We start from the raw sequence: 130,672 nt of genomic DNA on the forward strand, positions 1-130,672 counted from the left end.
AAAACAAAAATACAAACTGAAGGTGTGGGCGGTGAATGCCACATAACAATAACCATGTGCTTTTACTTACTAAACTCAAATCATATTTCAGATTATTCAATACGTTTCTTTACATATCTGCAAATTCGTTAAACAACCGATTGATTAAGTCTTGGAATATTTCTTTTGAAATTCTTATTACACCCTTACAGCAAATGCTCCGATTAAAAAAAGAGAAAACAATCTGGTATCTACGGCTGTCCCAGGACTGTAGTAAGCCCATGCAATCATTTAATTCAACCACAATTTAATGATTGGACGAGCTACCTGCCTGCCTGACTGTGGGTAAAAGCCTGCCACTATCTCCGCTATGTATTTTGCAAGGACACCATCACTTCACCCTGTGCTTAGGACTGCCAAAGACGATTATGACTGATTTCAAGATTTACAAACAAGCCAGAGTGCTTGTTCCCCTTAACTAGAATAGTAATGGGTATGGCCAGATTTTTCTGTAGTGCTGACACAGCGCTGTTGAGTGACTCACGCGCTTACCAACACTAACGACTCACTTTAAGTTTCGCCTGGGACACCAACACCAGACTCCTGGACAAGACTGCTGTTTGTTTGACCCATCCATCACCGCTTCCACCTGCCTTGAGCAGACCCCACACACTGTATACTGCGCCTCTTGCTCTTACCGTCCACTAATGGCACGGGAGAGTTTGTGTTGGAGTTAGTTGAAAGCTTAGTGCCTGACATACAGTTGCTAAAGGGGGCGTCCATGTGTCAATATCAAATGCCGAAGGGGCACTGACCAAGTGGCGGTATTTGATGAGTTGGGATCGAGAATGGGTTGCTACGGTGCACTGACACATCCTGGAGTAAGAGCAAACAAACAATAACAAATGTTACAATCATGTGCAGGAATAGTAAAATACGTCATAAAAACTATGACAAAAAAAAAAATCATAGTATAGTAGACCATACAAAATGTATTCGAAAAAAATATAGTATACCAAAAAAAGTCAAAAGAATGTCTGGTATAGTAAATACCAAAAATATTCTCTCATTTCAAGTAAAATAAGGACTGGATTAAAAAATAAAAAAACTGAACTGAATTGACCTGCAGCTTTAAATTTAGTTCATTCAGGTGTAAAGTGATGGCAACCAACGCATGTAATTGGTCGGTGTGTTTCCTGGACCGCTGAACGAGTACCGTAAAGGCTAGAAAAGCTGGGCGGGTTAATACTGAAGCGCTCCGTTAAGATAAAATATTTATCTATCAGTTTTAGGTCCAGGGTCTGGCTACAACGTCATCTGGGTCTGGATCCGGACCGCGTTCCGCCTACTAGTGACCACCGGTGTATTATGTCGACAAAAGTCATAGTATAGTATGTCCAAAAAAGTAATAAAAAAGTCACGGTCTAGTATGTCGAAAAAGTAATAAAAAGTCACAGTGTAGTATGCCAATTATCCTAAAGACCTTTTAGAGATTTACGTACATTAAGTTAACTGACATACAGCTGTATAAATTAGTACAAAGCAAACCCCAAAAACACATCCATGCCATAAAACACACAGCTTACCTGATTTCCCACGATTATATGGTTTCTACTCTTCCCAGGTTCTTGGTTTTATGAATGCATTTTTTAAAGATTACATGATATAAAAATAAAAATGACATGCACATAAACCTTTAATACCACAATTTCAGTAAGAATAATGTGACGCACAAAATTTCATGAAAATCTCATAAAATACTTTTTCAAACCCAAGCTGTACTTACATTAGATATTGTTGTGTTGCATCAATAATGTACAGTGAGAGCTCTCTTGTATTGATGAGGATCTGTGTGTGTGACAGGTGACGGTTACAGCGTGCTTGGTTGACCTCCAATGTCAAGGCCGCTGCAGCTTGGCTGATCCAGAGGCCAGCCTATTTAGCTTCTGAGTTGTCAACGCCGATGCAACAGTCAATGCTGGCAGCAAAGCCTCGTTCCTCCTTGCATCTTCAAACTTTGTGAAAATCTGTGAATGATGTTTTAAAACAAGTGAATTGTCGCAACTGTTTCATGGGACATAACACTATTGCATGTCTGTGAAAGTTAGTAACTCACACAAAACATTTCATTGGTGCTTCAAATCCTAGTTAGTGTGTCAGTAAATGTGTCAGTGCCACCAAAATGAAAAGTTATTTTGTCTCGTAGTTAGCCTTACTGGTCAAAATGTTTAGATGTTTTTCCATCATGGCAATCAATGTTTGTGTTGCTTAGAATGAAGGATGTTTAGAAGTTGTAAAGAACATGATAATTTAACTGAGAATTAAGTATCAATAACTTCTAACTATATGTTAAACTAACCACGCTGAACTCTACAGAAGCTGGACTATTTACAAATCTACAGATATAAAAATATATGCAACAAGTATGTTGTGCATCTTTGAGAATTTAAAGATTGCAGATTGTTGCAGAATATTGGCAGGACTAATAATCATTTGCATCATGCAATGTTTGAGAATTAGGGCAAAAAGAAATGATAGAAATCATCTTAGCCTATGTGGTATTACATAAATATTAATATGTCCAATAAATTGTGCAATACAATAGAATCACTTAGCCCCAGTAGCGTATTTGTCTTATTAAAGTCTTAACTGGTGTAATAAATTGTAACATCCAGGTGGTCATTAAATACAATCTCTTATCAGGTGTTCACTTGTGGAGAAATTAAGCAGTAGTTTGGTAAAGAACATTTTCACCTCAGAGTTTAATTAATATTAAAGAAGTGGCAAAACAATAGCCCCACTGCATTTGAAATCTTAACCCCAGGTGCCCTCATTTGGAGTGCCTGGCATATCTCCATGCTGCACCAGTCTAATCTATGGCATATCAACGTGACCAGGTGAAAAGTGGCGTTAATTCTATATTGGAGCTGGGCATGTGTTGAGAGCAGCAGAGACAGGTAGAGCATGTCATGGGAGTAAGCGTGTGACCTGACAGGGATTGGCAGGCAGGGTGTTAATTGGAAAGGTGCGCCAGCCCATTTGTGTTGGCCATCCCATCACAGAAGACATTGTACCGAGTTCTTGACTCCCAAGACAAGCTGCTGTGCTCTTCATAGACATGCTCTGAATATAGCCAGTGAAATTATTTGTTTCTCAACAGCCACGTGACTTTCCCCAGACACAAAGACTGGGGGATGGGAAAGACAATGCGTCACAAGGTAGAGCCTGTCCAGGCTAAAATGGAGGTTATTTGGACTGGTAAGAATTCAGTGTGTTTATAATACTGTGTCAACGAGAAAACATTATATATGAAGTGAGTTGTAGCAGCTGGACCCAAGTAGAATTAAAAGTTAGGACACAAAGTCAAAGATGTTCTGAAGGTACCGATTTGTGATTAGTTGGATCTGAAGTTTATCAGCTAGAATAGGACGAGACACATTTCCATAGCTGTCATGCCCTTTAGTTGTCTTGGTGGCGTGATTGACCCAAGGTATTTTTTCTTAATTTGCATTTGTTTGGTGTTTTAACCTAAATATTACACTGTGCTGAATATGACCTGCATATCAGAATCACAATCAGCTTTATTGGCCATGTACGCATACAAGGGATTTGACTCTGGTTTTCACGTTGCTCTCAACGTACATACACAGTAATTACAAATAAACAAAAAAAAAAAATGAAAATAAAAACAAGGACAACAAAGTAGAACAGATATAAGCATAAACATTTCACGTGACATTTCTGTAGCCTCAGCAGCACGCTGAGCTTCTTGGCAGAAGCTTTAAAAGGCTATGGTTGTAATACATTTACTTTGTATCACTATCTTGAGTCAAATGTGTCATGTATCGTGTCAGTAAACTGGTTTAAGCCAATCAAGATACTTTCCCTTTGTGATAGATCAGTCTATAGGTGAGTGAGACTATAAGCCTTTAGAAATGAGGATCTCTGTAACTATTCATGGCATCATATAGCTGAACAGAGTGAAGAAGAAGCTAAGCTCCTAAAATGTCTTAAGGTTACAAGTGATGGGCTGAAGCTTGACTCTGAATATTGACACTGGCACTTTTCACAGCCATTTCTGTCTGAAGTTGAAGTTCCGTTGCTGGTTATTTGAGTAACTAGCTCTGTGATCCTGTTGGCTTCGCTACTACAACGGGAGAACAAATTATGTCAAAAGGAGTCCCAGAGAAACCTGGTCTGACGATATCATTTTAATTGGCATTTGCACATGTTGCTTGAGACAACCAGATGTCAAAACTATCTTTGTGCAATCTTTGCACTCTTCTAAACCATCATGCCGGTACTTTTCTTTACTCTGAAGTCATTCTTTCTATGTAACTGAGAAAACTGATGGAAAATGTTTGATCCTCAATTGTGCTTTGCACACTGGCTACAAACACTTTCCATTCTGCTGTTTGATGGGCAAACATGTTTGAAATTATAAATGCGAGTTATCACTGTCAGTATCCACAGATTGCATTTGTTAACCATGATTCATATTGATTGATAATGTGTTGAAATTGATAAAAAAAAAAGTAAAAAGAGCTATAAGTACGCTGTACATATAATAAAGTTACACTTTAAAGACCAACAAGTCTTATCCAAAAATGATGATGTCAATGTTAAAGATATTCTTGGTCCTAAAATTAGTACTTTTGCAGACGTTTCTGTCATTTTGTCATGAATTGGTATGTTGATGATGAAGTAGCAGTTCAAATAGAGGTTCTGCTTCCTCATAACTATCTTACCTTCTTAAATATCTGGGAACTCATCTGACAAAAACCAGGCTCTAATTCTACTGGACGGTGTTAAGATTCTTTGGATGAACACGGTTGATCTTGTTTTCAACATGACCCCCTTAACAAAATGTACATTGTGGGAAGAGAGTGACTTTAAGACTGTACTAGTGGTGTGGATATGTTCTCAGTTAGAGAGAAAATGTGTGAAGAATTGTGGCTCTTTTCCCATCCCCCTCTCAAACTACAAAACAAAAGGTTATATGGCGTCTTTCCTGTTTTAGTCCCAACCCTCTAGAATCGTCTTCCCCATTCTATCAGATTTGCTGAATCTTTGGACTATTTCAAGCAGCTTCGGAAAACCCACATTTATAGATAGCTGCAGGAATGAGTTAGCTGTATTCAACTTTTATTTCCAGACACGAGTCCATATAGCTATCCTTATATTAACGCTTTATTTACTTAATAAATGACTAACACAATATTTTCCGCAGTTAAGTTTTCTCTCTGTTAGTATAGTCGTAGATATTAAAGTACGGACTTATGAAGGCATTAAGTACTTGGATAGGAGTAAATGATTGCTCCCTCAATGTTTAAGCAAATGCAAAATGAAAACACGGGTAGAGAGTGTTGTTCATTTTGAATATAAAAAAAACTAACTGCATTGCAGCTGTGCTTTGTGCGTAGAAATGCACAATTGCACATTGCTATGCAATATGAACTAGGGTTTTCAGCTGTTATTTGAATATGAATGTTTTTCTAACACAGCAAAGGGTATGGACAACCTTCAATTTAACCTTAGCCATTGTGTTCGACGCAGACTAGCCTTTCTATTGTTAAAGATGCTGCATCTTATTTTTAATAAGCAAAAGGATTAAATTAAACCCCATGCAATCCAAATGAAATGGGGATTTTTGGATGCATTCAAACAAAATGTGTCTGGAAAAGATAATTTCACTTAATGGAGGCATTTAAAGAAGTTGGCTGATGCTTCTACAACTTGGATTATATCATGTGTTTTCTTTCCTTTTCTGCCGTTAAGGGGGAAACTCAACATTAACATGAATGTTACCACAGCTTCTACATTAATGATTTCATTTTTTGGTGTGGGGGGCAGGAATAGAGAGAAAGGGTAGGACATGCAGCAAACGGGGTCCGGGAATCGAACCGTGGACTCGATGCTCAGGGCCTTTTGAGCGCATGTGGTATGGGCCACTCGGCTATCAGGTCGTCCCACAATTTCATAACTTCGATAGACACACAAATAGTCAGGTTTTTATTAAATCTGAGAGGTATATGATGAGGCATATTAGCAGCAAATGTAATTGTTATTGTTATAATTACTTTCATAATGATACTGCATAATAATATTAGAATTGTTGTCATTTAATCTTATTTGGCTCTATTTCCATTCCTCTTCCTGTCACTATATAGAGTTCCTTCAGTCTGAGGTTGGGGCTGGTGTGAGCTGTCAGATTTGCGGGTGATATCTCAATTAAGCAAAATAGGAAAATCTATTGTTTATGGGGGTGTGAAAGGGTATTTCCAAGCCGCAGGCTTTAAAATGGGAACAAGAATGTGTTCGGTCAGCCTGAACAGCGCAGGAGGATTTTGGGGAGGACTCCTCCTTTGTGACACATGCAGCATAGACATAATGAATTATATTATAATTACAAAGCACAGTCTGTAGAAGTGGACAATATAGATATTTGGCCAGGGGGTGGAGTGTGCTGCTCCATAGAGACTGGGCCACTCCAGACTGCATTTCTATTCAGATCACTCTAACTTAGACAAATCTCAATATGAATGAATGGGGCTTTGTTTGGAAAATAAAAACGTTTGAACAAGGACGCATCATCGTCTCATATGCTAAGGGTACATAAGCAATTTTACACATCTGAAAGAGACATTTAGCTGTCAATGTTTTACTTTTTTGACAAAAAATACAAGCATGTACAATACTCATTCAATCACTAGATGTTTGTAGGCAGGAGTATGTTACACCAGATAACAGTGGTTTATCTGGAAGAGGGTGCTATGTGTGTGGTGATGGAGGAGGCAGTGTATATTGTGGAGAGATTGGGCAAAGCAGAGAAGCAGAGCGGAGTGAAGCTGGCAGTGACTGAGAAGATGAGGATTTGACGGCAAGGTGACAAAGAGTTCAAACAAAATGAGGCTTGTAGATTAGCAGCACTCCCCTCTGTGACAGGTGTCATCTCTTGGGGCAGTCTGTCACTCTGCCTGCTGCCACTCTTTATATAATATGAGGAGAGACACACAGAGAGATAGGAGGAGAGGCAGCACACACTTGCACGTCACAAGGCACGGCCTAGCCTTCTCTACCTGCCAGTAACCAAGATTAAAGCCTAAGTGGCAGAGGGAGAGCGGGGGATCAGAAGTCGAGCAAACATTTATTTACCTCGCTGGTCATTTTGTTTTAACGATTTCATCACAACCAGAAACTTCACAATAAAAGTCAATGTAAAATCACTTAGCAAGGGGCACTACATTACAATAGAGAAACATTAAAGTCCATGATCACTCTTTGACGTTGCAGTTTGAGGGTATGTCATTCAGTCAATTCTAATTGCTTTACATGTTTATGCCCTTATGTCTGTGTCACATTAATCAATCACTGTCCTATCCCTGGCCATTGTTGGAAATCAGTGAGTAGGAATGTTTCGTGGTAGTATTCGATTTTTATATCATTTTTGTATTAATGCAATGAAATGCCTTCCTGACAAGGTATGTATTGAATTAGCTGAATTTACCAAAACCGGATTTGACCATCTGATTTATTTTATCCATATAGGTATATATACGTATCTATTATACATATTATATACATACATATAATATTATATATGTATATAATATACATATTATATATATTATACATACATATAATATTATATATGTATATAATATACATATTATATATATTATACATACTATATACATATATTTATATATATTATACATATTATATACATATATATATTATACATATATTATACATATATTATATATATAACATTATATATATATTATAGGGTTACTTACTAGTAAACATTTACTGCCACGCAGGAGAGATAACCCGGAGAGAGAGAGCGAGAGAGAGAGACACTCTTTTGTAAAGAGTCGGTGAGTTTTGCCCACACCCTTAACAAGTCTGTGATACAGGAAGGTATTAACTAAAGCTCGGAGGGAGCTAGCTCACATCATCTTGCTGACATGCAGGCTGAGACCTGCTGCTCTCTGCCCAGGACTCCAGCCATCTGCTCCACAGATTGCACTGAAACACACACAGCAAGTGCTGCTGCAACCCCTCTGGGTGAGAGAGTCACCAGAGGGTCAGCTTCAGGACTTTCTCCCTTATATGTTTTGACTGCTCTTACTTGCTTATGCTGATTAGGGTCACCAAGCAACCCGACTAATAATCTTATAATCTGCACTGAACTGAGGATCTACAGTATTTCTAACAGGCAGCGTGAGAGACTGCACAAAAAGAGGGAACGAGAAAAGAAGAAAATAGCAGGAGAAGTATTCTGATGTTTGCCTTTGACAGATGAGGGATGCCCCCTGTTGACTTTGTCAGGGAAGCTAGAACCAGGGGTAGAGAGAGTAAAACCAGAGAGCAGCGGTGATTGCAAATTGTGAAGAAAAATAACCAGAGTGACAGCATTCTTACAACCACAATGGTAGGAAAGGGGTCCCTGAGATTATATGGACAAAGAAAAGACTCGGACTAAAAATTCAGATGGCCAATACACATTAAGGTTTTAAAATATTCATTGCACAGGTTGGAAGGGATAGAAGGTTATGTGAGTATTTGGCGTCCTCCCGAATGAAAAACTCTCTCTGAATAACAATCAGGTTGCATAGCATCAGACGTATAATGAAAACGAAGATGAGTGGTAGCTGGTTATAGCTACATAGGGCAATTTTCTGAAGCCCGTAAAAGAATAAAATATAAATTTATTGACCCAACAATTCTAAGTTAGAAACAAAATAAGGCATACAATTGAACTATTATTTTGGATTCTCTTTAATTCAGAAATGTTTTTTGCTTAAATTAAGTTCCTGATAAAACAATTTCACACACTTGCAGCATGACGGCATCTGTGCCCTGCGCATTGAAAAACAAGTCACATGCCTCGCAGTGCCTCTCTGGTCTGTGAACCAGTGTCCGTTGGGGAAATCAACCACCCTGGGCACAGTTGTGCTGGAGTGAGTAATGAGGCAGGCTTTCCACGATGGCTGATAGAAGCTCCCATTAACAGCCATGCTTCAGGGTATTCTCTGTCTCTGTGTTGTGGAATGGAAATGAGATCTGATAGAACCATGTATAATTTGTTGTCATATCAAAGTGACACTTATTAGCTTTATTTCCTTATCATTGTTACATCTACAGTACCTCTGGGTAAATATTTCAGTAGATCAGACTGCTGCTAGCATGCTTTTGTTATGTGCCTTCAAGTATAGAAGTAGTCAGTATAAGTTTAATTTATTGCAATTCTGTAACAACTGGTTAAAGAGATGTGTGTCTTCTGTTGATGTGCTTTCAAACTGAATACAATGAAGTACTGTACCCCATAAATAGATTTTCTGAAAGCTCATATCCAACGTCTCTGTTGGCTCTAAAGGAATAGTTTGGGCATTTTCATCCTTCTGAGAGCAAACATCGCTGTCATTTTTCTCATACGTGTGTCATTTCTTTTCATGGCTGAGGTTGATAATCTTATTAGGAATATCATCCTGCAGTATGTAAAAGTTGTGTTGATGTATTGTATTCATCAGTCTGCATTCTCACACATATACCTTTGCTCGTGCAGAAAGACACACCAGCAAACGCACACATTTTCCCATTAATCTCACAGCTATCCTGAAGTGGATTATTTTGAATTTATCCAACAGCCCTCTTCATATCTGTGTGAATTTGAATTGGGATATTGGGAGATGGACCGCTATCAGAGCAGAATTATTTTCCCAACTCCAACAGAGGACTGAGCATTGGAGGGCTATATTTTGCCATTGCATCTATAGATGTGCAGCATTATAACTCATGAGTGGCACCTCATTTCACACAGCCTAATGGCTTGACACTGAGATCACACTGGGGATCCAGGCAGGGGAGCTTCCCTTCATTTTTTTTGGTCTAAGTTTTATGAGACACAGGGATTAGGGTTGATTGAAAGTCACAGTGAGCTGCTGCACACCACTGCAGTACGTATACGATTTTTAACTTTCCTCATTGACAACTTAATTTTATCTGCCAACGTTATATCACTTTGATTTATGTTTTTTTTTTTTACAAATTCAGCAGGCTCAATTTGCTGTGCTGAGTAAAAAGTCAAAGATAAGTTCAGATTTGGGTCTTTATGCTTCCCCCCAAAAAAATAGAATCACCGCAGACTGCAGCAGCTGTGTGATATTTAACTGATTTAGATAGAGCAAAGCAGTCTCTGAGGCACAGTGAACTTATCTTACCCGCCTGGATGTGACAGACAGCGTGGCCCTCCAGCTTAGTTGTCATACAACGGCGACCAGTCAGAGCTCGTCAGGTTGCATGATTGTATAATTGTGTTGTGACACCTTGAACCTGCCGGTGGTATATAACCATGCTCATTTTCTGATAGCACACCGTGGGTCGTTGGAATCCGAGGTATGATGGGTGTAATTTGTGCCTCCAACGGCAGAGTGAAAGGAGCGGGTCATCAGCAGGATAAATACAAATTAAAATTGATGCAGGTCTCATTTCTGCTTGACCAGTTTGTGTTGGGAAGCTGCAGAGAGCTGGGAATGGTGCACTTGCTATTTGGTCTTCCATTTCAATTCAGGGCCTGAAGGCAAAAACTCCAAATAAAATGTACCTGCCCAAAGATGTGCTGCAGTATCACAGGCTTGATAATATAGCTCGGCTACGGCTGCTTTTATAACTCACAAACTCAAAGTTATGCCTCCATGATCATATTAAGTTTGTAACCTCTAAGTTCATGTCAAAGCGGTTCCCAAAAGTAAATATTATTGAGGAAAACAGAAAATAAAAGAACAGAGGCGCAGAGATAGATTTTTGATATTTTTCCAATATCAGTATAAAGATTGGACATTGGACACTATAAATGAAAAGCTAGTGATTTGTGAAACAACGTGTGAGTGACAGCTTCATTTTGATTTCTGTATTAGCTGTTTGTTGCTGTCTCTTGCTGTCTCTGGGTGTATGTGCGCCTGAGTGTGTTCTGGTGTGTGTCGTACGTCCAGCTGAGCCAAAGAGGCATCCTTCTGAACTCCTGTCACAGCTTCTCTGACTGCGAGTTCAAGAGCTCTTCATTACAGCCTCTGCGCATCTGAGGGAAAGAGAAACAATGCTTAGAGCTCAATGCACATAACCTTTCCATTCAATCAGCAGTTCAAACTGTCTCCCACTACTGCAAATCATTCTGTTTCTAGCTAGTCAAGTGCACCACTGAGTCAAAAAAGCCTCCCATCAAAAATGGATGAAAATATCTTTTACTGTATTGACCAACAGACAGGAACCTAAATGATCATCTCTGGAATAAAGCTGCCATTTTTGTGTGATCATAAGGAGATATTAAAATTCTGATTGAAAATGGTAATCACAACATTTTAACCAGCATGCCTATGCGTTATCGATCACGGTCTGTGAAATATGTATATTTATGAAAATAAGTGGTAAATCCAGCCAGTGCAATGCCGACGTCAAACAAAGGCTCTTCAGTGATATTTTATACAAATCCACTGATATAATAATTATACTATTCCCAGTCTTTAGTGGAGGTTGATTGTTCTTGCTGTGAGCTAACACACTTAATTGTAGTATGCAAATGAGAGCAATTACAAAGCTTTTAGGTGAAGAGATGACAGCTGAGGTTGGTTTTATTGGAGGCCTCACCCAAACAGTTGCCATGGAAACCACATAGAATAACACAACTGTCAAGCGGATATAATCTCACGATATGTCCAGACATTGCCTCTGCTCTACTTTTTTGTGTCACGAACTGATCCATATGAAAAAAAAAGGAGATTCTTTGATTACTTAACAAATTGTCAATTCGTGGTGTGCAAAAGGAAAAGAGGGTTCGTTTGACACGAGGAAATGTTGGAATGGATTCAAATCTCCAAACCAAAGTCTTCATAACAATGTAAAATATGCTCGCACACATGGCCAAAATTCTTTGAGGTTTTTACAGTGTCAAAATGTAGTTGTTTATTTGAGGGAAGATATTTTCTATTGTGCTCATTCAGCACACAGATCTGTTTGTATTGTGAAGTCTATGGCTTAAACAAAGAGGTATCCTTTTTACATTTGATTTATTAACACACGATAGGTTATAGGGAACTATGGAGCAAAGGGACTTTTACACAAAAACGGAACATTATTATTTAGGTGAGTGGTTATTGTCAGTGGCATTGCCAACTAACCTTTTCAGACGGCTGATCACATGACAGTTCTAATGATGCCGTTGATGATCGTCACTACCTTTCAAATTAAAATCATCATGGTCCTTTTCTTTAATGTATTATTTGTTGAAAAAAAAATATCTACATCTTCCTTTTCATGGAGTTGCACAGTTTTTAAATGATATACTTTTTTAGTACATTTTTTATACTATTTGGACTTTATCAGACCAACACTGGAAACTCACTGTTCCATCTTTGTTTATCCCAAATTACAGCAAATGACACAATCACTGACATTGACATGCAAAACTAAAAGTTGCGGTCTAAATTTGGTCAAATTTTCTACAACAATCTATATTACAATTACTCATGTGCAGGCTTTCATGAATTAAATATGAGTTGTGTCTGAGAGTGAGATGTTATAGAGGTAAATGACAAGAGGCAGCATGTAATTGAGCTGGTGGCAACATGGGCCTACTGAACTAATCCCTGACTCGGTCATGTGACGGGCTGTGCACCAATGGCGGGAGCTCTTTTCACCACAAAGCCAGGGCAGCTGGGAAAATTGATTTCTCATCTGAGCTGTATTTGATAGCTTTTGAAATCAAAAATTGAAATTAACTAACCTACGCCCCATCATTACAAAAGAGCAAATTAAACCGTGCAGCAGCAGCTCCTCCGAGCTCTGGAAGCCTGTGAAGGAGAGAACGATGCGAGCTCTCCCCAGCCCGTGACTCTCACGCTTTCAGCCCAGTATAATATTCAAAGCAATAAATAAAATGTGGTCTGTTGTCTAATAATAATGTGTACTGTAAACTGTTTAACTATTTTAATATCTAATTTACAGCATATTTAACAGCACAACTTTTTTATGAAAATCATTTTGTTATGTAGTTTGTGCATGCCATCCTCTTTAAATGGTTTCTGCTAATTTAATAATTTGCAATTATTTTGATTTATAATGCAAAACAATAACAATTTATATTCAATACAAATATAATATAAACAATCAGCAGAAAGAGTAAATATTTTAAGTGCACTAACTAAACTTTATAGCTTCAGTAGATTAGTTCTCCAAATGTACAGACTGAGTCTTGGTAAATAAAATAAACCGTTATTGAGATTTTTGTTGAATAAAATAAAAAGCTGTATTTACTTGTACTGGGAAGTTAATATTTTTCTTTAAATTCAAATATTTTTAAATTATTTAATATTAAAATATTTTCCCAGTACAAGTACTACTCCCACTATTTGCCAAGATATAATAACTATGAGTGACTAATTTAAAATTCATTATTAGAACAATGCAAACGACAATTTAACAAGCATTTAGGAGGACATTTTCTTTGTGGGAGTGAGTGAAAGTGGACAAGACGTGAAGTGAAACAAGGTAGCTGGTTGCGTTGACAAACGACATGCTGAAACAGATGTTCCTGCAGGTGGACATGAAGATCAATAGGCAGTGGAGAGCAGCTAGATAGTTACCTGAGCTGCTAGAACTTGTAGCAGATGTTAAACAGACTGATGCCCCGGAAGGCTGATCAATGGACAGGAGGCAGATGGAGGAGAACATGGAGGAGTGCCGGGAGGCGCCGTTAGCAGAGAGAAACTAAAATAATAAAATAATGGGAGTCACATTTGATATGTAGATGGGCGCCTGTCCACAGCGTTAACCCATCAACACAAAAATAATAGGCTTCAACTTTGGGGAAACTTCCACTTCAGCCAAAACTCAGCTCCCTTCATAGACTTCTATGTCGTCCTAATTACTGGTGAATATACCCCATCAAAGTCAGGATCCTGTAAAGCTGATTATTTGTGCCGTATCATAATTCCAAACAGGTAGGTTAGGGCACCGTGACGACCATTATCAGGCATGAGAAACGACAGATTCAGCAGTTTCTTCTGGGCAAAAAACTTGCCTAATTAGCAGTGGTAAGAGGCAGTGTCAGGCTGCGATCTAACAGACTATCACCTTTACCTCCCATTAGTGAATTAAATACACATTGAAAATCCCAAAGCATCTCTTGGCCCTCGCTACCAGGTATAACTAGTGCATTATCAATCTTACTTCACCAGCACATATGACAAAAATGGCCGATTTGCAATGTTTGTCGTGGAACATATGTTTGAGGTATTTTGCAAATACAAATACCAAGAAATATAATTCTAAATATTCATTTGACAGCTTGAGCACATAAATTACATTTAGTGAACGACACAATGCTCATCATGCAGTGAAAAATGAAATGGCAGTGCACTAGATTTATAGTTAGAAGCAACGTCTCTCTCTCTGTTCTTTCCCCCTATTACCATACACCTGCACAAGCACACACACAGACCCACAGAAGCACACACATAAGCTTGCACACGCACGCACAGATCTTCTGACATCCAGTGTCCCAGTGGCCTTGCTGTCCGAGAAGCAACTTGAACTAGGCGATAACCTGATAGACTTTATCTTGTCTTCCCTGGGTCTCAGTGAAGCCTGAAGAAGACACTTCAACTGCACAGCATCCCCCCAGAGTCCTAACCTTCCCCTCATCTCTCCTCGCCACCATCGGTGCCTGAAAGCTGTCAGCGGCCTGTTGCTTATTGATGTTTCTGCATGTTTTATGTCTCCCTGAGATATGATGGCCCTGACACAGTGCTGATTTCAATCAGCTTGCCACATACCGCAGAGAATGACAGCTGGGTAAAGTAAGAAGGACAAAAAAAAAAAAAAGGAAAGAATTGGTGGGGATGTCATTGGCTCAGATCAGCTCCGGCCTTGTCTCTGACCGGGGATTCTCCTCCCTTCTAATGAAAATGTTTCATTCACATCTCACATCTCATGCCTCCCTCGCTGATGAATTCAATAGAAGAAAAAAGAGAAACGAATAGTGAGGGAAAGAAATTCAGCTTTTGTCGAGATTGGAGAGGCAAGAAGAGAGGATGACCCCTGAGCCAAAGGTTTTGACACTGCATCAATCCCTTTAGGGGTGAGGCCTGCTGGACCAGCTCTGGCTGAAGATTACTTCAGCACATCTGAGGGATGGCTGCTCTATCTATTTCACACATTCTATGCAGAGGAGAGCCTTGTATGCTTTGGATCCTGAGCTGCCCAGTAAATTAGGTCTGAGATCATTCCATGGAATGAGGGGAGCTATCCGGGGCAATTCAACTCCAAACCATTGACAGAGAGCTTACCGAATCCCTGAAAAAAAAGGGAGACACATCTAGTCCCTTATTCTCTTTATGATACCAACTAGAATGTACCGTGGGTAATCCCAATAAGGCTCTTTACTTGCAAATTCAAGTATATGCACACATGTACCGATAAGACGCTCCCACGCAGCTTTCTCACATACGTGTTATTGACAAGCATATCACATCTATTCAGCTAGCTGCGCTTTTGTCCCTATCTGAAGTAATATTTACTTATTACGGGGTGAGGAGCTAAATATGATGTGGAGATAATTGTAAATTCTCATCAGCATTTCAGACTGTTGGGCGGGTTCGAAACCGTCTCGGCATCAGACAAACTGTACTGTTGTATTTTATGTTAGCCAGAACGTTTATGTATATTTTTTAAAGATAACAAAATATTCCTTCAACATTTTTTGTTGATTCCTAAATGATTCCATATGTTCACTAACAGCACTGCTTTGTATAACTGTTTAATATTGAGGCTTTGTTGTGGTTTTCTTGCCTGTTTTCCGCAGCGTTATCTCAGACTTTAGCTTAATCTAAACTGGGCATTAAAGTAGAAAAAAAATCTCCAAGATCTCATCGTCTTTTCAAACTTGTGTTTGTCTGAATCTGATAAAGCAAAAAAGTATTCATTATTTATCTTCTGTTTTCATTGAGAGATATCAAATTAATAGCTCTAGTCTGGGGACTTTACTTTGAGTGTGCAGTCATACACTTTCGGTTTTTTTATAGAACACAATTACTGCGGCCATAATGAGATTCAAAACAAAGACTAAATTAGCTGTCATTAAATTATTTCAATTTCCGTACCCTAATAGAAGATTGTGACAGGTGTCATAGTTGCCGTTATGTTTGGCTTCGCAACATGTTATAATGGATAATTGATCCATCAAAAAACATCAAGCTAAGGCAATAACTGGCTTGAGACTAGCGTACTGAACATGCAGAAAATCGAATTTAACCCCGTGTTGACTAAGACACTCCCTTGCTCTGTCGATCAAGCATGTCTCTCCTTGACAGCTCTGTTCGCATGTTGTTAAATAATCTAAAGGGAAAAAAGAAACATGAAAGAAAAAGCAGTCTCAGAGGAACTGTCACAGAGAAAGGAGAATGCCATGGGGGGCGAGGAATGCCTTCAGTCGCACCGCTTTTCACATTTTAATTTCAGTCTGCGGGACTGACTCATGGTAGCGCCTGAGTGAGTGGGTCCTGGGAGTCAGGGCTCGGGCTGACCCCTGAGCATAGACAAGCCCAGAGAGATGTCAGCTGAGAGCTCCTGAGGATCACCAGGCTGCCAAGCGCTTTGAAAGCTGCTGCCAATTCAGCCTAAGTTTCAGCTGAATGGTCGCCACAGAGAAGGGGAGCGACAGCAATAAAAACAGGTTGCAAAAGGAAGAGAATTTGCTTTCAAAATGTATTTGGCCTTTGACCTTGCATCCAACCCTGTGGCCTCTGTCTTTGAAGCTGAGCATATTTTTTGAGAGACATTGAAAGAGGGGAGGGTTTTAGGGGTGGACTTGGGGCCTGTCAGTATAAATATATTAATAATCTGACAGCTTCATCTGCTTTTGAGGGCTAGACTTGACAGCTTCACAATGGCCTGCGCTGTAGTCCTTCTCGTACATGTCTAGCTTTCCTGTCTGAACAACACAGAGAGTTTATTAAGACATCACACTCCTGTGAAGTATTGATTTTACACCAGTCTCTGTCACTTACTGTATCAGCCCAAGCAGGAGCTCCAAAATAAACTATGACAGCTGCATGTAACCTGCTGAATATGTTTGAGCGAACTGCTCAGTTCAGGTAAATGTGTTTTTTATTTTGTTGTACATCTTTAATCAAATATCGCCTGACCAAGTTCCGTGATCAAACATGAATACATAACAGAAAAATGTTTTGATTTTTTTTTTTCTTTTAAAGTGAAAATTCACATTTTTTGACAGTGACAAATAAAGGAGAAACGCATTAGAGGGGAGGTTGTTGCAATTAAGTTTCTGCAGTTCAGGAAAAAGAAGCGAATGCTATCTTGAACAAAGGAGGGGGATGTGCATCTGCCTGTGGAAACGCGCCCCGCCTCTCAGACAGTGTGTCTGTCCATGGAGAGACAGAGGGAGAGAGGGGTCAGAGGGAGCACAGGTAATTGAGGTGTCCCCTCCCCTCCCTTTTTTTCCAGGGCTTCTCACCCCATCCTTTCACCCCCCACCCTATCCACACAGCGGGCACAATTACGCTCCCCATCACCCCACCAGCTGGCCCCCGTGATCCCACACTTCTTACTAAACGCGACTCCATCGGCCCTTTTCCTCTTAACCTCTCAGCACCCGCTCCCGGGGAATGGTAAGGCTGCACACAAAACTGGGGGGAAAAGAACTCAGACAGTTCTACTTCTTTTAATACTTTGCAAAAACAGAAAAAAATTGAGAAGTTGAGTTAAATGCAGGTTGCGTATTGAGAATTAAACTGGCTTTGTGGCAGTTGTACTGAGGCATCTCTGAGCAGGAACCTAAAGACATATAGCAGCTCTGAAAAATGATTGAACTGTACAACTCTATCGAAGTAAAATGCAAATAGGAGGCTGTGGAGTAAAATAATGTCATAGACTGCTAAATGTTGTGATAATTAAATTTACACTTTAAATGTAGGTATAAATTTGAAGAATAAATTCTACTTTCAATGAGGAATAGCTTATCCAACATCCATTACACCAATGATTTAAATCAAAATGTAATAGCTATCAACATGTATGTTAATTGGGTGGCTTGAAATAGATTTCAACACCCGAGTGTCAGTCTGATCATATCTCTCGAAACACGCTCAGAGTGTCTCTTGATAGACGGTGTTTTCACTCCATCCCTTCACATTAATGAGTGGGAAGGCTCTCCTGTGCTTTAATACCTGAAATAATACCATATGGTAAAATGTAAACAACATCTGCATATTCATGTCATAACTTCATCTGTTTAATTAGTTCCAGCAAAGCAGTTTACCCTCTGAGGCCCTCCCTGTCAGAGCAGTGATGGCAGAGCCGTGCCCTGCTGTCGGTCCTGACAGTCCTCCATTGTTCAGTTGATGCTCCTGCCCTGTCTGTTTAATGCCAGGTGCATCTTTACAGGCCACGGATCAGGTGAAGCGAGTTAGGGAGCTTCTTTCACAATAATACCGAACCTGACACATCCCTCTTTAGCAAGGAGACCTACCAATTATTTCAGGATATTCTATTATATGTAAACACAGCTTGGTTGAAAGCCAAACTTTCACTGAATGACACCATCTCTGACGTGCATCAGCCACCGTAAACATCAATATGTGTGCTTTTTACTCTAGACAACCATATTGTCAGATAGAATGTGATACGTACAGTTCGGGTCAATCACGTGTGTAAAATAATAGCCAGATAGTGTTTAATTTTTCTATTTAAATGCTGGCCAAGTTTACACCAATCCGACAGACTCTTGCCATGAAATATAATTCACGCAGGAATATGTGGTCTTTGATATACAACACTGCTTCACATTATTTGTATGAGTGTTTCATTTGGCAATCACTATTCCTGTATGTTATGAAAACAATACTAGCAGTGCCAGAAAATTCACAATGTTTCAAATATATATATATTTCTGGACACTGTCGTACAAAGAAAGACAAAATAAAGAAAAAACAGGGCAACGTGGTATGAGAAGCCTGAGTGGGCATTCTCTAATTAAATTCTCCTTCATCAGAGGCTCGTTTGTGCACGAGCATTAATACTTTTGACCCCATGTAGCCTGAACACTAACATGCCTGAGGAAGGAAAAAGAGGAGTGAAATGAAAGAGAAAAACATGAAGGAATATCTTATTAGGGGAGTCAGGCATGTTTTGGCCCTCGTTTCTTGATGGCTGCTCTCGGTGTCGCGACCTACTGGCGTCTAGCTAATACGACAGTGTACGCCATGCCATTGTTCTCAATCAATAACTAATTATCAAAGTACTGGCTCCGACTTGTATTGTCCTCTTTGCTTGGAGGCCCTTGTTGTGGACTGAAAGACAGAAAGGGGGAAGAAAGGGGAAAGGAGGGTGGCTTTTGGCTGCACAGGGATGCTGCCGCCACAACATCCTCGCAAGCCTTTCAAGATGCACTGTGCCGTCAGTTTGAATTACCATCCCCTACTAATTGATATGAATTAGAACAGAAGAATTATTGTTGCTGCTGAATGTCATAACGATATCCTCAAAGTAATCATGGGAGACAAAAAGAGAACAGCACGAAACACACAAGCAGACCAAATAAGAAAAGACAAATTAAGCCGACTCCTGCGAGGGACTTTGCAAACGAGGCTCTAAACAATAGGGAAGGAAAATTAGACTGCTAACAATCTGTATGTTTCATTATTTCAATCTCGTTTGCAAGTATGTACCACAAATTTAACTAAACAAAAAGGATTCCTTCTCAAAAAAAACAGCATAAAGTTGTTATATTTGTGAGCCAAATCTTAATCATCAACAGGTTCAAACGCAGCACTCTAATCACTGATACAATGTCCTTTTATCACCTAGTCATTGTTCGTTGTTTTTTTACAAATGAGCTGACTGAAGTAGAGGAACCCAGTAATTTGTAGTTGTCAACACAGGGTGGATTGTGTGCTGGTGCCTGTCTGTCTCTGTGCTTTCTAATGGAGTGGCGAGTCCTGTCATCCCACGTGGCAGCACAGTTCACTTCTCCGCAGTCCTGTTGGTGCCACAGGCACCAGGACTGGGGTCCAAAGCCCCCCAGGAGCCCAGGGGGTGGCTGGTGCCCCAGTGGCAGGCAGGGGTCAGCCTAGTAAAAGTGCAGCACTCAGGACAGTTGAGTCTAATCCCACAGCAAGACCATGGCAGCTGGAGCGGCCCGGCCCGTTCCGTTCAGCCTGCGTAATGATATCACTTGCACTGGATCTGATGTCTGACCTCATTACCAGAGTTTAATTGCGTTGCTAACAGACTTTCAGTTCTTCTTTTCTCTGGCCTCTTTCTGTTTTTGATAGCACTCCAAAAGAATGTCTCTGTTGCTCACAAAACTAAATTCATTTTCTACAAGTTTTTTCCTGTTTATTATGTGGTCATTAAAATTAAAATGAATAATATTGAGTCTTGGCCAAACAGGTCAAATATGATTTTTCTTTCAATTTTAAATCAGTTAAATACTGTAAAAAGAAATCTACTCATGTGATTTATTTATTTATACATGGTGTGAGAGCACATCCGCCACTTAGTGTCGGAAACCATTTTTTTTCTCCAAAATTCGAGAAAGAAATGTAAACTAAACAAAAACTTAAACATGCATGCTTTTTCTAAAAATGACATGTGGTTATTGATAGCGAAATAATTTGAAATATAAAAGAGTATTAAACCAGCAGCTCATTAACACCTTTTAAATATACCTGGACCATATCACATTGTATTTACTACAGATGAGTGTGAAAAAGCTTCATTACATATGTAAATGATGATGGTGTTGTTCACACTTTTAATTGGGTAATAATTTGAATTCATTGTTTTACTTCAATCCACAGTTATAAGCAAGGATTTGGAAGACAATTTTACCTTCAGATTTTTAGACTGATTTATGTAAAGCCACATGTTCTGGATAACTAAAGAGGATTGGGCATTCCGTCTCAGGGGAAATGTTTCTTTTCTATTTCTGCAGGCTGTTTTGATGCTTTGAACCCAGAAAAGCCACCCTCTTGTTCTGAGCCGTTCTGAGCCGTGCGGCCTGAGAGCTAGCTGTAACCTGCCCTCTGCCATCAAGGAAATAACTCTTTCATGCCATGATACCACATGAAATATGAATAATGAAAACAGACAGAGTTGTGGTGTAAATAAGAAGCATGACTGGGGCTTGGTGCTGCAGATAGCGGTTCTGTTGCCTCGCTATTACCAGCTCTCTCCCTCCCACACAGCTCAAGAGGTAGTGTCATCTTAGTTTCCTACTCAGAGCCCAAGCTACGGCCCTCCGTAACCCGCACGCCCTTAGGTAGCTACCACTGGGTCATGGGGAATGGGCCACCACTGTTAATGGGGTTGCTCTTTGAAAACATCACAACACAAGTAAACAGGGGCACTCCATTGTGTATTAAGCGCAGTGAAACTTGGGAGTAAAAGTATCATGACGGGTAAAGGTTACAGTCAGAAGATATTCAAGTGTGTGTGTGTGTGTGTGTGTGTGTGTGTGTGTGTGTGTGTGCAAACAGCAGCCTGTGTACAGGTACTGTGAAAAAGATGCTGTGCTGTATTGAGAATGCCTCATTACCACCCTGCCCGTTTTCTTGGGCTCATATAGTGTAACAATGTGCCCTTGAAAACAGACCCCAATTAATTCTTTGCATTGTGGATGTGGATAGATTTTCCAATATTCTCATCATGAAAGAGCAATTATAATTCCATGATTCATATGCACACTCCATTTGAAGCAGCTATCCTCGCCCATTGTCAGTTGTCAGAGTCGAGGATAAACCATGAAAAGTCCTAATCCTGCTATGGGCAGCGGGCTTTAATGAGCAGCCTGTCTCAGGCAGAGCCATGTGATTCCATGGCTAGGGCCAGACCACAGCAACGTGGAGGTCAGCTCCTAATGGAGGGCTCCATGGCTCCCCCTCTGGAGAAGGGCGGAGCCCACTTACTTTGACCTGTTAAGTCAAGTTGCTCTCCTCTGACCCTCCCAAAGATGCCTGGATGTGGGAGATTGTCAGGAAAGCTACGGCACAAACAGCCGAGCTGCCTGCAGGCAATGAGGCTCACTAGAAATGAAAGAAGGCAAAAAAAAAGAAAACGCCAGCTTAGAACAAGAGACTGGAGCCTGTGAAAGATGTAAATTCAAAGCAAAAGCAGCAGAACTTTAACCTATGGGCTATTATGCAGCAAGTGAAACAGAGCTGCCGCTTGGAATTAGGGGACAATAGGGAGTTCAGGCCAGGGGCATTTAACCAATGGACATCTAGTGTATCAGATCCCAATCTTAACGACATCAGTGACCGAAGCTTTGCAGAAACTCTGATCTCTGGTGGCATAAAGAAAGGGTCACAGCCAGAGGGGATTAGTAAAATATATGGAGAAAAAAAGAAAAATATGAAAAAAGAAAGGATAATGAAAAGAGGTTATGAGAAACCAGGGGGAATATTATTGCTGGACTTCACCGAGATGCAGAGAGGAGGAAAAAGCTGTGCAAATAGTCATGGGATTGCAAAGTCAATAATACGTGCAATCTTCACAGACAGAAAGCTATAATCAACAAAGATCCATATTGAGGGTGAATGCCAGAGTTTTTCAAAATGTCAGTGGAGTGTGTTTGCAGAAGGGCAGGAATGACAGATGAAGAGCAGGGAGGTGAGTGGCAGGGACACGAGGACAGGCGGACTCTGTGCTGATGAGGTCCTGGACACAGAAACCAGGCAAAGTGCAGCGCCGGGCCAGGAGAGTACTCTGCCTCAGCCTGCTCCCTACAGAAAAGCCAAGAGGAGTCAGCAGTACTACTGCTATCTAATGGGAACAGTCCACTTAAAATTCATAGGTTAACAAGACAGTAGGCAGCCTGGATTGCAAAATGGCAGCAAGAGTGATTTTTTTGAAGACACTTTAAATCAACAATTTTAGCAATGATAAAATTACTATTTCCTTCCTGGTACAGTCCTATAAAATACAATGCTTTGTACTGACAGACAAAACAGAGCAACTGGGTGATTGTGAAGGAAGTGCAGTTTCTGTGAATATAAGCACTTAAGTTGAGTAATTTTAGGGATAAAGATATTTTCCATTTTCAACTCTGACAAAAATGCAATGAAATGGAGGGAGCATTTTTTTCTTTTCGATTTCTGTCTGGTAAATCCTTTTCAAATGAAATTCCTATTCTTCTTTTGAGGTCTTTTAAGTCATTATAAATGTTTTCTCTCTCTGTCTGTCTCTCTCTCCCTCTCCCTAGCTTTGGTCTTCTTGAATAAAATAAGTGCAGATTTGCTGGAAATCAGTGGCTTTTGTGTGTGGCTGCAGGAGCATGGTGAAATGTTTGGACACTAATACCCATTCATTTCGGTAGCACCACAAATAAAAGCTGCCAGCTACGCGGCTGCCGTGAAGTGGTATTCTTTGGTGCCCAGCAGGATGTCCTGTTCACATTAGCGCAGCAGGGAAAACTGGCCGGAACAGCCAGACAACTAAATCAAGACATTGTCAACTTCTGACAAAATTGCTATTGGGATGAGAACCGGTTTTAAGAGGAGTGGTCTGGTTGTATGCATGTTGCTGTGTGTGTGTTTGTAAGACAGAGAGAAACAGAGAGGGAGAGCAAGATAATGAAAGAACAAGAGAGGCATGGGGGAGATGAATCTTTTCAAAATGCAGTACATTCTGAAAAATAAGTCCTAACAGAGTAACACCATGGGGCTGACATGAATGAGGAAGTGTTGCTAGAATGGCTACGGCAGTGCTTAGATCAGGAAATAAAACCCAAGCCTCCTCAAACACTCATCTCCTGTTGTGTTCTTCCCTCAATCCATGCCAAAATGCTTCTATAGATCAATTCCACAATATGTATGTTGAGCAAGCTTTAAAATGTTGATTCGATAGAAGAAAAAACGAAAGACAATACACCTGCAATGTATTCTGAGTTTGTCATGGAGGTTCAATCCAGGCACTAGATTTTGATTCGTTTTTGGATGGCAGGGCTGTGCCCTGCAGTCATTTTGGGCCACCTAATTAACGACTGAACATAAGTCTCCTGTCTGTACATATAAACTTTACTAATCCCCCGCAAAAAAAAAAAGATCAGAGGTAAATCTTGGAGCATCTGTGCTAAACTTACACCAGGTCAGGGCAAACAGCACACATGTGACAGGATGTCATAAAGCATACTCATTTAAACACAGTCCAAGCCCTGGGCTAGATTTGCAGGTGGTCGATTGCCTGGTCTTCACAGAGGTTAGCTCTTAGGAGTGCTAAAAGCTGAAGGTCTGAAAGGAGTCCCATCATCAGAGGAGGCCTTAGTGCCAACAAGACCCAGATAATGACAACTCTGACCTCAGTTAAGTACATAACACAGCAAGAGCTCTTGGATGTGCTGCCCAGAACAATGTACGGGGAGAAGGGAAATGCTGCGCCAGGACCACAGCTGGGACATACCATGCCAGTGGGCTTGCCATTTTGATTAGGGGTAAGTAAGCCTTTTAACTTAGTTAGATTGAAAAGAAAAAAGACAGGGTGGAGTTTCTATTCATATCTTTTTGCCTTATAAAGCCTACTTGACAACACAGTGGTTCAACACTTCCCTACAATGGGGAAATGAACCATTACGGTGCATGTCAGAGGCCTAATGTGTACTGCAGATTATACATGGAGGAAAAGATTGAAATGAGGTTTGGCAGTGCCACCGTGAGGTTGCGGCTGGATTTCGTGTATCTCGAGGCATCCTGGAGTCCGTCCAGACGGCCCCTCTTTTGGAGTTCTGTGAACTGGAGATGAGAGGAGTGCTCCCTCTTTCTGCAGGCTCTAAGTTGGAGTCTTTGCTGTAGGGTTCAGTGGACCTTGAGAAAACACCAGTGAATCCGTCACCATCATCCCTCCTGGGACAAAGCTGGCTGGCCACTTCTGAAGCTCCAGTGACCCAAGGCTTGAACCCTGCTGCTCTCCATTCCCTGCCCTACGCAGCCACTGGGAATCTATGACCTCAAGTTCATCGGGAATCACACACTTGCATGGCAGCTTCAAAAGCAATGACTTGCTCTGTCATGTTTTTAAACTGCGTTGTGCCCTCCACTGGCTCTGTGCAAATTGACGAAATATTAACAATAATTTATTTTCCAGAAAGCAAAGACGTATCATGGAAACAAAGCTTTGTTGTTTATTTTTTTACACTTGAGTCTCCACATTGAAAACTTATCGTGAAAATATGAAAACAGTTGTGATTTTGTAGGAGCTTTCTTACTGCATCCAAGCCCAGATGGCTCTTAATTGGTTGGCAAAGGGAGCAAGAGGTCTTTTTTTGAGGCGTGAGTGTGTGATTGTTGCTGCTGAATTGCTGCTGTGAAAGGCTGGCTGCGTGATGTGGAGATGGAACAGTGTGAGAACAGGTCACACAATGGAGCCACCAGCCTTGCACGCGGGGGGATGTTGGGGGTGAGTGGTGTTTGTCTGTTGGGGGGGGGGGGGGGGGGGGAGAAAGGTAGCTTAAGAAGGAAAAGTGGAGGCATGTAAGGGAAGGTGGACATACAGAAAATCTACTGAGAGTGAGAAAGTCATCTTTTTTATCCAGTGACAATTCTCTGATGTACTGTAATGCTGCTCATGCACGCACAGTATTCATATCCAACACTTCATCTAATCAAGAAAACATGAACTACTGTCAAGGAACAACTTCTGATAACCTGAAATTCAGTTGAACTGACACCCTGTCATGGGGAACACTAATTTATTTACAATAATATTGGTAGTCTTCTGTTACCTCCAAAAATAAATTTGTCTAATAACATCTAAAATCATTGTCCCCTTAATACCACTACTACCACTTCCTGACAATTATTTATATTATTGCCAACAAATAAATAATCTGTACTCATACATAAAATGTTCCACAACAAATAATGACTCATATTCGTCCTAAACAGTTTAGTATGGGAAGTTCTTTCAGTAAACAACTTTTTTTCCATTTAATACAGGCTATAAACCAAATCATTCAAAGCACTATTAGTGTAAAAGAGTTCAATTGCAGTCTTCATCTTGTAACATGCAGATCATCATTATACAAACGTTCCACATTCCAAGTTCCAAAGGTTGTTGCATCTCACAGTAACTACACCAACGCTAGTCAGAATAGCTGACAGGATAAACCAGCTAGCATCATGTGTGAAGGCAAGTGAGAAGCCAGAGTTTGAAAAGTCTCCCATATCGTAGAAATACGCTGTTTAAAAGCATTTAAACAACAGTTCTGAACAAGAAGCTGTGGTTTGGAGGAAAACTGTGAGAATGTAAAATGTACAAAAAAACACACCAAATGTTGACCACAAAACTGTACACAGTGAATCACTTTGCGTACTGTTAAACTTGTATTCGCAGGAGTGGGAGTAACAAAGTAAATGTATTCTTGTTACTGTAAAAAAAAGTTGTTTTTTGTACGAGTGTGCGTCTACTTTTTAAAAAAAATCTGTAATTTTGCTTTTACTCAAGTATTTTTTTGAAAGACATGATAAACCGTGTAAGACAGAAACAAAATGTTGCCAAATCAGCAGCAGAAAAGAAGCTGCTGGTGTATCTGCAGCTGCAGGAGGACAGCGCTCCATGTCCGGAGAGGTGACGCTTCTTTAAAAGATACATGTTGAATGTGTATGCGCACTAACAGAGTGGGGTGGGTGCAAAGGGTGCATTTGGGCCAGGCCTAGCAGTTTGTGAACAGTACAAAAGATGCACCAACAATGCAATAAAAATAAGGACATTATTGTAGGTCATGTTTAAAGTAAACTATCTCGGCAAAGGAATTACCGTCAACAAGGTGAAAATCTCTGTCACAGTTGTAACTGAAGAGCAGCCAATCAGCTCAAAATGTTGAAAACATGAAAACATTTGAGAAGCACAGTGGGACAGAGAAGTGGACTGGTCATATTATGCATTGAGAATGAATGAGAGATTGAACCTAAGAGCAGTTTGTGGAGGACTTTGTAGTGCACGAGGCTCAGATCCCGGGTTCAGACAGAAAATAATGTATTGTTGGTTTGGACGTCAGGCCCTTGTGGTGTGATGTACTACCACCAGCCGCCATATGTTGAATGTTAATGCAATATATTTTGTAGCCTAAAGAAGTTTTTTTTGTAAATGTAATTGTTCTTTCATATATCGTATACAATTCTGTCTTAATAACCACCTTTTAAAATCTGATAATGTAACGCAGTAACATTTACTCAGTGAACATTTTAACTGACCTACTTTTTTTTATCCAAGTACATTTTTACACAAACAGTACTTTTACTTTAGTGAAATATTCAAGGAAGCTTTCCATCCCTGTATATTCTACATAGTAAACTCAAATAACTTCACCTTACTTTAACACACTGCTGCCCCCCCACACCTGCATTATTACCATGTGCCTTGTGGGTAATATATATTTAACAAAGCGATCTTTGCATAATAAAACACTGCAGGTCTTCAGGCTCTGAGAGAAGAGATACAACCAGGAAGGATGGAGACCTAACACTTGTGCAACACCATCTAACAGGATGTCTTCATGAGCAAGGAGCAAAATTAAGCTGTGTCAAAATGGCAGGCCATGGGAGAGGTTGTGGTAGACATCAAATCAACAGCAGTCCAATACAGGATCCCATTATCAATGACACTATATGGGTGCCCCCCGGCCAAAAGTCCCCTGTACTGCAGAACTTAAGGTGTTGCTTGATTCATTAGTGCCTGTGTCTGAGCCGAGGTGATGGCTCCCTCATTGTCCTGAGAGGGGTGAAAACTGGAATGTCTTTTCTTCCTGTCAACACTATGTCACTTTAATTTCTTTTACTGACGCCCAGTCTTGACACCTGGAAAGGTTTGACCGAGCATGGTAGCAAGGGATCATAGGAGAGTCCTATTTAAAGCGAGTGGTTGACACTGTTGACATTTCATTCTCCTTCTTCCTTGCAGCCTCACCTTTTCTTGTAAGAATAGAAAAATGCATCGCATTAAAAAGGTAGATAAGTTGCTCATTGTTTGAAAGAGCAGATAATGATCAGTCATAACTGAGATGTTCTCTAAAAATTTGGCAAGACACGGACACTATCATCTGCACGTTTGAAACTGATCACAGATGGCCAGGGGAGGGTCTCTAGATATTAAAATAACTTGCAGTAATTTAAATTAAAGATGCAATCTCACTCGCGCTATTAATAACATGACTCAGGGCAGACTTATTCAGGCAATTTCATTGATTAAAATACACTGAACTCACAGCTAAACAAAAATGTTAAAAGAATGATTGTATTGCGCATTATTGTCTCGTATTTGTGTTGAAGCATTTACAGTATGAAGTCACCCATAATACACTGTTAGAATATAATAGCTGTCAATGGATGAATGCACAGTGCTAATAATGTAATGTGCCCCTCCCTAAGGGAGCTGATCTCCTCATCTGGGTCATGGCGAGTATTAAAAGGGTTAAGGGTGCACAGTAAATTTATTGTGGGTCTTCCCGCACCAATGGGACAGAGCACTAATGGATGACCTTGGGGTTTGGCTGTTCCAGACTTGAGGAGATCATGTCTCACCACCTCCCTACCCACCAGGATGACCCCGGCCCTCTCTGCCCCTGGCCTCAACCTTTAACTCACTGATCTTTGACCAAATTATTAAGCAGACACCTGCTTTCCGGTGTATGGTCAGAGTGGGGGGAGGACTCGCTGTGGGTACTCTAATTTGATGTAGATGTGTGGTGCGACAGTATCCATCTCACTGAGGATAAACCCATCTGTTAGACTTCCCAGCAGTGTGACTTTCACTGATGCCTGCATGCAGTGTAATCATTTTACTGTTTACACTGGTGTAATATAACTTTAGAATTGCATTAGCCTTGATAATCTAATCTAAATCTAACATTGTCGTTTGAAATCAAACAAATACCATTGATTTATGGCCACATTATCCCCACACTTCTGCATATTACTTATAAGGACAGGTCCCTGAGTGAGGAGGCATGTATTTGCAGGAGGTGAACTTGGGCCCTACGGCAGTTGGCTCTGGTGAACATAATAGTTTAATTTGACATTTGTACAATGTCCTATAACTTTCAGGTACAGTTCTCCAGAGCAGTAACCTACAGCAATTACCAGTTTTTGATAACAAATGAGAAGCTCAATCCAACTTATTTGTTCATTTATGCAACTCATATATTCGTTTGTGCATTCAAAAAAGAAAAAGAAAAAAAAGGATCTTTCTTTAATTCAAATTATAACCATGTCATTTTTCTAATACTCCTTTTCCTCTCTCACATCTTCATGCCACACACATGCACTCACTAACCCTGAAAGTGGAGGCGGGACAGAGAATGTTGCCATTATATCAACTGTAAAATATAGTCCACCGTCAAGGGCACTAAGGTACAGGGACCAGCCCCAAAGACTGCTATGGACCTCGGGGACTAGTATGTGTCAAACTTGAGGAAAAAAAGGAGCGAGAGAAAAAAAATTGCTGCCATTAAGGTATAGCTTGAAAATGACACTGACCTAGGTTTGCCATCTTGCATTGTCCCGCCATCTGCACAAATGTGAACTTTGCCTTTAAATCGTAGCTTCTCAATTAACATGTCCAGCTGGGTGGAGAATTTCGTCAGCTCCCTAATATCATTACTGCCACACCAGGCTGTGATATAAATATTAAAAAAGTGCCCAGAGCTCTTTGGTGGCTATATGTGAGAGCTTCTGCTTATTGGGTTATAATGAAGTGCACCTACATAACAGGGTAAACGTAGAAAAACGTGTTCTTATTAGGGCTCCGGCAGACTGCAAGAGCGAAAGGATAAATGTCTTGGACCACTTTTCTTTGTAAGTTCTTATTGTCTTCTACTCATGGGGGATCTTAGACACGAGGTAGCACCTACATGGCAAAACAACACATTCTCCAATGCTCCACAACAGCTCAAGCCTCTTCGAGATATTCTAGTGGTCGCAGACAAAGAGGGTTTAGAAAGCATCAAGTCTTCTTCCAAAATGCAAGCTGTGTGGTCTTTGTGATAGCCCCATTACAGCATGAAGGACTCTTACTTTAGGCTGTATGTCTGTGTGTGTCTGTCTGTGTTTGCTTGTATGGATAACTGTACTTTCCAGAAAAAGAGATCTTAAGAGGAAGTCTTTGAATGTAGGACATTGGCGCTGTAGCGGTTAATCTCCCCCTACGGCTTTACAGACGGCTGTGGATTTAGGAGTTGGCATCATAACTGACCAGTGCTGTTTGATTAGATAACAGGGGATCTACTGCAGGCATCAATGGTCCACCGTGCTGAAATGAAACAGTTTGCTCTCCGCCCATTCTGCTTAGAACACGATGGGGGTGATTCTTCAACAGTCTGATGCCACAAGCTGCCAAGCAGCGTCCGCCGCAGCGATATCACGATCAGGGCGATACTACGGACAGCACCAGCTTGTACCAGATGTTGGGAATTAGCTGTCCCTCTGGCTATCATGGGTTGCGCCCTGCAGCTCTCCTTGAGACTCACTATGCAGGTGTTGAGATGCCAAAAAGGCCATGGAAACTACTTAGGTTTAAAAGAAATGGTAACTATAACACAACTAACAGTGTAGCCAAAGAAGCAGACTGGCTCCTTATGCTTGGTTTACAGGCTGACCAGATAAATACCCTTTTGTCTACACTTGATCCTTAGAGAAGTCAAACTCCACATGGCGGAAGACTCTGAGGGGACAGACTGAAGCTCCACATTTGCTGCAAATCCAGAAATCTAGTGTATAAACTCGGCAACAGACCCATTTCTTTCCATTTCTGTTTCTATCCCACAGCAATTATGTTGCAAATAAACCCCAAAGACCTAATGTTTCCGTTGTGTACTATATGTTCGTTGGTCTACTCTGATTGCAATTGAAGATAAATTTGTTGTTGTAGATTACGACAAAGCCTCTTTCTTTGGCATACGATTTCTCTTCAATTTCAGTTGCTAAACAAAATTGCATCCTGTTATTCTGACATGGACTATAATTTAAAAAAGGAATTTGAAAAGGAGTTCAAAAACTTTGGTCAGATGGCTTATATTTTATTTAGAAACAAGATCTCTCTCTCTCTCCTTTTCTCTATTTTATGCATCATATGATTGTGTGATAATGTTCACATTATAGAAATAACATGTAATGCAAACATTCACCTCTTAACATACTGTAAATGACAGATACTACATGTTTTCAATATGTGAACCAATGTTTTGTACAAGTTCTCTGAGGGCTTGCATGGCAGCAGCAGGACTGACTGGTTATGCTCGGCCCTCGCTGTACTGTGGTGGAGGGCCTTTGTCCCCTAAAACGAAAAATATACTCTGAGTGCATGGGGGTGGATGTCACTTCAGATACTGATGCATTTGGGGTCTGCATGGGGGGAAATAATGTGCAACAATGATATCTTTGATCATTGCTAGAACTCCCCAACACAGGAACTGTGTCGAGTGTGGTTATCATCAACCCATTTCTATTCCCCCAGCACAAATCATTTCATGGCTCCTTCATCCCATGTGCCAGGACTGGGTTTCAAAAGCAATTTCAGCTGAAAAATAAGGTGCTTTTCTTCAATTTTCAAGCCATTTGTATCAGGGTTAGTGTTGTTTACCTAGCTAGTACACTGGTATTTACATACCTCTTTAAAGAAAAAAAATGGCCTGGTATGATTTATGGACTGCAGCAAGAACGCAATTTTCTATGTCGTACACCTAATCTGAGAGGGTATGGAGAAAGGTCACATTGACCATACAAATACCATGGCCCTTCCACAGAGAGTGGGTGGATATTCATTTTCTTTAAAAAAACGTCAGTTAGGTCTGATTTATGACATGCAGAGCACACCAGGCTCGACAACACCTTTGGTTTCAGCAGTCTCGGCCGATATAATAGAGAGAATAAGATAAAAGAGTAATTTCTCCTAAACTACTGTCTTTGATAACACCACAGAGATACATTAAATCTAGGGAACAATCATGTTATTATTTTTTCTTGGTTTGTTTTATTTAACAATGAAAAGAAGAGTAACAAAAGGGGAAAATGCCGTGTGTTATAATTACAAAGAACAGAATGAGACGGTGAGAAACAAAGAGAGGGATGCTGTCAGGTGTTAGGATCAATGCCATGTTTCAGAGTTGTAACCTTTAGCCTCCCCCTTGACTCCAGTGTGATATGATACCATGAGACTGATAGAGAAGGAAAATACATTTTCACGTACTTAGCGAACGCGATATGATACGTTATGTGGCCTTCTTTCTTCCCCTTAATTTCCCAAATGCATCTTTCCTTTACGGGTTGTGTGGCATGAATTTGATCTCCACGACAGGAAAGAATAAACCATTTTATCTCCCTCTTATGATTTATTAAAATATCTTTGCTAACAAAGACGGCATCCTGCCTTGGTTGTTTATTGCCCACACACAGTTAATTATCAATAAGAATCCTTTAATTTATTATCCATTAAAACCTGACATTGTCAGTGCATGTTCATTAATATTAATACCAACTCCATCTTCCATGGCATAGCCGCACGGCAATGATGCTTTTTTCTGCAGGAGAGAATAAAGGTAATACTCTGGAAAAGGTCAGCCAATTCACAGAACTGCGAAACACTAATCAAAATAATGAAGGGCATCACAATCAAGATAGCACCCTGGGACAAACCAATGAGTTGAAATGACAACACCCAACACAATTGTGAGGCTGACGCAATGTATGCTTCATTTTAGGTGAGGTTACATTTTAAGTGGCTACAATTACTTAATGAGAAAAGTGACAACTGTGTGGGTTTTTTTTTTTTGTTAGGCTTAACTATTCATATAAAAGAAAAGTTTCAAATGCAGGCTTCTTTTGTTTCACAAACAATTGTTACACCAAGAAACACTGTTTGCCTCAGATATGTTTGTGGATTGTAGTTTTGCTCTGGCATCATGAACACATTTGACTAGAAGCAAATGCATCTATGTAATGTAAAAAGGGAAAGTATAGAGTGTCAGTTTTGAGATAGTGTTTCATGTTCAGCATTACACGCTCATTATTTACAGTGTGCTCACTCCTTGCACGGACGGACCAATTTATGGGGAAGCAGGGGATCAAGTTCAGTCCTAATGACAACCCCTCACTGACCTCTCCAGAGAAAACAAATGGAGCCCCAAGGTGATGTTTCAATATCACTAACTACTTGGGTGTCCTAGGGAAAGGAACAGATGTAGCCCTGAGGATGAGGAAGGGGTGAGGTGCAGGTCAAGGTCACCATACGCCAAGGTTAGGGTCAGATAAGCACGGCTGGCTCGGGGTCTTCACATGCCCACAGGCCATAAAAGGGAGGCGTGGACAGAGACTCAAGAGCCGTGGATCAAGTGTTATTCCACTGAGGGCCTGAGGGGCGGGTGAGGGCAGGGGCACTGAGGTTCAGCACTGTCGTATGCCTGCTACACACTCGCTCTAGGTCTCGTCGTCTGCTTTGGGCTGTTACTGGTGGAACACTTGCTAAATTACTAATGTGTTTATCAGTGAAGAAAGTGACAAATCCTCTCGGAGTAAACGTGTGGTATATGGAACAATATAATAACTATTCAGCTCATGATACAAATTAGCTGTTACTGCTGCCCGATACTTTGATGCAGTTATAGCTAGAGTTAAAAATTCTATATGGGAGATAACATTTCTTTAAAAAGCCCCGGTTCATAATTAAGACCGCTAGTAGGATTTCAAAAGAAAACACAACAATAGTCTGACACCATCTGCTCAACTTACAATGCAAATTCATGTGTGTGTACTATGCTACAGCCACAAGAAATGATCTCTAATTGGAACATTCTAAATGAATTACTTTAGGTTATTTGTTAAGACTATGAAATGTCAGACTATGCCATTAGTTGCAGTGAGGGATCCCATGGTATTTGGAGAGAATAAATTGGCTCTAGCAAATTTATTTTGACTTAATTAATAAGATAACCTAAGTGATTTATTTGATTCCCCAGACTGTATGGCACAATAATAACCTACAGTACGAGGTAAATTTGCTAAATGTGTTAGCGAAGGACAACAGCAACAGAGTGAGACTGCAATTACTGTCATATTCATGGGGAGGAGGGTTCTAATGGGGACATTTTCTGCTTCAAATCAAATCAAATGTAAATGTGTCCTGGTGGGTTGTGCTTCCTTTAATTAGAAGGTGCAAGTAGTTTGATAAACTCCTAAAGATTGTGGTTCCTCCGGTTGTCATCTCATTACATGCTCATTCTGCTGCAGCACTATGCAACTTTGCCATACATTATACTGAACCGTATTCACTGTGCAGTGTGTAGTTATTATAAGTGGAATATCCTCCAATGTCTCTATTCATCAATTATGACTCAAATACAGGATTCATAAGTAATGAAGAGTTTTGAGTCTCTATTCATTTATTATTCATTTTCAGGTGAAAAACAAAGGCTGGCCTTTCATATAATGAGGAGATTAAAGAGAAGGACACACAACAAAATCAATTACAATCTTCAAAAGCTTTTGAAAAAAATATATTTAGGACATCTTAGCTTGAACTGAAGTTTGGAAAACTATTTTTCATATCATTATGTATGCAAGGAAAACAACATCTTTTAAAACAAATAAATATTGTATTATTCATTAGTATACGAAACCTGTCTCTTCCTTGATGCCATATCTGCACTAGAAGTACATCAATAACACTAAACTGTATTGTATACAGTATCTGAGAAACACTTTCACATTATGAGGAAAAGTTCTCTCCTTAAAGTATATAAAGTATAAAGTTGTCAAAGCAGGAAGGGCTGCTGACTTTAACAAGTACGTTTCCTAAATATAATAAGATGCAATTTTGTGAGAATGTATCCATTGTTAAACAGGATTTCAGAAATTACAATGATGGCTGGAGGTTAGGCAGATTGTCCATTGAGTAATAATGCAACATCCTGAATATCACAACCAAAAGGGCTCTAATGGAGAAGGAATTCTTTCTCAAAAGAGCAGCAGATTAGATATCGTGCACATTAGCAATTGTAGAAAAACACCACTCTGTTCTGTTACTTAATGGGACGTTTTTAAGTCCTAAAAGGAATTTATTTACACATTATCAGTTCTTTCTAATGTTCACACCCATCGATTTCTTTCGTGCTGTGGTGTAAGGCAACACGGCTTGTACATTCTTTTGCTACATCAATAAAACTATTACTATTACAAGATAGTTTTCTGACTATAAATATATTTGAGAATTCTTTTTATGTTTTAAAAAGTTTTTATAATAATGGTTGTTCTGTGTATAGCACGATATAATGTGCAGTTTGATATTCTAATATGATTTATAGAAAATGCATATGAATTTCTAATAGCAAATATGATGTCAAATTATTGCCATATAGCTAAATATTGTAAATATTCATTACTAAACACTGGTGCTCAAAGTTAGGCGTATTAATCCATCACTTTGTTGATTCACTTATCAATGACTGGATGACAGCAATGCCATGGTGCATGGATCCAACATATATAACATATCCCCATATACATTTAATACAAGTAAAGCTTGTACCGAGTTCATTACTTATCACTGATGATGTGGTGCATTGTGTCATTGTTTGAGACACTTTCTTAATTATAGCTGTTGTTTTAATGAGATCTTAAGAAAAGCTGTTGACAGTGAGTATATTAACAATATTAACAGCATGCATGTCAACTGACAGTTGTCATCAAATGTGATAAGCCAAGTTCTTCAACATATAGCTAGCATGACAGTGAGAGAACCCAAATAAGACATAAGGAATGAACAAGACCATGGACAGACAGACAGAGAGACAGACAGACAGAGAAAGAGAGAGAGAGAATGAGGGGGGGGGAGATAAACAGGGGATGGAGGAGTGGAGTGAGATAGAGGGAGAGAGATGACTCCAAGAAGGTCACTCCTTTTTTGTAGTCAATAATTGACATTTAAACACACGTTTCAAACGTCACTGATAAAATTACGCGAGATAATGGAGAGCGAGCTGCTTAAACTGGCATGCAATTATAACCATAATGAGATGCAAAAATGCAAATGTCTTTGTGCATGCTCCAGCCTCCTTTTGTGGGGTGCCGCGGCGTCTGTGGTGGATGATAGATGCCACGCTGGTGGTGGTGGACAGAATGGTGACATGTGGGAGTGGGAGCAAGCAGAGAACAGAACTGGGGCAAATATGCCATACACCCTCACAAGTAAATCCCATAACTGCCTGAGCTAATGCTTCCCTGAATGCTCTCCAAATATATATAGTTCATTAATTACTAGAGATGTTTTCTTGTAAATTAATGGGTAAATACATGATTTACAGGCTGTTTTGCTATACAAGGATATTCAGATATATACCTTTTTTTTTAAAACATATATACTTAATTTCTGTAATGATTCTTGGACATTTAACCTTTAAACAAAGTTCTTGTCCTGATGCAGTGCATAAACTGAAATGGATATAATATCCTGTTTCTCCTAGAAGACAACTTGTAGCCATGCAAAGACACGTTTTTCTATTTCAGGCACACTATATGGACATTTAAATATACAGTATATTTAGCAACATGTCTCCAGTGTTTGTTCTGATCACCTGTATTGCTTTCCTGATGTCAAATGTAATGCTTCATTCAGATGCAACAACTGGGGAGATCACATGCTCCGCGTGACACATGCCTATACAAATACCCTGCATTAAGCCTTTGCTGCCATCCATCCTTGAATAACATTCAAATAATGTAAACACAAATTCCTGTAACCCACTTCCCCCGTTTGTAGGTTCACCCTTTCCAGACCGGTCGCCCGCCCCTCTACCTCTGGAGGCTGATAAGAATGGGACACAAAACATGCTAGCAGTCATGCTGTTTGTTAGAAGCAATTAATTTCTCCGAGGCCTTCATTCCATTCAGGATAAGCTTTTGTGCTCTAAATCCCACTATTCTGAGCTTCTCTTGTGCCACGTAGGAGGGTATGAGAGAGTGGAGGATTGGAAAAGAGAGGGAGAGCCCGAGACAGAAGCTTTGGATGACAGATTATCTTGGGCCAGTTAAGCATGTAATTGCTCAAATGAGTTAAAATCCCTTCAAATATCTGTCTCTGCACCTCATCACACCACTTCATACACTCAAATATTTGACAATTGACAAAGATAAATCTAAAAGGGGTCTTGAATAGCCAGCTGCCAAGACAATTTTTTCAGCAAAAGGAATATTATTCACTAGATTTCTATACGCGTTTATAACGGGGTTTTTTTAACCAACTTTTTCTAAAACTTTAATTGCCAGAGCTTCTATTCTTACTCTTGCTTACCAAACTTAGCAAACTAGTGAAAGCACCTTTGAAGAGCTTCCATCATCTAAAGATCAACATGGAGTTTTACCATCAATGATACTACAACATATCTGAACAATAACGCTAAAGTTCAAGTAGCAGAATGGATGTGTCTTACAAGGCTAGACAGAGAAATTGTTTTACAGAGTAACAAACACAGCAGTCCACAGATTCAGATCTGGAGAATGCCCGCCTTCCTCCTCCTGCCAAGCCTTTTTTAGATAGCCACTGTTGCTCCAGACTAAGGCTGATGGATCCATGCCTTAGAGGGAGAAGCTGCTGCATGCCAGACTTCTGAGGGTCACTGAATGGACTGTTCTCTTGTGCTTTCATTCTTTTAAATTAATCAGTAGTCTAATTGCAGCTTTACACAGATTTTCCCAAATGCATCACATCAAAGACTTTGATATGAATTCTATTGTCTACGGCATTTATATGCAATTTGACAGTATAAAGAAGCAATCGTAGCTTACTATAGCGTGATATAAATGGATGTGTTTCCTCTATTGTCAAGTAATCCGCTTTAAACAAAGATGTTCTGGACTGTTTTTGAGTGCATGATGGAAAACTCAATGTGATGAACATGATGGGACGGAGTAAGATAGAGGTTTTTTGCCAGGTGTATTTGGCCCTTGCCAAATGCCACCCTCAGAGCAGAGAGGGTGTCCTGCATTACTTCCCTGAATGAATGCTAATGAGGGCGTGTGTGTATGTCTGAATGTTATTCACACCACATCAAACTGGGCCTGCAAAGAGGTGCAAAACTGGGGCTGGCAGCCTCCCAAACCAAAACAACCTGGAAGAATGTCAGACATTACATGTGCCTAGGACACAGTGTACGCATGGACTATTGTAGAGAAAACATTATTATAGAGCCTATATTAACAATAGTTCAGCTGCCGCAAAAAGGTGGAGCGGAGTCCTAGAAAACTGTTAATGTTTGTGTTAGGAAATGCTTAACTCTTTACATTTTTAAAGCCAAATATAAAAAAAATATCCAGTCAACACATGACTAAACGCATTGATATTTTTTGGATTCCTGTCAAAGAAAAATAGGGCTTATGTTTTTTTAGTTGAAAGTAACTACATTCTTATTAACATAATTTGACATGGATTTAGAGAAATTACACAATAAGATGACGTCTTGCTGTGATGGGTTTCCAGGATTAAAAGCACATCTTTGAATTCTGTTAACTTGAATGGCAGTCTTGGTTTGCTCAAGCACATGAAAACACAACCTGGTGTGATAGAAATGAGATTAAAAGGGACAAGGATAACTGGGATTGTAATGACAAATGCATGCTTTAGATAACACATTCACTTTAAACTAAACCAAACTTTAACCAGATTTTACCATGCACAACACAGTACAACTCAAGATAGATCCACAAACCAATTACAATCATTTAGGACGGTCTACTTTGCTAAGGTGAGACATTCCCTGGATTGGCTTCACATTCACTGACAGTTGATGGGCAGACAAGGTCACTGGATGTACAAGCTCTCATTTAAAACATGGACATGAGAGCAGAACTGGGGTTAGTTGGGTCTATCAGAGCTGTCAATCAATTAATGACAATTATTGAGCAAGGACGCCCGTGGGTGGTAATAGAGGGAATGAGAATGACCATGGGGGAACAACATGGGGAACGGGACGAATTATGGAGATTGGAAAATAATAACCAAAACTGAATGATATTACCAGCCCACACATACAGATCACTTACTTCCCAGCATGTGTAAAGTGTGTCAATTGAGCACCATGACAGGGAATTGGGCCTTGTTTAACTAATCAAACCACAGAAGAAGAAGACATTCAATGACTTATTAGGATTCCCATAAAATATCAATGAGTTTTATGAGCTTAACTACATTATGGGAGGTGTCAAATGAGCCATAAATGATTTAATTAGGAAAGATATGGTTGAACATGGGAATTTTCACCACACATATAGAAACTTATCAAACACTACTCTAAAGAAAGAATGATTCAGAAGATACACCACCCTGTCCCACACCGAGGAGGTCCTACTGCTGTTCTCATACAAATAAAGGACAGAGTCATGCTAAGTTTAAACTAGGAGAGAGGAGGGAGAGACAAAAAAGGAGGGAGGGAAAGCGTTTTGAAATTCTCCAGCTGGCAGGCTTTAATTTTCCACCATTCTAATTAAAATGCAAATTAAATTTATAATTAGCAACCACAGTATCCGAGAAACCACCTTGTGTGCAGCCCAAACATATGGGGCAACCAGCGGTGGGTAGCACTGTCTCTAGGAGACAACAGAGGTGGGTGGCAGGACTGGGGAGTGTTTGCTGAAGACGGAGCTACTGATCACGGGCTGGTCTGGTGACACGGGAGCAGCGCTGCGCTTTAACCTGCTCCGCTCAGCTGGGAGCCCTCTAAGCTCTCCAGGCACAGTGAGGCAGGGGAGCATGGCCCAGTTTACTCTGCTGTCACTGCCCATGTCACAGGTCACTGCATGTGTCACCTCAGCTATGCACAAGTGCGTCGACCAGCACTGCCGGGGTCAGCTCCTCCGGATCGAAAGGTTTCTGACCAGAATTAACCTTTGCTGACTCACAGATAATTAATTTTTCATTGATGGCGATTCTTTGTAAACACAGCACTCCAACGTGTCTTTACCCAGTAGCTATCAGTCACTGCAACTTCACATGGTGCAGGGTTTTTTTGAGCATTACAAGTGTAAAATGTATCCGAGTCTTACTATAATAGTTAGTGACTTGCAACAAGCAGGACAACAACAAAACTGAAAGCCATACAAGCCTGCAAAGAGTAAAGTTAATCTGGAAATATAAAACAGCCACTATTGCAGTTTGCACTGCTTTTGCTATTTGAAAAAAAACCAAAGACTTTCTTGGAAAACAATCAGGCAAGGGAAAGAAGACAGGCACTAACTGTAGGTGACCATCTTTTGTTGTCCAACACAAGTTAGAGCCAGGTCACTGTGGGTCAGAGAAATGTTCTCCGAGGAGCCTGGCTTTTCCACTGACACTGCTGAAACAGCACCATCAATCACCCATCAGTTGTCACCGCCTGAAGCCGAGGTCAAAACAAATCCATGTCAAAGGAAAAGGCCACATCTTACCATGCGCTTTTGCTCAGTTGGACAGTCTGCTGATGACACTGTGTCAAGAGACTGCTATCCCACTCTATAGTCCTTCTCTGTGACTGACTTAGTCGATGAGAAGGTCTCATGTGACCTCTTCAACACTCCCATCCCCTTGTCACCTGAGTTAGACCACCAACTTCCATTACGCAGTTAAGTGTCTCAACTACAAGACAGACTTATCGAGGGAGCTGTCAGGTGAGTTAACTCGCAGAGCTTTGGGTAGACAATTGGATGTGGCCCTGTGTCACGACTGACACCGTTTCCTCTTACATGCTGCTCTCCAAATGACACTCATCGCTGTGCAGACTCAAGCATTAACACAGAGTCAGCAGTAATCACATGCAGAGAGAGCCATGCAGATACAGTATAGACGTCAACTTGAAAATGATTTCTTTGTGTTAAACATTATACAACCTACTTTCTTTTGCTGGATTTTTAGACTTCCCTTCTTCATATGCAACTGCAAACTTTGCACTGAATACATGGTGAGTTGATAATCGGAACACTGGATGAGCTTTATGCTTAACCACATTGTTGTGATGTGACATCTTCCTGCAAGTCTGACTGGGCTGACAAGTTGGACACAAAAGAAACCTCTATGTGAAGATATCCTAACTGCAGTGGTAGACAAAAAAGTCAAAATGATATATGGCTTAACCAAATTGACGGTCACTGTTGGACAAAACATGGTTTCTAAATATAATCCTCCATTGTTTTCTCCCCTCTAAGTAATGTTCTTGCTAGCTGTTTGGTTGTGCCACCTGTTGCCTTGTTAATCATGCTGAGAAGATACTCATAAATCATAACATTCTTCAATTAATCAAGCTGTCAGCTTCTAGGTGAGAGGTCATGCATGGAAGAGACAGAGGTCATCGGTCTGGTGTGAAAGGGCCATGGTTGCGTGGCATCTCTTATTCTTGGGAAGTGTCAGTAGAGGAGCCAATGGAACAAAGGAGAAATCAAAGTCCAAGGGACACGAGAGAGGGGGGTGGGGGAGGCGGCTGGGGCAGCCACACCAGAGCAGACCAGAAAGGAACCAGGGTGCAGAGCATAAAGCCAGTCAAATTGACCTGTCATTACATCAAGTGAGCTGTGCCAAGCCGCTACACTATCACACTCACCATACCCTTTTAGATGACAGAGTTCCCGCAACTTACCAGGTTCCTGCGGCACCCCATTTGCATAATTAACAAGTCATTCATGTGTCATTAATTTGACTCCTATTCATTTGAAAGAGACTTCAGATTAAATAGCACATACTGTATCTAGTTATTTCAACGTAGTGTCAAATGATTATTACTCTAAAAACACAAAAGACTGTTACTAATGGATCTTCCCAAGGCAAAGGATAAAGAAACGCATGCAATCATTTGCACAAAACATTGCATTGTGGGCGCTTGCATGTCTGGTGTTTGCCTTTATAGCTTCAGGTTGACACAGATATGAGAACGCAGGTTTAACAACGTTGGCTTTACTGTAGCAGTCAGTAGACTTCCAAAATGCCCACTGGAAGAACTGGCCCTGTCCTTGCTTTAGTGAAGTTGTTGGCTCAACATAGTACAGTACAGACAAAGACAATTTGATATACTGGTACTCAGTGTTGGAAGAGGTATTCAGATCCTTCATTCTGTAGAAATATCACACTGTAAAAGTCCTACATTCAAAAAAGTTACTTAAACGAAAGTCAGCAAAACATACTTGAGCTATCAAAAACAACATTATGAACACAGAATGAACCCTGCATTGTTTTATTTATAAATATTAAACAATGTGATTGTTGTTGCTCATGCAATAACACATAACTATTTTAATGCTTTTTTAGCTGGATGAAGTACAACGATTAAAAAAAATAACTTAGATTGTTGGGTAGTTTCATGTAAAGTAATACATCATAAGTACAATATTTCCCTCTGAAATGTAGTGGAGTAGATGTATACACTAGCATAGAATGGAAATACTATTATGGAAGTAAACTACAAGTACCTCAAAATGTAGTTACAAATCAGAAAAAATGTACTTATTACTTTCTACTACTGCTGGTACTTTTACAGTGACATGATAAAGAGTCAATGACTGTTGTGAGCTGGATTCAAACCTCTGAAATTGTGTGTGCATTACTTCCACCAGCGATTTAGCCTCTAGACTTTCCCCTGCAACAAACTCTTGCCATAGACTCCTGTAGCCAACTCTGGTATTTTACCTCTTTCACACTGGCTGTTATACTTGTAGGTTATTATTGGAAAAGCTCAGGCATGCCTCAAAGATGGGGCATAGTGCATTTATGTATCTGTGTTTTATATATCGACATATGGTGAAACAATGCTCCCATGTGAATTCATGTGGTAAATGTAAACTGATCATTTTCAACTATGAAAATAACAAGCAGAACTAAATGCACCCTCTCTCCAACTCTGCAGCTCATTATACCTTTCTTCTGAATGTGAAAATGATTCTGAACATTGCTTTCTCCCCATTTGCCCCATGAATTTCAATAAAAGCCTGCCATTTACAGATACTCGCCAATCTTTTCTTGTGCTACACATTTTAAAAGCAAAGTACAAGTACTTTAACCTCGCACTCTTTTGCACAAGGTCAGTCATTTCTGATAATTACAACATCTGTAATTTCCTATCTTAATGCGCTATACATCAAGGTTGAACTTTACCAAGCTCGACGTGTCAATCTGCTCTATGTATTTCCCTTTGCATTAGCGAATTTGAATGACATTTCAGTCTCACAAACATTACCAGCCTGTCACTGCCCACTCACCCACTGCCTTGGAATTGCAAGTGATTTTAGTCATTGATTACTCACTGTTTGGAGGTCTAATGCAAGCGTATCTAGCCCTTTTTAAAACATCTTTAATGAGTACATGTTAAGTCAATCACTGCTCTTTTGTTTAAATTTGAAAAAAAATGGGCTAAGATTTGCGAGAAACACAATGTTCTACATATGAGTGCACACTTATCATTAATTGTGTAAAAAAAGAGAAGCGAGTACTTTTCTGAACCATATAAAACATGGTTTCGTATGCCTCAGACAAACACAGGTTTGTAATATTTTTGAAAGAAAAAACAATGGTTATGTAGCGTTTTATACATTTAAACCGTGCAGGGCATTTATGCACCATTGCCAATAGGGCTTTTTAACAGTTTGATTAAATGCTTTAATCAATCACAATCCCAGCCTGTTTATTAATCACTTTATCAAGCAGTTGATGCATTGCTGCTTGTAATGGACTCCATTTATTTTGATTCCTCCTCTCTTCATCTTATCGAAAGGGCTCTCCCAATCTGGACAGATAAAAAGAGGGAAGCGAGAATAGCTGGCTGTAGTGGCGAGAGCTCGGACAAGCCAGTCCCTTAACTTCATTACAATCACTCTGCTCAGACTTAACCAATTTATTAGTGGCAATATGTGCCCTGAGTGATGGTTAGGTAAACCACATAGCTTAGCTCAGATAAACAGGCGCCTATTCATTTGTCTCCTCACCAAACACCACAGTGATGTATGATCCTAATAAGATTAATATCCCCTGGATTTATTCCCTCTTAGTCCCGCACAGGCATCTTTTAATGGTACTCCTCAATGATCTAAGACTGTTTCTCAACTTCTATGTTGTAAGAATTGAGAGTAGAAATATAGCGGTTTAAATAAATACTTCAATCCAGACTGGATTTAACACTTCAGACATAGATGTTTTATTGCACAAAGACAAGGCAGCCTGTTCTTACACTTGAACTATTAACATTCTTGCTTTTCTCACAATTGCGTTTCAAGGTTCTGTTGTATTCAATAACGTATTAAAAGTAGTCATTGAACCTGTCATGTTCTGGTCAGCAATGACCACAATTAGCAAACAATCCATCTCCTTTTAAGCCTCCTCCCAGCAAACCACGGCCATCACCCAATCACCACAGCCTCCGGTTTGGATTCACGCACAGACTTTCTGTCTCATCCACATATCCCCCTGTCTGCCCTTCAGCTTCTCCTCTTCTCTCTATTGTACGCTAAAAAGCTATTGTCTGCATCATCTGAAACTCTGTTCGCCGTTACGAGGCAGCGGTGAAAAACACGAGAGTGCACAGGTTTGGAACACTGAATAGAAAATTGTACTTAAGTGGTCTTCTCTTGCCCATCACCTCTACCCTCTACCCTCCTCCACATGAGAAGGGCTGCTGGGGTGGGCTGGAAGGGGAAGCCAGCAGGGCAATAGCAAACTTGAAAGCAGCCAACATTTGCAGCACTCTTGAAAAACAAGCATTTCACACCTGAAGCCTTTCATGCAGGGCCTCGAGGCATCCCCTTCAAGGCATTTAATTGGCTATTGCTTCAGAGCTCGTTCAACGTGCCCATTATGGTGAGGCGACAAGCAGCCAAGTATGTCGAATGAAAAGGGTCCTTCTCCCAGATGGGCCTAGTGGTATTAAAAACTGCCCGATCACTTCTTGCTGTTGACTGGCAAGAGGTAATTCAGATGTGTACAAATACTTAAAATGAAAAGAGTGAACTGGATAAGATTGAGAAAAAAATAAATACTGTCCTTCACCATTTCTTTCAAACACAGCACTCGGTCACAACGAATATAAGATGTAGAGATCTAGTGTGATACTGATACACGTATGATATAAAGCAAAGCACATGCACCGTAGCACTACCTTATTCTACAACAGATAGCAGCTGTAATAAATTAAACTCAACTTCAGCTGTCCTCTTTATCAATGATGACATTTGAACAAGCTGTGAAACATTTCCTCAGCTACTGTCAACTGGTGAATACATACAAAAATACCCTGCAGCATGCCTCCACACATCAGACACTTTGATCACTTACAGTTTTTGATATGAAGACATTTGTGGCTCATCTAAACATATATTTCATGCTTTAATCTCAGCCCTGGGACGTAAGGCTCTAGGATATGATGTTCCACTTTTGTTTGGCAGTTCTACCTCAAAGATATGGTCCTTTTCCTTCCTTCTGCCATCTGCCATCTGAAGTTTCACCCATATCAGCCTGAGGCATTGGAGCCCTCATTGGCAATGTTTTTGAGGGCACCCTGACTCCCCATGGATGGACAGCCTTGGGGGAACCAGATAAAGTAGGTGTTTAGTCTCTGGGCTGCTGATGAGGAAGGGATTGGCTTTGAGCTAGGTTGGGACTCATGGGAAATCTGGCGTGCAAACTAATTACGTTGTGCTGCCAAACTGCCTGTGATTACAAAATGGAGAGGCGGCGAAGGTGGAGCTTAGACTTTATCAATTGCCCGACTATTTATTTTTTTTAAAAGAAAGCAGCTAAAGCTAATGAGATTATTTAACGAGATGTTCTTTTTGTAGAGTGAGTTGTTTTAATTTTATAGCAATTGTAAGACACAAATGGATGGCTGGATAGATGAACCAACATCAGAATCTTCAGATTTTAAAAGTTGCGTCACCTGAAAAATCTGAATTCTCAGGATGGTTCAATAACAGCAAATATCTAATTACTTCTGCCATGTTTCCCCACCTGCCTGTCACACTTTTGGAGAAAGCCACTTAAAAACAGGTTAGTTCACAAATGATCTGCTATATTTGTATTAACGCCTCAGCTGGTGGCACAGAAAGCCCCTGAAGATACACACCGTGCAAATCATTAAAGGAACAATCTTCTACTAGTTCACTCCCCTCATCATAGAGACCAGATCATATTTCAGGCTCAATATCTGAATATTTTTACACTAGACTACTTGATACATACCTTTTGATGTTTTGATTGATTCTAAAAATATTTGTCTATTTCTGACAGCATTAATCATGTCATTTAAAAATAATAACTTGCCCAGTTACCCATTTAATCCTACATTTAAAAGCAGAAAATTCACAAGTCTTATTTAACTTACTTATAGTTGGTCTATAGATGTGGAGAAACCATATTTTAATGTTTTGTTTTGCAAACACTAGTCATAAAAGCCATCATAAAGAAAAAAATATTTAAAATGCTTTTAAGGGTAACAAGTGTGCAGACCCTTCATGGTGTGAATAAGTTGAGTTTGATAATTTCGCAGCCAAGGAGAGCTCTCTATTTCAAAACCTGTTTCAGGGTGCAGGTGGAAGGTTGCAATAAAGCAGAGCATGGCTGCTTTATAATGGGAGATAAATCTTCTATGTTTCCTCCATTATTTTTATTACATTATGTGCCATTACATATGAATGTGCTTAGCAGATGTCTCAAAGCATTGCAACTTACATAACTTATATTCAAGCTCATAACCCATTTATACAGTGGAGCATGACACCAACTCAGATGAGGAACATTTGTCAAGGATGGAATGACAGCACACAATGAAGCAATATCAGCCTTTAAAATAACTTTACCTTTTCTTTCCCCCTCACTCATTCACCCGCTCGCTCTTTTCTCTCCGATAGGGGACTCAGCGTCTTGTGGGTTAAAAGAAAGGAACTGATTTTATAAGGGAACTGTAGGCGCAGTCATGGATCTAATCATCACGGGGGGATGCAGGTAACATCAGTCAGTGACATGGAGCAACATGATATCAGACACGGAATAGATCACTGTCTGTGTGGTATACATAGCACCACTCTTGCCGAGACCTCATCCTTCAAAGGGGCAAACTGGTTGTGGTTAGGGAACTGAACTTGGTACAAGAGGACTGCAGGTTCAATATCTCCAGTCAGACACTGAGCAAGATACTTAACCTGAGCTGCCTCAATGAACATCCCAACTAATAAATAGATGGCATATAAAATGTCAGCACAGCGCCGGCAGATAGCAGCACAACAATAATAACACACCGCGTATGCTAGGACTCTGCATATATCACAACATTCGCAATCTGGATGTACATACAGCTGCATATGTTTCCTTATATATGTGCATTAAATACATTACTGGTACAGAATCAACACTGATTTTGAGGGGTTATTTATTCTCATCTTACTTTGTTATTTACGTTGATTAGTTTTATGTGTCATCATTAATCTTAATAGGTTTTATTCCTCCTTTGTTACTGAGACTGTTTAGTTATTATAAATTGGTTTAGCTTTTTCATTTCATTTTTTTGTCAGATTTTGGGATATCTTTCTTGTTTTACTCTGTGAAGCACTTTGAGTTCTATAATTAAATGGCATTATCATTTGTTATTACCTTGTGAATACCTTTCTGATCATGGTTAAACCCTTGAGTAAGGAATAGTTTTTTTTCTGTACCTTGGTTCTCAAGTTTCTGTCCAATGTTTACCGAGCAAGGGAAAAAAAAAAATCAATAAACCAACAGGACAACGAGTCTCAGAGGATTTCACTTTGGATTAAGAATAGAGAAAAAAAGGACAGAATGCAATACAGAGATTGCATTATGACATTATTATCAAAATCCTCATTGATTACTGATGTGTAAAAATAAAAAGGTAATCCTACAAGTAGTAATTGAAACGAAATACAGCAGCTCAGTGTTCGACTGGGAATGATAGCCAATGACATGACATTAAGCAACGTGAGACAAGGGGCAGTGGTTTAAGTGATCTGGCAGGCGGTACGATGCCCTCCTGTCAGGATCGATCAGTCCTGCTGAAATTTAGAGCAACACTCTAAATTGGTCTTAATGGTGTGTTTCATCCTCCAGTCTCCTCCACACATTGACAGGGAGCCAGTGTCCTTCATCACGCCGGGTTCCTGCCCTCCCTTTCAATCTGGGCATACCACTGATCCCTGCTCTCTGAGGAGAGGGAGCAAATCGGGCCGGGGGCACCCACGGCATGGAGTGACTTACACCCCCACCTCAGATAGTCGGGGAGGTTCCCCTTTTATAGCTGCTAAAATAGCGTGCAAAATAAGCAGCGATTTTCTGATCTGATCAGAAATCCACTTCTTGAGCATGTGAATTATCAAAAGGCACTGGAAAGCACACAAAGAGTCACCAATATGAACTAATGGTGTATATGGCGGTGGCTTCTGTCTCACTCTTTAACAGGGCAGACCCATAAGGGGAAAAAAAAACAACCTCTATGCCCCTTTCCCACTCTGTTGGAAAGTAATCTGCTTACATCATTAGGCTAAGCTTGCTGAAACAAATTACCAGATGTTGTGTTCTTTTTTCTCTCATCTTTTTGTCAGCGTTTTAAAATACCCTCTGCCATTTTTCCTCACTAGCGCCCCCTCCTCTCCAACACCTCTACACAATAAGACCATTTGCAAATAACAACAATTGGAAAAAGAAAAGTCCCTCCCGCTATTCACAGCCCCTATCTGGTTCTGTTCGGTTCATTTTCGGCCAATCCAGTAATGTAGCGGCTAATAACCTGAACAGAGAAGAAGAAAATACCAGGGAAAAGGGAGAATGAACTGAAGCAATTGAGGTCCCCCACCCGCGGTTGCACTTGGTAGGGATTTTTGAGGGTCTAGTTTAGCTTATCACATTATAACCCATTTAGAGATAAAGACATGTCCCAGTGCTTATTATAACTCTGTAGCATGCTGAGCATGCAAACACATATTTCAACCCGCCTCCCTTTTAGATATTTTTAAGAGCTGATATAACGTTAACTCCAAAGTCAATACAGAAGTATTAAGACCATGTGTGCTATGTCCTTGAAACACATTTAAATGATAATATTGATATATTTGCAATTCTGTATTATTTCTAAAATTATCAATAAATAAATAATATTGCTTCAGTAAATTACTAATACAATTTGGATTGAATATTCAGAGTACAAAAAAAAAAAGATTAAAAGATTGTAAAGATTAAACTAAAATAATCATACTGTATATACTGTCATGATTGTTCACTAAATATGGAAGTTATCATTATTATTATTATTATTATTATTATTATATTTCTACAATAACAACAATATTAATAATGTCTAATGTATGGACATTATTATTAGCGATGATCTTCTGTGTAGATTTAAATGTTGTATTGCTTTGTATTGTTTCAAGTCGTTCTTGTGGGTATAAAATAATCATTCTACTTTAACACACTGTGTACATTTACCATTTTTAAAGTAAATGCAAGCTCGTCATTTAGTCTAAACCGCTTCCTTTTCAGTGGCATTGGTGGCAAAAATGGAGAATTCACTCTTCACAATACAACCTGGCCTTACACTGTATGGGATTTAAAGAAAACGGTGTGCGACAAAGCCAAAATACTGTGCGCCTGGCGCTGACCTTATTTCTTGACACATAAAAGAATACATAAACAGATATATACTTTCAAATCAAAATGCTTGTGTATTTACCTCTTATCAACCGCCTGGCAGCAATTGTGATTCATAGCAGTCATTTAAGTGATAATGCACTCATTCACTACACTAACAAACACATTCCTCCCGGTTATCAGTGTGCCGGCGTCGTTGCAATGCTAGTCGCCAAACAGGAGGCAGAAAACTCAAGATGGTGTTGATTGATAAATTGACAGGTTAATTTTCGGATGGATAATGAGAGTAAGACCCTGAAAGATGGTAGAGAGAAGTCTCTGGCCCTTTGCTCTACCTTGGATACAGTGCCATCTATCTATTACAGGCAGAACCGCAACTCAGAGCAGGTACACTCAGGCCCTGCCAAATGTTTGTACCATCTAGGTTAAATGAGGTCTCAAGCTTCATATGTGTAAAGCCTTGTTATATTCCTTCAGACGCAATAACCACAGCGCCACAAAAATTAAGACTTTATTCAATTTGCACCATGGCTTGTAGATTTGTTAAAAAATAACCATGGTGGATAAGATTTCAGGAGACATTTTAAAATCTGATTCTGAATTGAAATATCATCTTCAACTAATTTAATTCTAGAAATAATAAACACTTCTAATTGAAACGTTTAAAAAGACTAAATGTATTGTGAGTTTGACGTGTTCCTAACCGGCATTCACAAAAAGTGCAACTTTTCCACATATTTATAGTTTATCATTTCTGAGGCTTCTTTTTGACATATTATGTTCAGACGATACCACAGATCATGATTTTGGACAATACTGTCATTTTCCATGGTTGCAATTAGCAAAATTGCATGTGAACAGTTAAAACAAAGAAAATCATCTTCTGGAGCTTAATTAGAGGGCAAACTGTTAGAATGGAAGAGAGGGTTTAACGAGAGGTTAGAAGGGTTTCTATATCTTACACACATTTCTACTGCTTGTCACTGCAATGTGCCACATCTGCAAGCACTCTAATTAAGCCTCCACCACCGTTACTCTACAGCCATTCTCCATGAATCAGCATACAATGTAATGCTAATCAAATGCCACTATTTTACTTTCAGACCTAATGCCCATTATTTCTATCTTCCGTCTACTGTACCTACTAGTGAATTTGTGTGCATCTGTATTTAATAAGGCAGAGATGTGTGGAAGTGATTTGAAATTGTAAGTTCAGGAAAAATCCTTCACCAACATATCAGGATGATAAGTACAAGAGAACCAGAATTTCATTTTCTGAGTTCAACCATGTCCCTCGTTGAATTTAAATAACAGTGTATGAACACTGCAAATCCTTGATACAATTATAAAACCAGATAAATTGCTACTGCTGTGACTGAATGCAACTATTTATCTATATTGAAGTACAACAGGTCAGAAAATTGACCAAATTCTTTTTTCCCCATTCGCTCTTGTTTGTACTGAGGCTTCAAGAGACTCGGTCTCTTTTGGATATGCCTCGATTGAATTTCCTGGCAACCTCTTTGCTGTCTCCTAATAGTGAAGCAGGAGAAAGAAAAACATTTTATTTTTATTTTTTTAAATGCATCATTTATCTAATTTATCTAAAAACAACGTTTTATACTGAATTTGATAAATGGCAAAATGTCATGAATTTATTATCCAGTTTTAGGGCAGAGTATGTTATATTACACAATTCTGATTTTTAAAATGTGATGTTTCTCTTCTTTTTTTTTTTTTTTTAACCCAAATAAGTTTTATATTATCACCGGCCATGAAGCGTACACACGAGGAACAATTTACATGCAGCACAATACACAAAGTCTCGCTCTGTGTGTATGTGCTTCAGCGAGGCGGCAGCGGCTCCGTTTAGTACAATGTTTGATGACACGACCACGACCATGAAACAGGACATGGATGCAGAGTGGGGGAAAAAAAGCTTTGGGTTGTTTTGTGTAAGCTAGGTAGATAACAGTATACAAATATATTTTCCTCTTGATGTTAATAACATGAAGGAAAATAATGAGCAATTCTAAAATACAGGGTCCAAACTCAATTACACTGCAGACTAAAAACACTCTTGTCCATGATTTTAAAAAGTTGACAGCGTTAAAGCACCTGTACTCTGAATTAATCCAATTTATAATGCGAAGGCTGAATGCAAATCAAACCAAAGCTAATTAAACACCAACAAAAGTATGAAAAGACCCAAACAAACTGCAGAACAATCTAAAATTCTGGTACGCACATCTACAATACTGTTCCACAAGCATTTTCTCAAAGCACATTTTGTCCCGTATTGTTGAGATCGCACGCAATTGTGATGAGAAGAATTATGGCTTACGGTGTCATTGTATTGCTGCTGATTACCAATAACCACATGGTCACAACTAGGGGTGCCCCACTCCTCCCATTCATTTGAACAGTGTTCTGAGCTCTGACAGACACAGGAACGAAAGGAAGGGTGCAGAGGACACATCTTGGGGGATTCACCCCATCTGAGACTCCAAAGCACCCAGCAGCTTGATCCTGTGTCACTCTGAGGGCATGGCTTGGCTCTCCCTTGATTTGCCTTTGAAATCTAAACGTTTAATTGTGGTCAATGAAAAGGGTTCAAGCAAATGAATGGTTGAAGAATATGAGTGGAGGGAGGGGCTGTAAAATGAGTATACATAAAAAGCAGGAGGGAGAAAAAAAAAAAAATCAAGAGGGAATAATGAAATTAGGGATGGGGCGAGAGAGAAAGAGAAACCAAGGGCTGGAGAACTTGAAGCACTGACCCCTATCGTCCATGGTGAAAAGCAAGAGATTAGAAAGTGTTTCATGCTAATTTCCATGGAGATTTCTGTAATTTCTCAAAAATTGCTTCTTCCCGCTTTGATTTGTCCATACTGCCTGGCCCCCCGCTAGTGTTGCGGGGTGGTCTGCTCTATCATGCTTCTGCTCTCGTGGGCCCCCCAATGGCCCCTCGCTGCGGCCAGCCGTCGTGAGATTACTGAAGCGGCGCTGACGTCTCTATCAGCTCGCGCCACTGTCATGCCCTCTCCCAACCCCCCACCATCACTCGATCCCTTTCCCTCGGCCTAGCTTCCTTTCTGCCCACCCACCACCAACCCGCCCTCAGTGCAAACCCTCACAGATCTGTCAGATGATGGCTTCATTGGTTCGCGCTTCTCCCTGCAAACTCTCTTTTCACTCCCTCATCCCCATCCTCTCATCCCTCCTAGAAAGCTGCACCACAAGAAAAATCTCTATCCCCCTCCCATTGTAGACTGTTTCACCTTTTGCTATCCCTCAGCCTTGTCTCTTTCTGCCTCATCCTAGTTTGTGCTTCTGCCTGCCACATCAAAGGAGAACCAGGGGTCACAGAGCCACAGGCATGGAATATAAATGCAGCCAACTGCGTGGCAGTATGGGAAATCAATCCTCTAAAGATAGCTCCATACACTTCATGAACCCATCATCAGTCTCTGATACATATAGTAACATATAGGAATTTTTGAAGCCTTTTGTGCATTGTAATGTATGCTACACAGTAGTCTCATAACTTTTTTTCCGTTCTATATTTTCAACTTGTGTTTTCTTCACATGTTCATTTTGAAAATAATTTACAATATATAGTACTGTTAGATAATATGTATGTACCTGATGTTTATGAAATAATTCTAAAATATATATTCATTAAAGATGCCTCAAGTGTTAAAAAGTGTTGGGAAGGTGTTAAAAAACTGACGCTGAAACACAAACTTGAATCTTCCTTCAAGTCTGAGAATAACACTGAGCCAGAAATATGTAAACAACTTTTGTTGGAGGTCCTGAGCTGAAAGATCCATGCCAGCATACACAGGTGATGCTTCCTGCAATTTGTCATAATTTTATCCACCTTTGTCTTAAGCACCTGTGAAGCAGTCGGGCTGTTTAGTGGATGGTGGAAAGAAGTATGTGGCCGAATGATAAAAAAAAAAAAAGAGACATCACACGGAGCAGCAGCAAAGCCATTGTTATGAATTCTATAAGTCTTGAGGGATGAATGGGAAAACTAGTGCGATTGCCAGACACCGAGGTCTGTGGCGGGGTTCGATGGCTCCGTGTGGGGGCGACTGGCTCTGGTTGCTTAGCATTAGTATTAGATAAACACTCTGTTGGAAGATGTCAACGTCTCCATTAATGCCGGAGCTGCCACACAGGCTGTGCTTGAGTGACACGGTGTTTTGTGGAGTGTGACAGGGGTTGTAAATGCTAACACTCTCTGGCTGCATCTCCCGAGCCTGGTGGAGCCAAACCCTGGCAACACCTGGGAGTGCAGAGGCACTAAACTCTGACACTCTGCGGAGAGGATACATGTTGTCCTCTCGTCCTCATCTCGGGGACGGCCCAGCATTTACTGTACCAAACCAACTTAATTCAGACTCATTAAAATCAATCAATTAAATTTCAGTGTATAATTGCTGCTATTTTCTTACAATTTAAGAGCCTCATGAGTATTGGATTTATTTGAATTCAATAAGCACAGAGTTTGAGACATATTATAAGGCATAAGTAGGGGACAAAAGGCCTAAACGTCTTTGCTCACTTATCACTCTGTACCAACCACGAGCAGATTAGCCTCATCTTGCTAGCCCCAAAAGGCTTTTCCGTAGTCTTTATAAACCACAATATAGAAACTGTGTGTTGTCTAATGCACTTAAAGCCTGCCGCAAGTACACATATCCAGCCACACAATAAGCAGGATATGGGTTTTTCCATGCTTTCACTAGCGGACAGAAGGGTTTTCCAGTCAGTAATTATGCAGACAGAGGTATTCCAGTCAAAAATATTTTATTATTACTTTACATTATTTTTTTTAACTTGAAAATGTACATGTAGCAAGTAGATTATCTTCAGAAACAAACTAAATTGTTGAGGGAGATTTGTATGCTTCTCAATATATAAACAAAGTATTGTCCAAAACTACATATATAAACAGAAACCACATGACTTCAGCAAGGGAGCATTTCAAAAAGTATTTATTGTCTAAACCTGGAGAAAATGTCAAAAAGATCATGACTACAACAGAAGTCGAGGCGTGTTAAGAAAAGTGGTAGGAGAGCAATATATACCAAACTCCAGTTGTACATAAAGTTCACAGTATATTTCATCTTTTTCTCCACTACATTTTACAGCCGGAAAGGTTGAAATTTTTATCAGTCTGTGAAACCAGCATGGAGAATTAAACTGCCTTGAGCTCAATAATACTGGCCATGTAGGAGCTGCTGAGTTGTTCTGCTGGCTGGAGGGCTGGACAGTGTAGTGTACTCTTCCCCCTAATGCCCTGTCCATTGATCTTTCCCGTAACTACAGCTCCCCACAGAAACCCACACAATCTGTGCAGAGGAGTGCTCCTAGGCACCCCCCACTTCAAAGGTGCATATTTACTCTTAGAAATTTAGAGAAAGTGCAGCTGTGGATGCATCCTCCAACCTCAATCAATGATAGGGCTGGTCCTCCTGACCCACCCCCCTGCTGGCTAATAAAGTGCTTCTTAGGCTTGGTGGTTTCCCTGGAAGCCTTGTGGGGTTGGTTCAAACTAGCACTTAGGTTTGTTTCCATTGTCTCTCCTCGAAAATTGATTTTTAGAAAAATACTTATCTTGTTGCTCAATAAAGTTCCACAATGAATTACTGTAGACAGTTTTATTTTGTCCGAGATTTATTTATTTTTTAATTTGTGCTGAACCATGTGATGCACTGGAAGGAATTACCTTTTTTTTGTATTAGCATAAAACTTAGCTATAACCTCAAGCCATGTAAATCAATACATGATTGAGTATTTTTAACCAACTTTCTGGCAGGGCGATTATGAAATGAAATTGAACAATGATTGATTTAGATTTTTTTTTTTTTTTTTTAATCCTCAATAAGTATCCTGTCACACTGCTCTCCAATAAAGCTGCAGTGCCCTCAAAATAATTTTAGAATGAAATAGCTTCATTTTCAAATTACAAAAAAATACAAAATAGACAGTAACAACATCTTTAATTAGCATTTTTCAAAGAATCTGCATTACGTCTACTTAACATGTCCTGTTTTCTTGTCTTTGACAAAACATATTTCATGCTGGGACGTACATTATCATAATTGTCATTTCCAATCTTCAAAAACAAATGTGTATTAAGACAGTAGCTAAAATAGTCCTTCTGCTGAAAATCAGACAATCAAAATCATTTGTAATTAAGCACAGCGATATTCTAATTACAGATGATTCAAGCTACTCCATGCTGCTTACTGTCCCCCCTCTGCAACAATTAGAAAAGTATATGTCAGCTGTGATTTTTTCCTTTATTTCACTTTAAAGTGGCGCTGTGGGGGATTTATTCAAAAATAATGACATTTATTACTCTTCTCCGGAAGGACATTCATTCTCTCCTCAGCAGGAAAAATCTAAGTTTTAAGTGGCTGGTGTAAAGGTCTGAAGCAATTTGCATATCTGCACAACACCATAAAAAGTTTCCCTTGACAATGTAGCATTCACTGTGCACAAATTATAATTGTTACAGCATAAAAACAAAAATTGCTACTCAAGAAATCCTTTCTCTTACAGCCACATTGATGACTGCACATGGATACACATTATTTCGCATGATGAGCTGCAGTTGGCGGAGAACTAGTCACCTTGTGACTACATTGTCTCACATGTTTCACCTGATCATTATTCTGTAGGTGAGCGCCTGCCTAATAGGTACTTCCTTATAGCGTTGACTGCATTCTTCAAGTCTGTCACAATGGTGTTAGCTGTAAAAGCAGTGGAACAAGAACTTGTTTCAATGTCATTAATCCTAACTTGTTTGGACTCCTCATGTTGTCTCTCCCACACATCTCTTTTTCCTCTCTCAACACATACTACTGCTCTCACTCCCTCCGCCTCGCTAACATGTCGACAGCAGTTTGTTAGTAGGTATCAGTTTTCAGTGAGCGGGCTGAGAGGGAGAGAGGGATGTGGTAATCATCTCCATCTCCGGCTGCTTGGCAGCGTTCCCCTCGGCATTCTGGCAGACACTTGCCATTGAGCAGCTGTCAGGCAGAAAGGGTGTGGGATGTGGGCTCAAGCTACACAGGTCACGGTCATTTATTTCCAAAAGCCACTGAAGCTAAAACCTTAAGTGGCATTTGAGCTACCTGCACTGTCAGTTCTGACACTCACAACACTAACAAGGAGACCACCGGTAGAGAGTCAAACTCGATTATGCCTCCCTGGTGGATTTCCTTAATATAGCTTACCTACTGCCAGGCTTGTTTTTCTAACAGTCAGAAAGCACATGCTTTCAACATTATGAGAGTTGTTCTGAAGCGTGGAGTAAAATGTACTGCTCTATCTAAAGAGTTTAAACTAAATATATTTGACCCATTAATTAATATAACAGATACAACAAGTAAAAACAATCTATATAAAACTCTACTGCACAATGAGATAGAAAATGTCACTTAATGCATTTTAAAATAATTCAAAAGCTGTCCGCATCGTGTAGATGGTTAATATTGATAAAGGGAAGCTAATTATGCTGACATTTCTTAACTGTTTATTGCCTGACTTTCTAAAGAAACAGGCAAGAGGTGCAGGGGTGATCATTTAGGAGAAAGTTAGGTATTACGTTTCAGTCAAGAGAAGAAGCTGTTATTATATTTCTAATTATTGTTTTTGTGTAGTGTAATTCTGGTTGATGCGTTCTCCATTATGAGGCACAGAGGCTTTCTCATGCCACATAGTCCTGCACAGCTTTAATTCATTCTAAGTCATTGCCATCTCTGCCCTGTTATAAATAAAACTGGATGTAACGTATATTAATGGTAAAAGATGGTGTGCTGATTCATTGCGGGGTAAAAACAAAGTCAAATGAAAAAAAAAAATAAAAAATCAATTCCACTTCAAAAATCATTGTAATTTCTCAAAGATGGATTTTGTGTGCTACTCTCTTACGAGCCAGAATAACAGTCACGCTCTTCATCAAAACAATAATTCTGCATTAATTCAAGGCTGTCTTTAGTTCACAAACCAGAACCCCGTAGTTCACGCTGAATTATTTGGAAACATATCTAATCAGCCAAAAAAGAATCAAGTTCCACAGAAATGTTACAACTTTAAACACAACTGTATGGAAAAATAGTCTGACTTCCACGGCTGCGGCAAACAGAATTGTGCTTGATAAGTTGCAGGCTCTCACAACCTGGACCTGTGATCTTTACAGTGATACCCTCAAGTTCATAGCAACAAAAACACTCAATCACTCAGGGAGATCCTAAGTCTCTCTGTTGGCCAATTACTGTTTTTAAAATGCCTAGGGCACCCAGGAAACTTTGACTCCTGGAAATAAAGACCAATCTGAGAGAGAAACATTGCAGCTATTATAATCTTTATAATTCTGTAAATCACAAGTGATTTGTTTTGCCCCGTGGCTTGTTCTGATACATCCTTGCTGCTATTGCAAAGGGCACGGGGTGACTGCAATTGAGGAGAGCAAGCTTATTTTTACAACCAAGCTTGGAAAAAAAGAGATGCCTTTTTTATTCTTCTGTTTGAGTGCAGAAGGCAAAGATCTCCTCTGTGTCATAATTGCCTGAAGTTAGAGAGTAAAGGCTCTGGACTCCTGATGTTAGTGTGGGCCTTTCATCAGGGGGGTTTGGAGTCAGAGCTGCTTTAAAAGATCAGGCCCTCTGGAGGATCAGACTTTTTTATTTATTTATGTAATAAAGGCATTATAAAATCACCTATCTGCTGTTGCATTACATGTTTCCCTGGCTGATGTCATTGTTAAAGATTTACATTTCCGAAATTATTTCATATTTTTTTATCTTCAATACTAAGTATGCTATACTGATTAATTTTTGAGGATGTATTCCGAAATTAGCATGCTTATTCAAATAAAGTGGAAGCCAAAAGTGGTAGAGAGGATCATGCAATTATGAGTAAAATCACTCCAATTAAACACTGGCATGTTAACTTTTAGAGAGCACACACTCCACATAATATAATTACAAATTGGGATGAAAAATGGCAAAGAAAACACCAACATTATAGAATGAAGCATTTACAGATGATGGATTCTCAAAAAGCTCCTCTATCCTCCGGTGCTCAGGGTTAAGAATGGCACTCTTCTGCTGCTGCAACACTCTCCCCTCCCAACCGCACCGCTCCCCATTCAGTAGCGCAAGGCCCTCTGGTACTAGACAAGAGCCCTGACTGAGGAGGCTCTGATACTTCAGCCTCTGATCACCAGAGTATCCTTATACCGCCAAGTTGATGGACGAATGGGTCATAGAAGGGATGTCCAAACCATAAATCAGACCACAGGGGTGACAGCACACAAAATAGGTGAATTGTCCTTGGGTTCGCGATGCTGGCGGCATCCCTTGTGTCCCAGAGTCACACCACCCTTTTTATTATTTGGGAGCGAGTCAAACGGATGCCCCACAAGCCATTCGGCCCTCCCCCTTGTGTGTTTCCCCTAGTCTTAGAGCCTGGACCCTGCTATGAACTGTTTCCAGAGTCAGTTACTGGTGTAATTGAAAGTGCTTTGTCATCGCTTTCAGCCAAACACTGATGGATGTGAAGTTGAATGAGGTTTGGGTTTTAGTTATACGAGTGAGCCTGTGTGAGATTTATCACCAGAGGCTTAAGAGGCTACAAGGGACCATTAAAGCACCACCGCCGTCTACATCACAGTGAACCGTTCATTATTATTCATTAAAACAGAATGCCTTTAATATGTCTAGTTTCCCCGCCATGTGAAAAAAAAAAAAAAAAATGTACATACATGTTTTTGATGACTGTTGGAAAAACTGCTCTGTTGCCCAGTTTTTACAGTCTGGTGCAATTATATTTGGATTTTAAAAAGTGTATGCAACACATAAAAAAGTAAGCTGGCCTATGAATTCATAAGAAAATAATAAATAGTTCAGCACTTTTAAAAGTTTCAGCAAAATCAAAAGCTCCAGAAAGCCTCTTTTTATACCTTCATGTGGATTGTATTAATCTTTGTCCTCTACAGCTTTGCACTTTCAAAACTCACTATAGTGAACTGAATAATATTGATTCTCTAAATTTGAGGTCCGTTACGTTCAACATATACCCTTAATGTATATATAATTTAAACCCACCAGTGGTTACATCTTTGTATAATTAGGGTGGTCTATTGAAACCTATGAAACCATTTAATTTCAATTCTGAATCGACATCCACATGCAAAGCGTGGGAGGTGTGCTAGTTCTCATTGTCTCCCATTTATTATAGGCTGCCCTCAGCTGCCTGGGCTGTGAGGGCCTGGATCCTGGCTCACGTCCAGCTCGGCTCCGATCTGGGCCTCTTTGTGATTTGAGGAGTATAGAGCTTTGCTGGGCTGCTGTCCTAGAGCCATGTTGGAATGCAAGAGCAGTGGTGGAGGTGCAGAGGGAAGTGACCTGCACTGTGTGATGCGAGCAAGAGTACGGGGTAAGAGTTACACACTGAGGTTGGTTGGATTATAAATAAAGTAGCGTGCGGTTTCTGTGCTGCAGCCGGGAAATAGGAAAAGGTGAATGCCAGTGCTCACAGCGCAGCTGTAAATGGTGCCCTCTACTAACACTGGTTCAAGGCTGCCACGATAGCACAAATAAAGCAGATTTAACAAAAGAAAAGAAACAAATCCCAATTTCTGCATTTCTCAAACATTTTTGCGGTTCCATTCTGTATTTGTGAGTTTTCTAAATATTCTATCGTCAGATTAATGATTGCTGTTATCAATTTCTGCCATCTCATTAAATAATGTTCCATATTTCTGGGGTTAGTTGAGTCATGAGCGAAAGGAAGCACATGCTTGATTTTTTTTTTCTTTTGTGTGTGTTCTTTTGTTTGTGTCGGTTTCTTTATTAGATTTAGAAAAAACACATTTAAAAAAAAACCTAATAAAAGACAGATACATATTTTAATATATATCCAGATGTAATATTAGTCTTTACTTCAAACACAAATAAACAATATTTTTGGCAGCTTCTTCTGATGAAATTTGTGAATGTTCTGACATTGTACAAGAGTCAACCATGTGGACTGCTGACTGCGTGTTGAGGGATACTTGTGACTGACCTGTGATGCTTGTGTGCGTGCCGGTCATCTTGTGGTACAGAGGAGGTGCAGGAGGAACAAAAGATCAAGACTCTGCCAGAGGCACAAACACCTGGGAGGAGAGACAAAGGCAACTTCACTTGAACAGGAAACACAGTGTCCAGGATAAACAGTGCTCACCAAGGTGCATCAACAGTGTGAAACTTAATATGACTTCCAGGACATCCCCCCTGGAAGACTAAAAGTCCACAGGACCACAGTGTTACTGCTCCTATAGGTTTGTGCTTGTTTGGCACAAGTTTATCAGCACCAGCCTATTTGTTTATTTGAATTTCAGTAAAATACAGCGCAGGCGTAACATTTTATCGCTCACAGACTAAATTGACTCCCACATCTTCAATGTAGATGGCATTTTATACATTAAACATTTCATAATTCTAAGTGTGGATGAATCTTTTAAGAGAAAAAAAAATAGATATGCTGTTGCTTATGGGAAAATTAGCATGGTAAATGATCATTAACTCGCAGATGGTTGGGTATGGGGCATCGCTGTGGCTCCTTACAAACAATTGATTAACTTGTAAATTCCCATTGCCCAGCTGTTATTCAGGCTGTTTACCATAAATAAAGGAGAGGGACTAGAGAAAGGATCCAGATGCTTTGAGTGCTGCAGAAAGGCAATCTGTCATTGTTCTCAACTAACACTGATGGATGCTGCTTTGAATGGGGATTGGTTTTAGTTAACCATGACAAAGTGAGGGATGACACGCCATTGGTCACAAAGGTCTGGTCCAGCAACGCCTTAGCGGTTGCTTTTTTCAGCTGCCAATAAAGGGAAGAAGTTGTCGGGGCAGGCTTTCAGGTTTGTTTGTTTTGCTGTGTGTTCCTGTCGAATTTGAGAAATGGGAAAATGAACAAAACGTCCGTAAAGACCTTCCCAAGGTGGAAGCCAGTATTATTTAAGCATGATATACTTCCGTTCCACTCTCAAACAAGACTCATTTTTGAACATGTATAATACTTGGAAAAGAGTCTGATTCCACTGGGGTCACCATGGCTCACATTGGACTAATGAGAAATCCTCTTTACATGCTTACTTGATGCTTCAGTCAAAGTTGTTGAGTATGGCTCATTCCACAGGAACAGTGCTGATCACTGTATCCAATAATTACTGAAAATATTCCAATGCAACTACAGTGTGTACATGAACTAGGAGCACCGTTTAGTAATTTGCTGAATTACCTAGCTATACGACATACCATGGCAGGAAACCAAACCAAAAGTTTTGACATCAGGTTAAAACATTAAATGCAGAGTCAGACATCCAAGTTTGGTTACACAGCATGATATAAATGTAAAGGCATGATGCGTTTTGGGGATATTGCGGTCAGTGAACAGGAGCATGGGAAGAAAAATCCAGTCTCAACCAGACTTCAGTGTGTCAGATTCGGAATGGTCCAGTAAACCCTGCTTCTCTTTGACCCAAAAATAACTAAGGGTGATGTAAAATGCATACGGGCTGCTCCTCCAGCTGCAGAAGATCACATCCATGTTCTCAGCAATCGATGATATCAGAGATCTGGAAGGAACAAAACAAGCCTTCATGCTGCAGACTCCAGAAGAGAGCTAGTTTCCCAGATGTGAGGGGGGGGGGGGGGCTACAGAGTACCACTGAGGGACACTTTAAGTCAAGACTTCTGCAAAACTCATCACTCATTGTCAAATATGGTTGAGGTGAAAATCCACCCTCAAACATCCACCCCTTTCATCTTCCATCATTGAACGTTTACTTTTCCGCACATAAGACAGCTATCCCATGAGCAAAATGAGAGGCACGATTCCAAGATGTCAGGGTTCTTGTTAAAACCAGTCAAAAGGAGTCCCCTCCTCACACACACACACACACACACACACACACACACACACACAACCATCCTCGAATACAGTCAGATACGATTATACAGGTGCTCTTCGGAAGAAGGTCTCAAGGCAATAAAGATATACAATTCAACATTTTTATAAATGTGAACTCAGAGCAAACAACTTCAAAAGCAGTGCCTCACAGAATAAGCCTTTCACATAGTACACACAGTAACTTAGTACAATACAGTAAAAACATATTGTTGCTGCCCATTGAAAATTATGCATTTCTAAGTTTTGTGATTAACTTTAGTATTACGAGTTCCTTTATGAGTTGAGGAAATGCTCCTATTAATTCCAATGAATAAACAATTGTAAAACCCAATAGAAAATATGAAAACTGCATAGTTTAAAAATTCATGTTTTTAATAAATTAAAAGGGCTACGACCCGCAAACACCATCACAACTTAACTATTGCCCCGTTCAACCTGCACAAACATCAGCAACATCGTTCAATTTGCATTCAATAACGCATCAACAATCCTTTATGACTGCAGTTTAATGTGATGACTGTTGCTGCACCAATAACAAGTCCTATAATCATTGTCTAATCACCCACTGTAAAGCATACATATACCATACAGAGATCACCAAAAGGCACAGGCCGGCTCAGTGTAGAGCAATATCCATCTCTCTCACACATATGCACGCTTAGACACACACTATGCTGTGTGAATGGAGAACCTCCTTCTTTACAAGAATCAGTCGCCTCTCACTCATCACTCAGTCAGCCAGGGATCTATACATACATACATATAAATGTATTTATACGCGTATTTACACTCGGAGCATTCAGTTGCACGCCCAGTAGCACTAATATCACCTTTTTCCAAAACACAAAGCAAACATCCATTTTTTTTTTGTCATCAGTTGCCTAGCAACAAAAACAAAGTAACTCACAAATGTCACAGCTACATCCCGAATCTCATGACGCAATCAGATTTAATCATTTTTATACATAGCTCCCAAGAGACACATACAGTATTAACCTGGAGATAAACTCCCTTCTTCTGAGAAGATGCACTACTTCACACAGCAAAGACCGTTTAATGAATGATTGTTGTTGTTAAGACCCTCGGATAGGAATGACATTGATAAAATAAATTCTATCACATGACAGCAACTGAGTGATCGGGTTTACACGTTTGCTTCCTGTAAAGCTCAAAACAGCATCACGCAACGTCTGGAAAAACACCCTTCTGAGTGTTCTCCATTTGGTAAATGTCTGAGGCAAACTGCTCAATAAGAAACAATTATGGGCGGGATGCATTAGGAATAATGTACTGTATATGATGAACAGCACAAGGAAAACCCATCAACAGTTGAATCTCGATATGCATCGGCTAGACACACTTTAAATAACTTATTGTGTGCAAGAGTGAAGTGAAGTTCCACGAACAAACTTACTATAGGAAAGTGATTATGGTCCAGATACAGGTGTTACTCGGGATTTTGCCATTTGATTTTAGATATTTACGTAGCCTATATCACAAATTACACATTTGCCTCATACAATCTACACCACATACGACATCCTCCATCCTTAGAGCCGTGATTCGGATGAGGAAAAAGCCCGATGATGTTTCTCTTTGGGCAGGTAATTTGCAGTTGCCTTTGCCAGAATGGTTTCGTATGGGAGAGTTGGTGATAAGCAACGATAGAGTAAATACAGACCAAATGCTTTGCTAAAACTCCTCATAATGGAGGGATCTATAAAGTTAGGCGATGATTCTCAGTGGGTTTAGCAATAGCAACCTGTTCACATTACATGTAGAGTTGATTTAAAATAAAGATATTTGAGCTTCACTTTGTTTGGAAAACACAAAAAACAAAAAGCTACCTAAATTCAAGCTGATTTACTGAAGACAGTCTCAATCCACAGATCGAGAGAAAAGATGATGGAGTCATTAAAATCACCTTAAGAATATGAATGTGCACTACATTCTGTGGACTACATGATACAGTATTTTGGGGACAATATATGATTTGGCATTTTGACCTGAACGTGGCGCTAGACAGAAGCTTACACGGTGTCCAAAATGAAAAGGTTCTTCTCCTATGGGGAGCCAAAAATTGTCCGAAAAACATTGAAATTTACCGATTTATGACTAAACATACCAAATTTCATGGCAATCCCACATATGGTTGAGATATCTGCTCTGGACCACAGTGCTGGATGGAACTTTAAACAGACAATATCCTGTACAGACCATTTTGTAATGATGTTGTGATGTTTCATATGCCGTCTACTGCACTTAAAAGGTCATCGTTATTGCATGTGTGCGATATCTTAGGGAAGAAAAATAATTGACTCATCTACTGAACAGCATCATCCATTTATGTCCACCTTAATGTATCTTGTATTTATTTAAACATTACATATGTCACATTTCATAAACTATGTCTAATATATGAGAGAAGCAACACAAAAAACATAACATAACTCCTTATTGTGCCGACCTTTCCAGCTGTCACAGACTGGGCGTTTTAATTGTGGAGAACCAGTACGATTCCAGTCATGTGATTCCAGTCGAGTCATGTTCTTGTTGATGTTGCTTTTAGTTCTCTAATGTGAGTCCATGCGGCCAGACTGCTCCCAGACTTGACCGCTGGCTGAAGCCAATTGTCTGAATTAGGCAGCAGAACACAAGACTCCCCACTTGGAAAAAGGAGGAGAAAACAGTGGAGGAGTTTCAGCAGTCAGCCCTCAGACAGGAAGACTCTAGAGGAAACACCAGAAAGCCATTAACTAACCACAGTATTATGGTGATCTATTTGCTGGAATGGGCTACAGACAGCTAATGAACAAGCCTTACCCCCTCCCCCCCTCCTTCTCAACCCACCACCCATCACACACATATTGCGCACACACACACACACACACACACACACACGCACACACACTGAAAAGCAACACACACCGATAAGCAATGCTGAAAGAGCTCTTGCTTGTACAAAACAGCGTGACAGATCAATGCCTGATTCCTAAATCAAGGGAAAAGGTTATTCTCTGTCTCACTGGGATTCCACTTACTATCCCCCTATATCTAAGACACTCCCATACCCATTTAAACCAAACAAGTCCAACCCCCCCCCCTAAACAAAGCACCCACATCTCCTAATTAAGAGTGAGGCGGTGGGGCTTTTTGTGTCTGTGGCTATGCTTGCAATGTTAGTGTCTGGAGTGTGAAAACAGATCTGATGGACTAGTGCCCTCAGCTCTCCCTGATCAGGCTCCAGCAGGTATCCCCCATGATTGACAGCTCACAGGTCAGCCGCCCATCTCTCAGTCTGTTAGAGGGTGGGCGGTAAAGAGATTTGGATGCCTGGGACCCTGATTGCTTTATTGCTCGCCTGTCAGAACCATTGTACAGCTCTGTATTATTGGGGCTCGCCATCTCTCACTGTCTGGAAGGTGTCGCGTCTCAGCTCTGCATAAAGAATCACCACTCCATTCAAAAACCTCTCTTTCTTTTTGGCTGAAAGGAAGAAAGCACAGATTTTTCCACACAATCTTCTGTATTGGTTTGTCAGATAATGCAACACAAGTGTCTCCAGGGAATGGTTTGGATGGTGCTGCTTTACACTCAAACCTGAAGATTTGGTTTTCCCATTTGGCAATAATTTATCACAGAGATAACAACAATAGTCCGTACCATTATGGAAAATTACTCTGATGTGCCCGATTATGCATCTAATCATGTTGGGTTTTTTGCTAATGTGGTGACCACACCCTTGAAACACAATACAGCAAACTTCAGTATTTAGCGTATTTTGATGATTGCTTTTTAAATCACAAGCTTTCAATAGGATATTATTGACTGAGCTGAGACTGAGACCTAAAATGAGTTGTCAAAGCACAATCAATGCATAACAATGCACACATTTCAAATGATGGTGACTTAAGCATTAAAACGTTGTTTGTGTAATAAAAGATATTTAAAATAGCATATGCTTGATGTGGTTAGCAATGTGAGATGATGGTGTCCACTAGAGCTGAAATTCAATTCAATTCAATTCAAATAGTTAATTGACAAAAAAATTAATTGCTTAATGGTTAAAGTATTTTTTCAGGTAAAAAACTTAAAACATTTCCAATGTAAGGATGAGGATATTTTCCCTTTTTAATTATATTATTTGGAATATTATTGGGTTATGGAGTGTAAATTTGGGCTTTAGGAACTGGCAATGACCATTTTTCGTATTATTTTTTTTTACAACTTTTAGACCAAAGATAGATGAATCAATAATGAAAATGATCAGTAGTTGTAGCCCAGGAAACACCAATTTATTTTGACCATTTCAGATGTTACTTTTTAACATTTCATTATGGGGAGCTATATTGTCTGTCATCAAAACAGGTGCAACATTTTTAAGTTCAACACATTTATTAATAAAGAATGACAATGATCCAGATTAAAGTGGTGAGTGGGAGCATGTCCAAACAGCGTTATCCTTGTATAATCACTTGCTCTGCAGCAAGATGAGTAACCAAACAGAGAATAACAAAATACAAAACTACGGTATAGTCTAATATCTCCTATATTGTCTTGAAATGAAAGGGTAAAACAAATGTTTGAATGTCGAGTGGGGTAATGCTGTGAAAAGTAAGTCTCTCTATAGTTCCTTCCCACTGGAACAAAGAGCCTCCTCACAAGATACAATGGCCCAGTCAACAATGTCTCTACACAAATCCCCAGCTGATTTTCTTTCTTGTTATTACCCAAACCGAGATGACAGACTGGCAGGTTGTTGAAGGTCACCAGAGCAGTGGCTCCTGGTCCCCTGAAGCCCATGTAATGGCCGGGGCCACATCCCCAAGTGCTCTTGCTGCTCCAGGCCACAGCAGAGACAAGCCCACTGGGGTGCCACGTCGCCGTCTCCATGGAGCTGAGGTGACAGGCTGGCCACGGTACAGGCTCACACCTTTATGGTCAGCGACTCGGCGTCTCTGAGGAGACTTCCCTGCCGAACAGAAGTTGTGATCGCTCGCCACTCCCACCCCAAAACCATTCACCCTCTCTTTTTGTTGTCTTCTTTACAGCAAGTACAAGCACAGCGCAGGACGGGCCCCCGCCCCCTAACAGTCCAACCCTCCTTGCCCTGGCAGTGGTACCCTTGTGAGGCCTCCTGGGAACAGTGGTGAGATGTTATATTAGACGTTCATGTCTGGGCAGGACCTAAGAGGGGATACAACTCAAAGGGACTGCCCACTCCATCTATGGCTCGTGCTCCATTATGGTTTTATCCGAGGGTGTGAAAGTATCATTCCCAAATGCCGTCTCCTTTAAGATCCGCTCACAATTGGCTGCTGAAGAAAACTGGCGTGACTGGCTCAGTTCAGCGTCCCTGTTGATCTGTCATCATGTCTTATTAGAGCGATGACGTTTGACGGATAGCTGAATATCAGATGCATACTTTCAAATGTATGCACCACTGACAAGCAGCGTTGATGTTGGTGATCATATTGATTTTTAAAGCGTTACAGTTCCTCATTGTGTATGTGTGTCCTAATCTGAGAAATGAATGATAACCTCTTCATCACTCTACCCCCTGAGTGTTCTTACTGGAAGCTATATTGATTTTGTTAGTCTGGGAGTCCTTGCATTGCCCGGCCTTTACCTCAGGGACAAATCTAATTGTTTATCTCTGGACAGACTTCTGCCTTTACTCCCTTCTGTCTCATTATGTGCCAAGATTTGTCAAGTCAAGTCTCTCCACACTCTCAAATCTCGCTTTACAACATGTCGTTCGGCAGAACACTACAGATGGCTTACTTATCAACAGACCCTCCCACATGGAATGTTACAGCCATGACAGCACAACACACTTGCAAAAATATACACAAACTGACATACAATGTAATCACACTCTGGAGACACGATTACACACTGTCACACAAAACATGAGTCACTTTTTTTTTAAGAAACATTGCTTTTTTCATATCTTTGTGAAAAAATAAATCACAAGGAACTGTTGGTTGTTTGAGATCTACAATACACACCAATAGCATTACAACAGTTACTATTTCTTACTGCTTCATTGAAGACAGGGCTGTTATGTGTTTTTCTTGTTTCTACTCAATCTTATCACAGATGGTCTATAGCTGAATACAATAAATGAGCATCCTCACTAATTCAGATGCAACTGGAATTTTAACCCATTGATTCAAGTCAATGGACAGTCTTTAATCGCAACATTCCACTAGTTTTATTTCAAACGCTGCATAATTGTAACACAGCAGGTACAGTGCATTATCTCAGACTATCTCAACTGCCAGGTTGGTATTACAACTCCTAATCAGCAGGTTATTAGCACTTTAAGAACTATAAAGCTGTAGGATACTGTGACTCAAACCAGATAAGGGTTAATACTTTAAGTTGAGCAACTATCTTATCTCATTTAATCTTCCCGCTAAGTTGCCTGCAGAAAAAAAACTAAAACAAAAACCCTCATTCCATGTCCAGACAACAACACATTATATGTCTTTACATTTAATCAACTTGACAGTTGTTATATTACAACAAAACAACTTTGTGATTTTCACGACTACGTTTTTTTTTTTTTTCTTATCACCTTTGCCTTCTCACCAGCTCTCCAAAACTCTTTCAGGCCATTGGAAGCCCTTGGTCAGGTTTATCAACGAGTTAACTCCAACGAAGTAGGCCAGATCGATAAGCACATTCTCAGAAAGGAGCCAGAGCAGAGAGAGCAAGAGGCGCGGGGGAGAGAAGGCGCAAGAGGCAGGGAGCAATCAGAGAGCTATGGATGTGTGTGCCTTCAGGAGGGGATCGATGCACTGACAGGAGCCCTGCTTTGTTCTCGAACAGTGCTCAGATGTTAGGCGTGCTTAACATGATTGCTTAAAGGTTTTTGTTTGCCTACTTGTGTTTTTGTTTTTCATTTTGCTCTACTTATAGTATATTCTGCTGTCCCTTTTGTCAAGTTAGATATGTGGTTAGCTTGGCTATCTTTGGTCTCATTGTTTCTAACACAGGGATTTATTTATACTTTTAACTTGAATTTTACGCTTTCAAATTCTGACAAATTTCTGGGTGTGGATAATGGCCAAGACCACAACTAAAGGGCTACAAAGCTAAATGTTCTAAATAAACACTTTCTTAAGAATGATGATTAACAATAACTTAAAGCATGCTTTTGAACCTATAAAAAAAAGAAATCAAGTGTGGAATTAAGCATTAAGAGAGACTTTAGTGCCCTTGGTTCTTTAACTATGAGCACTGTTTGCTTTTGACAAATTAGTCTTTGACATCCCTTGTCATGTCTCTAGTTCCAAGGAATTTTTCATCATTACAAAGCTGCATTCTTTATCCTTACGCCACATGGCCACCCAAACCGAGTTAAGCACTTTGCCTCGCTAAATACTCTGCCAAGAACTACTTCTAACAAGAACTTGGGTGTGCCTGCTTCTTCACAGAAAGGTGTTGACCGCAAAGGAGAAGTAAGTGTCAATAGATCTGCTCTCAGCCCCTATAGGACGTTGAGACGCATGAGCTCTTTTCCAAGGCCTAATAAGATAGCACAGATGCGCCCCTTGTCTGAGCACAGCCCTGTGTCTCATTGTACTTTGGCCTCCCAACCCTGCCATTGCAAGACCTCTGTTGCATTGGCTGCATGAGAGGGTCTCATTAGGACAGACAAACGAAAACCGGGGTCAAGGTATATAAAGGTAGCCACAGCTAAGGAGCATGCCTCTAAGATGAGTTGGGAGCTCCACCACGTCCTGGGGCCACCCCTACAGACCTCTGGCCCTCCCCATCATGACCTCCAATATCTACCATTATTTGATGAAGCAGAGCTTGATAATTATTTTGCGTGGTTGAAGAAGGGGGCACAGTGTGAATGGAGTGTCTCACTCTAAGGGGAAGGATAGTAGGGGATGACAGAAAAAAAAAAAAGAAAAAAAACTAACAAAAAAAAAAAAAAAAAGATCAAAAGCAGGCCTTTCGCTTTTCATGCCTCAGAGGCTCCAAAGAGGATAAGGAACAATTGGGCCCTGGGTATCCTGTCCTCTCTGGCAATTAGACTCAGCTGATGAAGTGAAAGGGATGAATGGCAGGGTTCAAGGCCTTCTCTAGGATTCACACAACAGGGTGTGTTTTTACCTTCTTCTCCTTTATCTTCATCTCCCTTTAGAGTGGCACAAATGCAGCTGAAATATTTCCAGATGAAGACAATGTGATTCAAGGTGCCAACTCTTATGCACGGGGGCTGATGAGATTGAGGAGGTGTGAGATGGGCACAAACAGACTTGCATGCAACTACATGCGCGCACACACACACACACACACACACACACACACACACACACACACACACACACACACACACACACACACACACTCTCTCTCTCTCAAGACTATGTGCTCACAAGACACTTGTATTTAAACCAGTCTAGAACGCTATAAGTTTAAATCCATCTGCATCATCAACAACTATTAGATGTTGCGCTGCAGGTAATGAAAAGTGTTCAGAAAGACGAAGCAGATGTGGCTGACATATGGATAATTATTCATCCAGGTAGTGTTCAATGTGTTCACAAACATACCTGATTGGTCCGTCTTTTTAACGACCAACTAAACACTCTCTATGCAATTTACAACTATTTAGTTTCGACAAAGAGCATGATCAACAATAGAACAATACAACATATGGCCATTTGAATAATGAAATAAAACATCGTCAAAATTCAGACTGCACTCACTAATCACTTTAAACGTTCTATTTCAATGTACGATTTGTGGTAGGGTGTCTTTTTACATTCAACACCACTGCTATGGAGTGATGCTGCAAAAGAAAAAGTGCCAACAATTACTAGTACTGAGACAAAAACATCATCTACTGTTTCCATTCAGACTAACAATAAACTAGACATTTAAAAAATGATTCTGCAAAAAGAAAAAAACACAAATCAAGCAGCACCAACATAGCTGAACATGTTTGCAAGCAAAACCTATGCAACAACTAGCACCAATCAGGTTTTGCAGACGTTCCTTCATAATGCCACTTTTTATCGTTGTATAATATGCATGAGCTGTATCATCCTTTCAAAATGCATGCAGGCCATGCCAATTTCTTGAGAGTAATACATAAATATTTTATTAAACTGCAGCATTAACAGTTTCAATTAAACTTCAAGTCAAGTCCTCTGATGTGTAGGAGCAAGTTATAACCTGACACATAAAGAAAACTATGGTCGTCAGAGCTAAATAAGTGAAATGAAAATTAAAAAAAAGAATACTGTATTTGGATGGACATAGATGATACTACAAGCAGTCATGCCAAACTCAAACTGAAAAACATCACACTTCTCTGAAGTGCCATATTTTCCACAAAACTGTACCAACCCTGGTATGACTCAAAAGTTATGTTAAATTTAAAGAATTTACAAAACACCAATGATGCTGCCATTAAGTTATCATATAATTCACAGGAGATTTCTTACAGTGCCCTGGTCAGTAAATGGGCCCCGAGGCTCAACGATACTGCCACAGTTCACTAAAACCTTAAGATGATTAGTGATATTCTTAAAACCTAGCCCACAGATAATGTGTTTAAAGAAGCGATACGGCTTTTCCAAGCTTAGAGTTCAAAGTCTGAGAAGCATGGGGTCAGAATTCCAATGGGCTAAACAAAGAGCAGCCAAATGGGCTTTGGGGGATTTGAAACTTAGGCCCCTGAACCCCTTTGATCAAAACAGACCAACGGCCATAGAAATACTAAGTATCAAGTGCCTGGGACTGTGTCGCTGCCAAGGAATGGTGAGTTTGGCATGTAGGATGACGCACTAACAAATAATAGTGTAGTATAGCAGGAATCTATGAGGTATGAAAACACTATCTTATCATAATACTTTTCAAAACTGATTCTGCCGATGGAGCCAATTGGCCCTCAGTAATGAGGCCAATTTGTACTGTGCACAGCGTAAAGACAGAAGTATGTGAGCAAAACCTATAGTTATTTAGATGTTTCAACATCTCTCTTAAAGGGATGATATGTGCTAACTCATATTCAACTGGCTAATTAGTTCTACTTTGACTAAAACAGGACACTCGTTGAGAGTCAGTGTGCTTGATGAAACATACAAGAACTAAAATGATTCAAACTCAAACGTGAACAAATTATCCCATCTTGAGCAGCCTTGAGCAATTAAGTGGGCATGTTTTTGTCTTATTCTAATAATTCTCTATAATAACTTAGCTGTGTTCAAAGTTAGCATTACCAAATTGTCAATAAGGCTAACAATATAACCTGAACCAAATGTAGAGTGTGATTAATACATATTTTTCCTTAATGTCAAGATAGCTGTTTATTATCATCCTGTCAGTTATAGTGTAACACCTCTAGGAGCTACATCAACAACTGATTAGTGCTGGAGACAGCCATAATGACAGGTAGAACATATGATGGTGAAAACGATTAAAGTGAGAGAATTTCAATTAGCCTATGTGAAATCTTGAACATCTCCTTGTGGCAATGGTGGTAAGCTCATACTTAAGCCGTTATCATCATGTTTCCAGGTCACATTAAAAAGTGTTCAAAAGGGTGGAGGGCCAGCCATACAGTGCGACTGGTGTATCACGACAACAACTACAACAACAACACACACTGTAGTCAAGTTGGACTGTCTGCAAGTACAACTGAAGGACATAGAAGTGTTGTATATGGCACAACTGGAAAGCAGAATAACATGTTTAGTTGTAATTCCATGAGTGTGTCATTCTTTTGTTAAAGATAATATCACAGTCTGAATAAAAATGAATCTTTGCCTTCTTATATTGTTGATTGATTATTTGACTATCGCCGCTCTAGAGGCAAAATCAACTTTTATTCAAAATTAATATTAATATTCAAGTATTTAAACTGATCATCTTTGTATGGAAGACATTCCTCCTTAAAATCCATAATCAACAAAAACTCATTCCATTATTTAGTCTATTACCACTGATGGATCCCTCCTGATGACACACAAAGATGGGATGCACAAAATATAATGGCCATCTTGTTTTAATTGTTAAAATTGTCTCTCTATTTTTAAGGTGACAGGGCCATTACTCCAAAGTCACCACTTATCAGCAGTATCACTGAGGATTAATGGTTTCACTTGTGCTAGTAAGAAATGTTTAAGTTGTCCCGATTATCAGTGCAAGAAAAAAGAATAATGGTTGTTTGTCATTGTGTTAAGCAGTGAGAGAGACTAATCTCACACAACACTCAGTTACGAACGTGATTAACCCCGTCTGGGGAGACTGAATGGAATGTGTGCTGGACTGTGCACAGCAGTCGAGCCACTGTCCAAAATGAATGCTGGTCTTCAAATAAATAGTGTGTTAAACTGATTTATTGTTGAAGAATCTATCAGAAGCTGTACTATTGTGCATAAGACAAAAGTATGCTAAATGCTAAAGAAATGTATCTACACTATCACAAGGGGAAATCTAACACAAAGCACATACTTTCTATCTCTGCAAACTTCTTCTGTTAGTTTGGTGCGAATTCAGACTGTGACTCGGTGAAATGACAGTGACCTACAAGCCAGTAGATGAAAAAGGTTTCCTCTTTACACACTACATGGCAACAAATGATCTAAAGCTTGAAAAAGAAAAAAAACAGAATAATCGAGGACCTAAAGCCAATCAATAACAAATATGGAGTAATAGAATATCGAACCAAAATGAGAAAACAAATTGGACCTAAATGTTAGGTAAACTTGACTAAATATGACAACAAATGAAAGACAAATACAATAAATTACAATGACAAAACGTTTTGATTTGAAATTTAAAATTGAGACTTATAGTATGTTTGCAACAACAGCAATTACCACCACCAATTGCTGCCATACTACCCATTTAACACATTTGTCTTTTTCAGCGGTACAGTCCCTGAAGCTTTTGTACTGGTTGTGCCGGCTTGTTCCTGCTCCAGTAATCTCCTACATTATTTTCCTTGTCTGTCACCTTTATAGTATCTATTAGCCACTCTCTACTATCTGTTTGTGGGGCATTTTCTCTTCCTTTTCCCCATGAATGTTTTATATATTGGAGGGAGAATGATTGTTCTTTGCAATGAGGCCAGCGCGTGGCTGCAGTAAGACAAATTGCTCCAGAACGTCTAAATGGCAGTCAATGATAACTCATTGTAAGGAGAGTAAGTGACTTCCAATGGAGTGGATAGGGGACAGAGAATAATGGCAGAGCACAGGTGAAAAATAGATGTTTGGCTCGGTGTAATTACTCCATTAGGGGGTTCTCTGTTAATCTACCAAACCACAGCAAGTGTTTTTACAGCGATGAGGAGGTGACGGGCGAAAATGACTGCAACCGGACAGAGAGGAGCCCTGCTACCTCCCCAATCACAACACACACTATGAAGTGTTTACTAATGGACAAATGTACTCTCTGTCTGCGCTCTCTACAGCATCCCACGAGCTACTCCAGTTACAAGTAAGTGTGGCGATAGATGTATTGACGAAGTTCATCATTGAGCTGACATATTAATTACCTGCAATATTGTCCCATGCGTTCAGAGTGCTTTAACCTCCTCCGTCTCAATTGTGTACAGGGAGACGGCTCAGCTGTGGACCTGTTAAACATGAAAATCTGGGTTAGAACAAAAAAAAAATAGGGACAAAGGAAACCCCACCCGCTGGAAATCAACAACCCCATTCTGCTGATTTCCAGACAAACATAATGATAACAATTTTTTGACCATTTGGTGTCTGCTGCTTCCGCCTGTGGCAATCTAGACAAAAGAAGCCTGGAAAGAAAAAAAATGGCCCAATATGGTCTTAAGAGTTTATTCTGACCACACAATCTGTTTTCTTAAGTCAACTTTTAAAACACTGCTATGAGCGGTGCCCACAGCTTTATCACTGAAGCTCAGATTGACCTTGTGTTCACCTTCATCCTATTTCCCATCTGTTAAGGTTCCACCCTACAATCCATCCCAGTTGGCTGTAGGCCCACTTTGCATTGGGCTTTCTCAGTGGAACCCTGAACAAAACCCTGTAGGAGCAAAAGACTCTGTTCGGCCTATTTCAGAGACATTTCAGCTTGCATTTCTGCATTTCTTTCGACACCCGATAAGCCTTCATGGACTTTTCAGGCTGTTTCTCCCATGTGCAACAAAAGGAAAGGAGATTTACCCTTCTTTTACTGCAGCTCTTCACTTGACTCACTACAGTCCTCCCGCATGGTGTAGGGTTTACTAAATGGTTAGAAGGATGTGGTCATATATGTACTAAAAGTTAAGTGTTTAAAAAGATATGCCAAGACCGCCATATAGTGAGGCTGCTAAGGAAAACACACCAATAAAAACACAAGTGATTAGATATGCAGAAAATAACTCCATGCTTGTTTGTTTTAAATGCATCCTACACTTTCATTTGACCAACATTAGAGTTACAAGTGAATTAAAGCTGTAGCCTATATACATTATCTACATCCTTGGTTTTAGCCCTGCTGATACAAATCCTCACAGCAGCTCATTAGAGAGGAGAACTGACCTTCAACTAGCTTTAAAAAAAAAAAAAAAAAAAACGTTGAAAGCTATCAGCAGGCAGGTGTACATGGCTCAAACCATACAAAGGCATCAATATTGGAAAATACAAGGCGTCCAGCTGGACAATTTTCACTGCCCCAAAAGCTACAGGTTGCGGTAAGGGGACTTCAAATGCTAAGGACAGTGAGAGGTGCCATTATCACTCAGAGCTGAAAACAAGCACGGTGACCCGATTAAAGCGAGAATTTCTGGGTCACGGTCTTGTTTTTCAATGCTTAATTTGTCTATCGAAAGTGACACGGTCCGTGGCTTGCACCTACCTGTAATATTATCTTTCTAAAAGTCGTGGTTCAGACAGGGCCCTTGTCATTGTAACCCAACACGGAGTGAGTGAGCGGATTGGCCTGCAGCGTGTTGCAGGGAGGAAACGCCGGCTGGCTGTCGCGTGGAAGTTGCGGGCTGCGGCGCCGCTCAGTGGACGCTCCGGTTTCAGGCGCTCCTTCGTCGAGCTTTCAGTCACGGCAGCCTTCCGGGCATGCAAGAAATACATAAACTCTTTTTTTTTTTTACTTTTCAAACCCTAAACATTTTTACAATACATCTCGTTGCTTATTATCATTACTATTAGCCTACTATTATTATAATTATTCGCATTAGTTGTTTTGAGGTTTGATTGTGTGTTTGAGAGTGAAGAAAAAAACTTTTCCTGTACGACATATCATTACTAAATAAAACATCGTATTTATATTTAATGTTTCTAATTGTGCAGTAAGCACAATAGTGTAGTTAATTTTCATTTTATAGAAAGAAAGATATATATATATATATATATATATATATATATATATATATATATAGATAGATAGATAGATAGATAGATAGATAGATAGATAGATAGAATATACTACTGTGTAAATATGATGGCAAGATATGTATGTTTATTAGCTTTGTTAGATTAATAGATAATTGATAATTAAGCATATGCTGAGATGTCACTGTGTTTCCTCTGCACTTGTAAATGAGAGCAGATGAGAACAGTTTGACATACCTTTGCACTCCAGCACAACACTTGGTCTATACAGTGTGCTGTATTGCTTGTGAATATTATGTGATATAAATTGGATCTCCCTGCACGCACCATTTCTGGAAAATCCAATTTAAATTTGACTTCGGTCTGTGAACCAAATATACATCCAATTCAAGAACTTCAGTTTTGTCTCAAGAGTACCAATGAATATGCAGGAATACTATGGACTTACACACTTTTAATTTACCTGAGCTGAAACCATTGGCTTGTTTTGGTGGCCTTTGGTGTACAGCAACAAACAAGTTCATAGTGTCTGTGGTCCAGCCTTCTCATGGCTTCCTTTGCATCAGACGCGCTGCCCTTCATCTCATGCTAATGTAGTACAAAAAAGATATCTAGCTTTAAAGACATGGCAGTCAGTTAAAAAAGGCTGTGCTTAGTGTTTGAAGCCATAAATGTGACAGAAGACTTCAAGAGGAAGACCCAAGACTGGCAGTCTAAAGATGAGTGAGAGGCGGACAGGCAACATGTTTTTTTTCCCATCCAGAGGGATATTCTGTGGCCAAGCTTGATTATTAGAGATGAAGGACAGGCTGAGAGGATGTGGGATTGTTAAATCCTTGAATCCTTTCACCAAAGCCCCATCTATAACATTCTTCTGCACTCCTCTGTGCATTTATGGTGCACCCTTGATTTTCCTCTCTTTTCTTTTTAAGACTGAATAAAAATCAGATTCCCTGATGATATGCAAAAAGCAGTGAATTATGGAAATATAATTTGGCACTCTACAGTATCCAACTTAGGTATTTATATAATACTGGGATATGAATTTGTATTAAACATGCCCAAACCAAATAGACCTTGTACAGTATGACTGAATCAATGTTGGCAAGAATTCACAGGCTCATCCCTCCAATAACTAATCACTACACTATAAATGTAGACAGCACTTCAACTGTCTGTGGTGTTATGTGAAACCCTGGCTGTGGATTCAAAACCTCTGCTCCCCTTGCTTTGAGAGGCTGTGCTTCATTTGATGCCCTGTCCATTATTGCCAGCATATTTGAAAAGTGCTAAGCCTTGAAACTAGTCCCATATTATTTCAGGCCGGACTGAATATTTCACGGCGGGAGGCAGAAAATGAGACCTTCCCTCAAGAGACTGCCTGCAGTGCATTCTACTTGGTGCAGCAATTGGAAGGGCTCATACTGTGCAAAACACACTTGAACAAACAATTATATATTTAACTGCCACAGATTTTTCTTTTTTTGTGTGTGTAGTTGTACAAGAAAAATGGAAAATAAACACAAAATTGGAGGATACTGTAAATATGGAGAGTCCACTAGTTTTGTGCTTGCTAAGATTGGTTTCAGCACACACATCAGGGTACAGTGAGTAATCAGCGACCCATAAAATAAGGTGTTTTATCACCACCTTAGGAGCAGGAACACATTCCAGGGTAACTGGAGATCCCTTTGAGTTACACCCAGACTATAACACCAGCAGACTAAAAACAGGAAGCTAACCAGATTGATTCTTGAATCACCTGTGCCTGCTTGAAATTGGATCCCGGTCTTGTGAGATTAGCCAACGACATTGTCTGTGTTCTGGTGCATGATTCTATAAATGTGTAACAGAGTAGACGGTGGACTCAGTTGTCTGGTAACAATGCTGTCTTTTGACTCATTCAGGAGCGTGCTGTTGCAGGAGCTTCAGCGGCAGCACAGCTCACAGGCACAGTCTGCATGGTTCAGAGTGTCACTACAAGGAAAGTTACCAAGAAAGATATCACCCTTGTGCTAGAAAATACATATTTATAGTAAAGAACATATGTAGGTGTGTTATAGTCACCCACTCAAACTGCCCTCTGCATAGTTATACATTATCACTGTTTGAATCATTGTTGCAGCATTATTCTATATGGCAAGCAACAATGATACTGCTGCAAAGATATGTATTATGGTAAAAAGGGCAATTTGTATTCCTTTATCTAACTCCCCCCCCCCCCCCATTGACATTCCATTTTGATTTTCCAACCTTAAATTATAGAAGTGTTATCCAACATAAATGACCACCCATTACAATCTAAAGTTGACATATAAAATGTGGTCCAATTTTATTTTATAATATTGAACAAACTACTCAATTTGCACCTAAAAGTAGATTTTGCTACAGGAAAAAAGTCAAACAACAAAGCTTTGCTTAATCATTGAAACTTCAGCTGGCAGTGACCTTTGGGAAGGATCCATATCTCTGTTCCTGGAAGAAATGATGTGGATGGCAAGCAGTGGTGTCCTTTGTGTTTTGTGAAGATATTGAGTGTTTGAAGTGTTAACACTGACACTAAGCCTTTGGGGCGAGCAGGCGAAGGAAACATGTCACACAATAGGATGGGACTTGGATCTTTGCTTCCCCTTTTCTGACCTCTGACCATTATTGGTTTTCAGGGTTGCTGCAGCCCCGGCTCCTTAGGGGCAGTGCCATCACAATGTGCAGAAGTAGCATTACTTAGCTAATAATTGGACCCTTGAATAAACGATCCTGACTCAGTTTGTACAGTCTTATTCCTTTTGTTTAGAATGTTTACATGTATAAAAAAAAAAATCCTAAATGTTGTTGTGATGTGAGGCTTTGGGTAAATTCATTTCATTTGAAAATTGTTATTTAAAATGACATGAGACGCTGTCAACAACATCCTGTATGAATGCAATACAATTTACTACACAAACCTTTTGTGAGATTGTAAAATTACAATTCCTGTCCTCATTTCAAGGCTCCTTTATCCAGCCTGCTTTTATCCTCACAGTGACTTCAAGAGTCTTGGCCATCTATTAGGCATTTGCTGTCATGGAGATGACCTTTGTTAATGAATCTTTGAATTTTGGTTGACAATGTTTTTGTGTGATCTCTCCATATTATATGCCTCCAGTAGCTTGGCTGACATAATCCATTGAGGCCACACATAAAACAGTGTGCCATCTGCACCTGGAGCATGGCTATCAGCTCTATTTCCCCCCCGACTCCCCCATCACACACTGCCTTTGCTTGAGCTTTCTCCTGCCTGTGTGTAGCCTGACCCTGCTCTTCCCATTCCAGGCTACAGAAGCCAAACCAAAGGCTGCTTTCAAGGGGGACTGTCTGCTCAAATCAAGTCAGAGGCCTTTTAGAATCGGTTCAGAGATCATAGCAAGTAGAAGTCGGGGAAGAGGATGACCCTCTCCTCGAGGCTTGATCGGATCTTGGCCCAGTCAAACCCAGCAGGGCTCAGTCTCTGGACAGCTTCGTCTCTGCAGGGTTTGACTCTGTGATAGTGGGAATGAAAGAGGGCACCAAGAGAGCAGCAGTTCTGATGTGTCAGGCTCAATGTCCTGGCAGTCTCGCAGAGCAAAGTGGGCAAAGCAAAGGACACAGCCAGCAGGCACGGGGCCAGAACAAGACCCCTATATTGTGTGACATGTCATCTAATGGATGTCCTTTTGTTTTAAATTTATACATCTGAGACAAGCTGGGGCCAATGACATAGGTCACAATATATAAGACAAATAGGCAAATGTAAGCAGGCTCTTTAATGGCGGAAATGAACATTCGGTTTACAGTATTTGTTTTAGTGTTTAGTAGTAGTAAAACGTTGTGAGTAGCTACAAACATAATTGCCTTTGCCTATTAGTAACCATTAGCATCTGTTGTTTTATCATAAATCTCTCTTATCTCCACCAGTAATTACTTAGTTTTTCTTTTTGTCCAACCTCCACATAAGACAATGTATTCAACAACACTTTCTTACATTAAAACAGTTTGATTCTTTCTGAAGTCTCTTGCATATGTTGTGATACAAAAACAATGTCATATGTCAGAAAACTTTTGAATTCTGTTTACTGTAAACATGGCTACATATTGGGATAGAGAGCTAGTTGTGTCTTGTTGACACACAGGATTATTCACCCTGTGTTTCTGACCCTTCTCTACTTGACTTGGTCTCCCCCCACTCCCACCTCCACAGATCTCAGCATTCATTAAGATTACGTATTTACTTTAAGCCCGCCGCCTCTTTGCATAATGGCAAGCAGGTTCCCCGGCTGGCACAGTGTGTTTCAAGTGCTCGGTGAGGATAGGACTGAATTTTAAACACGATGTGTCTTGCCTCGAAGTTGACCTTGCACAAAAAGCCCAGTGATCTCATTCTTCGCTTCAGTAGAAAGCTGCTGATTCTCTCTGTTAGAGTGTTACTCCTGTAAGAAAGGAGCCCTGTATGGCCTGCATATCACTGCAGGCTACTTCTACAGACTCCTTCCACGCAATCTTTTCACCAGAACGGGAGGGCAGAGAAAATGGCTCAATTCATAATGCTTTGATATGGAAATCTGAGGTTAATTTCTCTCAACAAAGGGAGTAATTTACCAACAGAGAATATAATACAGCTAAATGCAGGACAGGAAGCAAAATGCAACTTCAGCGTGGCGAGACTTATCTCCAGTTATTATTTTACAAAGATAGCAAAGGTGATAAAACTATCGCTTACATTCGGAGCCTGCTGATCATGTATCACGGTTAATATTGTATAGTGTTAGAAGTCACGGTTCCTAGTGTCAACCACATTTCCCACAAGGCGATGGCAGTAAGTGGATATCACCCAGCTCCCACTGGGTGTAACTTTATCTCAGGCTAACTTAAGGCCAGTGACCTGTTAGGTCAGCAGAGGTCACAGAAGTATCCTCTTTACATTGAGGTCACGTTGCTCTGTCCACTCATGTAGATCATAACGATTAAATGAAATACCCTTGAGCCTTGGCATGGCACTTGGCAGCTTTACTTGGCAAACCTATCTATTAGAGCACAAAGGACAAGCACTGTATGAGACAAAAGTTAATATTTGTTTTAAAATATCCTCACAAAGAATAGCACCTACATTTTATGTCTAAGGAGTCCACATAGAGTTGCCAAAAGCCTCAGTGTAAAGCATTTAGGATAAGACTTTTATGAAGAGCTCTTCAAGTGCCTCATGCTCATCATGCTGGTACCATTTCATCCATGGCTTTATATGACTGAAAGCATTTACAACAGTGACACCCAACAGTTACTTTGATACTGTGCCTGTCAGTCTTAGGCAACGCCAAGCTGTCCTATGCGACTCGGGGTTAAGAAGGTTAATATTGCCTAGTGCTCCAAATTCAAACGATGACAGGATGGGTACATTGATGAATGACTGATAGTTGACCCCATATTTCACTTGTCATTTTGTCCACTAAAGCTTTCTCAGACAAGGTTTGTCAGAAGAGGTTTGCAGCTTAACCCTCAGTTGTCTCCGTCTCCCCTCACTGTCTGCACCACAGCTGATGACTCAGTCCCTCATCACGACTCATCGTCAAATCAGATTAAAACTGGTTTTGCTCTACAGTCTTAATGTGTCTTAATTTAGGACACGTGTAAGTGTATGTCTGTGCACTTATATTTCTATAAATGTGTCTGTTTAGAACACAAGATATGTCTTTGTACATGTACATACATATGCGCATGTTTGGTAACACAATAATTAAGAGAATACTGAATTGCAAGATCAAAATTAGTGGCCATAAATTACCATTATCAAGGTATTTTAATGCTTCTCTCTTTATTTTGTAAAGATTTGCAGCAAGTAAGTAACAAACCTAAAAAACATGACACTTTTTGCATACTACAGAAGAGTTATTGAAATAAATGTTTTTGGCCACATATAATCACCAGCTTATGCAAATACAGGAATGTTTAATTGTTTAAATGTGTAAAGAAACTGTACAGTGTCAACACACAGTACTCAAGACTACATGTTTAACCCATGTTTATTTCTTCAGGCAAAAATGCAAATGCATATTGGTTCTTTCAAGCCGTTATAACCAATACTTTTACTAATACAATGGATGATTTGTATGTAAAGGGGCAGTCTGTAGTGCTGAGCCTATTAATTAACTGCTCTTTCCCTCATATACTTGATGTTCTGTCGATTATCGTTTTTCTGACAAGCACCAAACGGCTGTTTAGCTGTTAGCTTAGCGACTAACCGGTGAACATATTTCAGCATTTAGCAGCTATTTGCTAAATGCGTATTTCCCGCCTGTGGAGACCTAACAATGAGCTAATAGTAGAATGAATATGACACATTCATTAGGTGGACAGAAACGACCCCAAATGAATGCTTATGGTGCTCTGTATCTGATAAATGTAGGCAACCATTTGCTAATTAGTTCACCATATCAATAAAAGAAGGTGATAATATTGCAGGTTTTGTATTGCCCAGTCATCGATATCATTGCTGAAAAATGATATCATAGTTAGTTGAATCATTAGATGTTTCAAAACAAGGTATTGGACTGTCCTTCGGTTCGTAATTAAGACTTTCACCAACCCATGTGGATTTCATGTATTTTCTTTTTCCTCAAAGCTAAATTTGTTATTTTCTTTGAAAATAATTAACAAATATACTATTAAGTACCTGAAAAAAACATCCACCTTTTAAAGGCGAAGCTATTTGCAAGATATGCTGGTGTAATGTCTTGTCTCTTTATAATGACCTATAGAGAAAGACACTTTGAGTCTACAATGCATGCATTACCTCTGTACTGTCACATGCTATATTGCCAGATGCCTTTCAAATAGTAACCTCATCTGCCCGTGGTAGGCCCAGAATATGCCGTTGCTTTGTTGAGGTCTTGACACCCATGTCTTGCCCCTGGGTTTTGCTCTTTCAGGATTTCAGCTGGAGGACACATTGGTGAAACCTTGCAGTTATAAGAGGAATATGTCAGCAGTCAGAGGTCCTTCAAGTCATGGCAAAGCTGGACATAAGTAATCAGTTGCATAAACTGTAGTTCACTAGTCAAAGAACAAAGGGTAAAACATATGGTCTCATCTGAAAAGGTCAACTGAATCAAACTTAATCTGATACAAGTGTGCACAGAAGTTCGGGGTCAGTATTAGTCATGTCGTTTCTAGAAAAATAAGTAACGATAGATACTGTGTATGTAGAACCCTTGTTTTTACACAAACTTAAATAAAGTATTCTGAACTTAAATTTCTCCATAATATCTGCATAGATATCAATCATGGTCACATAATGTTAGTACTGTTTGCTTGGCTTTGTGTTTCATTTAAGAGTCAAATGAATTTAGAAAATGACCATTTATGAAACAATCGGTCAAACACGTTTTTTCTCAACTCCAACTCTAGTCTTACATCTTGAGTTTCTAATCGCACTGTAAACAATGAGCAGAACATGAAAAAAGAAGTCTTTGCCCGGATATCTGCTGGCTACTCCAGAACCCCAGAATTGAAGCCCCTTGTCCCCAGAGGCTTATTCGTTATCATTACATTACATTACAGTCATTTAGCAGACGCTTTTATCCAAAGCGACTTACAATTCTATTACATTTCTACACCGTAGGCACAGCTACGGGAGCAATTTTGGGGTTAAGTGTCTTGCTCAAGGACACATCGACATGCGACTAGCAGAGCCGGAGCCGGGAATTGAACCACCACTGAACCTGATTGAAAGACGGCCCTGCTATCCACTTAGCCACAGTCACTATCAGATCTATCGCCGATGGGTTCAGAGACTGAATTATCATAGTGAATATGGTATTAGTAATGTTGTGAACTTTTACATGGGAAGGCTCCTTCAGCTAAACATGAATTTTATTCTGTAGCAGTGCTTCAGGATGCATATCACACTTCTTTTCTAAATAAGTCATATATTTCCGTTATACAGCTTGGTTTCACATTGTCTTCATTAGTGCTTCTTTGTGTAAAAGGAGACTGTACTATTTGTTGTTTCTTGCTTATTGACCCAACAAATGTCTCTCATTTTTATTGATGCTCTAAATTTACCCATCACACATAGAGTCTCCTGACTACAACACACTGACATTTATAATTTCAAGCAAAACATCACTACTATCCCAACCTTCCCCTTTTCCTTCATTGGATGGGGCCTACTGGAGCAGGCAGGATGTCCCTGTCAGGTCTCCCTCCTGCCTAGTCGCGGCACCACTGCACCGTACAGCCATTAACCACCATTACCAGGCAGGGCCATTTCATGGTCAAAGAGCATTTTAGTGTTAGCTCTCCCTCGGGCGGCGGAATCAGCCAAGTGAGTTTCAATCCTGCTCCACTACATATGCTATGTTTTACATTTTCCCTTTTTTCAGCATATTTTTAACATCTCCCTGTTGTGCACTTTGACTCGGCAAGTGTGACTCAGTGTAACTCAACTGTACATGATCGATGGCATGCATGTCTGCAGTGAACTGTGAACTGTACAAACAAAGAACTCTGCAACACATACTCAATGCATTTACTGTAATACCATGACATAATGTTGAGAGCGTTCAGAGAATGAGCTTTACAACCTCACCACCGCAGAAAGGACTGAAGAGCTCACTGTATCTATAAGATGATTCACAGACATTACGTGATGGCCAAATGTATTCTATAGTTGAGAAACAACAGTTGTCTATTGTAACTGTAGTTTTATGATTATTGGCTGAAACCACTAATGGGGCTCAATACACTTACTCCTATTTGCATCACTGCCCAATACAATTGTCATGCTATCGGGATGAACCTTTTCAACCCTGTTCAACTCTTTATCCAGTAAGTATTCAGCAGTGGTTGGAAAGACAGGGCAACGCATAAGGAGGCTGTGATCACATAGTTGGAAAGTAAGTATAGGTTATCATCTACAAAAAATGACTGTCAGGACGTGAGGGTTCAGGTTCATCACTGCTAACTTAAAATGGTAACAAGTAGAATTTTGGCATGCCAAAATCCCAGGACGGTCTTCTCTGTAACGTCTCATGTGCAATAGTCCGAACTTAACAAGCAGATAGAGTAATGATAGAGTAATTGACCCTTCGCCATGGCCATCGAGCAGAGACTGGCCAATCATAGCAAAGGATCAGCCAGCTTTGACCGGGGTCCGACAACTAATTGGCTCTGCTCCTTAAACTCATGCAATCATTTTAGATTTTCTTTATTTTCAGGCCAGTTTTGTACACGGTATGCAGTTTGTTGAGTCCCTCCAGGAGATAATGTCACATGCACAGACTAACCAGTGGCAGACTACGTCATGCTGGAAGTCTTTTCTCATCAAAAGTAGAGGCCGGAAAGACACTTTCTCAGCAGTCAAGGAAACAGCTTGACTTCAGTTCTATCAAACAGCATCAAACGTGTATCATCACAAAGTAGCCGCGATGGGACTATTGCAGTACACACTTCCACTTGTCTTCCATGTCATTAGCAGCAGCTTACTCTGCACCATGGCTAAGACCAAAGGAATTACTGTATGTTACCGTTCAGCAGAGGTGACAAACCAGTGTTCACAGTCATCAGAAGAGTTCATGTGTAGTTGTGTAGTGGCCTACAGAACTCCTGAATGAGTTGAATGTATGAGAATGCATTCATCCTTATTAGCTGATCTGTTTTTTGCTACAGTTGACGGCCAAATGATCAGTGATAAATTATTATCTCAGTGAAGAATCCATATCAAACTGAAATCATTGGAGGCCATTTCTTTTCTCTGGATGAACGTACAAGTGATTATTATGAAATATTATTATAATTAATTGATCAAATAGACATCTTCAATCATCTTTCTAATGTTACCCTGAGTGCATATTTACTCTACCTTGCGACAGCACATGGGTCCAAATTCTGTCATTGCAGGTACCGGCAATCCCCTCGAGTGAAGACTCAAACATCTGGAATTCTTCAGAAATGAAGTAATCAAAGTTGACATCAAGCTGGTCTATAAAGTTTGTTTCCAAGATCCAACAATCTGGCTCAACATCGGTATTGAGAGTAAACATTCTTATTAACAAATAGCAGTGACTTGTGGTATACAGTCATGTAGAGCAGTGGAACATAGCAGGCAGCTGTTGCTAGCAGACCCCACTTATAAGTGTTGTGCACGGACTGTCGCTGCCATCTGGCTATTACCAGTGAAGGTGAGGTGATCTAAAATTCAAACATTAAGGCTCACCCTTAGTGCTTAAACAAGTTAAGGATCAAACTGATTCAAACTACCAACTAACCTATCCTTGACACCGTGAGGCATTTTTTAGGACACAGAAACCTTGAATTCAGTAAAGGTCAACTTACAGTGACGTTTTAGCTTATCGTTTTACAGACAGTAAAGGCGAGGTAAAGGGTTTAAGTACAGAAAGGCAGGTTTAGCTTTATTCCCTTGTGCTTTAAAAGCAACCTGCTGATTGACGTTGGCAGGAGATGGCAATGCCACTGGGTGATTCCTGGGATGAGAGCGAGAGACACCACCCACTGTCAAATTGTACACCAGCTCAATAGTCCATCGAGCACTGACAGTCACCACAGCTGTACATTTTACGCTACCTGAAGCCCAATAATTAGCAATTCTTTTTGAGCAATGGAAAAAAAAGAACAAACAAAACATGCACCCCCCCACACTTGCATAAGCAACTGCGCACACAAACAGACACACCACGCACATAATTACTGCACTCAGCACATTCACAGAATTTTGTTAATTTATTTGTTTTTCGTAAGCTGGAGCACAGGATGAAATTAATTGTGCAGGTTTTGTATTAATTTGTGTCAATGTTACACTTGTCAGCTTGAAGTTGACAAGACGAGCCACATTCTTGTACAGTAGGAATCCAAACATGCTGGTTCTGCCTCATGCTGCTGGCGGATGACACTCAGGGAGAGATCATTCTTGCTCAGTAGGAAGTTTCCTCTCAGTTGAACTAGCCAGCTGTTAGTTTATCAAAACCTGACTGTTTGACATATGTTGTATCCATGTTGTAGAAAATCAATACAAAATAGTTTTTTTCCAAACTGTATCTGTCCTTGGGATGTGTTGTCTTTTACTTGTATATTAATGAATATTCTTTAAGCATTAACGGGTGTCATTATTATTATTATTAGAATTCATGTTGGGTTTCCAGATACAACTACTCTAGCAAATCACAGTTTATGTACATTTTCAGCATTTCCCTAATTTACTAAATGATATGATGTTGGGGTATTGCAGGAAGAAATGTCTGCCTGTGTTGTGTATTTTGCCCTAAAGGCAGATATAGCAGGACGAATCAGCGGGCCTCAGGACAAACCTTCCTGTCACCAGAGATGGAGAGCCTGGCCAACTGTGTTGACTGATTGTTAGCATTAGTGGCTGTGAGTGTGATTAATATGCCTGCCCCTCACATTGCACTCTGGAAAAAGAGAGGTGTAGCTTAAAACTGAACGGGGTGGCCACATTTCACGCTTTTAAAGAAGATAATGCATAACCTGAGCGTGGCCGGCTGTATATGGCAGGATGGATGGCTCTAAGAGACCAGGTGCTGTTGCATTAATTCCTCCATCCTAAATCAGAGGGAGGATGTGCTGTCCTAATGAGCTTGTTGTGTGGGATGCTGTGAGTGCTGCTGAGACTCTGTGAGAACATACTGTGCTCCAGCTTAGTGAATTTGAGACAGCCATAATTGCTGCATTGTGATGGTGATTTTTGCTCTTCCGCATCTAAAGCAGCCCCTTAGCATCTGCTTGTTTGCCTGGGCCTCCTGTCTGCGGCGGTCATAGCACTCCCTCTGCTTCCACACACAGGGCCTGTATCACTCACCAAACATTTGGGCTCTAATTTGAGAAGATTAGGTCCCCATGCTGATAAGTCAAACATTGCATCACAGCCTTTCTGCTGTGATATGAAAAGGGTGTCACTATGCTCTGGCACTGCTGACAAAAGGATGTGCACATTTGCGGCATGAGTGCCAGCATGCAATCCTGTTTATTTTAAGAGTTGTTGCCTCGGCAGAGAGGTTTCAATGAAATATATTTAAACATATATCTTGTTTACTGAGGCTAAAACAACCATTGCCAACATGTTGGACCGATGCCTTACGACAAGCTTTAACAGGCGCCCACATTCCTATCTTTCTATTATTACGTTTCTTTTTTTCGCAATTAGCATGACATTGCTTAGAATACCAAACCAAATACATACCATGTATTCATGTCATGTATTCAGCAGTAGACATGACATGATGAAATGCCACCTTCAGTTTTTCATTTTTGTACGTGTTTGAGGGCCATAAGATGGCTAAGCGATTAACCGCGCTGCTCACTCAACATCTGTAAGAGGTTCATCTGTGCAGCAGAGATCCATGGCTCGGGCACTCCCTCTGTGCCCCTATGGAAAAAGAGGCCTGCCAGAATGAGGAATGATGGTTGAGGCCCTGATTATTAGGATTAATTGTCTTTTAGTCATGCAGTGGAGCAGGAGTGCCAGGATAAAGCAAGGTGGAAATAATGAGGGCCAGCCAGCAGTCATCATGTTTTCTTTACACGCACCCTTTACAAAACCGTTTCTATAAGGTGCTTCACTCCATCAACGCAATTTAGATTGGTGATAAGAAGGAAGTCATAATAACATGTACAATTTTGTAAGGAGGTTTATTAAATGCACTGACATCATTTGTACTGATTTAAAATGAAATACTGCACTGGAAATAACACCGGTGTTGTGAGGCCTGTGAAAACATACCTGTCAGGTTTCAAGGTGTCTTACATAATTAGCATTCATTTTGGCCTCATAAATCCCTCGTCTTGATCTTCACACATGACGACTCTACCAATTAACTTGTTGTTACCAAGTTACAGTGAAAACATGTTTGAACTTTATATTTGTCATCATACATTTATCATACATTTGTTTAAGCCTCCGTCAAAGCACCTGAAGTATTTTGGACCAAAAAAAAGGCCTTCCAAAGTGCTTATAAGTAAGACTTTGGTCAAATAAAAAAATAAAAATTCTAAGAGTACAGACAAACTTTTTCATGCTTAGCTTTCTCTCCCATCTCCTTTGGATATCTTGGTGTTTTCTTTAGACTTGAGGTATAGAGCTACCGTACAATATGTCTTACTGATACAGACAGCACACTAAAGTTTGCTATACATCCTCAGAGTATGCAAAAACAGTTTTCCAGGAAAGTCGCAAATAGATGCCGTTCTAGCGACAAAACGTCTAAACACCTGTCACTTCCAGGCCTATTCATTCATCATTATTAGATGATAAGTGGGGAAAAGCCCCTCTATTACCTTTATGTACTCTGCAGAAGTGTGCCACAGATAACAGATGAGGCTGGACTTCATGTAAAATTAAATTACTTTTTTCATATTTGGGCACAATTAATGGGTTTTAGAAGCAGCGAAGCTCAGAGCATTTAGGGATGTGTCCCATCAACTCGTCCTGGGGATTAACCTATCTACTTTGCATTGGCCTCTGAGCGCATGCAAGCAATGCTAATCTGTGCACAACCAGACAAGCCCCCTTCAATAACTTTCAAAAACTTCTGCATTGATGATGGAATATCTGTCAGCTGGTTGTCATTAATTTTGTACATGATTAAGCGTGCATTTACGACACTTGTCAGGAGGAAGTTTTGAGCTGTCGTCGGTTTGAGCAGCATTTTTGGTACAACTTTTTGGAGCGTCTATGTCTATGTGCACCTCTTGTAGCAAAACTGAGACTGGTTGGTGAAATTATTAAGTCAAAAAGAATAAATCCTTGACTGACTCAGCATGATTTTTCACTGACAATCCTTACATTATACATTTTTTTTTTATTATTGTTTAACATTTCTGCTACTAGATCAGCTTATTTTCCGTATGGTTTATATTGCAGATTCCTGCCTCCCGGCTCAGATTCTGTACGTCCCACAGAGAGATGCACACTTTCTGCTTTTACATAGTCAGAGTTGTACTGTTTTGTGTTTGAAAGCACCGCTGGGTCACCACCAGCTTCCCCGTGGCCTTGACTGTGACAGCACAGCAGCTGAATAAAAGTCATAGGAGAAATGCCTTTGATTGTGGAATACCCTTCCAAACCTTACATAGCCTTGGGTAAAAACATGGAACAACAACGCAGAGGTACAGTACGGCACAATGGAGGCACTCAACATGAACTAATCAGTGTTTTGGGAATATAGAAGTCTCTTTGACTTTCAAAGCAGTCATGGGAGAGAAAGAGTTTCCAAGTTGTTTGTCATTTAAACGATTCTTCCCTGCAGCATTTCTTCATACTTCCAATAATTGTGACTGGTTCAAATGCCAAATTATGCTTTGCTCGGACATATTGCCCACACCATGTGGTGCATGTGTGTGTTTGTATATGTGCTTGTGTATACATCTCTGTGCATTAGTATGTGTGTCATAATGATTGTGTGTGTTTCAGACTGTGTGTACGTGTGTGTGTGTGTGTGTGCCCGCTGTTTGTATGCATTACTGTACGTGTTGGTGGAGGTGGCTGGTGGCGGTGTACCAGCTAGTCACGGACCTGGAGGATTAGATTTACCATTTCAAAGATGCCTGTGTTTCTAAAGTTTACACACATACATGCACACACACACACACACACACACACACATACAATCACCCACCCACACACTGCTTCCCCAGCTTGTCAACGTGCAACGTGGGCTGTGGAGGCTTGTGCGAACAGATGGGAGGAACCAGCATAAAATAAAGTTAAACTAGAACAGAATGACTATGCAAGTGGCGTGGCCGCCCTTTGTTTGCTAGGAAGGTGATCCTCAGCAGCTGGGGATGATGGAACGCATGATTAAAATTACCAGAGGGAATGATTAATATCTCCTTAAAGCACACACTTCCAGCATATCAATCATCTCATTACACTAGAAAAGTTAATTGTGTGAGGGGAGGGTTGGGGCCCCTGAACCATGAAAAAGTAGCCCACCCCTCGACATGTTTACTTACACAACAGAACAGACCCAATAAGTCTATGTGTTGGGTACTGTATTTTGAGTTTCAACTGTTTCCACTGAAATCAGCAGGGGAGACTGTACTTAACAGTAACTGTCTTTTTTACTGACAGACACAACTTTGTTTGTTGAGTAACAATTGAGAGGTGTAGGCTGATAAATGAGTGGTTACAAAGCTATAAAAAACATATCGACGAATGGTGTTAAACAATGCAAAATGCACTTTTAGGGGGTAAATTTGCATTGAGAAAGTGCAGAGGGCTCTGCAGTACATCACCACATGCAGCTCTAACCTCTGTGCACACTTATATTAACGGGAAATGGTTAAATGCAATATATTAGTGGGATATTTCGGAATATTCTGGGTGGCATAAATGGTAAGGTTATGAACTGTTGGGCTGCCTTGATATGAATTTCCTGGTAGCCTTGATTTAATGTAGGATTTGTTTAAGATTTGTGTAATTAAAGGACACAGCCTTCAACTTTCATGCTTCCATGCGGAAACAAAGTGATGTCACTGAAGTCCTGCACGTGTTTGTTCACAAACAGCATACAACCTTAGGTAATTGAGTAGCTGCATATTATTTAAGTGCTAAACCATGACGAAAAAAAGGCGGGGGGAAATGAATAAAGCTGCATACACAGGGAGATAAGCGGAGGTAGGGTTCCCTGTGCCTATGGTGGCCTGGATTGCCCTTGCCTTGCCTTCTTTCCCCTAGCTGCCAGTGTGTCCTACTCTCTGCCCTCTCTGCCCTCTCTGCTCCGCTGCGCCTGCTCCCGTCCCCCCTCCCACCTCTCCCTGCGTGCCTACGCTGCCTGAGCCAGCTGCTCCCACTTCATCTTCAGCAGCGTCACCAGGCGGGGTATTAATCATGTTTTTCGAGGGGGACACTCTGCTATTTATCTCTCTGACACTTCCAGCATTCAGAGGCCCGTTGCTGGGCACAGCCCATTGAGTAGTAAGATTACACATTACTTCGCTCCATTGCTTCTCCCTGCCCTCTCCATTGACTAGCTGTTCGACGGTGGCATCAAGCTTGCACGATCGGACATAATTTATGCCCTACATGTATAAAAAAAACACTATTCTGTTTTGCTGTTTTCACCCTCTACACTTCAATTTGGCTAATGTGCAGCTTGTATACACGTAATAGCAATCATCAGCACATACAGTATGTGATGTAGTATCATGAGGTATAGCACTATTACTGCAAAATCAATTTAATGTGATACACATTCTGACAGAACTTTCCAAAATTATTTTTCTAAATGTCCCATTCATGCAAATTATTTTAAGTGTATATATGACTAAATGCAAATGATTCAGACTTTTTCCTGTTACCAGAACTTGGTAACATTTTCATATGTGTGATATTTTACTCACAGTCACTAGGAATAGTCTAGCATTTGCATTACTATGAGCATAACTATTATTTCTCTATGTAATAAAGAAGGTGTCTACTTTCAGTCAGTGCTGCACTCACACTGTATTTAGCTTTCAAAGAGAAAGCCAGTGGAAATGGTTGCATCTGTGAAATCCAATTACACGTGTTGACCCTTTACTTTTTCCCTTATGATCCACATTGAGGCACTTCTACAACAACTCAGCACAGCTCCTGCGATAGATTCAAATCTTAATCCAATCCTCCTGCTTTTGAGTAGGCGATGAATTGCAGGAATGAATGCACCACCATTCTCCTGACATTTGGTTCAGTTTCAGTTTGTTAAATGTGTAAGACTCCTCGGGCTAAAGTAATCTACTAAATCTCCCCGCTGGAAGTTTCTCAAACAACTGAATTATACTGAGGATGAAAAAGGTGTCTTAGAGAAACAGGAAGCAGTTATGTTGGCTGATGGCCAGTCTAATGGGCTGATGGAAATGCTGAATGAATGAGTGATTCTCCAGGGATCCCCTCCGCTTTTGGTAGAGTTCTGAATCGAGAGTGTCAACTAACTCCTCCTCTGCTGAAAATGGAGGGTAAAAGTGCATTGAAATCCTGCCAAATAGTAAATCAAATATGTGTTCAAAAAGGAAGTGAACATTTTTAGAACAATAGAGTTAAGTACACCCTCAACCCCCACCCTGTCCTCTCTTTCTCTCTCTCTCTCTCTCTTTGCTTTTAGCGCTCCATTTTTCTGTCTCTACCATTTTCTCCTTCAATCATTCACACATTAATAGGCTGTATATAAAAGTTAAGTTATTAGTAATTTGTGTGTTGTGGACAAGATGCAAATTTACCATATTAATAGTTGTTATTGCACAATTTTGGCTGGTGTCTAAAGGAATGTTGAGAAAACATTTCTGGGTCTTGCTACCTCTTCCGCTTGTATGATTTTCTTCACGTAATATTTAGGGGTCAGCAGTGGGTTTCAAAGCAACCCTTTGCTCATCAATAGACACAATGGTGGCATACTGTATATCTGACCCTAATTCTTCTGTCCTCTGTAGGATGCAAACCGCATTGGAATCTATATTCGTCATGTTTAGATAGGTTTGTTTTCAAGGGAAATACAGGCCTCTCTAAATACAAACAGCAGAAAAATTGATTTGTCATCTTGTGAACTTCCAAATATTTGGAACTAACTTGTCATAGAGAGGTGTAAATTGCTGGCTTTAGCTTCAGAGCCCTGCAAAATTTCGCACGACAATAAATTAATTTCAATGGAATTGTCGCTGAGTGAATCAGTGGATTTGCTTGCCAAGATGAAGTCAATTTGCATAGTTCAACTTTAACACAAATTCACACTGTTTACTAATCGCACAGCATCTTGACAGCACTTGTTTGAAGGAATGGAGGGAGAGCCAGACTCCAAAATGGAGAAAAATAGCTGTGTGTCAACATCCAGTTTTTTTTTTTTTACTTAAACCTCCTCTACAAGAGGAAAAATAAATGGCGTAGTTTGCAGTTGCTACATAGGGGTGAAAGCATTCCGTTTAGTATTCACTATTCACCAGAAGACATTTATTTAATTCAAGCATTAGAAAAATATTGAAGCTCAAATTCAGTGTCATTCTAAAGTTGGTTATAAGCAAAACGTATTTCAGCTGCATTACAGACTGTTTTGCCTTAGTGTTCAAAGTTGACTCAACCACAAAAATAATGGTAAAAATGCATTTTAATTTTAAATTTAATAAATAACAGGTTGTGTTCCATCCCTTATAGTAACTATATTTCCTTACTTCTTCCAGAGGAAACAGAATAGCCAATTTATACCATTTGTTGATTACATCATCGTATTTGAGCTTGTATTGATTCTCTCACTGACTAGATCATTACCGTAAGTATGGTTAGTCATTTTGTGGTTCCTTTTTTTTAGGGTTGTCTAAATGCAGGACTTCGGAAAAGGGCCCCTCACTGAAGTGAAAAATGAAAAACATTCAGCAGCTGGAACATGCTTGAAGCCCACTCCCACATCCCAGATGTTTTATACAAGTGGAACTGTCGCCCTCCTCAAGTCCCTGCTGCTCAATGTCCAAGCTTCTGCTAATGTGAGACAGGAAATGGCTGCAACAAGGCTTAATGGCTAATGTCTACCTACTCTGTCTGTAAAGTGGTTCTCTAAAGAGCTACGAGGACTGAATGTTAGTGCAGAGAGGAGAGGGGTGCTGTTGGTTGAGGTGCACTGTAGGGGGCAGAGAGACGTAATAAAGTGATGATACATGGCATCTAAAAGTTAAATATAGCGAATGATGGAAGACAGGAGAAGTCAGATTTGTTTTAAATTGTCTGTGAGAGGGAGTGTGTCTTCATGTATGAATGTAAGGGAAGGGTTTTGGAATGTTAACCATCAGTCAGTAAGTCAATGGTTCTAAGACTGTTGGCTTCTGTATAGACGATGGCTCGCAGATGAAAGCCTTGGACTCTCCTCAAAAACCTTAGAAATGGAGCAGGGTATAGCAGTGATAACAAGAATTTGGCTTCAAACAGGGAGAACATCAAATACCTCGGTGTGTGTGTGTGTGTGTGTGTGTGTGTGTGTGTGTGTGTGCCAATGTCCACTGTGTGTGTTTTCTTGCATGTAGGTGTGTGAACATGCTTGCTGTGCATTTTTGTGTTTTATCCGCCATTATGATATGTTTGATATGTGCACGTGTGTTTGTACGTGTGTATTTTTTGCAGCAAAACCTTCCCATTTCAGGTCTAATGACACAGTATGTCTAGGCTGAGGCCACAGGATTTCAACATATGTTCACCTTTCTTTTGATGAACAGAAATTGAGACCAGAAGAAAGGCGACAACATTTGGACCAGGGATTCACCAAAGGGAATAAGATGAAAAGGGAAAGACTAGATGGCTAGTGAAACCCTGTCATGACCAGCAGAGTGGCCCATTCATCTGCTCTATTTCAGGGCATTAGTGCCTCACAGGATCAACATTGTCAAGGCTACAAACAAGAATTGTTATAGACTTCACTGCTGTCGATTCTTTCATGTGTCTCGCAGCATTCTTTTATGCAGTAGATTTCATAAGTGTCTGATAGTAGGGTCATTACGGTGGCATCAGCGTGAAGTGCAACACTTTAAAGAAACACAACATGAAAATAGTTTAGTACACACAACACAATGTTTGTTTTTCAAAGTGCTGAGAATGTGTCCTGTGCACATATGCTGTGACCTTAAGAGCAATATGAGTAATAAGCATGATTAATCACCCCATCTGCCACTGAATCTTTGAGGACTGCTGATATTCTATCTCCAAATTTTGTATCGATTCTGATCAGACTGTGTAAAGTTGTGGCATGACCTTTCTATACAATTCCCCTGCTTGGGTCTCTCTCAGCATCTGTGTCTCTCAGCACTAGAAAGGCTCATTAATGGTTTTGCAGGTGCCTTTATTACTATGTCCCATCTTTGGACCTATGATTGATTGTTGGCATAGAGTGAAATTGGAAATGCTCTTTGCTGTGATTGTTTTGTTAAACACCTGCACAGTATTTATTGCAAAGGTCAGATTGCATTGGTTCCCTAATCTAAGAACATATGATCCCAATCTGCCTCACAAAAGAGTTTCATTTAGATATACCTTTATGCTTCACTGCTTCTATAGATGGAGCGTTCCACTGCAGCATTCGGCTTTAGAAATGGTAACGCATCTTTTTTATTTTCTGCAGATATTAACAGTGGTGATATTCGGATGTCTGTCTCCATCATAGCTCAATGTCATTTCGCTTTGTGATCAGCACCCTTGTTTTAATTAAGCTGTCATATTTTGCATATTCTTTTTAACAGTTGCGCTATTTGATTATTTGTCTTTTACAGCCACATCTGTATGGTTGAGATCAATAGCTGATTATCAGCGACGCAAAATGTGTGTCAAAGCTTATAAGCATCCAGCTGGAGCTTTAAAGCCATGGAGCGCAGTGAACAAATTACATTTTCATTTCCACAGTCAGACCTGCAGGCAAACATTTAATGACAAAGTTGTGTACTAGAACACACAGATTTACAACATGACTGTGACTAGTGTCTTCAATCAGGAACTTGTATATTAATGTACTGTATATAGTAATGTAATGATTGTATTTGGAATATGTTATTATCAAAATGTAACATATAATATGCCTGACCAAACATTTATCCTATTTGTTCAGAGTGATTTTATAAATAAATTGATATTCTCAAATTATCTTAGACTTGAATCAAAGTATAGAGTTAATACACACAATAATAAACTTATAGTCTGTTATATTATAATGATAGGCAGTATCATACAGTAGTTTGGTGATTTACTGAAGCTGTCAAATTTTCAATTTAAGTATTGATTGCAAGCATTACAATATACGGGTTACGTACACTACCTGAAGACGTTAAGGTCTGCAGCAAATGAAAGTGTGCACACAAAACACTGATCCACATTAAACAATGCATGCACGGGTTTAGTTCAGTTTAATGTTGTATCATTCATGTTCAAATATGCAGTAAAGGTAAAACATCTGCCTCAGGTTTGAAGAAAATTATGAAATTAGGTTTCAACCATGATCGTACACAAGTCTTTAATTAATTGAATTATCAAAAGTAAGTACATCTGCTGCAGTAATCAGTATAATTGAAGTGTTGTATGCTTAATGAGTTGCTCACTAAGGGCTCTGATATAAAGTGCCTCACACCACTTCCAATTTTTATATTTAGTTAGTGTCCATTTACCTTAATTATATTGAAATTAGATTAGAAATATGCATATTATCTACTGGTATGTTTGCACCATTTTATTTAATTTGTAATGTATTGATTAAACCAAGTAGAAGATTATCAAAGTGGTCCTCTGGTCTCTCATTTGACTCCAGTAAATTATGTTTTATTTTCAGGAATCACAGGATTTTCAAGTTTCAAAATAACACCAGTGCGTTTTACAAGTGCTTTGCAATGACAAACCGCCCTCAGTACACATTACAGGCCATACATTTGAACTTCACAGTTCAAATAGGATTTCCAAGCCAGCATTATTGATCCTTTAATGCTGTCCCAAAGGGTCCAGTGGTGGGGTAAAATAAAGAAGCCCTTAAACTCTGCAATTGCCAATAATGAGCCATCATCACTCAAATTACAGCAAGCACTGATTGGGTTTAAAGTAATGAAAAAAACAACATGATTAATCATCATCAAGGCTTGATGTCGTCATGTCAGAGCTCGGGCCTTGTGCTGTTACTGGTGGGGCAGAGCGTCATCTACAGGGGCCAGGACTGGGCCATGTCCTTGGGGCATCCATCCATCCTCCAACATCAACATCTCGGAAACAGCTTGCACCTGGAGCGTTCACTTTGATTTTACAGTAAAATATTGCCATGAGCAACACCTAATGATAAACTTTGAGCTACATCAACCAGATGACAGGAAGGTAACTGTACTGTATATGATGATAATGGTCCAATGCAGGCTTATTTTTCATGGGCACTGCTATCCCGATGCTGACTTTTGTCTGTCTTTTGGCAGTCATTTCCACTAGAGTTGAAATTTGTAAAGAGCTGAATATAACAGTTACTTTTCATAATCTCCACCATGGACGGCTTGTCAAGCACCCACACGCTCTATTGTCATTTAAATACCCTGCTTGGACTTATTTCACCAGGGTGCTGACAGAATGGTTTGAGAGTAAGTCGTCTTATGGAGGAGGAAAATTATTTTCGCCTGGTTCATCACAGATAGCTCAATTAAGATAAGAAGGAACAAATTTAAGTCACATTATGAGGAATATGTAAATGGCAAGAAAGCTTTAGGCAGCACGGAGGAGCATTATTGGCCTAATTAGGATATTGCTATTATTGTTTTGCATGGTAATCTTTTTGACAAAATTAAATAGTGAGAACAGTCGAGCCATTCAACATCTAGGCTAATAACCTTTTAGTAGGTCCACGGTATTGTATGCAGGTATTCTCATTTTCTATGTGCACTCTGTCAACTCATCTTCTCCCACTTACTTGCCACTCAACAGTTCAACCAGCCTGCCTGCCCTCAATCTCAAGCAGGAGATGCAGGAGGCACAAAACAAAGTTTTATTGCTGATCCAATCCCTGTTTAGATTCAACGTGCATGAAAGCTCCTAAAGTTGCCTACCATCAATAATGAGGTCTCATTTACACAAATTACTCTGAACGCTGATTAGGTATTATCTAACAGAAAGGGCCACCTCGATCAATCATCATCAGCCTGTGGAGCGTCAATGGACATCGAAAGGTTAACCCAGATCTTGGAGGCCCTGCCAGAGTCAGCAGAATCAGAGTGGGAGGTCTCTATGCTGTCGATTGAGCAGCCAGACAATTAGGTAATGATTAAAATAGCGGCACCTGGGACTCAATAAGAAAATGAGCCATCCCGGCATAATTTGAGAATGATTTGTTTACCAATCCATATAGCTGTAGACGAAAGTCACTGAAGTGCATTGTATTAAATGTACTGAGTCCTTTTTTTTTGCCACGACAAACTTTCTTAAGTAGTGTATGGACTACAGTGCAGTTGGACACTGTAGGTACTGTATTGTCCTGGAGGTGTACATCTTTAGTACTTTCCATCCGCATTATGTGAAAGTCATCAACCAAGGGAGAGAATTGTAGCCTCAGACCTAACCAATCATCCTTTATCCTGACTGCGTCACCCTCAAATGCAAAGCTGTCAGAGAACACTGAAAATCATCATGCAATGATGTCGAAAGGAAAAATAATATGAGTTGAACAGCAGAAATGCTACTCTTCAGAATATGCCTTTTTCAACGGAAGACATTTTGACATGTCACAGTGAAAAAAGCACAGGTGTAAAATGAATAATGGCTGAATTCCATTTAGCTGCTTTAGTTTCAGGTCCCTGGTATTGTGTATGCTGGCTAAGCGGGTGCGAAACGACGAGATTACCATTCAACACAATATTGGTTGGCCTCGATAATGGTCCTCAAGTGTCCACAATAACGGTCCTCAAGTGTCCACGATAACATAACTATATTCAATTATGCAAAGCCGGTGATGAATTCAGTCTCTTTCTTTCTCTTTGTCCTCTTGCTTCAACAGATTGTTATAACAAAAACGTTGCTAGACTGCCCCGTTAATACAGAGGATGCATGAGAGTAAACAGTTTTTGACTGAAGTGAATGAAGCAGAATATGTTTTAGATACAAACACGTTGTACAGTTTCTGTACAGTGATTTGTAAGCTGTGCAATAAACAAGTCAGGACTAAAGATGGACACCCCACAAATCTCCGCTCCCATTTTAAAACGAACCAACACAATACGCAAGTCTGCTACCGACTCCATCTACAAAGAGCAGCCGAACCAAAACTTCTATCACAGTGAGCAATCAACCCTCAATCATTGAGGGCTTTTGCAAAGTTAACAAAATATAAACGTGACTGTCAACAGTAAAAGGGCAGGTACTACCAGTTGATTGATCTGATTTATTGATCTCAGCATTCCCTCGTGTAAAATAGCGCTTACTGCCTGTACACTGTGGCCCCGTAAATGGACTTAAACTTGATTTTGTATATTGCTATTCTAGTCTTCTGACCACTGAAAGCGCTGTACACTACATGTCAACATTCACCCGTTCACACACATTCATGCACTGATGGCAGAGGCTGCCATGCTAAAGTACCAACCTGCCCATCAGGATCTAATCTAAACATTCACTGTGACACATTCACACACGGATAGCACAGCCTTCAGGAGCAATTTCAGGTTCAGTATCTTGCCCAAGGACATTTCAACATGAGGACTGGAGGAGCCGGGAATCAAACCACGATCCACCATTAAAAATGTACTTCTTTCTTTTTTTTTGACATTGGTTTGTATAAATTCAGTGTTTAGAGAAATCTAATGAAGAACTGAAATGTCTACCTTGACAGCATGCACATGTGAGATTGAAGAAAAGCTCTTTTGCTCTCAGACTATGAATGTTGGAACAGAGAGTTTCAAAACAGTTGTGTTGAGATGAATATGTGGTTGACAGTAAGGATGGATTAGTTGCTTGTAGGAATATGCATTCGGAATGTCAGTTACATTTTCAACACTATAAATTAGCATTCAGAGCACCCGAGATGTTTCCGACACAGAATGGCTCATGTACTGTACAGACCACAGGCATAATGCCCGCTCATGTGTGGGCTTCAAAGTGTTAATGTATCCTCACAGGCCATTTAGACCTCGTTGGTGCACTTCAGCTGAGCAAAAGATGCAGCATAACATTCAAAAGTTTGCCAGCTCGGTGGGAAGTTATCTGCCCCTCCATGTGAGAATAACAGCCTCAAGACAAAAGTGAAAATGTAACCTAGTAGACACTCTATGGACAAATGACATCCAGGGGGCAGACATCATATCTGTGGCTGGTGTTCTAAATTATTGCACACTTAATTCCTGACATTTACTCAAGCAATTCACTCTTCTCTCTGTAAGACAGTAGGATAAAACACGTTGGGCTATCTGTCAATGCCTTAATTCCCTCAGTTATGAAGAAATATGATTTTTAGAAAAGAGTTGTTTTGTATTTAGAGTCCATGTGAGGGTGTTTCTGAGTAATTATTACTCCTTTTGTTAAGAAGCGGGGTTTTCAGGGAAAGAACAGCCATGTCGACTACACTGCAGTCTTCTGGTTTGGATAATGAAAATAAATCCCACATCTATATCTCTTTTCCCCCATTTGTTTGACTAGCATTTAGTCTGGGACAGGATATGATGACAATAATTTGAATAAGTTGACCTCTAATTTTAGAAAGTATTTGTACTACATTACCAAGGAACAATTGGCAAATGAGAGTAAATTATGAGGGCAGTGGTACTTTAATCAGCAAAAACATGATTAAACTCTGTATATATTATTATTAAAAAAAAGAATAATGAGTAATGGTAAGTTCTGTCTGAAGCTGCAAATATTCAGGGCATTATTGGATATATTACAGTGTTTGACATCTGGACAAGTAGGATTTGCCACCAAGAGTATCATGACACAAAGCCAAAATCTAATACCACACTACTCATTACATACTTTTTATTCAGCACCACTTGGAAGCTACCTCAATCCAAATATTTGCTCTTTGGAAAACCTTGTTACCCAAATCAGCTGGAGGCCCTCAGTATACATCCATCCCATAAGGAGTGAGTGCCAGAGCATGCTGTGTGCGTCCACTAATACAAATGAACTTCTTCAGATAGGTCTGACACTTACAGCGGTGAACAAACAGTGCAGCCTCTTGATGTAATGGGTAGCAGTGGGGCACAGCAAAGAAATGATGAGACATGAAGGGCCACTGCCTCTGGTGCTATCGGGCTGCAAGGATTAAAACATGTCCCCCACAGCCAAGTCACATGCCTGCCCTGCTCTCTGCCAAACAAGTAGGGTTACAAGTGTTATTACTCTCACCTTTCAGAGGGGTTTTGGATAGAGAGATCATTAAATTAACCGCAGGGTACTGCATTTGTGACCAGAAGTACATAAGCCACTCGAGGGTGGTGGCCTGCACCCCGTGTTGCTTGAGATGCACGCACGTATAGCTGTCCTCAGAGAGCCGGTATGACACTGAGGTGAGCCTAGGTCTGTAATAGGGTTAGCCTTGTGATCATTATGTGCTTAACACAGTAGATCTTCATTATCAAGGCTATTTTTCACTGAATTCACTTAGTTGAACATTATTTTTCCGTGACCCAGTTCAATATCTGGTACTTCACGCCAACTTGACTGGGAGCTCTCCTCTTAGAGGATGGTGAAAGGTAATGAACGAGTGCCTCAAAGAATTTTTCATCCATCAGTCTGCAGCCTTTCAAAGAGGAGGTGATTGACAACATCCCATCAGTGTAAGTGTGCAGCGTATTATCATAGTTGTCCATCCTGTCTAACAGTAGAGGATGTCCCTGTCTTCAGACGATGCTTTTCATGAAGTGGTTCTGCCCGATCGTTGTCAATAAATAAATCTGATAATTGTCAGTGCAGACAGCTGTTTGTGACAGCTTTGTTGTCTTGACTCACTGCATCCTGTCATTCTCAGAGAGGGAAAAGTGAGTTTTATATACTCTGACTGCCATCCGGGGAGGAGAGACATTTGCACATGAATCAATTGTCAGCATCACTGTACTCTGACAACTCAGTTGACAGCTCGAATACACCGAGAATGGTGTTGTGCACATTTTTCTCAGCGGCATCCAAAGTTAGTGCAGATATTTTTCCCAGTCATGTGATTCAAGGAATCTGGAATATCAAGGTTATATCTATCATTATAAAAAAAACAGAAGTGCAGAAATCTTCAGAATTATGGACTCGAGCAGAACAGGAGAGTAGATGAAAGATCTTCTTTTTTTTTTTTTTTTTTTTTGAATATCTCCTCTTTCAACAGCTACTTGAAAGTGAGCCTCTCCGATTATGATTGTGGCTCTTGTTGCTCAAGATAACTGCTTGACATTTGCTAAATCAGTCAGCGTCAGTCTTGCATACTCAATTTCCCTCCACTTGAAAGCTCTCTCCAACTTTGGCATTTTGCAATGTTCTGTCACTCAAACAGTATTTGCTATGGGTATCGATAAACAAAAAGTCTGACAGCACAGCAAACAAAGAGCTGGTTTTTTTTATTACAGAAATAACTCACAGTGCCTTCCATCAGAGCATCTGGACTTAAATTTGATAGGTGCAGTAAAAAGCAATGCGTTACATGAATCAACATATAGTATTTTAGATTCACCTTGCAATAGTGTGCATTTGACCGTGTTAATATCCTACGCTAAAAAAAAATCTCACTTAAAGGATGGCCGACTGTAGAAATCCTCACTTTACTTTTTGCCTTTTAGTGACATTCTTATGCCTTACGGTGAGTGAGTAGATAGGAGTTTGGCATCTTAATAAGGTATACAAGGTATCAGAAGTGTGATTACAGATTGGAAGTACTGTATGCTGCAGGGATCTATCTGATGAACCTTCTTATACAAGATGGGTTATTGGAGCACTTGGAGATTACTAGACTTGGTTTCAGAAATAAAAGCAGTTAAATATTGTTCTCTGTACATGTTTTGTAATGCCATCAGTAGGCATCACAGCCCACGGGTTAATAAGTTTCGAAAAATGAAGATGACCCTCTGTCAACAACAAGCCACTTACCCTGGTAGGCCGTGGCATATTGATCTAGTGGTGAAAGGAACCCTCTCCAGTCGCACTTCATCCTGGGCATCTCTTAAATGTTTTGGTATAGTGTCAGTGCACTTTGAGTGCTCCCGGTGAAAAGATAATCACTGCGATCAGTGTTCTTTAAGGCTTGACCAGCCACAGTAATCTGTTCACATCAACGATTGTGCACTCACTTGTGCCTAATGGTTCTTAAGTTCCCCCGCCCTACAACTCCTCTGACTAGCAGCCTGCAAGCTCCGGGGCTGATCAATTAAAACGACTTGAACATTTAAAAGGCCCGTCAATAAACAGTCCCCTATGACTCAACACTACCTGTTGAAGTGTGTGGATTTGGATCATGTGCAGAGTTACTTCTTCCAGTCATTGCACCTCAATGTCATAAACACAACTAATTGTTAGCCAGCGTAAATAAACCAGATTTGTACTGGTGTCAGATCAGTTTAAGTGTAAAAATGTAAAACAGTGGTTAAATTAATTGCATATGTACAGGACAGGTATATTTATGGAAATTATACTGAGATCATTTAAATTTGAATCAACCAAAATGATCAACCAAGAATATGTCATTATTTCTAAGTTTGTAGCCATTTAGCTGTTGTTGGAATATGTTGTACATTATCCAATAATGCAGACAACAACCCAAAATCGAAATAAACTGCCGTGTTGTTCTATAGATCAGCATGTAAAGGACTGTGCTTTCAGTTGCTGCTGTTGTACTTACCCTCTGTACACCAGCATCAATCCTGAGTCATTAGTTCATCTCCTTCTACCCTTCTGTACTAATTTGTCCTCTTTTATTAAGGACAGAAGCTAAAACGTGTATTGGTGGCAAAACAGAACAAGACATCCATCCCTCCTTTATTTCTATACCTATATATGGTACAAAAGACTCATCACTAAATTAATAGATTCAATTATGAAAAGTATAGAAATACCAGGTGCAATTAGAGTTAAGAGAAAAAAAGAAACCTTGCATTTGCATGAGGAGCGCGAGCTGTAGTCACCTCTCCGTTGTTACAGATTAGATTGAAGTTGATGTTATAAATGGGCCGGGTAACTCCCTTAAGGGAGCCTCGGTTGACATGTGTTACTAAATCTTATGGAGATGCCATCTGCCGCTGTGCTAACTGTTGGGAAATGCTGACCTCTGCAGACACTGAAGTCATCCAAAACTGATCTGATCCTGAGAGGCAGACTCACAGACTCACGGTTTTAAACAGGTTGACGGTCCCTTCTTTTTTTTAATTTTGGAAATCTTCATTTTTCTCTTGACACAAATGGAAAAAATACCAGGTATAAAACATAGTACTACTATATGACAGCATGTCTCTGTGTACGCATGTAAAGTTTTTCTTTCTGCAGCTGAAGTCATCTGCTCAAAACATGGGAAAAAAAAATGATCGACTTCCTTCCTCATGCTGCAAGTACATTTTATGTGTTTATTTTGTTCAGTGGCCCAAAGTAGAAGAAGGATTGAGCATGGTGATCAAGTCCAGACTGTGTAACTGACACTGTGGAGTTGGTCGTGGGTGGATACACTTGCTTGGAGCGTGGGGTCATGACATTGACGTACCAGGCTCTCTGTCCTTAGCAGTGAGTGACAGGAGGAGGCAGCCCGCTGATGCCTTTCACGTGGGAATCACAGCTTGCAGCAATACTGAAACAAAAACGTCTGCAAGACTTTGTGGGAAAATTCAATTGTGAGATTTTTGGTCCCTTAATGTTTCTCTTAAAGTAAACTGCCGTCCAAAGTTTATTAGTTCAGATAACATTTTTGTCCAAAGAAATGAGCAGCTGTGTTTTCAGTCCTGCCCACAAGGTCACTCAATAGACACCGACTAAATATAACCACTTCTAAAATTCCTTGTTTCAACAATTGTTGTAGATTCAGACGCAGGGACGGTGCTCGTTTCACGTATAGTTATTTGTTATCAAAATAAATCAGTCTTTGTTTTCACTTCAACTAATTAATCTAATTTAACGAGTGGATTCTTAATCTATTCTGACAATTGGATGGGACACAAACAGCATATTAGCTGTGACATTTGACTAAAAGGGAAGCTTCAAAGTATGTTCTCCTTAGCAGTGTTTGACAATGAAGGTATCAGTTGTGTCAAAGTATCTGCTTTGCTGTCTTGAACCGTTGTGCAGCGCTAATCAGTTTGTGAGCATTTGGAACTTCTCCTGACTACTGAGCCATACAATCGGCACACCTCAAAGACACCTTTCCTATGGAACAGCGGGGGGCTGCTCGCTTTAGAGTTTATAAGTTCTTCACTGAGTCTTGTGTAGAAGTTTGCAGGCTTATTACTCAAGGGGGGGTCTTCACTGTTTTCCTTGCATGTCCCATGGGTGTCTTTCTCAGCTGTAATGAGGCCTCCTGGACCAGAAAGCTCTCTTTAAAACAGGGAGTAATGAGTCCTTGTTGGCAGAGAGAATGGGGATTTGCACTACTCAGTGGAAAGGGAAGGTCACTGAGAGGAGTTTTATTTTGGGAAACTGTCTTGTTTCTGAACCAAACAAAGTTTAAAGGGAAACACTACAAAGTCCTAGTCCAGGGATTGACTATCATAGTCTAAAGGCAGCAACTCAACACCTTGGAAAGTTCCTACGACTTGACAGCTTATGTTCTATATCCTTGTCCTGATGGCAAGATTTATTACAGTCAGCAATAGAATTTAGCACAGAATATTTCATTTTTTACTTTATGAAATGCGTGCATTGCACTGGATGTATTTAGGTATTTAAAGCCAGAGCAAACGCATACCGGTAACTTCAATGAAACATGGAATAAAAGAGAACACTTCAGGCTTCAAGCTTTTCAAGGTCTGGATATGAGCTGTGTAATTGCATTCAGAGCCTAATGGAAACGTATGCTTTTACAAACAATTATTCACAAGCTGTAAATAACCAGCTAGGCTTATTTATCTTGTCAAGAATGCCTGTTCTTTGTCCACAAGGCCTTGCCTCAAAGGTAAAGACATGAAGGAAAAATAAACAGACGGATAGATAGATGGATCAAACACAAGAACTCAACCAATCGCGTGAAAAATAGGTGCAATTGGTACTCATTCAACAATCCATGCTAAGTGTAACCTGAAGATGGGTTGTCGCCCTACATCGACCTACAGTGAGGAAGACTGAGGGCAGCACCTGCTAACCTGGGGTTTGGTGGTGGTGGTGGGGGGGGGCAGTTTGTGACAGCCACACGTCATCCCACTGGACCAGTAATAACAGTCACACAGCCTGCTACCATGACACATCCAAGCATAATTGGCCCTGACAAGAGGGCGAATCATCAACACAGGCCTGATAAGCATTACAGCCAGATGACAGCATACAGAAGTGTATTAGCAGCAGTGTGACATATCACATTACCACTGCGAATACAATAAAGGGGATACTAAACACTATGGCAGCTTCAATGACCATCCATTGCTTCTTTCTTCCACGGTGCCATTATGCCATATAATTTATTGCACACAACTGACACCTCAGACAAAGTACATGGATATGATGCATACAGTATGGTGATAGTGTAGATATGCAGTTCAATTATGGAATTATGATATATGATCACTTATGTCTGATAAGTTGTTTTGGCAATTAGTTGGCAAGCACTTCTGTTCTGGAAAATGCTAAGAAACCCTCTTATTGATTTGAAGTTTCTTCAACTCTAGTTTGTGGTTGTAAAGTTTCATGAGGCTGCAATTAACCTAGAGGTCACAACAGGCCATGCTATACACTGAGGTCAAGATTAAAAAACAATGGTCTCACTATGTGAAACGGCTACTATGAGGACTAACATCGTCTCACTTGAATACAATTTGGCTCAAGCATCTCAGCTTTCAAGTCATACACAAGTTATGCGATTCCAACACTGTTTATGGACACCAGTTTGCATTCATATTTAAATACACCATTTTAAAATAGGTGAAATTAGCACATTTATACTACATTTAAAAAGCTGCATTGTTTTTCCCCCAAACTGAACGGTGGGTATGTCTTTAAGGGGGAGACTTGCAGATACCCACAGAACCCGTTTTCATTCTGATATCTTGAGGCGAGAGGTCAAGGGGTTCTGTGAATATGGCCATGCCAGTTTTTCACTCGCAAAAATGTAGCCTAACTTCAGAGCGTTATTTAGCCTCCTTCCAAATAAGCTAGCATGACATTGTTGGGAAAAAATGTATTAATTAGGATTTGTTATGATACCAGTACCATCACTATAGCTCTAAAACTGGAACTTGGAGCTTTTATGATGGACTTGCTAGGCTGCTATTTGACATGCAGACAGTGGAAAATCCATTTCCCTTAATTGTTTTACCACTTGTATTAAAGACAGTGCCATGTGTAACAGGAGTCTTCAGATACTGGGACAGGTCTTGAACCTGATAACTTGTACATGTTTTATGGCTGTTACATTATAAATTATTTCCACAGACTGAGGCCTTGAGGGATCATATTCTCTCAGCTTCAGTTACTGGTAACATCTTTTAATGATATTAACAAATTTGCAGCTCTAGTGTTTCAGCTCTATCTGGGAAATCTTAAACGGCTCCATGGTAAATACTTGGTTATGATATTATCAGGCACAGCCCATTGTGTGCTGGGTGGATCGTATGGCTATTAAAAGTGGGCCAGCAGTGGTAATAACTAAGCTCATAAAGGACTGTGTTGCTGCCTAACAGCCTGTCTGCATTTCCTGTTGTAACAGTGAGATATTGGCTGGAAAAGCACAACCATTTTAATGGTTGCAAAAAGCAGCTTTTTACAGTTTATTTTTAATGGCTCTATGGTGCTTTGTTAAACCTCTCATTAACCTTGTTTTAACTTCCTCTGCCGTATTTGAAACAGTATTGTATTTCTGCTCTGCTTCAATGGTGCCATTACTAATGAGGCCCTCAGACAAAAAGCGTATGCCAAAATAAATGTGTTTTAGGGTTCACACTCTTCCAGCCTTTTGTAATGTTCAATTAGCCTCACACTGTTTGCACGTATGGATTCCTTTGGCAAGTTGAGTCTATTTGTTATTAGCAGTATATGTACCTTGCCATGTTTTCTCAATAGTTGCATGTGGGTTTTTATGTTCCAGAACAGTTGTTAAAAGACGGAGGTGTTACTATCAGAGGATAAACAGTGCAATATATCAGAGGCATACGACAACCGTATGTGGTCTATAGGGCTGCCACTAACGACTAGTTTCCATATGATTAATATATCACCCTGAAGGTCAAAAAAACATTTCAGATGAGTTCATTGTATTTTGGCAAACTGCCATTGTATAATGCAGCACAAGAAAAAATATAAAACAAAGGTTTTCATATTAAAGTGTGAAATGTATATGCTATCGAGATGAGCTACTACTAGCACATGAAAATAATTTCTCGAGTCAGTTGAAAATTGGTAAAGTTTCCCTTCGAACACAGTTTCAATGTAATTTATAATGTAGCAAGTAGATTACTTTATGGTTTTCTGAGTGTATTTAACAGCTAAAAGGACAAAAACGTGAGAAAAAAAACATGCATCGGATTCGAATATTGAACATTGCATTTTCAACATCAACGTCATTGATGTTGCCGACTGAAGCTTTGTTTATATTCGCACTTGCATCCGCAGATGGTGTGCGAGCTCTGAGCATGCGCGTTTATGCACTATATACGCTATTTGAAATGGCAGAGGGCGTTCAAACAAAATTAACTATGAAGAATCAAAAAGACAACAAGTGTAACCCGGTGTAACCAGCAAAAAGCCACAAACCAAAGTCCACAATGCCGAGGAGGGATTGTAATTCCATATCTCATACTCATGGGATTCTTTATTGCCTTTGTACAAACCCTGTAAAGAAACAAGTCAAGTATTACATTCATTATAAAGAAACAAAGGTTTTTAAGACCTCCTGTTTCTAAAGCATTTAAAAATGAATTGGCCTTCTTTTCATAATTCCTACACATGTAAACAGTGCTTTTATATGCTTTTACTACTAATTGCAACAGTCACATGATCGTGCATCACAATCGTGGACGAACAAGCACACCGACCACTTGCTTAGCACGTCATTTTCTGGCACACGTGCTTCGCACCGGCTTCACTACACCGAGTACAACCTAAGCTTAATTGCGGCAGTACTATGTCTACGTTCTCTTTCATAGAGTAATAAAATCCCAACATTGGCCTTCTCAAAAATATTACCATTTGTCATTTGAAGAGTGGAAGCAAAAACTACCTGACAATAAGGAATGGAAGATTGGAGAACATCTACTTCAAAATGTATCATGTTTAAGTTTTTATGACAATGTAATCCAGAAAAAAATATATAAAATGAGTTCATTCTTATCTCTTTTATATCTGATACCAATGGGAATGTGCATGAAATAATGAGCTGCCAGATAAGATCCTAAAAAGCCATGAAAACCTCTGTGGCCACACAAGACATGACAACTTTTAATCTCAGCATGGAAGTATGACAAAGCCCATTTTATCCCGAAGACAGGGAGAGGGATTTGCCTCCACTAATGAAGTTCAAAGATTGCAGCATGTCAGATAATGAGTCATGGGAAGTGAGTGACAGCACTAGATATGAAGTAGGGAAGGGTATGTACATAGCTATGTGAGTGCTTGTGTGTTGTTTAAAAGGTTTTTTTTTTTGCTCCATCACTCGTCAGCCACTGTCACAGTATTGTTTTGTAGCAGCAGTTCTGACTTTTAATAGAGTAAACGTCGAGAATGTGGAAATGATGCACCAAAGCTGCTCAGAATCAGAGTCAGAGGAGCACCGGCAGGATAAGACCAGACAGCTATTTATGGGAGATGACAGTTTGCAAATATCTCAATCTGGGAAAGGTTCTCGGGGTGACAATGAGGAGTGCCGTAGAATTGGAGGAGTCAGCAGCCAGCATTTATTTCATCAGGCTTTTTCCAATGAGGTGCAATTGCCTGACAGCATGAGGTTATTGGTGGATATGTCATAACACCCACAAACCCATTCTGCATGAATATGTTTCTAATGAAAATGTGTATTCCAGAAAGACAAAAGAATGGCAGGGAAATAAGCCAATACTTTGAGGTAAAATCTACGTGGAAGTGGTGATGTTGTCTAAAGGATACTAGTTTCACAATAGCAAAATCATAACTTTGATATGATACCTTCTTAAAGTATCTCAAAACCAATACCACGGCAAAAAGTAATGGAATAATAGATGACAAAGCATCAATGCAAGGTGGAGGAAGTGAAAAGAAGCCATAAAACAAAAAGGGAATTATTGTACCATAGTGTGTTCATACATTACACAGCCAACCAGGACTGGAAAAACTCGTAATTAAGATCAGCTACAAATTCACATGTCTCCACCTTCACGTCACACTGCAGCTTCTAAAAGGTTAAATCCTCGCAGAGTGAACAGTAAAATAAGCTGTATTGTTGATATCGCCCACACAGACAGTATACTGTCTATGGTTACCACAGACACGTAGCGCGGCTGTGGTGTCCAAACAGACAGCATTTCTGCTGAGGTCGGCGCTGCTACTGCACGTCTTAAACAGATCATTTTCCCTATCTATTTTTGCTGCGGAAAAAAAATAGGCGCACCACGCCAAATCTCTAGATGAGCTGCCCGCAGCCAAGCCGCGCTGCTCACGATATTGCGATGAATACTGTAATATAAATAATTGTAGTTGTAGACTCCATACAGAAGTTATACGCATCAATCTGGTGTACTTTCAGAGCAACATTAAAAAAGGCTTGACATACAATATTGTGCTCTATAAAACAATTTAAACAAAAACACATTGTATAGATATGAATCATAATAACACAGCAAAAAATGGACACCCACAAAGCATGGTGAACGAGATGTTTCCGTGTTTCGCCAGGAGCCCTGTCTCAGCAAGTCCAGGGTCCACGAAAATGGTAGCACAACGCATGTTTGAGTTCATTTTTTAACATTGCGCATGCGCACATTGTGATGAAGATGCTGAAAAAATATATTGTGCAGCCTTAATGTAATCACTTTTTCAACGAGTAAAATGCAAGTAAGAGTATAAGAAATTGATACTGAAGTCTGGACACAATTTTATTTCCAGAATTGAACTAATTAGACAGTAAATTTCCATTAAAACATGTTATATGTTGCGGTTATTAGACATGTCGTAAGAATGCCCTTATGTGACTTTATTCTTACCAAATTACATAACAAAATGGTAATACAATTCTACTATATGAACCAGAACGTTGACCACTGAGTGGCTCCTGTGTATACTCAGCCTACATCCACCACACAAACCCCATTCTACCCTCAGAATGGTGCACAATCAGTCCTACTTATTGGATCAAAGCTGTGTCACGGCCAATGACTTCCATGAGATACTGAATTAGAGGAGACAGGAAACCAGTATGTGCAGCTCAGTATTACAGCTGTATAAACATTACTAAACAAACTGGGGAAATATTTTCAAAAGGAAGCCGGTAATTCACCCAGAAATCAAGGGCAAGGTGGGGATGAAAAAGGAGTGAATTGCTTGCAACTGAACCTCCGACCTGTGACCTAAATCATTTCAAACATACTCTCATAGCACCAAACTCAGCCATTTGGTACTTTGGACTGTACTCAAGTAACGCTTTCAAAAGTAAATATGAACTAAAAGCCACATTCAAAATGTAATTATGTTAAGTGCAGGCATATGTTGAATCACAGGCCTATGCTATGCATTGTCATTTTGGTCAACTCTGACCTTTAAATGAGGTCTGGAACCAACTGATTTCATCAGCAACAGCTGCACTTTTTCATGACTTCCAAAATGCTCACATTCCTAAGAGGCTCATATTTCTGTCCACTTGCACCAGTCAAGACCTTTCTCGCTACTTTTAGTTTCAACTGGTATTATGTTGACCTGGATTTTATTGAGCGTGACAGCGTGTCCGCGGCGCGCTGTTTAAACGCCTGATGTCATGGTGAGGTAAAGCGTTCAGGTTAGAAGACTTTCAGCTGGGATTGCAAAAAGTATGAATATCTCCACAAAAGATCTGCACCTACACAGTGTCTGTGAATGTCACCTATTAAATGTGGCCCATTGACATTCAGAGATTGGGTTCTCATGGGTCTGTTCTTCTAAATCCTTTGATCGTCACCAATATAACGTCACAGCACTTTGACAGAGTGGTCACTGGAGTGCACATCCAGCACAAGTTGGACTTTGGTTCAGGAAACTAATATAGAGACAAGACGAAAAACGACATAATACATATATTGAAAAAAGGTTAGTGTCACACAGACCTTAATCGCTTGTGAGTCTAAAACACTACATGAATTGAGAGTATGAGGCTTTCTAACATCAAGAAATGCAAAAATATACCGTAAAACTGGGGTAAAGGCATGTAGCTCAAAATTCTACAATGTCCCCAATTAATTTTTTTCTTTAAAACATTTATTTGGAGGTGAAACAAATGTTAAGGTGCTAACAAAAGTTAGCACCTTAACAGTTGAATATATAGACTTGATTTCATATACACTCAAATATCCCTACCACCATCAAAAACTTGTAGAAGAAAACACAAGATCATACTGACCAATCATAGTTCTTGCTTTATATACTGTAAATTGTCAAACTTAGCAGTGGATCTAATCAAGTTGACTATGCTTTATTTTATATAACTGACCCAAGACAAATATTCTGAATGAAAGGGAATAACGAAGTAAGTTGAAAGAAAATTTAAACAAATAACCCAAATTAAACTTGTATTCGAATTACAAATAGTAATCTTTAAAATAATATTAAACAAATATACCTCTACTGAAATTAGCAGATCAATTAAGTACCTGAAAACAATAAGCAAAATGGAATTGGCTTATACCAAAATATCATGGCCTATTATTGTAATCTCTCTGGTTTCTTTGGCAAGATCCCTGTCTGTCACCCCTTTAACCTCTACTTTCCTTTTGTAAACCGAGCTAAAATACTTGACCTTTATACCCTGAAGCCCACAGTGGGCCCACAAACAACAAAGAGGAGTTGCAGGCCTGCGTGTTGCTCCTCGGGAAGGCAAAAGCACAGACGGGCTAACTCACGGTTCCGCATCAGTGCTGGAGAAACTGCTCGTTGTCTGAAAGATGAAACCAGACAGCAGCGGAGATGAAGTCCTCTCCAGGGCAGCGATGGCCTAAGCGACTCCCCCACGTCAGCATAGCAGTTGGCACAGACTCTTGCGCACAAACCTTTCACTGTATCAAAGCTCAAAGAAAACGTGTGCGTTACGTATTTCTTTTGTTTACTTAACGGTCGCTAATCTACCGTAGTGTTTCTCTTCCCTCGCCTCTCTTCACCGTGTTTACTTCTCTTTCTCCCGGCCTCTTCCTGACCTACGACCAATAACCAGAGGTGACACTGACTGATACTTACAACAACCAATCAAACACAATACCTGAAACTAAAGGATCAATCTGTCTTTTTATTCATTTAACCACTGTTTGACTTTCATTATTGTTAACTATTTATATCCTGCCTTGCTTATGACTATATTATCTTAATCCCTCAATTAGCCATTTTTCTTTCTTTAATAAAGTTAATTACTTTCAGCTTAATTGCCTCTCTGAAATACTTTCATCCAACTGTAGGAACTAACTTGTTTTAATCCCTTATGTTTGGACCGGGGCTACAGTACTTTTTGAGAAGGAACACATTAAGTACGGTGTAGCCTATGTTGTAACCTCGCAGCCTACGGATGTAGTCCGCCTTATCTAAGGCTAACGTAGAAGTTTATTTTATATTTTTCTCTCATTCCATTTTTATTTTTATTCGTATTGTATTATTTCTGTTAAAGCACTAAAGGTGCTATACAAATAAAGTTACTGTTATTGTTGTTCCAGCTTGTAAGCCCTTCTGCATGCACACAGTTTTCTGGAATCTTTACTTTTGTGATTTTGAACCGTATGGATTTTAAATTGGCAAGTTGCAAGTTAGGATCATTTTATCCTTTAATGAATCTACTTCTATATTGTAAAACATGTTTGTTCCATGAAGAGTTAAAACCCACAGAGCCAACATTACTACTCTAAATGACAAGGCAATACACAAATAATGAACGTATCAAAACACGTTTTCGAGCTTCACACGTTTTCTATATGAAATCAATAAACCTTTACTTTTAATCTATTTATGTCAGATATGCAGGTTAAAGTAAGGTCAAACATGTAGCGCTGCACATGTTTACCTGACAGTAAGAGAAAAGCTGATGTAAAACATATCATTTAGGAGGGGCTGTTTGTGAGGTGATACTTTTTAATTGCTTCAGACAAATTTGTTTTGAGACAAGCATCAAATTCAGAACATTAAAGTGGATTTCAGCGGATGAGCACGTAAAAGGCGTGTCCTTGGGGAGCACTGTGATGTGCTGGTAATGAGTGGAGGTAATGAAAGACTTCACATAGACAGATGTATCCATTTAAAATAGTAATAACTACAGTTAAGATGGCAAAGAGCAAATTACACACAACTTTCACTAAAGCACATGTTTATTCAGACTCCACAGGGACCTGTCATTTTTACTGAGTCCCTGGGAAGTAAAGGGAGCTCCTGACGACTCTCATTGCCCCTCAAACAAGGTCAAAACTGTGATAGAGCCAGCATGACAAGTGCTAGGCTTCTGGGTACTGTACCTCTGAGACCAGACTTGGCTCATCCACTGTTGTGTATGGCAATGTGTATCAATTAAAGTGCAAGTTAAAATGCTTTCTCTAATGTATGAGCATAGTGGTTTATCTTATACACGTCTCATGATTTAACACGATTTTAACACCAATCCATCACACGGTAAAGTCAGTTTGAAGTATCATATGCATAATTTCTGCATTGAATCCATTTGCATAGGCCATGTCCTGTGTAAAGATGTTGCTATCGATGATGATGGACAAGAGATATCCATCACAGAGAGTGAACTTGTGTCCCAAACGGTCATTTGCTAGTCCGTCTGCAGGCAGAGCATGTGTGACCTAGAGAGGATGCATGTCCATCCATATGGATGATGTATCTGCCAGTTGACAAGGTAAATGACACTTTATAGAGCTGTGTCACTCATCAGGCTGCGTGATGTATGCTGGTGCGTAGCTTAGGCCCAAACCCTTCACCTCGTGTCTGTTGTTTCAGGTACAGCCTGCCGGTGAATCTTCAGAGGTCAATAGACTCAAATGACAGAACTGAACACTTCTTCATTCTGCTCTGATGGAAAGCGGAGAGCAAGTTAAAGACAACACTGTTGTTCGACAGCAACTCGCTCTCTGCCTGAGCAATCATTTGTGCCATGTAATTCCCCTGGCACTGTGTCACAGAGATATTTCCCAGACAGCTGTGTGGTTTTCAGAGCCTTTGTTGTGGAGTCACATGAAGTGATGGATAGTGCACCATTGAATGAAGATGAACTTCTTCCTGTGCAGGAGAAGGTGTCTGCACTATGTGTGTTCGTGCACTCAGCAGTGCTGCCTCCTCCTTGTCTTCTCTTGGAAGATCCGGCCATTTATCCTGATTTAGTCTGGAGTGGTAACATCAGTACTTCCCCTTTGTGCTGGACAGAGACTGATATTCAGCCTCTTGCTGCCTTAGTGGCTTTTGCTGCAAATCTGTGGCGTAAAACTCTGAAGAATGGTGTTTGTTTAAAACTCTGAAGACTGGAGTGGTATTTTTTGCATTGTGTGTGCATTTGTGTGAGACAGAGCGAGAGAAGGACAGAGAGGAGAAAAGGGAGAAACAGTGAGTACATGAGTGTCTTTGTTTGTGAGAACTGTTGCCTCTCACAGTCAGCGTGCACAGAGCTCGCCTGTGCCGAAGCAGTGCTTCCCACGCAGCTAATGGCGGAGATGTGGAAATGAGTGGCTTGGCGGGGCAGTGGAGGCAGGGGATGTGTTAATTGAAAGTTAGGATCACTTTGTGGCCATTACAAGGAAACCTGAGACGTGTTAACGCAACAGAGTTAGGCAGCACCTGCTGTCACTAGCTAATTGTGTTGGGTTTGGTCATGTCTGTCAGGAGCGGGTTCCCATCACGCTCTGCCTCCAGTTACAGCTGTATTACTGCTAGAGTTGACATTACAGCAGCAGCCACAGGGGAGTTGGAGCCCAACCTGCGACCTCACTGCATGGCTCAGGCTGATGGATCCTCAAAAGCCAATATAAATCTCAGTCATGTCATTATTGTGCCATTTCTCTGATTTCGATTGCATTTTATTCATCTTCATATACCGGTTATACTTTGGATACAGCATATAAGTAGTGTGTGCCCTTTTTAACACATACTATTTTAGATTCCTCTGAAAGTATTGTATTGACTGACAGAAGGATCCGCGGGCAGGATAAGAAAAAAACGAGCTGCGTGTTTCCAATTCATCCTCACTTACATATGCATCAGTCACAAACCAGGGTGCTGTGCAGATGACTCACTGAGGACGCATACTGTGCTTTTGAGGACCTGCTAGGGGCAGCAATGTATAATCTGATTTAGACTAGAGCAAGCTCCTATTTATTTTTAATTGTCCCACTTTAGCATTTAAGAGCTATTGATCCCCGGAAAAGCATTAAGTGACAGAATCACTATTACTGTTTGTGCTCCCTGCTTGGGGAAGGCACATCAAAGGACATTTTAATGTCACTGACTTTCTGAGGGAATTTGAAGCCTGGTTTTGAACAGGCCAGCCTATGAACGGAAAGGACACACAATAGACAAACGCAGAAACAAATGTAAGGGCAATTTGTATCAAAGAATAGCTGGGAATCGATTTTTTTTTTTTTCTGGGTGTTTGTAGTGCAAGGATTTCATAAAACAACATAATTTTAAAAGTCATGTTGGTTTCTTGTTAAATCCCAAATGTTGATGGTCACACTTTATAAAGAAAATGTGGCAGAAACATGAAGAGAAACATTGGACCTATAATGCTACATCTTTTCTTTGAGATTATAAAATTATTCAGATCCTTGTTGCTTTATTTGGGCACTATTTCTTTGCAGATATCACACCTGTAATCTACCCAGGGCTCTTTGTTGAACAGTTGCCTTGCATTGACTCCACTCACAAAATACGTCCCTTTCAAGTGAGACCTCCCCCCCCTCTTTTGCCACCATCCCCAGATGTTTTGATTAGCAGCAACTCGTATGCTGGTCAGATCCCGGGATTAATGATGGATAATTTGCCTAAGGTTGGCACAGCACACCGCCACGCTGCCAGCCTTTGGATGCCATATGGGCAGAAGCAGCTGTTTTCATTACTCTCCCTTGCCCAGATGTGTCAAACAGGATGCCGACTTCAATCCGCAGTCTTGCTGGCACTTGGTGGGGGGTGCTTTCTACTAGCTTGGCAGCTAATTACTTTAATGTAGCCGAGTATAGAGGCCCTGCTTGTTTTTTAAAGGCCTTTTACAAACAGCTGAATGCCAGCTGTCACCTCTGTGCACAATGAGGGAAGATGGATAGGTAGTAGCTGAGTGTCTGATGAGGTTGGCCGCAGGCACAGACCCAGCCCAAACCAGGGGCAGGCCAGCCTCTGCTCACGAACAATGGGAAGGTCATCCCAAATACATGCTGGCGAGCCACGTGGCCGCAGCACCACAGTGAAACCTTTCACTTTACTAAAATCTGCACTTTTAGATCCGACCTTGCCCATGTCGTCCATGTCGCTACGTTTGCCCTCTCTCCACCCAAAAAAGCTACTGCGGAGCTCGTTGGATGGAATCGAATGTGAATGTGGTAATCTGAGCTGCGGGGGACAGTGCCAAGTCACAGCAAAGACCACACACAGGATAAGCTGGCACAAGAGCATAGAACGGCAAGTGAAAACAGAAAGGAGGACGCTGCCAGAATGTCAGCTGGGTCTTTACATGAGATTGCACACACCATGGAACATGTGTTCAATGTGTCCCATTTCCTGCTGAGCAGCTCTGTTTTATTGTTCAGTGATAAATCCTGAGATTTGTCCCAACTGCCACATTTTTCATTGTTCAGACATGTATGCCACTGCTGTCTTCAAACTGCATATAATGTGCTTTAAAGTGACTGAGATCAGTCAGATAAAACCTTCCGTTTTATTCTGGGACATTGACACATGTCAAACGCCCTGAATAATACAAATAATAGCTTGGTGCATTCAGTCAATTTCGTCATTACAGCTGCACAGGGCATCAATAAGTTTTCATTATGTTGAGATGCCATGTCTATATTATCACTTAAACAGTGCCCAGCAGCCAGGGTTGAGCATTGACATCATGAAAGGGTCAACAGCGCCTGTCTGTGGCTTTGATATTTCCATCAATAAGACTTCATGTTTCCACACCTGTATGTCCTCACTCCTATAATGATCAACAAGGGGTTGCTCTCAGTCAATACAGTATGATAGTTTCTTCCCATGGGCAGGAGATGATGAAAGCATCTTCATCCCGCGCCTCCAGCCACCAAGGTGTTGTAACGTGTCCAACGACCTGACGTTTTTACTGTAATGTGTTTTGTTTTTTTGAACCAGAGAAACGTTGAATTCAAACATTTGGAATTTGAGGCATTGCTCGTTTTATTGACGGGCCTAAGAACACGGGCGGCGTGGGGATAGCAGCAGCAGTAGTGCTCCCTTGCAGCTCGATCCAACAGAGTCACCGGGGTGTTGTTTTCTTGCTGTTGTTTTTGTTAAGTATTGATCTTAATGTTGCACTTCATGTTCGGCCTCCATTGGGGAAAAGATGAGTAAAGAGAGCATTTAGTAAATCAAAAAAAAAAATCTTCTTTTAAACAAGGGTACCGCAAGCTTTCTTCTCTTTCTTCCTTTCTTTGTATTTTGAGTGACATTTTGTTCAAATTACTCACAGTGCCTTAGGGAAGGTGATGCCGAGCCTTTTAACTGTTATCATTGTACATACAAGTGCTGCTTTATTTGCTCGATGTACTTCATAATTTGAAATGGTGTTTGCTCAGAATAACTCCTAGACTTTTCCATGTAGTGTGCATTCCCTCCACAGCACTTTTACAGTCATGCTCACTTTTGGGCCTTAGCCTCTTCTCCCATAGGAACCTATTATCCTTCTTAACATATGCAAAAGCTTGCTGGATTGTGCATCATACTCTCTTAGGGACTTGACACACTCGTATTATGAGGCCCGTACTTGTGTGCGAGCTGCTCAGCATTATTGTAGGGGTACTTCTCATTTAGAAAGCTCTCCTCGTTCTGAGGGCTTTCACAAAGAAAGTCATTGTAAGTTGTGATTGAACATGAAGGGTCATACATCAGAGAGAAGACATTAACATGCCTTGGTATGCGTTTAATGACAATATGGGAGACTGGACATTATTAATTTGACTTATATTCAGTGTTTATCCATCTTTTTAGTTCAGAGATGGAAGGTAAAACCTTGCATTTCTTCTTTCTAGTACTGGAAACATGTTTTGGGTATTGTATTCACCTACAGACCATTGAATTCTTTTTGAAGAAGCAAAATGTGATAAATATATTTAATTAGATTTGAGGACACAGAAAAACAAGCAGTTTTTCTCATCATCACGCCTGTTCTGAAAGCATAGAGATGGGGGCACCTCAGCAACGCTTTGATTTCAGCTATGAAATTTTAATTTGAAAAAAAGAAAGGAGGGAACATATTGCGCTCATTCAAATCTAACTTTGTTCCCTCAAACTGGAAGATTGGATTTTCTTAATTAAATTATCCCCCTTGTTCACATACTCAAGGGGGCCATTGGCTCAAGGCAGTGAGAAAAATGTGTCTGGGTTTTTGGATGCACGGCTGGCATAATGCTGGTTTGTGAAGAGAATGAAATGTTTTGTTCTGGTTAGACTCCTTTTTTCCATTCCATTTGGACTCCTTTTTTTTAACTGGCCGTCCCTGCTTTCTTCTGTGCTCCTCTGTGTTGTGCCAGCATCAGCCCTGAGCCTCTCACCGAGAGAACGCTTTGATGTGTCCCCACTGTGCCGCCGCCCCCCTGTGCCCTGATTGGTGGATAGCAGGCGGGGCTGGCGGGGCAATGTGGGAGTGGATGGGGGATGAAAGCGAGCGGGGCAGCGAGGGGGCACCTGCACACAGAGCCTTGCCTGTGTGTCTGCTTCATCTTCAACTGCTTCCCTTGACCGCAGGCTGAACTCCTGTGTCAGCGACCATCACACGGTCGCTATGACCTCCCTCTCCCTCTCTCTCCCCCTCTCTCAATTTATTTCCTTTCTCTCTCCCTCCATATCCTCCTCTTTTCTTTCGCTCCCTTTTGTCTGTCTCTCTATTAATGTGTTATGAGAGAGTAGCAGATGACAGGTGAATCTCTCTGCGTGTGGAGCATTAAGCAGAATATGAATCAAATGAGATTCCTTCTTTATTCAGACTGATATACCAAAGCAGAGAAAAAAATTATTATTCTGTGAACCATAAGGTATAACTTTAGAACAACAGTCTTGTGTTAATAATGATAGTCGCTGCATAATTTTATAAATATAAGGCAGATGAACAATACCCGACTACATCTGTCAACTGTAAAGCTGCTCTCCTGATGCTCTGCTCTGTGGGAATTTGATTAACCATAAAACGGTGCATTATGTCATTCCTATTGATGCGATTTAGAGCTGCCAGAAGGTCAGAGCTAAAGGACCCCTTTTTTACTTTTATTGAGATGTCTGAGCAATAAGGGCACTGTTTCAGCACAGCTGTATATCAAGAGAGGCCAATCACCAACAATGAATGTCTCTGTGCCATCACACGCAGACTTTCCTGTGTTCAGAGGAAAAGGGGATTTGGTTCATGGCTGAAGTATGCTTAGGTCATATTACTGACGGAATAGATTTACATTTAACTTTGAAAAATTGGTTCATATTGTGCAGGTTTTTTTTCAAACCTACGCTGTGATTAAAACAATATTTCTACACATATGTTTATATGAAGACCTGTGTGAAGAAATATAAAGCTGGTTTCATTCTTCATGTTGTAAAATAAATAAATAAACATGTGACATCATATAAATGTATATATACATATAGTATAGACATATGATTTCTCTCCATTTGCATTGTATTTCTTTTGATGCCAGGCTGAGATGTGACCCTTTTCACTTATATTGCTGATGTGCATTCGTGTCTCCACTCGACACTATATCATTAAGATCTGTCTGCTTTTTCGAGATTTTTGGTGTGCAGTGATCTTAGCTGACCCTGTGTAAATGCAGTTGTTGCAGAGGTGACCTGCTTGTAAATGAGGGTCATGGTTCAGGTGTTAGAGGTCACAGGAGTTGGCCCTCTCTGTGCACGAGGGCACCTTTAGTGGCTGCCACTGCTTCGACCCCCAAATGCTGAACGTGCATTTGATTGTGTTAGGGCCAATAACGTATGGAGCTCAGAGGCAACAGAGAGGTCACGTCTGGGCCCATTGAGATGTGAAAGGTGACAGGCAGCAGGATCTAAGCCAATAGAACTCAAAGAGCATCTGTCAGATGTCTTCGACAGGAGTGTTTGCTCAGCAATCAGACGGCATTCTTTTAAAGACAATTTGTGGATGGAAAGATATTATCTATAGTTAACGATAATGCCATTTCATACTGTTTGACAGCTATTGAGAGGACAATTATTCAAAATAATAAAATAGCTGTTAAAAATAATATAGTAATATAAATAATATAATATTATTAATATAATATATATAATATATCCTCTAAATAATCTTCTGTTGACTTTAGCCTTGTTTTCACTCACCGAGATGTTTGTGAGAAACTGGAAGGGAATGTTAAAAAAGTGTAAAAGACTTTCATGGCTGCCTGTGCTTGAGAATTTCAGAGGAAAGCATCACAACGCACAGCACTTAGGCCAAATCCCAAAGGCCGTGACTGGCGCAGCGTGTCCCGCATTAGCTCAACCACAGCTCACTGAAATGGACTCGCCTGAGTGGAATGAAGCCCATAAGGCACCATGCACACCACGCCAGCGGCTTTATCAGACAAAGATCAATGGACGGCAGCATTCACTCTGAGCACCCAAGCTGCAAGGACAAATACAGTATCTTGGGGGGTTGTGAGAGTCATTGATAGGCTTAGGCTGTGTATGTGTACGTCTCGCCTCCTTTAATCAGGTTTCCCAACAGCAAACACTGGGCGTCAAGTGATGCGTTTCAGGCAGTGAGGCCTTTCAGGCATTACAAAAGGTGGGAGAAGCTGTGGGACTCAGGGCCCGGGCCCTTTCCTTCAGTGAATGTTTCTCAGTTTTCCAGTGGAGCTCAAAAGGCCTTTGCCCTTACAGCTGTAAAATTGGCAGACGGGGAACCTCTAAAATCCCCTTCTTCTGCGAGTCCACACAAATCTGCAGCATTTACTCTGAGGGAGCTGACTGGGTTTTAGCATAGCCCGTATCAGACAGTGGTAGGGACTAAAAACAACATATTTTACACTGGATAGGTTGTTATACATGATGTGAAAGAGGATTATTGTTAAAACAATGTGAGGTATGATGAATGAAAACAGGTCTTTTTATACAAGTCAGATTTTTAGACGGTTTAGTTTAGAGTTTATTGTTATTTAACACTTTGTGTTTTGAAGTAATTCGTTGCTTCAACACTGTTGTTTGAGTATATGGATTTGCTATTACTAGAAAGAAACAACAATTGATATTATAGTATTTCTCAGTTACAGTTTTGGTTGAATCAACCTGATATACATAATTATTCCAGTACCATACACTACATCATATCACTACACACCATTCATTTTCAGTAAGAGAAAAAATGGTCATAGATGTTTTTGATATGATGACACAATGAATTTAGAACATAAGTCTTTCTTGTTACAGATTGTGTCTATGCACCATTTGCTACTTGAACATTGCTTCATATAGTGATCCTTGTGTTGTAAGTCTCTATACATTAAAGCACTAAGTGAAAGGGTTGAAGGTCTGCGTTCATCATTATTGCATCACAAGCCAGTGAACTGAACTAAACTGGAGCCACAAGCCTCTCAGTGGAGAATATCATTTATTTATGAAGTGGCCCGTGATTTAAGAGGATCATGGATCTTATGAGGGATTAGCAGTAGAAACTGTATCATAAAACAGCCGATGTGCATTTAAACAAAGTAACAGGTCATCATTACAAAGCTGTTTATCGTAGCTTCAGAGATCCCTCAAGGTCCCATGAACCCATGTGATAGCAAGTAACATTAACTTTAACATCAGACTCTTGTGGTGCTGTACAATTCACGCCCGTACTCTGTTGTTTAAACACGATTTGACACGTTGACATTTCTTTAAAATTGAGCTTAAAAAGTTATTTTAGGCTATGCGCAAGAATCATCATGCCACGCTAATGCCAATAACTTAAATGCTTAATAATCTGGGATGTTTTAATGTTCTTAAAAAAATCTGATGGTCAGGTATGACGTTAGATTTTCCATGTGTAATACTAATGTAAATCAACTTTTACTGTCACACATTGTGTTGTACACAGCACAGCACACTGTGAAATTTAGACTACTCTACTTTTACAGAATGATGTATTTTTGCATGCCAACTGGTTCCCTTGACAAGAAGCACATTTGATAATAGATTATTGCAGAAAATAAACTGTGGCAAACACAAGTTTATGACACTTACACACGTTTTTGTTAAGTTAGATAATCTTCCCAAATGATCAACACTTTTATGATTTTTGAAGTGTGAATGCAATCGGCAGACGTAAAAAGCTAACATTATGCTTTAAACTGACAACGCGGTCACATGATTGTAAATATCCTCAACGAGGCTGTGAAGGCGACTAGTGGGCTTGATGTAGTTTTGTATTCCTATTTAGTTCGTAACCATATACGTAAAAGTATCAAATTCATTCAATTACTTTGAGACAAGGGAACCAGAAGTGCCAAACTTAATTTCAGGTTTTATGTCTCTTTCATGCTGCTATTTATAGGAGCAGTGGGCAGCTACTATGCAGCACCTAGAGAGCAGTTTGGGGGTCTAGTGCATGGCTCAAGGGCTCCTCGGTAGTGCCCAGCAGACTCCAGCTACCAGTCAACACTCCGCACTTGCTCCTTACAGAGACTTGACCAGGTGACCCTTCTGTTCCCGCCCCCAATGACAGGAAGACACATTACATCGCGTATTTGACAGTTCAATTGTTGTTCATGATTGCTTCAGCTTTGGTTCTTTGATTCTGCTCTAATGATAAATATATTATAGGCTAAAATTGCCTATGGTAATCGTCGCCTATAACTGACCATCTCAAAGCCTCATATTAGCTCTGAGAAAACACGCTGTAAATGTTTGCTTATCTCTTTTACTACTACTATATCCATGTTGGAGAAAATTGACACCATGAAAAGTAAATACAGCAGATAGACTACTAATTAGAAACCTTGAGCAAATTTATGAAATAAGGTAACGACAAGGTTACAACATAGGCACCAGGACACTTTGAAGAAAGACAGTGGAAGAGATGTGCAGTTGACACAGAGCCCATCAGTCAGGGCCTGGCTATGTTGTTTACATGATTCACAGGACTCGCTGCTCATCACGACCAGTGGCACTCTGTCAGGAAAAGAGTGGAAGGATTGTAACTTTGGCCCTTTTGTTTAACAGCTCCCAAAGACGGAGGACACAGAAATTATTCTGAAGAGCAGGAGGCACACGGTGGAAAATGACCTTTAACTGCACTTCCTTAGCTGAATCTCATCCAATTAGAGCACTGTATATTTTCCCTAATAGCAGCTGATGAGGCAGGGCGTATGAGCGAGCACGCCCGACCGGCGTTGCTATGCAGCGAGATGGCTGCTTAGCACCAGAGGAGCGCTAGGGAATAAGTGAGCAGAGAGCTTTAATTTGATAGGGTTAGAATCCTGCAGGCTCCAGGGTCGTGGGTCACCAGGAGCTTGTCTCACACTGAATATGAAGAAATCAGAAGTAAATTGCTTACATCTGCTGCCAGTGGCTGTGAAGGCTGTGATTGGATCCCAGAGGTGTGCACTATCTAACGCAGGCAGCGGAAAGGGTCTTGGTGCAAAGAAGGCTTGTAATTGGAGTAATTCTCCATTAATAGATGTTAAAAATCCTCCAAGCAGCTGGTTTGAAAAGCAGTGCCTTCATGAAATGCAGCAGGATCACGGGGGCGTTGTTCCCTTTTTTTCTTTTCTCTTTCTTCTTCTTCTCGTTCTTCCTCTTTAAATGCCTGTACTACATTGCAATCACAGCAGCCGGCTGTAAATGCTCTGTCTCCCTGATGAAGGCAATAATGGTTATGTCAGACATCACAGCAGATAAATATGGTAAACAAAAGTGACATGTGAAAATTGCATCAACAATGTCCACAGTCTGGAATGAGAGGAAATAGCTTGTAATATTACTGCCAATGAATAATGTTATAGCAGGTCAAAGTTTGAGGTGCTCCATATTGCATCCTCCATGTTTCCATCTATAGATTCCATACCGGCTATCTGGTTTGTTTGCCTTGTACTCATTGTGATGACTGCTGTGCTGAGCTATTTCATCACGCTACAAATACTGTACATTTTCTCTTGTCAGTGTGACACTGTCTGGTGGATCATGTTTCTCATCACAGCGCCTACTTTGGGACTGTGTCCAACAGAAAATGGGACAGGCTGTGAATTATCACAAATGCTCTGGCAAATGACACTTCATTGGAAGGTCTTTGTCACCAATTATGTGTCTATTAAGAAACAGTCAATCAGTCAATGTGCAAATAGCTAACCCTCCAAGGGCTCAGCTATTGACAGGATGCTGTCAATAGTCCATCTGATATGATTTAGCTGTGGAAGAACTATGTGCTCACCACAGAAGCTTGACAATCCTGCTGACCATTTGGAGGCTAGCTTCTACTCCTGCTAGTTTATTGACCAACAAATATTATAATGACTCTCAGCCTTTTTAATGTAAACATATTATTCATATCGGATTTGCGGAGCAGCTCGCTGTGTGAGAACCTTTTGATTACCAGGTCCTCAGTACATCAAGTGTAGGTAATTTTTTTTGCTTTGCAAAATAAAAGTTTCTATTTCACATCAAGAGCATTGCATTTGCGTTATGTAACGCAAATGAGCCGCTTTCCTCTCGTCTTGTGGCCTCCAGCATATCATGCAGCGGCTACATTTGACTAAACCAAAACGCAAATTGGATGTCTGGCAGACTAATTAGATTTCCCAAAAACCCTGAAATTCAAACCCTGTTAGTTACCTCAAATGATGGACACTAATATTGTGTTTTCAGCATGTAACTGCAGCTCGGCAGACTATCCCATCCCAATCAAAACAGTCACTTCCCAAATGTTATTACATTATGTTGCCATTTTCAGATAAATGACTGTAAAACGGCTCTGCCTCACATTTACTGGCTTACTCTGGTTTCATAGAGCCCCACTGTCTCGTTTAAGTAACTTATATACTTGAGATAATGTGCCACAGAACCATCACTGTGGATTAAAAAAAAAACATCTCTTAACTACATACAGCAATGGCATGGAAGCAGACAATGCAGAATCCATTAATCCTCCTCCTACTACAGGAAAAAGTAAGTACGTTTTCAATGGCTCCTGCTTTTCACATACTATTCCTGTCAAAGAATGACTTGGATTGTCAGTAAGCGAATTATAACATGAATGACACTTCTGTGATATTGCATTTGCTTTAACCAGTCGGCTGGTTACAGTGGCACTCACTCACATTCTGACACAGCCTGATGGATAATCAAACATAGCAGCTGAATATGGCCACAGGGCACATGCTGATACTATACCTCAAATACAGTTATTCCTTGCCATAAAATGCATGTGATTTGCCTCAGCTATTGCCATTAGGTAGATAAGTGCATCTTTTCAATTTCCCTCAAGCTCACAGGAGACTCTTTATGCTCAGGATAGATCAGACCGGCAGTGAGCGAGCTGAGGACCTGATAGTCCTCAACTATCCACCATAATTACCATGACAGACTCACTTAAGCTTCTCCTCCATCTAGCAGTATTACTGACATGGATAGATCTCTGGATTCTTGTTGTGCATAATGGTCATACACTGCCGTAAAAAGCAGAGAGGTTACGGTGCCTACAGTTTAGACCTTGTTCTTGTAATGAAAGGTGTCAGAGGAACGTAGGTGGACTGAATATATTCCACCGGGATGCCGTTTAGACTGACATGGATTAGATTAATTCAATTTATATTGAAATCTGTTTTTTACTGACTTCCTGTACATAAAAACACATTCATTTAAAAATAGAAATTAAACCAAATGAGTAATTAACTTCAAAATAAACTTTTTAAAATACCCCCCTCCCAGAGGGCATTTCAAAATAAATTGTCTTTTCTTGCATCTTATTTTTACACCTCAGAATTTTCTCAACAAGCAGAAGACTCCAATACTGTGATTCCTTTGATTCCCTTTTTTTTTGACACATTTGAATAATATTTCCTGTTTCCTTGTTCCTGATATGATTTGTGGGGAGGAAAATAAACAGATAACCATTAAAAGCAGAGTAGTCGCCAGCTCATAAATCAGTGGTGGGTGTTCCAGCTGAGGTAGCTCAATAAGCTTTCCCTTAAACATTGGCCCATGGTAATGGGAATATCTGAGGGTCAATCGGGGTTAGGCAGTCTTCCTCAACAGGAAATGAGCTTTTGGTGGGCTGTGTTCCCAAGGTAATGAGCAATGTGTGTGTGTGTTTAATTTCAGCTAATATTGTTATAATAACTGGATAAATTATTAAAAACAAGCAAATGGTAACATTCTAAAGACCACCACTGCAACTTGAATTTGTTGCATTATTTTACTTTTAGCAGTGGAGGTTCCATTACTGTCAGCTGTGTGTGGGGGGTTAGATATATATATAAGATATAACCTCTGTTTTCTTGGGTTAAAGGTCATTGCTACATTACTTACACAAACTCCTGCTCTTCTGGTAAACTTCCTCATCACGTCCATGTTTTTCCCTCCTGTAATTCTTTGCAAATACTGCATTTACTGCCGTCAAATCTTTGTTCTTTTCATCAGCTGTAAGGTCGTTATTGCCTTGAATCTGCCGTGGAGCAGCAGCGGTGAGGGGGGATACATTTCTTGTCCTAATATGCAAATGAATTCATGAATGCTCCATATTGTATAACCGCATGCATCTGGCATGATTGGGCAGTGTGGGACAAATTGTCCTCAGCCAAGGCATTTTGCTACTCAGCAAAAGCTAATGTTGAGGAGTGGAACCGTGTTCACAATTACCATGATAAAGGTGAGCAAGGGAGGAATAAATTGGGAAATTGGGAACTTCTCTGTGCACGGCAAAAAAAAAAAGAAAAAAGAGTCACCTATATAAATACAATACTTAGTAGTAAAATGACAGAACAAATGCATCAAATAAATACTATGTGGAGCTAATTTCACCCCGCCATTTTGATCACGTCATTCCCTCTGGAAAATTGCAATTAAGTTTGGAGAGATAAAACATGCCAACTACTCTGCATTTCAAGGCTTGATTGGCCTATCAGCTAGTCAGTATGCCGCCATGGTTTTCATCACTGTTAATTGATCCTTTCTTTAATTAATCTGGAAAGGAAAGCCCATATCTCTATCCTGTCTGATCGTCCCCTCTGTCTGTCATAACACAATAAAGGCCCTATCCTACTGCTGGTAACTCTGCCTTAGCCTCTCCCTCTGGCTCTCGGCCAAATGGACTATTTATGATGCACCTATCTAACGACAAGCCTGCTGTATGGAGTTCAATGGCTGGGTTCATTAACAGTGCTTTACCCAGGCTACCTCTAATTTGCATGCAGTGACACCTTTCTTTAAATATGGATGTGAAGGTTAGTGGTAGGCCAAGCCACTTTCTCAACGACCATTGCTCTAAATATTGTACTTCCAGCTCCATGTCCCCCCACTGTCACTAACACCGCCTCACTTTCCCTTGATTCAATTACTCCACCTCTTTTTTTTCATGCTTTGTTCCTCTGCTGGCATTCGTCATGTATGTTAGCATACATGATGTTGGTGTACCCCGCTGCCACATGGAATAAAACTTTGATTCACATGAATGGAGACCGATTGATTTCTTTGATTGTGAGTAATGTGTTAAGCAGAACGTTATACTGAAGCAAACAGCTCGTAAAATATAATGAGCATACAACCCAATTGTTTAAATATATGTTTTTGAAAA

At 40.1% G+C, this 130,672-nt stretch overlaps 2 long non-coding RNA genes across 4 annotated transcripts; both read right to left on the bottom strand.

Annotated features, from left to right (window-relative positions):
* Positions 1-8,745: 8,745 nt before the first annotated feature.
* Positions 8,746-25,456, bottom strand: LOC116394930 (uncharacterized). Its single transcript, XR_004213488.1, has 2 exons — positions 13,623-25,456; positions 8,746-11,062 (listed from the first exon to the last, which is right to left on the bottom strand). It is a non-coding gene; the product is annotated as an uncharacterized LOC116394930 (long non-coding RNA).
* An 11,152-nt stretch (positions 25,457-36,608) lies between these two features.
* On the bottom strand, positions 36,609-114,856 carry LOC116394921 (uncharacterized). 3 transcript variants are annotated; one of them, XR_004213485.1, is made up of 4 exons: positions 114,609-114,856; positions 75,149-75,229; positions 60,724-60,814; positions 36,609-46,895 (listed from the first exon to the last, which is right to left on the bottom strand). It is a non-coding gene; the product is annotated as an uncharacterized LOC116394921 (long non-coding RNA). The 3 variants fall into 3 exon arrangements; XR_004213486.1 differs by lacking the exon at positions 114,609-114,856 and adding an exon at positions 76,468-76,908; XR_004213484.1 differs by lacking the exon at positions 114,609-114,856 and having other exon boundaries at positions 75,149-76,908.
* Between the last annotated feature and the right edge of the window lie 15,816 nt (positions 114,857-130,672).

Source organism: Anarrhichthys ocellatus, unplaced genomic scaffold (assembly GCF_004355925.1).
Source record: "Anarrhichthys ocellatus isolate YVR2014 unplaced genomic scaffold, GSC_Weel_1.0 scaffold2, whole genome shotgun sequence".
NCBI lineage: Eukaryota > Metazoa > Chordata > Actinopteri > Perciformes > Anarhichadidae > Anarrhichthys > Anarrhichthys ocellatus.